Below are 142947 nucleotides of genomic sequence, written 5' to 3'. Positions count from 1 at the left end.
CCATTTTGTCTGTTACACTACAATATATCATCACAGTTGATAATAGTTAGTGAATAACATTAAAATAAAACAATTATAACAAAGTATGGCTTTAGCATATGTCAAACCTTGAGAGAAATCCAAGCAATCTTTCTACTATTAACAATTGATCTCCCACCCATCATTATACTTGCTGGAATAGAACTGTATATAAAAAAAGGTTTTAGCATTCATTTATATAACAAAGAAAGTCCAAACATTGAGGTTCTTACCAATCAATTGCTTGTCTGAGTTGTGTGGGAGGAGGCCTGTGCAATGAACAGAACCACAAAGCATAGTTGTCTTGCATAGACATAACAAGAAGTTGCCAATGGCGCCTGAAATTCATAATAACGTAACTATTAAATATTAAAATCACATATGGAACATTATTATGTTAACAAAGTTCACTTACCCGGATATATAAGGCAAAAAGTATATTTTCTTGCCCCTTCCAAAACTTCTTATCAGATTCATGTTGATCTGATCAAAATCATTTGATTCATGAATTGATTGGGGATCAATGAATCCATAATCATCAGAACGCCCCAACTTGTTACTAACCCCAGACATATACCTGAAATCAAAAATTAACTTTGATATAAGGATACTTGATATATAAATCAATTTTATATATAAATAATTGGTCATAGACTTACATCGTCCAAAGTTGAATAATTGAAATATTCAACTCTTGTGTTCCCGACGCAAGCTCACGGACATCTTGGCTATTAAGGTATATTGGGACCTCAGAGTCTGTCCCAAATACATTAGCATCATACTCAACCTCCAAAGGCTTATCATCAAGGATGTCAGCAAGTACATGCAATGAAGAAAGAGGGTCATCCTCAGATAGAGGAATCTTCTGTTGTGCCTGCGTCTGTTGTTACATGAAAAGATAAGATAAGTTTTGACATCAAAAACCTTTAAAATTGAGAAGTGTTTCATACCGCAGATACACCGTCTTTCTTCCATGTTTCAATTGATGAGCTGCAGTGTTTTCTTCACATATAAGACACGCTTTATGACCCTTGACACTGTATCCTGACAAATTACCATAAGCAGGGAAGTCATTAATGGTGCAAAATAACATTGCACGCATCATAAAAGTCTCTGAAGCGAATGCATCAAATATTTCAACCCCATCAACCCACAAAACCTTCAAGTCTTCAACTAGTGGGCTTAGATAAACATCTATGTCATTTCCAGGCTGCTTTGGACCAGATATCATCATAGACAACATCATGTACTTCCTCTTCATGCACAATGCAGGAGATAAGTTGTAAATTATCAATATAACTGGCCAACAACTGTGATTGGTACTCAGATTACCAAATGGGTTCATTCCATCAGTGGCTAAACCAAGCCTAAGATTTCTACACTCTTTACCAAATTCGGGGAATTGTCGATCAATATTTTTCCATTGCTTGGAATCAGCTGGATGACGAAGCAGCCCGTCAATTTTTCTCTCATCTGCATGCCATCTAAGGTTTTTAGCATCTTTGGGATTCGCAAACAAACGCTTAAGTCTGGGCACTATTGGAAGGTACCAAACTACTTTCAAAGCAGATCCATTTTTTTCTATCTGACCATTATCTTCACTATTGTTTTTTGACTTGTATCGTGATAAGCCACATTTTGGACACTTTGTCAAAAATTCAAACTCTTTCCTATACAAAATGCAGTCATTGGGACAAGCATGTATCCTTTTATACTCCATACCCATTGGACAAAGAATTTTCTTCGCATCATAATTACGAGTGGGCAGTGTATTTCCATCTGGCAACATTTCATTCAACAACGTCAACAGTTCTGTAAAACTCTTATCAGTCCATCCATTGCTCGCCTTCAAATTCATGAGCCTTAACATCGCTGACAAACATGTGAACTTAGTTGAACCGACATACAAAGGTGTTTCCGCATCAGTCGACATCGTCTCATACACATGAGCTTTGGCAAAATTTTCTGCTCCAATATCGCGGATCATGTCCTCCAATTTGTCTTCATCCGGTCGATCTTCTTCCATGGTGGAATCAGTAACATTTACAGTTTGAGAGTCAGTGGGAAAATGCATTTCTTCGCCGTGCCATATCCATGTTGTATAGCATCTTAGAAAACCATCACATATAAGATGTTCTCTAATTTGAGTTGCGTTCAACTTTCTCCCATTCAAACAGTTCACACAAGGACATCTAAACTTCACTTCATCATCACTTCTCCCCTCATTACGTTGCGCAAATTCTATAAATTCCTCTACACCTCTCTCGTACTCAGCACTAATACGTGGTAAATTAATCCAATTTCGATCCATATTGCTAAATATTACATAAAAAGATAAGCTACTAAAAATCAAACTTGCAATTTCATACATATCATTGAAACTTAGTGAATAATATTTTAAAGTTTATAAATAATGCAAGAACTACAACACACATTACCAAAACTATAGCAAAAACTATACCATACATTATCAAAACTATAGCAATTTCATGCATTACCAAAATTTTAGCAAAAACTATACCATACATTACCAAAACTATAGTAAATTTCATAAATACCTGGAACAGGGGCGGCGAAAAAGCTTGGTGCAACAAAGGGAAATGGCAGCGGAGAGGAATAACAGGCGTTTCAAACGATTTTGATCGGCTAAAACTCTTTCTTATCGTCAAAAACGAGAAATGACCGAACAATTTTGAGTTTAAACGGTGCAAAAACGATGGCCTGAGATGGGTGGTCGCGGGAGGAGAAGAAAACGCGAAAGGGAACTGCGCGAAGAAGACGAGCACTGTTCCAAAGTTTTATCTTTTAAACCTGACTGGGGAATCTACCGCGGTTCACTACTTAACCGCGGTATAATATGGTTATATGCCGCGGTTTCACAAGGAACCGCGGCCTATACTGATTTAAAAAATTAACCTTAATGGCATTTTTGAAATTATTTTTAAAGTATATGCAGCGGTTCAGCGGGCAACCGCGGTATATTCCTCTAAATATTTCAAATTCATTTTAAATTTATTTCAGGTAGGAGAATAGGTCGCGGTTACTCTGAGAACCGCGGCATATACCCCTGTAACGTGCTGAACACAACTGTCTCCCCAACTACCTTTTGGGGAATATCAGTAGGTGCCAGGGGTATATGTCGCGGTTGTTCTGACGAACCGCGGCATATACCCCTGTAACTTCTGAAATTCTCTGACTGACGGAGAAGTTCAGAAGTTACTGTGGTATATGCCGCGGTTCCTCAGAGCAACCGCGACATATACCCTTGTAACTTCTGAAATTCTCTGACTCAGGCAGCCCCTGCAATAAATTGGCATGGGTATATGCCGCGGTTGTCCAGAAACCCGCGGCATATACTCTGTTATTTAATTTTTTATTCAGACGTGGCGTCAAAGTGGATGGTTGACTAGAGTATATGCCGCGGTTCTGCTTAGAATCGCGGCATATTTGTTCGATTTATTTACAAAACTGCCACCGCGTACCATTATGCTGCGGTTTCCAGTGAACCGTGGCATAATGTGCGCTGTAAAAACCCAATTTTTTACTAGTGACATTATTAAAACTTTCAACTAAAAGTCTAAAACATCACAAATTTTAAGTTAAATCGAAATCCAATTATCAAACCAAAGGCTGTTGGGTAACTTTTTTTAAGATTGCATTTCTAAGGTGCCAATCATTATATATATTTGTCTTGAAAATATAAGTCATCAACTATTATTTTGAGTAATTTGATTTCGACGGATAACAATTAAATGATATTATTTTTAATTTTTAATATAGCATATTAATCATACTAAGTAATATTTAATAATAAATAGTAGCATTTATAATTTTCCATCTTTAAAATTTAAATTTCATTTTATAAACATTATAACTTATAATGTAAAGACATAGAAAATAAGATTTTAGAAATGGTAGTAAATTAAAAATAAAGAGACTCGATTTTTTTTTAATATTAAAAGGTTTTAATATAAATAAATTTGTTATAAAGGAGTTTCATTATTTTAAAACACACCATCTCTTTAAAAATCATTTTTCTAGAGTTATCTGATTTCTCTCTATGAGTTCTTCTTCTCTGCTCGTCTGATTGAAGAATTGAGACATTAGAAGTGATCTTGGTAGCGAGCTCTTCAATTCAAACCAATCAATTTTTCCATATGAGTAAGTTAAGTTTCAATCTCTTTTCTCTAGTCCTTTATTTCTTTTGTTGCATGTGAGTCCCGCTCATTTTGCATGTAATATTCGAGTATTTTATAAGACTTTTTGTTGATCAGTGGTACTAACGATATACTCTAATCGTGTTTTTTTGTCTATAGGTACAAATAGAGCTCCTTAAGCTGTGTGAGCGAAAAAGAGTTCTCTAGAGCGATTAGTCTTCTAAAAGGTAAGGGAAGCTAGTATTTTATTTTATTTTGAGTTATAAAGTATGAAATGATAGTTATTAGTATGTGAGTTGAATGTATGTTGAATTGTATGCTTGAAAGGAGTACGTTAGTATTAAGTATCTTTGATTAAATGAATTGGGTTGTATGATTCTGGTTAGATGTGATATTTAACTTGAATGTTATTGTTGTTGTGAAATTGTTGGTTATGAACTAGTTTATGTGTTGAAAGGAAATTATATGCGTCAAGACAATTATTTATGTTAATCTAAAAGAGAGGTTTTAATAGGTGATTTTTAGAAATATGAGTTTAAAGGGATATGGTCTACCCAACCAACTTGGCATGGTCCCTATCTAACCTAACTTGACATAAGCCTGACCTAACCTACCCATATTAACTTAGGCATGGTTTAGACTCAACCTAACTCGATTTGACTTGATCTCTACCTAGCTTGACCTAACTCAAATATAACTCACTTAGCCCGACATGAGACATAATCATTCACTTGATTAAAGTTGGTCTTTTAAATGTTGTTTAACTATAAGCATATGGATGTTGTTACTACCGAGTAGGTTAGACCGACTGGACACGCAGGAGTTACTACCCAATAGGTTAGACCAACCGGGCATGCAGGAGTTACTACCGAGTAGGTTAGACCGACCGGACACGCAAGGGCGAGGGAAGCCAAGTATTCCCGATCGGACACTAGAATAATACTCGTGAACTATCCAGTCGTTTGCGGGAGACAACTTTTGAATGTCAATGAATGCATAATTAATGAGGTAACGGTCACTGTGGGGCAGTTAAGATTGGCATTGATCGTCATTAAGAGGTAAATTAATGGTTAATATTCCTTGAAACCATATAAATAACAATTGACTAAGAAGGTAAATTCTCTGATTTCTGATTTTGATTAGACTTGCGGAGATAAATTCTGACTTGAGCGTCGGAGTGTTTCCTGCAGGTCACCCCCATTTTGGCATTGAGAGAGGAAGATTCGGGAGGTAAGATAGAAGTGAGAAGGACCGATCGGCGGTGGAGGAACATTCCCGAGCGGAAGCAGCAGGTGTTTTCCTCGTTCCATCTGAGGAAGTTTGTGAAGGAGGAGCGGAGGGCGAGAAGCCCATCAAGGAGGGCCAGGATGGAACGAAGTGATAGAAGAGATGATAGACGCCCAGATCATAGGCGAATTAGAAGTCGCAGCCATGACCGATCATTGCGCGGCACAATAAACACTATCTCTGGAGGTTTTGTTGGAGGGTCATCGGCGTCGGCGAGGAAGAAAAACCTGAGGGAATTAAAAAGCGTTCACCGGGTAGATGTGAGGAAGCGCTCAATGTCGCCAATCACGTTCACCGATGAAGATTTTCATGCTCCTGATCCTGATCAAGACGATACGATGGTAATAACAGTTGTTATTGCCCGATATAGCTTGGGAAAGGTGTTGGTAGATCAAGGAAGCTCTGTTAATATCCTTTACTGGAAGACGTTCCAGGAGATGGATTTATCTGAGGATCTGATAGCGATTGTTTCCACACCCCACCTCACACTCAAGTTTCCATCAGATAGTGGAACCATTTGCACCGTTCGGTCCGATCAGAGGATCGCCAGAGAATGTTACGTAGCGGGGCTGAAGGTTCAGCCATCCTCATCCGATCAACAAAGCCGGCAGAGGAGAAGACGCTCGGAGGTAGCCATGGCGGATTTGGATCCAAGAACCAATACCGACGACCGGATGGAACCAATGGGAGAAACAAGGCCTTTCAGCCTGGGGTGTAAGGAGGAACAGGTTACTACCATTGGAAGTGAGTTAACGGAGGAACAGGTTACTACCATTGGAAGTGAGTTAACGGAGGAACAAGCCAGGTTAATAGGAGCAGAGTTAAAGAAAATCAAGGATTTGTTTGCCTGGACTGCAATCGATATGCCAGCAATCCACCCGAGGATTATGTAGCATAAGCTGGCGTTATTTAAGGAAGCCCGCCCGGTGGCTCAGAAGAAGAGAAGATTGAGGGAAGAAAAGAGACTCGCGGTGGCAAGCGAGGTAGAAAAATTGTTGGAAGCAAATTTCATCCGTGAAATCAAATATACAACGTGGTTGGCGAACGTTGTGATGGTAAAAAAGTCGAGCGGCCAGTGGAGAATATGTACGGACTTCACGGATCTAAACAAAGCTTGCCCGAAGGACTCTTATCCACTACTAAGTATTGATGCATTAGTGGATGGGGCATCGGGGTTCCAAATGTTAAGCTTCCTGGATGCATACTCGAGATACCATCAAATTCCCATGTATCCCCCGGACAGTGATAAAACGACCTTCATCATCGAGCGGTCTAACTATTGTTATGAGGTTATGTCGTTCGGTCTGAAGAATGCGGGGGCTACTTACCAACGATTGATGGACAAAGTCTTTTGCGGACAGATTGGTAGATGCATGGAAGTCTATGTGGACGACATGGTGGTAAGGAGCCGTTCGGTAGAGGATCATTAGAGGATCATGTGAGGGATCTTGCGGAAGTTTTTAATCAAGTGCGAAAGTATAATATGCGCCTTAATCCGGCCAAGTGCACTTTCGGGGTACCGGCGGGAAAATTCCTAGGTTTATTGCTAACGACCAGAGGAATAGAAGCGAACCCCGACAAGTGCAGGGCGATACTTGAGATGAGAAGCCCTCAGAATTTGAAGGAGGTTCAGAGATTGGTAGGACGGTTGACTTCGCTGTCGCGCTTTATTCCAAAACTGGCCGAGCAGATAAAACCGATTGTGAGAATCATGAAGAAAAGTGCGGGTACTAATTGGGATGACCAGTGTGAGCAAGCCTTCGACGAGGTAAAAAGCATACTACTAATTTGGTATAAGAGCTACCCGAGTTTAAACTCGTGTACTTCGTTAGCAAAACATTACAGGCCGCTGAAACAAGGTACAAGCGGGTAGAGAAGGTTGCTTTGGCCCTAGTGATGGCAGCACGACGCCTAAGGCCTTACTTTCAAAGTCACCAAGTGGTGGTGAGAACGGATAACCCGATCGCAAAAGTTCTACGAAAACTAGACTTGGCACGGAGAATAGTAGGGTGGTCGATAGAGTTATCTGAATTCGGGTTACAATTTGAACCACGAGGGGCAGTACAAGGTCAACACTTGGCCGATTTTGCGGTCGAATTACCTTGGGAAGAAGAATGCTCCCGAGCATGGACCCTTTATGTGGATGATTCATTCGAATGGTTCGGGGGAGGAGCAGGAATCGTTTTGGAGGGACCGGACGACTTTGTCGTTGAACAGACAATTATTTTTCGGTTCAAAATAAGCAACAACCAGGCTGAGTACGAAGCAGTGATAGCCGAACTTGAGTTGGCTAAGGACTTAGGAGCGGTTTCAATCAAATGTCGGACCGACTCCCAACTGGTGGTAGGACAGCTGAATGAGAGTTTCCAGACCAAAGATGATCAACTGCTCTGTTATTATCATAAGACAAAGAATTTGGTAAAACAATTCCGGACGGTGAAATTTAAACATGTGCCTAGAGAACAAAATACTAGGGCGGATATTTTATTCAAACTGGCCAATTGCAAGGGGAAGGATCAACTATCCTCTGTCATAAGGCAAGTTATGATGAGTCCTTCGGTGGAATGCTTGTTGGTCCACGAGGTTTCCAATAAACCTGATTGGAGGAAGGACATTAGAGATATAATTAAGAAGCAGGAGAACGGCTAGCATATCCGAGCGGTTGAAGCCAAGAAAGCCGCTCGATTCTTATTATTAGGGGAGGATCTCTACAAAAGAGGGTTCTCTTTACCTTTGTTAAAATGTGTGTCCACGGAGGAAGCCGAATACGTTATGAGGAAGCTGTACGAAGGGGCATGTGGAATGCATATTGGGCAGCGAGCGCTACGAGCAAAGGTGATAAGAGCAGGCTATTTTTGGCCGACGGTAGAGAAGGACTGCAAGATATTTGTGCAGAAATGTTTGAAATGTCAAGAGCATGGCAAGAACCTCAATCTACCGACGATAGAATTACACAGCCTAATGTCTCCTTGGCTGTTCGCACAATGGGAAATAAATATTGTGGGACCCTTTCCAATAGGCCAAGCTCAGAAGAAATTCTTGCTAGTAGCAATTGATTATTTCACCAAGTGGGTAGAAGCAGAGCCGCTCGCAACAATCACTGCGGCGATAGTTCAAAAGTTTGTGTGGACACTCATTTGCCGATTTGGAATCCCCAAAACGATAGTTACAGACAACGGACTGCAATTCGTTGATAAATGATTGGGGGATTTTTATAAAAGGCTGGGAATCAAACATGTAACAAGCTCGGTTGAAGCGGCTAATAAAGTCATTGTCGCAGAGCTAAAGAAAAGGTTGGGAAGTGCTAAGGGAGCCTGGGTGGATGAGCTACAAGAAGTTCTTTGGGGCTACCATTGCACACCGCACGGTACAACCGGAGAGACCCCGTTCAACCTTACATATGGAACGGATGTTGTGCTACCGACAGAGGTAGGGGAACCTACCATCAGAAGGGGGATTCAAAGTTTGCAGAATAACAATGATGAACTTCGAGTGGAGTTAGACACCTTAGATGAACGAAGAGAGGTGGCAACGATTAGAGCAGAGGCCCAGAAAAGACTTCTTGCGAGACGTTATAACACCAAGGTGAAACCCCGACAATTCGTTGAAGGAGATCTCGTGTGGAGAAAGACGGTGGAAGCCCGACGAAACCGAGCGGTAGGGAAACTAGCCGCAAAGTGGGAAGGTCCCTTCAAAGTGGTCGAAAACTTAAAGAACGGAGCATACCGTTTGGAGTATCCAACGGGAAAGGCTATTCTCAATACATGGAATGCGTCGCACTTGAAGTTTTATTTCAGCTAAGAAAGAAACTTGTACTTTTTATCGCATATCAATAATACTATGGTTTTCATCACTTATCATGAGATTTTCATCATTTGTCATAGCAGCCGAGCGGGTGAGGCAGATTTCTTTCGTGAACTCTCACCTTGGTCTTAGGGCACGCTTCTAGTGAACTCCTAAGACCTAAACCGAGCGGGTGAGGCAGATTTCTTTCGTGAACTCTCACCTTGGTCTTAAGGCACGCTCCTAGTGAACTCCTAAGACCTAAACCGAGCAAGTGAGGCAGATTTCTTTCGTGAACTCTCACCTTGGTCTTAGGGCACGCTCCTAGTGAACTCCTAAGACCTAAACCGAGCGGGTGAGACAGATTTCTTTCGTGAACTCTCACCTTGGTCTTAGGGCACGCTCCTAGTGAACTCCTAAGACCTAAACCGAGCGGGTGAGGCAGATTTCTTTCGTGAACTCTTACCTTGGTCTTAGGGCACGCTCCTAGTGAACTCCTAAGACCTAAACCGAACGGATGAGGCAGATTTCTTTCGTGAACTCTCACCTTGATCTTAGGGTACGCTCCTAGTGAACTCTTAAGACCTAAACCCAGCGGGTGAGGCAGATTTCTTTCGTGAACTCTCACCTTGGTCTTAGGGCACGCTCCTAGTGAGCTCCTAAGACCTAAAATCGAGAGGCAATAAAGGTACGTTGTTGAAGACTTGACAAATCAAGCGTGAAATTAAGTATGAAGCATATGCGTACGAAATAAGTGCTCGACAGGTACGTATTCATTCAAAATAAATCTGTTACAAGTTACAGAGGTAAAAAAGCAACAAAATTTTACAGCTAAAAGACCTAAGGTTGGACATCAACCCCGTCGGTCTCCTCGATCACCTCAACGGGAGTCTGAATGGTAGGAATGGCCACAGGTGAAGGTGGAGCAACATGGATCGGAACTAATCTCCCATCCACCACCATCATGCTCACATCGAGACGAGGGTCTTCGGTCGGAACTTGCAAAAGGAGGTTACACTACGCGAGCGCTTTCTCGAAGCCGAGTAAATGCTCATTCACCACTTCATCGCCTAGAAATTTGTTGTTCGCCTCCGGTTTCAACACTCGATCCCGAAGCAAATCCCGATCGGCCAAAAGGCCATCCCTCTCTGTCATCAACTCTTTATTTGAGGTAGTCGCTTTTTGGAGGTCAAGCTTCAAGTCATCAAAAGACTGTTGCATACGGTGTTGAGCAGAGCCGGTCTCGGCCAGCAGAGTGTTGGCTTTTTTCTTGTCCTCGTCCGCTATCCTTTCTGTCTCGGCCAGGCAGAGGGTCAAGTCTTGGTTGGACTTCACGGCGGCGTCGTACTTCTCTTGAAGAGACTGAAGCTCTGTAGAAGCCGAGGCTCTCTTCTGGGCGGCATAAGCTAAACACATTGTAGACCGAGCGGCCAACTCCATAGCCATATTGGAGGCCTCCTCCTCGGTCATCCCATTGACTAGAGCCTTCTCCTCAGCAAAAAGATCAAAGTGAATGCGCTTCGCCACCCACGAGTTGGGACTCAGCGGCCCAGAGAGGGGAGGACCGTTGGGCAGAGTCCTCTTGGCACGTATGGATTCGACAGAAGATTTTCGAACGGCTTTTCGTTTTCCCTTCTTCTTTGGAATAGGCTCCGACTGTGGAACCTTGTCGGCAAGGTGACGAATAGATTTGGGTGACTGGACTTCAGTAGTGGGCGGAGGAGGTGGTGCCTTTTGGATCGGTAGAGACGTCGCAGGGATGGCAGCAGTAGTCGGGGCGCGGGATAAGCCCCCTCTTGTTTTCCTTACGTCTGCCCCCCTCTGAGCGAACAAGCGGGGAAAGGTGCTGCTTCTGGCTGGATCCATCTTGGATAAGTAGCATTAGGCGAAAGATTTTTGTTGTTCAGGAAACCGATCAGCATGCGAGAAGATGACTTGAGGGGCAGCTGACTCAGTTGATTTATGAAGTCCAAATCCTCGGGTGTCATCCGTGACTTGGGCCAGGAAATAACCTTTTTGGGGTTGTTGATCCAATAAAAGGGAAACTTAGCCCGCCCGTCCGGGAAACATAAACTCTTGTACCCAGCTTCCGAAGGCACGGCCTTAAAGAAATTTCCTTTAAAGTCTTTGTACGAGCTATTGAAAAGAGATAACAAATGTCTATTCTCGATCGTTCTCAGGGAAACCCAAGGTTTGGACGGATGAGGTTGTACGTGAAAAAAGTAAAGGAAGGCTCCAAGAGTGGGGTATAAGGCTAAGCCGGTACAGACGGCAGAGAATGCTTGCATAAACGCCCAACCGTTCGGATGCAGCTGGGTAGGAGCAACGTTAAGCTACCTCAGAACGCTCATTTGAAAATCTGAAAAAGGAAGGAGAACCTTTAAATCTTTAAACATGGTGGCGTAAGCATAGAAGAAGTCTGTGGGGTAATTTTCCCGACCGTGGCATACACGCTCGGTCATTTGGCAAACAACTAGTTTAAAATGGCTAGCGTCCTCGGCAACCTTGACCAGACAAACACTACTGGCAAAGTCCTTAAATGGACGACGATGGTAGAAAGAGGAAGACATTTGCCTAACCTCATGGGGAACCCAATCATAGACGGAAACAACAGGCCAATCTCTGGGCTTACCGTCCCAAGCACCAGAAGAGTCCACGTTAATGACGACTTCTTCGGGAGCATCACTATCCGCCAGAAGATCGGAAGAGTTCCTTGAATTGGTGGCTATAGCACCCTGACCAGCAACGGTACCCGAGGAGGAAGACGAAGTACCAACCTTATCATCGGGATACCCCCTGCCCTCTTCATCGGCGACATCAGAAGACATGATTACCTGAGATAGGATTAGGATGAGGAGAATAGGCACGAGAAAGAAATGAAGGCGAGGAGAAAGGGGTAAAAAATTAGGGCAAATTCGGGGCTATTTATAGGAGGTAAAAGGCGATTCGCCAAGCAAATTTAGAGCGTCAAATGAAGAAAGATCTGACGGTCTAGGCGATCTGACGGTTCGTTTTTTACTTTTCCCGCCTAAATTTTACCGTCATGACTCTACGAATTCACGCCCTTTTAGAAGGTCAACAACGCGGTTGAAGGTCCTAATAAGAGAAGACGCGAACCGATCGGAAGCTACTTCAAAACCCTACGCAAAAATATTTTTGCTTGGGCTTGGGGGACTGGTGTTACTACCGAGTAGGTTAGACCGACCGGACACGCAAGAGTTACTACCGAGTAGGTTAGACCGACCGGACACGCAGGAGTTACTACCGAGTGGGTTAGACCGACCGGGCAGGCAGGAGTTACTACCGAGTAGGTTAGACCGACCGGACACGCAGGGGCGAGGGAAGCCAAGTATTCTCGGTCGGACACTAGAATAATACTCGTGAACTATCCAGCCGTTTGCGGGAGACAACTTTTGAATGTCAATGAATGCATAATTAATGAGGTAACGATCACTGTAGGGCAGTTAAGGTTGGCATTGATCGTCATTAAGAGGTAAATTAATGGTTAATATTCCTTGAAACCATATAAATAACAATTAACTAAGAAGGTAAACTCTCTGATTTCTGATTTTGATTAGACTTGCGGAGATAAATTCTGACTTGAGCGTCGGAGTGTTTCCTGCAGGTCACCCCCATTTTGGCATTGAGAGAGGAAGATTCGGGAGGTAAGATAGAAGTGAGAAGGACCCATCGGTGAAGGAGGAACGTTCCCGAGCGGAAGCAGCAGGTGCTTTCCTCGTCCCATTCCAGCAGAAACAGATATATTTTGTTTAACATTAACCATATGGATCATAAATAAATCCTACATACTATACTAATTAACTGGTGTAGAAATAAAATTAGATTTATTATCTCATCCATAAGTCAATGCAACATAACACGTGTAGAAATAAGATTAGATTTATTGTCTTGTCCATAAGTTAATGCATATTTTATTATATCTAAATAAAATTTGCAATATGAACATAAAAGGTTAGCCATAAACTCACAACAATGGTAGAAATAACATGGTTGTACAAAAGATAATGACACTTCAAAATAAAATACACGAAGCAAAGAAGGAAGTTATTTTTGTAACATGTTTGGAGATGTTATGAAGGGCAAAGCCCAAACACATACTCAAGTGGGAAGCATGGTAATTGTTAACTTTTTAGCAAGCGTGCAAAATATTTCAAGTAATATAGATTGTAAGTCCAAGTATCGTTTTCTAAGGAATTTGTGTTTGTTTAGTTAATTATGATTACTTACTAATTTATGCAATGAATATAAACATTGATTGATTCAAATATGTTGAAAACATATAAACTTATACTGAATATAAAAATTATAAAATGATACGGTTAAAGACTCATCGGAGTTGGACTTCATGAGCCATGCTCCATGCACTCATCCATACAATATATCTCTAACATATTCAAGCATTCACATCATAAGTATACAAGCCCTCCCTTAGAGACAAGTTCTAAATCCTTATGTAAAAATAATAACCCCTTAGATATTCAAACACAAGATTTACATTAAGAAAAATTGTCTAGAAAGACCAAAAGCTTTGATCTATGTCTATAACCAAACCTTTTGGTCGTTTTATCTATGTCTATGTTCTAAAACATTTTTCAATGATTAAACACCACTCAAATAGCATAGATATTCCATCATGTACGTGAATAAAAAGGATAGAACACAAGAATAATGAAAGATATTCTATTGCATAGAAAGAACTACAAAGAGTTTAGGTACATTACATCCAACCTTAATGAAATACAGTTTAGCTACTCCTATACATCTAGAACACAAGAGGGGATTGGAATAATGAAAATGATGGAGGAAGATGGAGTCCTTGAGCCTTAAAAGTGTCTCAACCCGTGTCTTAAGCTTCAGCTGCATTCCCAAGTCCAAAACTACTCTTTTGTTCAAGTTTTGACACTTTAAACCATTAAAAAAATGCTTTCTCGCTAGTCCAAAATATCATCTTACTCGATGAAAGGTAGCTTCTCTTACATGTTAGCTTGTTCTACTCGCCAGACTTCTTGACTAGACTAGAGTTGCCAAAGTCTCGTTAGACAAGTGACTTCTAACTTTATCTCTCTAATATTTTCCAATCTTTCAATTTCTTATAAAATAAACCAAAAACTAAATAATTATATTTATTTATGAAAACTATATACTAGATCTCTTCATCGAATATAATCCAAAATATATAATACAAAAGAGAAATAAGAGGTTCTAATAGAAAAGAAAAAAATATTGTTTCTAGTCAAAATGTTTTGTGAGCACAAGAATGACACGAGGAAACTGTGCTTGTTACAATATAAAAAAAATTTAATATTGGAAAACTATCTAAAAGAAATTTTGTAAATGGCTTAGGCACCACAAGATTAAAAACAATAGTTCGTGCCTTTCTTCACATCTCGTGTAACAATAGGTTAGAAATACTTGGATGCAGTCTGTACGTAACATTCTTCGAGAATCCATTATTGTTGTTAGGTAGGATATGCAAGGGTTGTGTATGGTCTTCCAATATTACCTTGATTTTTCGTCTTTGCAAAAACGTAAAGAAACGACATATTAAAATATTACTCAATGCAAAAGAAATAAAAAATTGCTGTAAAATATAAAAATAATACAACAAAAAAAATTAAAGTTAGAATTTTAACATAGATACAACGTGCGTAGCCAAAAAAAGGGAAAAAAATTGTAAGCACTTATCCCATCGTTCCTAAATATCCACCATCCAGTTACACTTTCAGTGAAAAAAAGGGAGCTGTTATTACTAAAAACATGGGAGAAAAACCAGAGCACCACCTTTGCTCGAGTTTCTGTCTTCCACTGCTACGAATTATAGTTACTCTTAATTTTAAAATTATTATAGCAGCTGCAATTTAGTCCTTCGTAAGATGTTGAAACACTTATATCCATCTTTTTGTCAAAATTTTGACATAAACATGCTAACACGCCAAATTGTGTGGATCCATGATGAGCTTTAACCTTGCCTCATGGAGAACAACCCATCTTATTGGTCTTGTTCAATAAGGAACCACATTCGGCAAGGATCACTGAGATGTGCCCTTCTTGCGTATAAACAAACCCGGCACGTAGGATTATACGACTCCAGTGTGGTCCCTCTGTTACTCAAGGCATGCGCTTTTCTTCCCTTTCTTCACTACGTGAAGACCTTGCATGCAGAGTCCATCAAGGCTGGTTCAGGGAGCGACGTGATCATTGGAACCGCATTGCTTACAAGTTATTGCAAATGTGACGCTACCAGAGATGCACGGAAACTGTTCGATACAATGCCGGAAAGAAATGTTGTGACTTCGAATGCCATGATCAGTGGGTACTTGAGAAATGGAGACACAGGATCTGCTTCTCTTGTATTTGAGGAGATGCAAGGGAAAACTCAAGTGACTTGGAGTCAGATGATTGGTGGGTTTGCTAGGAATGGAGATATTGTCACCGCTCGGAGGTTGTTTGATGAGGTTCCTCGTGAGTTGAAGGATGTGTTAATATGGACTGTGATGGTTGATGGGTATGCTAGAATAGGAGAGATGGAAGCTGCCAGGGGGATCTTTGAGTTGATGCCTGAAAGGAATTGCTTTGTGTGGTCGTCTATGCTTTATGGGTACTGCAAGAAGGGCAATATTGCTGAGGCTGAGGCGGTTTTCAGCCGGGTTCTGGTCCGGAATTTGGAGATTTGGAATTCCATGATTGCTGGCTATGTGCAGAATGGATTTTGTGAGAAAGCACTGCAAGCTTTTGAGGGAATGGTAGCTGAAGGGTTTGAACCGGATGAGTTCACTGTTGTTAGTGTTTTATCTGCCTGTGCGCAGCTGGGGAGCCTGGATGTTGGTAAGCAAATCCATCACATGATAGAACATAGAGGGATAGCTGTGAACCCGTTTGTTTTGAGTGGATTGATTGACATGTATGCGAAATGTGGTGACTTGGTCAATGCAAGGTTGGTGTTTGAAGGATTCAATGAGAGGAACATCATCTGCTGGAATGCTATGATTTCAGGTTTTGCCATCAATGGAAAATGCAGAGAGGTTCTTGAGTTTTTTGGCAGGATGGAGGACTCAAATATAAGGCCTGATGGTATCACCTTTCTTACTGTGCTTTCAGCGTGTGCTCATGGGGGTTTGGTCCGTGAAGCTTTTGAAGTAATATCCAAAATGGAGGGATATGCAATTGAAATAGGAATCAAGCATTATGGATGCATGGTTGACCTCTTGGGAAGAGCAGGGAGATTAAAAGATGCTTATGACTTGATGGTAAGAATGCCAGTGAAACCTAACGACATAGTTTTAGGGGCAATGCTTGGTGCATGCCGTATTCATTCAGATGTAAACATGGCAGAACAAGTAATGAAGTTGATCCATGAAGACTCTGTTACAGGTGCTAATTCTCACAATGTGCTTTTGTCCAATATTTATGCAACTTCCGAAAAATGGGAGAAAGCTGAAAGGATGAGGAGAATCATGGTAGATGGAGGATCTCAAAAGATACCTGGGTGTAGTTCAATCATCTTTAGTGACTATTGCGGATTGAAGTGAGGAAGCCCCACATTGAAATGAACGGCCTAAGTGCAATCTAAAAAGGAGAAATACCAAAATAAGACTGGCCTACTGGCAATAATGATGCAAAGTGCTTTGGTACTGTGAGCCCCGCGCCAAGATCAATCCGTGGTTTCTGCCTCCATTATGAGATAATATTTCAACAGATTTGTATTAGTGAAGCTACTCGATTTGTGCTTATTATCAAGGAGTTGTCTGAGAAAGGATGAAAGAATTGCGCTTTACTAATACATCACTGATTCATTCTGTTGGTGGTCCTTCATTGATAGATCATTCATAAATATTATGATAAGCCCCTACTAAGACATGTGCCAATGCCCTGACATAGGATTAGAAGTCTTAGATATATTGTGCTTTATGTTAAGTAGAGAAATATAATTCCTATATTAATTATGTTATTTTAACATATTGATTTGTATTTAGATTTAGCCTACATTCTCATTATTATAAATACATTATTCTATATGTATTTTCTATATAAGGGAGATTAATCCTAACTTAGTTTTACTATATTCAACAAGAACAAATACCCTACCTCTTAAACTTTAAATTCTCGAAAATTAAGTAACCAAGCTTCTTAATCTTCACTATAAATCCAAGCTTCTCAATCATAGCATTTACCAAATGTAACAAAACTGGTTTGGTACATTGATGGTTCAAAGATTCAACATATATGATCTTTCGATCCACATAAATCCCAATCAGACACAGTATTGAGAAACAACCACTTCTTTGTACTAAACTACAAATACAGAAAGTTTCATTTCAACGATCTCTTGGTTCACTGAAGATTCAAATTATACAACCCGAAAAGACTCAGCTATCTTCTTTAAATCATCGTAGTGTCTCTTCCATTGAAGACCTGCAAATTGCAATTGAGTTGAGACAACATTATATTATTTTCTGTTAGTTTTCATAGTTTCTTTATATGCTTTCTAGCTGTTCAGACTTGTGAGATGACTTAGAAGGGGATAAATAGTCATACCACTGCCTGTTACGCCAAACAAATATAAGCGATTGCCAGCTGCAGTGGCAGTAATGAAAATGTGAGGAGGCTCTAGCTCAAACTGGTAATACTTTCTTCCTTCATGTTCTGCTACATTAGAGCTCAGAACCTTCCCTTCTACATTTTCGCCGATTACTTCTGGACCAAATGCATTGATCACTTTCTCTGGAGGTCCAATTTTTTCTATTGTAGCATTATCACCAAGATCTGTATAGATTTATAGTAAATATATTACCACATAAATGGAAGTTCAACCTAGAGGTTTCACTGTTCTTTCTGTTTCAATTTATTCTCCATATCTCTAGAAAGCAAAGATTGAGAAAGAAAAATGAGCAAAACTCAGTACTCACCATCTGAAAATCGAAGAACGGGAGCAACAATGACAAACAAGCGTCCTTCCTTAGAGCTGGCAAATCTCAAATCTATCTCTGTGCCACCAAGATCTGCTATTGATACTGGTACCTGCTAAGCATATATATGCTGGCTGAAGTATACAGAAACCATGGAGCTGAAGAAAACAAAAGATAAAATGTCCTCTAGATGAAGACATGTTGTAACAGATCTTTCAGATTAAAAGAGAAGTAAACTGCTCGCACAAAAAAGAGGCATGGGAGTTATTTCGTTTATGAGTTCTAAGGAATTTCCACCGGTATATTTATAACTTTTCAATACGTGTGACTGGATGAGATAGAAAAGAAATATTCTAGTGATTTTTTCCAACTCTAACTTGTAAAGAATCACCTCTTCCCATTCTTGAGGCACTCTGAAGGAGTATGGGATAATAGGACTCCATCCAACACCATGTCCACCAGACTTCTCATCTGGCCTGCGATATGTCCTCCAACCTGTCTGATCAAATCCTTGCTTACGTTATCTCACTTTCATTTAAAATCTATAACAGAAGAGACAATTGGAATTCTAACTTAAAAAACATGTATAAAATCAAGTTAAGAATTAAGCATCAACTGTATGTATAGCTCTAAAAGTGGAAGAGATATTTATTTTTTCTTTCCTAGAAGGACCGGGCCATTTCATAACTGGTAGACTGAAACTTTTTGCCTCTCCTAAAGGGTATTAGGATTAAACCAGTGTTGCACCAATTGGCGCTTCTTTTAAACTAAACAACCATAGTTTTATCATTTACAACAAATTTGACACTCTACACCCACGGCATCTTTATCATACGACGGAGTACATTTCCTTTATCACGGCTTACATTAAAAAATTGCTTTCTTATGGTTTGTATGCACATTTATCTGCCTGCATTGCTACATCACAAATTCATTTACTTTGGGACACTACAGTCTACAGATAGAATAGTGTAGTCATCGCAGAATGGACTGTGCAAACAAATTGTTTATTATAATCCAAAGTGAACGAACCTTGTTCATCTGGTTCGGACAGACCAGGAATTCTCCCAGCAAGAAGGCCTTGTTTCACCACGGCCAAACTCTCACCCGGGAAACCCAGCAAGGAAACCCCAGAAGCCAAAACTGTTCTTCTGGTCACCAACAAAGAGGAGAACTTCTCACTTTCTCTGCCTTCTGAGGCTAAAGCAGCCACAGTTCTTAGAATCCCAGTTTGCTGTGAGGAATAACAAGGTGTATGTGAAGAGTTAATGACGTGCAGGTTCTGCGGATTCCTCCAGCATAGCACACTGGTCGTGGACAAGGCTGTTGCCATGTCCACGAAGGTTTATATGCTGAGTTGTTACTAGAGGATGAAACTGAAAAGGGGAAAGAATTTGGGCAGCTCAGAATACAAGATTAAAGAAATTCGTAGAAACTGATTTCTGATGGAAAGGTTAATGCAGAAGCTGAGGTCCAAATAAGGATACTGAGCTTTAATAATTTTGTGGACACGGTGCTATTGTGCTCATGAACTTGTTATTTCCTCTTAGCTAACTAAGTATCTATTTCTAGCCTAACACGTGTTATACAACATGGATATAAAAAAAAAATAAGTGATATACTTTACAATTTTTCTTACTGTTGTGTTGCACACCGAAGGGACAAAGACAGTTCCATTATTTCATATTTATTTATAAAAAAAGGTTTAATCATTTTCGACATTCCTATTTGTGCAGGTTTGTCTCATAGGTCCTCGTTTTCTAAAGTGTGTCAAAATGGTCCTTAATTTTGAAAATTGCAATCAATTAAGACCTTCCCGTTAAGTTGGCTGGACGGCGTTAAAGAAATTGATGCGTGGGCTGCTGAGATGACCAAATGGTACTGACGTGGCACAGTACTGTTGTTGACTTGGCTTAATGGTGAGTTTTTATATTTAAAAAAATGAAATTTTTAAATCAAAACGCAACGTTTTTATTTTTAACAGAATAAATGAACGTTACGTTAGTTTTATTTAATTTCAATGTTGGGGAATTTGGGATAATTGGGAGAATAGGGTTTTGTCGAGGGTTGGCTTTTGTGGTTGGAATTTGGGGGACAATAAGGTATATCAGTGTTATTTGGTATAGTTGGTGACTAAATAGGTATCGTTTCTAGATTTGCGAGTGATCTATCGGTGCTATTTCGGTAGAATCAGGAAGGTGTTGGCGGTGAAGCACGTGGAAGGCAGTGGCGAAAGTGTTCGAAGTGAACCACCTTTTTCAGGTTAGTAAATGTGCTTTTGATTGAATTTTTTGATGATTTTGTCCTTTATGGTTGTCCTACACTGTTGCATGTTGTATACTGTTTCGTTTTCGATTACAATGTGGTCCCCCATTATTAAAGTGTTGTTGGATTGTCTTTTTCAGTGGGTTGTGGTTTGTATATATTGTTATTACTTTTTGTTGTTGTCGGTTGCAATGTGGTCCCCCATTGTTAAAGTGTTTTCTTACTTTATAGGTTAAAATATAATTGTTGTGTTGTACGTCATGGAAGAAAATTTTGAAGTTGTTTTCCACCATGGTGGAAAGTTCATAAATGAAGGAAGACTTAAGTATGAGGGGGAGAGTACAAGTTTTTCCTTTGACCCAGACATGTGGAGCTATTTCCTTGTAGTCAATGTAGTAAAAGGTCTAGGTTATGATGGGTTTAAGGAGTTGTTGTACTGTGTAGGTGGTGGTTCTGTGTTGGAAAATAGGTTGGAACCTTTGTTGGATGACATAGGAGCCATGCACATGATTACCTTAGTCAGGCTTAATGGTGAGGTTCATCTATTTGTTGTTCACAATGTCTCTGAACCTCAGGTGATACATATGTTAGAATATATTCCTCAGAATACAGATGAAGTAGAAGTTGAACTTGTAGGTATGGTTAAGGGTGAAGGTGAAGAGCAAGGTGGGGGTATGGTTGAGGGTTAATGTGAAGAGCAAGGTGGGGGTATGACTGAAAGTGTTGTTGTTTCAGAAGAAAGAGTTGAGGCTGATGATGTTGTTGAAGGAGAAATTCAAACAAAGGTTGGTGGGGGTGAATGTGAAGAGGATAGTGAAAGACAATTTGAGGTGGCTGTCAATGAAGGTGAGAGAGGTCAGTGTGATGGAATGACTGAAAGTGTTGTTGTTTCAGAAGAAAGACTTCAGGATGATGTTTTTGTTGAAGGAGAAATTCAAACAGAGGTTGGTGGGGGTGAATGTGAACAGCATAGTGAAAGACAATTTGAGGTGGTTGTAGATGAAGGTGAGAGAGGTTAGTGTGATGGAATGACTGAAACTGTTGTTGTTTCAGAAGAAAGAGTTGAGGCTGATGATGTTGTTGAAGGAGAAATTGAAACACAGGTTGGTGTGGGTGAGGTTGAAGAGGATGCTTGTGATGTTCGTAGCTGGACCAGTAGTGGTGATGATGATGGCAATGATGAGGTTAATTATGACTGTATGGAAGGTCTGGTTGATGTTAATGTTGAGTGTGATTTAGAAGAGGAGGTAGGAGATAGAGTGGCAGATTGGTTTGGTAATGTCCAAGTTGATGTGCAATCTGATGATAGTGATGTGGATGATGGAATGAATAGTGATGATGATAGAGGTTTGTCCGATGATGAATGGAAATCTGATGAATTAGACAGTGGAGCAGAAAGTGAAGCACAAGATGATGAAGAGGAGGGTTATGTGAAGTTTGTAACCTTTTGCATGCCTAAGACAATGGTAGATTATAAATGGGATGTGGGAACTTATTTTGCTGACAAGCAAGACTTTGTGGATGCCATCAAAACATATGCAATAGAAAATGGCAGAAATATTAAATATATTAAAAATGATAAGAAGAGAATTAGGCTAAAATGTATGGGTGCTAAAGGAGAGTGCCCCTGGATGGCATATTGTGCTTATATGGAAGTCATTCATACGTGGCAATTAAGGACTATTGTTGACAACCACAGATGTAGTAGAGAGCACAAATTAAGATTACTTAATGCAAAATGGCTCAGTAAGAGGTTGGAAAAAACTGTTAGACAAAATCCCCAAGTAAAGGGAGTGGAAATTCGTGAGAAGATAAATAGAAAATGGAATGTAGGTGTATCTAGATGTATGGCTTATAAGGTAAAGGCCATTGCTTCAGACAATGTTGATGGGTCTTTCAAATACCAATATAGAAGGATTTATGATTATGCGAATGAGGTTTTAGCTCGTAATCCAGGATCCACAGTGAAAGTCAAAGTTGAAGAGAATGTGGATGGAGCCATTTTTAGGAGGTTTTATACATGTCTAAAGGCTTGCAAGGATAGTTTTGTGTCCTGCAGGCCAATTATTGGGTTGGATGGTGCTTTTCTGAAAGGAAAATATGGTGGTGAAATGTTAACTGCTGTTGGTAGAGACGCAAATGATCAAATGCTACCTCTTGCGTATGCTGTGGTGGAAGTAGAGAACAAGGATACTTGGAGATGGTTCCTTGAACTTCTGGTTGAAGATCTCGGTGGGGAGGAAGTAAGTTCATCATTTACATTCATGTCGGACCAGCAAAAGGTAATGCACATGACCTATTCCCCGATTATGTTAATTAACTTTCATATTGAAATCATATCTCTAAGAACACTGTCATAATTTGATTCAACAGGGACTACTACAAGCTGTACAAGAAGTGGTGCCTGGAGTTGATCAACATTTCTGTGTTAGGCACTTATACGCTAATTTTAGAAAGAAATTCCCTGGAAAACAACTAAAGCGTTTGATGTGGAAGGCAGCTACAACAACCCATCCACAAGCATGGGAAGCAGAAATGAGAAATATTAAACACCTTAACGATGAGGCTTTCAAATACTTGTTAAAAATCCCTCCCAGGTTTGTATTTAAATTTCTATTGTTAAAAATGTGCCAAATTTTCACAGTAACATTGATGAACATATATATGTTGTAAGTACTGGTCAAGATCAAGATTTAGCAGCAAGCCTCAGTGTGATACTTTGGTTAACAACATGTCAGAGGCTTTCAATAGTGTAATGGTGCATACAAGGTCTAAGCCAATCGTAACCATGTTGGAGGAAATCCGCCTTTACTTGATGAAGAGATGGGCAACTAACAGGACAAAAAGTCAATCACTTTCTGGGAACATTTGTCCAAAAATCATGACTAGACTAAAGAAGGAGTCTCAGTTAACTAAATATTGGATACCGTGGTAAGAATGAGGTTTGTTGACTTATGATTTCTTTTAAAATGTGTAAGTGGTTTATGATTATAATGTGTTTCTTGTTTTGATTTTACAGCTGGTCAGCCAACAAGATTTTTGAAGTTCGCCATGTGTCCCAAGCTGGTGACAAATTTGTAGTAAATTTAGATGAAAATTTGTGTACATGCAGGAAGTGGGAAATCACTGGCATACCATGTTGCCACACCTTAGCTGCTATGAAATTCCTAAATCTTGATGCAGAGGAATTCATTCCATGTTGCTTTAGGAAATCAACATATGAAGAAACATACTCTTCAATTGTCTATCCAATAAATGAGAACAATCTGTGGGAGATTACCACATATGATGATGTCCTCCCTCCACCAAAAAGAACATTGCCTGGGAGACCAAAGAAGAAGCGAAGGTTGGAGCAATGGGAGTTGGTGAAGGATCACAAAAGAATGAGGAAGGGTGGTTTAAAGAAAAGATGTGGCATTTGTAAGGAACTCGGCCACAACAGGACTTCTTGCACCAAAGCAAAACAAACAATTGATGTTAACTCTCAACAAACACAACAAAGTAACCCATCAACTCAACCTTACATGCCATCATCAAATCAGGAAGAAGCTGCAGTTGAAGGGGATAAATGAACAAATTTAATGTTTCTTTTTATATCTTTTTTGTAATGTCTGTCATTTGAACAACAGTTTGGTAATCTTTTTGTATTAGACAGCAGTTTGGTAATCTTTTTGTATCAGACAGCAGCTTGGTGATCTTTTTGTATTAGACAGCAGTTTGGTAATCATCAGACAATGTCATTCTGCTTTTAAGAGTCTGTATTTTGATGTTTTATATTGGTTTCTTCACCTTTGCTTATCAATGAAATCAGTAGGTTTCTTCACCTCTGCATATCAATGAAATGAGTCTATATTTTGATGTTTTATATTTGTTGTGCACTTTTGTCCAGATATATTTGTTCTCCATCACGTATGTTTATCTACATATTTGGGCATCAGAAAAATATATGCCTTATTATTGGGTGATGCAAAATTCTTTAAAAAGTGACCCTGAGCAATGCAGATTTTTTTAGACTCATAAAAACACCTCAGATATGCATGACGCAGGTGTATGATAGCAATATATAGACTCATAAAAACATAACAGCTTTAACATAATAACATTATTTACTCATCACATTCCATAACAAAAATAGAATTTTTCACTAATAAGAAGTTTGACTTTTATTGAAATGGAACAAAGGTACAACACAGTTACAACCCATCAGCCCATTGTCATCAACATTGATACGCAAATTGTGTTTATTACACATAAAAGAAAAACCAAAAATATCAACACCTTCATCCGCTTTTCAACAACCAACAAAGATTTCTCAAACTTAACTAAAATTTTCCTATTACTATCCATTTTTTCACTGTGCACCGAACTTTCTTTCTTTCCTTCACACTTCAAGCATTTGCCCCTTTCCTCTTCCACAACATCATTGAACCATTTGAAGTAGTTGCAACCACCCTCTTTAGCAGCACTCTATATAAACAACAATCTCTTCTCAAAAACACTTCCACACAATACAAACGTCAAATAAATCATACCTTATACTTCGAGCATCCCCAAAATTGCTTGCCACGATTCTTCAAAGTTTTCGCAGTTCTCATCGCACATCTCAGTCCACAGTGGCAAATCGGTGAACACACATTACGGTTCTCCTTCCGCCACACATTGCATGTCGACGAACAACAAGAATGCTCCTTCGACATCGTCTTCGAACAACTACGTTCTTAAACCCACCCACCTGCGTCGAACCAAAATACCCTCAAATAACAACCTCCAACACGAACCTCGCTCTCGTCACCGAATTTGGGGATTTCTTCAATTTAGGGATTCCTTCATTTAAAACGTTCATTTATTCTGTTAAAAATCAAAATGTTGCGTTTTGATTTAAAAATTTCACTTTTTTAAATATAAAAACTCACCATTAAGCCAGGTCAACAACAATACTGTGCCACGTCAGTACCATTTGGTCATCTCAGCAGCCCACGCATCAATTTCTTTAACGCCGTCCAGCCAACTTAACGGGAAGGTCTCAATTGATTGCAATTTTCAAAATTAAAGACCATTTTGACACACTTTAGAAAACGAGGACCTATCTGAGACAAGAGAAAGTAATATATACCATAAAAGTCTGCAAGAGAAAGTTACTTTATCAATGTTGCGTGGTCAAAATCAAAAGGCTCGATCAGTGATAGTTTCAGAAAATTCTTCCGCAAGTGAATGCACAGATTTTATCTTAACTTTTTTTTATTTGTTGAAAACGGTCTTTGACGAGCGCGTCTTGCACGAATTTTTCCCAAGTTATAATCTTTGAGGCTGGTTCCAACTCTAAGAGTTCATGCTTTCCCATTTTGAAGTAAGGAAAATCCCTAATGCACTCCTCTCTCACGTAGGAGTCTTTTATATTCTATTTTCTTCTCTCTCACTCTTTCATTCTCTCATTTATTATATCTACCTTTATAACATTCTCGGTACTTTTTCTCCTTTTTTTTAAGGAGTCTTATTTACTAGTTCTGATATCTTTAGAATTTTTGAAAAGGAAGACTTGCACAACACATTGCAAATAAGTTTTTAAAGACAGTGATTTACACGTTTCGAAAAATTTTTGTTTGTGTTTTTTGTTAGCTTTTCTACAATAATCTTAAGAATTTATGGCTGACATCAACAACTCAAACCTGGAGAATCAGAACATTATTTTCGGAACTTATATGATATTGGCTAAACATTTTTTGGATGTATCGAAAATCGAAGTCTTTTCTCGTCAGAATTTTTGACACTAGCAAGAACGTGTGCTGACGTTACTTAGTGTGCTCTCTAATGAGTTTTTCGATGTATATTGTTCCTATAAAGAAGTAAAAGACATTTGGTATTTGTTGATTCTCAAATATAATGTTGAAGATATAGTCAAACAAAGGTTCGTTATTCAAAATTACTATCGCTGGAAAATTATTAAAGGTAAGGCCATAAAGTCTCAAATAAATGAGTACCACAAACTGCTTCAAGATATCAAAGTGAGAACATTCTTCTACCGGATGAATTTGTTTCAAAACTTCTGATTGAGAAATTATCACCATCTTGGACTGATTAGAAACACTAACTGAAACACAGACACAAGCAAATGTCACATTCAGAGCTCATCATGGACATAATTATTGAAGATACCAACAGGAAAGAGTGTGCTACTACAAGGTCAAAGCTTTGTCTACAAAAACAAATATGGTAGAAGACAAACCTGCTAAAAAAAGTATGAACACAAACCTGATCATAATATAAACAAATTATTTTCGAAAATCTCATCCAAACGGATCTAACCCCACCTTTAAGAAAAAAGGAAATTGCTTTGTATATGGAAAGTCGGGTCATCATGCACCATAGTACAGACGTAGAGCAAGAAAAACCAATCCTTATAGGCCAAATATAGTCGAAGGAGATGACATTATTATTGTCGTCGTTTCTCAAGTAAATTTGATGAACAATGTGAGCAAATGGGTGGTAGACTCTGGTGCTACTAGACATATTTGTGCAAACAGAAGTGCTTTTTCTCTTACTCTAGTGTAGGGGATGACCTTGGTGATTTCAGGACCACTCATGTTCTAGGAAAAAGAAAAGTTATTCTCAAGCTCATATCTGGAAAGACTATGGCCTTGAGTGATGTGCTACATGTGTCATCAATCAAAGTTAATTTAATCTCTGTAGCACTATTGGAAAAAGTGGGGTTAAAGTGTCATTTGAGTCTGACAAGATTGTAATGACAAAAAATAATGTTTTGTGGGGGAAGAGATATTGTGCTCAAGGTCACTTTGTACTCAACATTTTCGAAAATATGAATGAAATCTTGTTCTTCTACTTATATTGTTGATTCATATGATATGTGACATACTAGATTAGGACATGTGAATTCTTCATATGTTATGAAATTACAATGATTATGATTAATTAATACACATATTAAACATAGCAGTAAATGTGATATATGTATAGAATCTAAAATAAGAAAGAAAATATATTATCATGTAGATCGTCAAATGGAATTTTTAGGCTTAATTCATATTGATCTAACTTATTTAAAACAAACCATGTCTAGAAGCAGTAAAAAGTATTCTATAACCGTTATAGATGATTATTCTAGATACACCAAAGTATACTTAATCAAACATAAAGATGAAAACTTTGATGTGTTTTTAACTTATAAAGTAGAAGTAGAAAATCAATGAAATAAGAAAATTAAGAGGATTAGACATATAAAGGTGGTGAATATGTTTTATTTAATGAATTTTGTATTAGAGAAGATATTATTCATGAAGTAATCCCACCATATTCACCTGAGTCTAATGGAGTAGCCAAGAAAAAAAATAGAACTCTTAAGAAAATTGTTAGAAAAGTGATGCCTTGTATCTCAAACCAAGAGGGAGTGAATTGGATTTTGCCTTAAAAAATTGATATTTTCAAAAGCTTTGCAAAAAATTTTTTTTCTTGAAATCAATAAAACAACAATGATGAATCAACAATAAAATAGAAAGGATAGAGAATGATTAACTCAAGCAATTTATACTGGTTCGGGAAAGTCTACATTCAGTCTTTCTTCAACCACCTGAGTTGAAGGGATTCCACTATATTGATAGGGTTACAAGAATACAGAGCTATCCCCTCTCAATGTACTTCACACCCCACTCAAAATCACTATAGCAAAAAGATGTGAACATCCTCACAATCTTACCAAACAGAGAACACTCACAGCTCTTTACAACTTGAGAACAATCACAGCTCTCAATGAGAACACACACGACTCTCTTCCCCTAGCACACCTGCACAGGAACACAATTCACAAATTGGAAATGATGAAACTGATCTTCTAAGTACACTCTAGTAGTGCAGATTCAATCAGAACAATTCAGCCCAGTTTCTTGATAGAATATTGATGTGTTTGAAACTTAAATTGATCCTTGATTCTTCGAGACAGTTCTTGGATGCTCCTGTAATCAAAACTCAATGAAAATGTTAGTTATGAAATTGATTTCCAAAATATTAGTTTGAAACAACGCACAAGACAATTATTTATAAGATTTTTTGAATCTTGACACAATTTAATCGATTATAAAATTTATGTAATATGTTAAGATTTTCCTTATGCTTTAACATATTTTCTTCTGTTTAGATTAAATAGATTATACAACGCATGCAATCCATTATACAATTCATACAAGCCAACAATAAATTCATATGACCGTTAGAAACAGTTCAGGCTTTAAATGAAATTGATTTTGACAAGAGAAACATACTTAACCGATTATGAAACTTATGTAATCGGTTATGTTCAATAATTAAGCAAATTTTCAAATCAATTTCCATTCTTAAACAGATCAACACACAAATCAAACACATATTGGCATAACATCGTGTTTTAATCGATTACTACACAGTTGTTTGCCCCTATTAAGCATACAATGATATCTGGAGAAATCTAACAGATTATATACATTACTTAACCGATTATTTCTACCGAAAATGAAGTGTTCAATTTGTTTAACTCATGATTCATTTACAAATAATGATTTCATATATCAAGCACAAACACAATAAAGATAAAACAATTGTTATGTCATTTGTTGTGCAAGAAACTATAAAATCATTCTTTTGTTCATAATAAAAAACATAGATATATAGGGTAGGTATAGCTCCCCTTATCAACAGAAATGATGAATGTCATGCTTATTAGTTCTAGTGCACCTGATAACCTTTGGGGAAAAACCCTACTTACTCTGTCTTTTTTACAAAATAGAATACCTCATAAGAAAACTGGTAAAACTTCTTATGAGCTGTGGAAATGTTATCAACCTAACCTTAAATATCTAAGAGTGTGGAGGTGTCTAGCTAAGGTAATGTTACTTAATCCTAAGAAAAAGAAAAATAAGCTCTAAAAGCTCTTATTGCATGTTCTTAGGCTATGATGAACATAGTGCTACCTATAGGTTTTTGGTTCTTAAAAATCATATATTTGAGAGTAATTCGATAATAGAGACGAAAAATGTTGAGTTTTTTTAACATGTTTTTTCTTTCAAGGTTAGTGAGACATCTGAACCAGTTGATAATAATAATAATAATGATGCCTTGTGTGAGGATTTAAGAAGAAGTAAAAGACAGGAAGGAAACTTCTTTTGGTAATGATTTATATACTTATCTAGTTGATAATGATCCAAGTAGCCTTGTCGAAGTTAGCTCTTGAAGCAAAATAGTGGGATAAGGCCATTAAGACTGAAATTGAATCAATTCAGAAAAATAATACTTGGACCTTAGTAGATTTATTTAAAGGAGCAAAACTCATTGGTTGTAAGTGGATCTTTAAGAAAAAGTATCACCTTGATGGATCTATAGAGAAGTATAAGGCCAGATTAGTAGCAATAGATTTGACTAAAAAACCCAACATAGATTATTTTGACACTTTTGCCCCTATGACTATGATTTTCTCTATCCGAGTATTGTTAGCCTTAACAGTTATCCATAAGCTAGTGATACACCAAATGGATGTTAAAACTGCCTTTTTGAATGGTGATTTGGAGGACGAAATTTATATGACTCAACCTGAAGGGTGTGTTATACTTGGTCAAGATAATACAATATGCAAACTTTTAAAATCTTTGTATTGGTTTAAACAAGCACCAAAATAATGGCATGAAAAACTTGAAAATGTATTGTTATATGATGGTTTTTCACCTAATGATGTTGATAGATGTGTGTACTTTAAATATGAAAATGGTGAGTGTGTCATTATATGTTTGTATGTTCATGACACATTAATTTTTGGTACATGCAATGAGATTGTAGTTAGAACTAAATTGTTTCTAGGATCGAACTTTGAAATGAAAGACATGGGTGAAACCAATGTAATTTTAGGTATTAAAATCATAAAAGAAGAGAGATAGTATATTATCCTAAGAATAATACATTGAGAAACTTCTTAAGAAGTTTGGGTATTATGACTTCAAACCTATGAGTACTCCTTATGATGCTAACTCTAAATTAATGAAAAATATAGGAGAATCTATCTCTCAACCTCAGTATGCCCATATAATTGGGAGCATACTACACTTGATGAGCTTTTTTAGACTTGATATTGCTTATTTAGTAGGTAGACTGAGTAGGTACACTCAATATCCAAATCAAGAATATTGGGATGCACTTACTAGACTTATGAGATACTTAAGAGGTTCAATGGATTATGCCATTAAGTACAGTGGATTTATCGTTGTACTAAAAAGGTATATTGATGCTAATTGGATCTCTGATTCATATGAGACAAATTCTACTAGTGGTTATGTATTCACACTTGGGGTGGTGCGATTACATATCAGCCAAGCAAACAATTATTGCAAGATCAATAATTGAATATGAATTTGTTGCTCTTGATATAGCTGGTAGTGAGGCTGAGTGGTTGAAAAACCTCGTAGCAAACATTTCACTAGGAATGAAACCAACCCCATCAGTGTCAATACACTATGATTATCAATCAACAATAACTATAGCTAAAAACAAGAATTACAATAGAAATAACAAGCATATACAATTGAAACACAATTTGGTAAAGTAGTTGCTAAAGAGTAGAACTATTTTCTTTGATTATGTGAAGTCAAAATGAAATTTAGCATATTCTCTGACAAAACCCTCGGGAAGAAATATCATATTAGAAACATCGAGGAGAATGAGACTTAATACTTGCAAACAAACAAGTGGTGGCAACCCAATCTTTGTGATTGGAGATCCCATGCATAAGGTTCATATATGTAAAATAAGTCACTTGTTAGTTATGGTAGCACTAAATTAATTTAATCAATTATGTCTATTCCTATGGTGTGTGTGTGAAAGTGTTAGAGACTACATTAAGAGGTTAAATGTTGTAATTAAAATTCTATGTGGTGAAAGAATTTTAGTTTAAACAAAGTTTATAATGATTTCCATATCCCTTACTGATGTTGTAGATCTGCAGTGTAACTTGATGAAATCACCTATATAAGTGTCAAGTGGGGCTGCTTGCATGAGATCTTGGCATAGCCTAATAAGCACAACATATCGATAACAACAAGGATTGTGAGGGTGTATTGTGATTGATAAACCTTTAACACATTTTAAGTGTGCTTGGTTCATATAGCTTGTTATACCAACTATATTGTATGTTAAGTTTTTCGATCTAGGACTAGTTCATATAGCTTGTTATATCAGCTCTGATGCATTACATCTTATTAAACCTAGAAAATTTCTTTTTTTCTTTTTTACAATCTTTCTTTCTTGTCTTTTTCAATATGTGGATTATTGTTGTTAAAAACCTAATATATATTAAAAAATCCTGCTAGAGAAAGTTACTTTATGAACGTTGCACGTTCACATGGTCAAATTCAAAAGGCTCGGTCAGTGACAGTTTTTGAAGATTCTTCCGCAAGTGAAGGCACAAGTGTAAGACCTAGGGAAAGTAGGGGTTATAGGAATAAAGTTTTGTTAAGACTTAAGTATGTTTCTTTTAAGAGTTGATATGTCTAATAAGGTGTTGTGTGTGAATATCTTTGTTAAAACATAATTATGTTATTTCTTTGATGTTATTATGAATAAAATGCAACACATGATAGGTATGTTGATAATTGAGTGATTGGTGTGTGTGTGTGTGTGTGCGTGATATTATCAATGTGATGTGTTGGCTTGTTAATGGAGAATGGTTTAGGATTTAATGAGTATGTGAGTTCAATTCTAGGGAGAAATGGAGTTAAGAGAAACCTTTGTGTTCATTTGTATTTTTGGTCTAGAGGCAAAATGATCTTTTATCTTTAATTAATTAGGTGCATAAATTAAAATAGGGGGTGTAGAAAGGAAAAACATGCAAGTTAAATAATCTGGAAATTTAATAAAAATATATTACGTAGATCTTTGAGAAAATTTAATTGTTGTTATTTTAAAAAGTAGTTGAAAGAAAATAGAAGATATAATTTTGGTAGGTTTAAAGATTAAAATAAATATTATTAGATATTGTAGATATTTTAAAAAATATTATGAGATATTGTTAATAGAAAGATATCTTAAGATATAATTAGATGTACTTAGATATTATTATTAGATAATAATAATAATAATATATTATTGATAGACTTATTATAATAAATTAGAATAATAATATTAAGATAGAATTTACTAGGGACTTATCATAATTAATTAAGTTAAAAATAAAGTTAATATAATAGACATCTCTTATTTATATAGAAACTCTGGCGATTAGGAAAGGAGGATACAAACCTAAAAATAGAGAGATAGGAAGAGAGAATGTTTTCTAGAAGAGAGGCAAAAGAGTTGCAGTAAACATTAGTGTAAGGGAAGATTTGTGGTGTTTTTGGAGTATAGATAAAACTCTAATATTTGACCAAGGTTTAAAGATTAAAAGAAATATGGTTAGATATTGTAGATATTTTAAAAGATATTATGAGATATTGTTAATAAAAAGATATCTTAAGGTATTATTGGATGTACTTAGATATTATAATTAGATAATAATAATAACAATATATTATTGATAGACTTATTATAATAAATTAGAATAATTATATTAAGATAGAATTTGTTAGGAACTTATCATAATTAATTAAGTTAAAGATAAAGTTAATATAGTAGATATCTCTTATTTATATAAAAACTCTGGTCATTAGGAAAGGAGGATAAAAACCTAAAACCTAAAAAGAGAAAAAGAGAGAGATAGGAAGAGAGAACGTTTTCTAGAGGAGAGGCAAAGGAGTTGCAGAAAACATTAGTGCAAGAAAAGATTTGTGGTGTTTTTGGAGATAGATAAACCCTAGTATTTGGCCAAGGTAGGGGGAAACTTACCTTTGTTTTTCTTGTGGTTTGTATGATTAATAGAGTTTCATCTTAATTATCTTGAAAGGTAATGTTATTTTGATGCATGTGTATGTATGAAAATATGTTCTGCATGATGATAAGGTTACATCATGTTTGTGTTGGGTTTTTTCTATGAAAATATGTATATTTTTATTGGGTTATCCTATAATATGATTTGATATTAAGGGAAATAAATTTATGATAATTGGGAGTTTTACCATTCAAATATATTATTAAGTTAAAGATAAAGTTAATATAGTAGACATCTCTTATTTATATAAAACTCTGGCCATTAGGAAAGGAAGATACAACCCTAAAACCTAAAAAGAGAAAAAGAGAGAGATAGGAAGAGAGAATGTTTTCTAGAAGAGAAGCAAAAGAGTTGCAAAAAAACATTAGTGCAAGGGAAGATTTGTGGTGTTTTTGGAGTATATAGATAAAACTCTAGTATTTGATCAAGGTTTAAATATTAAAAGAAATATTATTAGATATTGTAGATATTTTAAAAGATATTATAAGATATTGTTAATAAAAAGATATCTTAAGATATTATTGGATGTACTTAGATATTATTATTATATAATAATAATAATATATTATTGATAGACTTATTATAATAAATTAGAATAATAATATTAAAATAGAATTTATTAAGAACTTATCAGAATTAATTAAGTTAAAGATAAAATTAATATAGTAGACATCTCTTATTTATATAGAAACTCTTGTCATGGGAAAATGAGAATACAAACCTAAAACCTAAAAAGAGAGAAAAAGAAAGAGATAGGAAGAGAGAATGTCTTTTAGAAGAGAGACAAAGGAGTTGGAGAAAACGTTAGTGTAAGAGAAGATTTGTGGTGTTTTTAAAATATAACAAAGCTCTAGTATTTGACCAAGGTATGGAGAAATTTATCTTTGTTTTTTTTGTGGTTTGTATGATAAATAGAGTTTGATTTTAATTTTCTTTAAAGTTAATGTGTTTGACACATGTATCAAAATATGTTTTGCATGATGACCATGATGATACATCATATTTATGTTGAGTTTTTTCTATGAAAACATATATACTTTTATTGGATTATAGATTTGATATCAAGGAAAATAAATTTATAACAGTTGAGAGTTTTACCATTCGGATATATTATTAACCAAATATTTAATACATGAGATAACTATATTTGTAATGAAGAATTCTTTCTATATATATATATATATATATAACTATAAATAATAAAAATATATAATAATATTAACACATTAGATATTTTAATATACTAATATATGAAAAAATATTATATGACACCTGAAAAAAATGAAAATAAATTATTTTTTCTTGTTCTTTCTTTTAATTATAATGTTTTTGTCCCAAAATATATAACGAACAAGCAAAACCTATAGTAACAAAGAAAAATATGCAGAAAAACAGATAATATTGGAAGTCCAGAAGAACAGAGGGCTGAGAGAATAAGAGTGCAAAGTTTAGGGTTTGTCTTTGCGGCATGAGTCACCGGGGAATGGACCGCGACGACGACGACGATGACGATTATATGGAAGACGAGCAGGTCGCAGACTTCGACGAGGAGGATGACCGCCGGGGGCGCGGTGGCGGCAGTAGGAAGCGCAGAAGATCTGGTTTTATTGACGATGACGCTGAGGAGGTAGATGAGGATGAGGAGGAGGAGGATGACGATGATGAGGATTTCGATGCCCGAGGGGGTCGCAGGCGCCAGTACAAAAAGGTTTCCGCTTCTAATTTTTTTGACGAGGAGGCCGTGGTGGATAGCGACGAGGAAGAGGAAGAGGAAGAGGGCGAGGACGGTGTGTATTTTTTTCTTTTTTCTCTGCTAATTTTTGTTTCTGATTTGGATGATTGGATATGAACTCGGCATGTATGAAATTAGGGTTGGAACTTTGGATTTATGGTTTCGTTAGGTGGTGGTTGTTGATTTTAAACTTGATTAGGCATATATTATTCAATCCCTTCCTGGCTGAACGATAGTATGGATTGTCTGCTATTCAAATCAATGTTTTGGATCATACCAGGGAAAAACTGGGTATGGAAGGAGCTATTGCAATAAATTGTGTTTAATTGAATGTACTGTGAATGTAAGGTTACTTTTGTTGAGGTGATTTGTTAATTGTTATGAGTATGAAGTCATGTATTCTTGTGGTGGGTTCTTCGGAGGAATTAGAAGATTAAGACTATTTTTTAACTCGAAGAAACTGAGAATCAATTTTGTTATTCATGGTTTTGCTTGTGATAGAACATCAAATTTGAACTGAAAACATTTATCGAAAGAAGATGAAAATACGTACTGCAGTGATGGTTTTATGTGTGCATATAGTATTTTATATCCTCAAACTTAACAGAACAGTAAAGTTGCACGTTATGCATACTTTTCTTAAATTACAAAAACAAACTCCAAAGCATTTGAATCCTCTCTACTCTATCTTTGTGTAAAATATATTATGTAGACAAGTTAACAATTGTTGAAACATCCAGACTTCATTGTTGAGGGTGGAGCCGATCTACCAGAAGAAGATGATGGGAGGAGGATGCGGAATAGGCGAATGCTGCCACATCACCAAGAAGATCATGAAGATCTTGAAGCTGTGGCCAGAAGCATCCAGGAACGTTATGGAAGGCGCCTAACGGATTATGATGAAGAAACAACAGATGTAGAACAACAAGCTCTTTTGCCATCTGTGAGAGATCCAAAGCTTTGGATGGTCAAATGTGCAGTATGTCCATATCTTTTTTTTTTTGTGTAAATATCCCTTTTTCTTGCAACATTATTGGAGCATGTCATGTATTCTTTGTTTTCGCATTAGATTGGACGCGAAAGAGAAACAGCCGTTTGCCTCATGCAAAAGTACATAGATAGAGGATCTGAATTGCAAATAAGATCAGCTATTGCTCTTGATCATCTAAAAAACTATATATACGTGGAAGCAGATAAAGAAGCTCATGTCAGAGAGGTAATGTCATGCAGAACGTCTGGTTGATAAATAGCCATGTCTATATGGATTAAATTGTGTTTTTAATTATTATGTATATGCTTCCAGGCTTGTAAAGGTCTACGCAATATATTTGGCCAAAAAATAACTCTTGTCCCAATCAGAGAAATGACTGATGTTCTGTCAGTTGAAAGCAAAGCAATTGATCTTGCTAGAGATACTTGGGTTAGAATGAAGATCGGGACATATAAAGGGGACCTTGCCAAAGTATGTACCACATTTTAGGAAATTCATGATACCCTCCATTTTGTTTTCTGTATTAACATCAAATGTCTTCTGTAGGTAGTGGATGTTGATAATGTGAGGCAGAGGGTTACTGTCAAATTAATTCCAAGGATAGACCTACAAGCTCTTGCAAATAAATTGGTAAGCGATGTCATAGTTTTTTGTTAAATTAATGTATTCTATTTGTCTAGTGTTTAAATTCTTTGGAAGGAATAGCCTGCGTCTGTTTTTTTATATTTTTTTATACATATGACTCGTGTCATGCAGGAAGGTAGGGAGGTTGTGAAAAAGAAGGCTTTTGTTCCTCCCCCTCGATTTATGAATGTTGATGAAGCAAGGTATTACTGGTTCTCTCTATTCTGTGGCTGAAAGTCTTCTGTGGATTGGAAATTTGTTTTTGATCTGATTAAATTTGTTCTTTCTATTCAGGGAACTGCATATCCGTGTGGAGCATCGACGAGACCCATATGGTGAACGTTTTGATGCAATTGGGGGCATGATGTTCAAAGATGGTTTCTTATACAAAACTGTTTCAATAAAATCCATCAGTGCTCAGAACATCAAACCTACTTTTGATGAGTTGGAAAAATTCCGTAAACCGGGTGAGAGTGGAGATGGTGATGTGTCTAGTCTTTCAACTTTGTTTGCGAACAGGAAGAAAGGACACTTTATGAAAGGTGACGCCATCATTGTTGTAAAGGGTGATTTAAAGAATCTTAAGGGGAAGGTGGAGAAGGTGGATGAAGATAACGTCCATATAAGGCCAGAAATAGAGGGACTTCCCGTAAGTATTTGTATGGTGCCATTTTTGCATTTTGATGATTAATGATTAACTGGTCATCATTATTTTTTTTCAGAAAACTATTGCTATAAATGAAAAGGAGCTTTGTAAATATTTTGAGCCTGGAAACCACGTTAAGGTTGTTTCTGGTGCTCAAGAAGGGGCTACGGGCATGGTTGTGAAGGTCGAGCAGCATGTCTTGATTTTGATATCCGATACAACAAAAGAGCATGTGAGTTTTATGGTCTAAAGATTTGTTAATTTCTATTTTCTAATTATATTTACTGCATAAATGATATTAAAATATCCTCTCTTTAGATTCGTGTATTTGCAGATGATGTTGTAGAAAGTTCAGAAGTAACGACTGGAGTTACTAGAATTGGGGACTATGAACTCCGTGATCTTGTATTGCTTGAGTAAGCTTTGCTTGAGATTATTGCTATTCACCTAATCCCTAAGATATAGTTCAATGTTTTCTCATTTCTATTTTCTATTTAATATGTGCAGTAATATGAGCTTTGGTGTCATAATACGTGTAGAAAGTGAGGCATTTCAGGTCAGTGGCTTTAGGATTTAAAATTTTCTTTATTAAATTTTTGAGTTTGTTATTATATTAATGTCTATTGCTATTTTAGGTTCTAAAGGGGATTCCTGACAGACACGAAGTTGTGCTGGTTAAATTAAGAGAGATCAAATGTAAGATAGATAAGAAAATAAGTGTGCAAGATAGGTATAAGAATACAGTTTCATCAAAGGATGTTGTCCGGATTGTTGATGGTTCCAGTAAAGTGAGATTCTGTCTTTTGGCTAGATTTACCTTTGAAATATAATATTTTTAAATTTATTTATTTGTTTGTTTTTTTCTGGCTAGGGGAAACAAGGTCCTGTGGAACACATATATAGAGGAATCTTGTTCATCTTTGATCGCCATCATCTTGAACATGCAGGCTTTATATGTGCTAAGGCCCAATCATGTGTGGTAGTGGGGGGTTCACGCTCCAGTGGTGACAGAAATGTAACCACTTTTCCTATTTTATTTTTTGTGAATGTTTTGCTATTGGTTTTAGCACTGTGATAATATTTTGCATAAAAATTCATTCCTTTCTTCCTCTAGGGTGATGCCTACTCAAGATTTCCCACTCTTAGAAGCCCAAGTCGTATTCCACCATCCCCAAGGAGGTTTCCTCGTGGAGGGCCAATGGATTGTATGTCTCTTTTTTTTCTTCATGTTTTATGTGGAACCAGTCTATCATTTGTTGTACATTTCCTTAAATAACTTGATTGATGTTAATTTATTTGGATGTGATATAGCTGGAGGGAGACATAGGGGTGGGAGAGGGCATGACGGTTTGGCAGGTACAACTGTTAAAGTGCGTCAGGGTCCATATAAAGGTTATCGTGGTCGTGTTATAGATGATAAAGGCACTTCAGTTCGTGTTGAGCTTGAATCTCAAATGAAGGTTGTAACAGGTAAGTCTTTGTGAAGAAAAACCTGTAGTGTATGTATTTTGGTATTTTCATGGTTGCTTACTTGGTGATTTGCAGTTGACCGCAACCATATATCTGACAATGTTGCTATAACTCCATATCGGTGAGTTTTATGCAAATGTAATTTAAGTTTCCAAGTATTCAATGAAAGATGTTCAATCCTCTAACTTTTTTTGTGTTCTTCCAGTGATACATCTCGCTATGGAATGGGAAGTGAAACCCCAATGCATCCTTCTCGGACTCCCCTACACCCATATATGACTCCAATGAGAGATCCTGGAGGTTTGTTTGATTTTATTGTAATAAATTTTCATATAATCATCTGATAGGATTAACACTCTAACTTGTTCTGTTGACCGATGGTTATAATGTACTACTATTTATAGCAACACCTATTCATGATGGAATGAGGACACCTATGCGTGACCGAGCATGGAATCCATATACTCCAATGAGTCCTCCAAGGTTTGTCCAATTAACATGGTTCCTTGTTGAGTTTTATATACTGTTCTCTGATTTTTGTTTCACATAATTTTTGCTTTAATAAAAAAATTTCTTTCTTCCAATTTGTATATGGTAAAAATAATGTCTTAGTTAATAAATTTCCATGTGGACATTAATATTCCAAATAGAACAACTTGAACTAGAGGGTTATAAGGAATTTGTTAGTTAGAAACATTGTTATCTCCATAGAGTCTGCGGCACTATTTAGTTAGTATATATGTGATGTATGAATTCTGATGGTGAAAAATAAAATTAGGGACAACTGGGAAGATGGAAATCCAGGCTCTTGGGGAGCAAGTCCACAGTATCAGGTTAGGAGATTTAGCAAACTTCAGATACTATATGCAACTTCATATTAGGCACTGTGTTTATTTTCTTTTCCCTTTTTGATCTTTTCAGCCTGGAAGCCCTCCATCACGACCATATGAAGCCCCGACTCCTGGTGCTGGTTGGGCTAGCACACCTGGTGGAAATTATAGTGAAGCTGGAACACCTCGGGACAGTTCTGCCTATGGTAGCACTACTTCCTGCCCTTTCAAAAAAATAGTATGTACATTTTTACTTTTGTGCTAATACTTTTCTGGGTATGGGTGTTGTATTTTTTGCAGCTAATGCTCCAAGCCCGTATTTACCATCAACACCTGGGCAGCCTATGACACCAAGTTCAGCATCTTATCTTCCAGGCACTCCTGGAGGACAGCCCATGACTCCAGGCACAGGTGGTATGGACATGATGTCTCCAGTTTTAGGTAAGTTTGTTTTGTCAATCTTATGACAGACAAATTTAATTGATTTTTGTTACTTATCTATTCAGCTGTCTATTTGGTCACATAATCAAACTGATCTACCTAACTTTCTTCATATATGATAGTAAAATATCTCATGGGTTTGGTCCTTCAAATGAAGGACAACTAGCTAGGCGTCTCATTGGTTTTACTTTCTTTGTTATTTTTCACTTGTTATGTTGCATATACTATGAAGATGATTATTACTCCGCATTTAGCATATTGTCTGTCATTTTACTTGTGCTTAATTCAGTTGGATCATCCTTAAAATGTTATAATGTACATATTTCCTGGTTTAATTTGTTGTAGGTGGGGACAATGAAGGCCCATGGTTTATACCAGATATATTAGTCAATGTACACAGGGCCGGAGACGAATCTGTTGGAGTTATAAGAGAGGTTCTTCCGGTATGGTGACCTAGTAACTTGCTTTTATATTTGTACGAGTGGATCTCCAAGTTGAGACAATATATGCCAAACTAAATGAAGCTGTATTCTCATTCCATTTACTTGATTTCCGTCTAATGACGATAGCTTCTTTTTTGTTTCTTCAGGATGGCTCGTACAAGGTAGCTCTTGGATCTAGTGGTAATGGTGAAACGATTACCGCCCTTCCGAATGAAATGGAGGCTGTGGTACCAAGAAAATCAGACAAAATAAAGATTATGGGTGGGGCATTACGTGGTGCCACTGGCAAGTTGATTGGTGTAGATGGTACTGATGGAATTGTAAAGGTAGATGACACGTTGGATGTCAAGATTTTAGACTTGGTTATTTTGGCAAAATTAGCTCAACCATGATAAGTTTATGTAGAGATGGTACTTAATGCCATATCCTCTTTTTGTCTCAACTGTTGCGAGCGCTTTCGCCTGTCTGTCTATAAAATATACTCCCTGCATTGCACCTTTGTTCGCTCAACTTCAACTTGATTAGGTCAAGTTGCATATGCCAATCTCCCTCTGCAGATGGATATTTACTTCTACAAAACACTTGTTTGTCCCTTAATATTAACGGGAAAAAGAAAAACAGGGATGGTGTCTTGAGGCATCACTAACGGGAATTCATGTACCAGTATGTCTTCTGATTGAGTCACATAAACAAAAAATCTAGGACATATTTGGGAATATTGTTTCTGAAAAATATTTTCTCAAGCTTTAAAATAGATGTGATTATTTCTAATCTGTCTGATGGAACATTTGTTACTGACGTATTTTTGCTGTTTCTCCATGACGTGATGAACTCGGTGATGTTTTCTGCTCATGCCCTGTTTATTTGTTTCTTTTTGTTGAAAAAGTGAATAAAATGTTATTTTATCTGTAAATAAATCTGTAAAATAAAATATTTATAGGGGTCCTTTCATTTTTTTCTTTAAACCTATTTATTTTTATAATTTAAAAGTACACGTAGGGTGGAATAAAAAATTACTCGAGATAATAATTTGGTTCGTTTAAATGTTAATAATTTTTTTAATGTACGTGTTTTACCCTTCTGAGAGTGATCTTGGTTTTGAATTTGATTTTAGAAAAATTCTTAGTGAGAGGTTTAGTTAGTGCTTTACTTGTTACTTGATTACAAAAAGGCGAAGATACGTGTAGTTGAAGGATTCTTCAATGGGTCTTAGTATATCAGACTTTGTTCTTGTGTATAACAAACTTGAGTAGATTTTATCTTTTTACATGTCATTCACTAACTTCTTAAAATAGAAATTACGTTAATATATATATATATATATATATATATATATATATATATATATATATATTAAAATCAGTAGATAATATGTTTTGATATTCTTAATTTTACATTTAATAGGATTTGGGTCAAGGACGGAAGAATTCTTTAAATGAATTTTATTTTAATTCAAACTCATTGAGTCAAGCAGTTAAAAAGTGCAACAGAAAACATTTAATTTTTTAATTAAAATTCCATTTTTCAAAAACGGAATTGGTGTTGAAGTAGAAAAATAATTAATTACATTAATTTTTAATTTTTTAATTTGATGGTGTTGCGGGATAATATATGAATTTTTTAATTAATATTAATTTTAAATTAGGTTTAAATTTTGTTTTAACTTGATTCACCAATAAGATAAATGAGTGGCATAATGGATTATTTAGAAAAGACGATAATTCATACAATTTTAATTTTATTTGATGATCCTAACAATTTGTTTATGCAACGAACATGCGGGAGATTGGAATCGAAAATACAATATAAAATCGTAAAATCTTATGTGATTTAAATCATAATGAATATAGCTAACAGATTCAATTAATATTTTATAGTTCCAGTCGAAACAATATAAGGAAAAAGTCTTATACGAATATTTTAAAATTTAAATGCATAATTTGTAAAATGTTAATGCTCAGGGAAGAAAATGTAAACTTAAAAGTGAAGTGTTTATAAATAATTTTTTTTTAATGAGGCGAATTAGCATATTAATGGCTAAGGGTGGTCGCCATTGTAGTCAAGACCCAGGAATAACATAAAAATTTCTTTGTGACATGAGATGAAATAAAAAAGGTAAATATGATTTTATCATAGGATTAGCCATGGTTAACAATGATTGTAAGATCATATTACTACCTACCATATTGTTGTACGAAAGTTTTGGTTAACAAGTTCAAATGAGACAAATCCATATAATTTTTAGAAAAATTATATATATATATATATATATATATATTTATTTATTTTTCAGTATCATATGTTTTTCTTTTCATCATTTGTCACACAATCATGATAATAGTAAGTTTAGACATGTAATAACAATAAGAACTGAATTCCATTTATCCATTAAAAGTACTTTGATTATTAATATTTCATTATTATTATTATTATTATTATTATTATTATTATTATTATTATTATTATTATTAGTAGTAGTAGTAGTACTAGTAGTAGTGGTGGTGGTATTATTATTAGTGTTATGATAAATATTATCATTAGTAGTAGTAAAAAACAGTATTCGTATAATATTATTATTATTATTATTATTATTATTATTATTATTATTATTATATTTATTATTATTATTAGTGTTATTAGTATTAATATTATTATTTGTATTGATAGTATTATTATTATTATTAGGGTTAAATATGTTTTTCGTCCCTTAAGTATCACACGTTTTTGGTTTTAGTCCATACTCAAAACTTTGATGGTTTTTAGTTCTTATAGTTTTGAAACTCTGAGTTTTAGTCCTTCAAATTGAACGGTGTTAAGTTTTAGTAGAGGTGGCAAACGGCATTGCCACGTGAAATACCAGCTGTCTTCTTCTCTTTCTGCCACGTTCTTGATTGAAATCAAATTAACAATTAGGGTTCTTAATTGGGGCAAAATTAATTAGGGTTCTTAAGAAACTGTGGGTGTGATGAAATGGTGCATCCACCACGCAAACAAACTAGCCTTCAAACACCAGCGTTTCTCTCTTCTTCGACCCAGACAACACCCTATCTGCAATGTTTGTCATGATTAAACGAACAAAACAGAAATGAAAAAGGAAACTGTTTTTTCAGATGTTTGAAATTGTTGAAGATTGATTCTTTTCTGCGTTGTCGTAGGAGAGAAGAGCCTTCACGTTCTGTGCAGAGAGTGTGACATGTCGATTCAATCTGCGAATGAACACACCCTTAAGCATGATAGGTTCCTTCTCGCTAGTGTTAAACTTTCTGCTTCTTCTTCATCGCAAGAAACCCCTTCTCCTTCAAACTCCGCCCCTGATTCTCTTTTTGACGTTTCTCATAAAAAAACATTACCTTTATCTTCTACCGTCAGTAAGGTTGGTGTTGAAGTGGCGGCTTCCATCGATGCTAGCAGCATATCAGAGTATTTGATAGAGACTCTTCCTGGGTGGCAGGTTGAAGACTTTCTCGATTCATATTTTGTTCCCTTTGGTTTCTGCAAGGTCTGCACTTTCCTCCTTTCTCTCCTCTCGAAATCAATTGATTCAACTATCCAGGTGTTCCTTGCGATGGTCGTTCCAGTGCTCGTGAAATTTTCTCCAATTGAAAAAATTAACTTTGCCTCAATTAAGAACCCTAATTAACTTTGCCCCAATTAAGAATCCTAATTGCCCAATTAAGAACCCTAATTGTTAATTTGATTTCAATCAAGAACGTGGCAGAAAGAGAAGAGGGCAGCTGGTATTTCACGTGGCAACGTCGTTTGCCACCTCTACTAAAACTTAACACCGTTCAATTTGAAGGACTAAAACTCAGAGTTTCAAAACTATAAAGACTAAAAACCATCAAAGTTTTGAGTAGGGACTAAAACCAAAAACGTGTGATACTTAAGGGACAAAAAACATATTTAACCCTTATTATTAATACTAATATTATTATTGTTGTTGTTTTTAATGATATTATTATTATATTAACATTAGCATTATAATTAACATTAATCTTATATTTTTAGGAGATAAAAAATGTATTGTAGACTGTGGATCATTCCGTTAATAATCTAAATAAAGTAGATCATATTAAAATTTTTAATATCGTGAATTTGATTTAGATTCGACTTATTTATTATCGTAATTATCATGTTAAAGACAGGTCAACTCGTCCCAACCTATTGATCCTTTTTTAATTCAAAATTAAAATAAAAATAATTTAAAATATTAAAATGTTTAACACTTACAAATTATGTTTAGATTATTAACTATAATAAAGTAATTTAACATGTAAATATAATAATTATTTTAATTTATTCAATTAAAAATATTAATTAATTAATTAAAACTTTAAAAAGTATTTATATGATTAAATATGTTTTTAATATATATACATATATTTTAAAGGAAAAAAGTGGTGACAACTCATCTGTGGTAAGACGAGTTATATTTTTTGACTTTTTTTTGGAGTCATTTTGAACCGATCAAAAATAAACCAAGTTAAAATGAGATTAATTGACCTATTTTGTACTCGTAAACATTTTTACCTAATGAATATTTCGTACTAGTAATCCTAACTAATAAATAATAATGTTAGTAGATAAGTGATATTAATATTAATATTATTATTATTAGTACTATAATCAATAAAAATATAAGTATTATTATTACTATTAGTATTATTATTTGAATTAATATTAGTATTATTATATTTCAAAATTATGATACTTCTAATACTACAAATTTAAGAATAATTTAAAATGTGTAACCATCCTTTTAAGTTATTATCTAATGTAACTTCTTTAAGAACCAATTCATTTATAATTGTGCAAACAAAATTTTACAATTTTAAAAATACAAAAAAAAGAAGATAATACCTAAAAGTTATTTTCTTAATATATTGATTAATAGATTTGTATACTATGTTAAAAATATTTCCATTGAATAAAACAAAATAAAGAGACCGAAGGACGAGTCTCTTATTCATTTTAAAAGAGATTATATATATATATATATATATATATATATATATATATATATATATATATATATATATATATATATATATATATATAATATTCCAATATCGTATGTTTTTCTTTTTTATTATATAATAGTAAGTTTAGAGTTCAAAAACAATAAAAATTGAACCCCATTGTTGAATTGGAGTATACCATCTTCAATTTTATGAAATTAATGTGATTTAGGGTTTGTGTGTGCTATAAAATTTTAGGCTTTCTATGTTATTTGTGGTGAATATGATGATTTTGGCTGGATTGATTTGTTTACCACAAATTTGATGTGTATTTGACTTTTACTTCATGTAGACTTGTTAAGCGAGTAAACATCTCCCTAAGGCCAAAATCAATTTTGGCAACATAATTTTTAAAATTTTATAAAAGCTATTGTACGAAGAGGTTCACTTGGAGAAACACAATACCAATAACATCTAAGTCTAACCATATAAAAGATTGACACCACTCTCTATCCAAAACCTTAAGGCAATGGGTTAATGGGTCTTTCACCTTTATATACTGTTCTACTTTCCAATGTGAGACTTAGACTCATACTTGGATTCCCAACATGTTTGTGGTTGTCTCTCTTTTTTGCAATGATCACATTATCGATGTCAGCAAATGAAGATGCAGATATAAAAATAAATCTTGAAGGATGTTCTAGTAAACTGTCTGAGTTAAGGAAGAATATTTGATCATGTTAGTTATAATGTTGGAATAGAATCACAATATAAATAAAAATGTATATATCTTTTAAATGATTATACTAATATAAGAAATACTTTCGATGTTATTATTTAAATATTTATAATGAAATATTTTATTTTAGTAGTTTATATTATTAGAATTGAATGTTATAACTTATATTACATCAACCTAATGATTCAATGATGTACCTAACACACTTAAAAAAAGTAACTAATAACCAAATATAATAGTTTTTTCTTCCATTATTGTCATGTTTTAATCTATGTTGCATTTATAGCTAATATATCCGTAACAAAATACAAATAAAATATAAGTTTTAACCTAAAATTTTAAAACAAAGAGTTTATGAATCTTCCATCTTATATATTATTTAACATTGTCTTTTCTATTCAGTTAGAAACTTATTAATTATTCATAGTAAATAAATATTATGTTTGAATTACTTAATATAATTACTTTTTGTAAGATCAACATTATAAAAAAATTAACATACCCAAGTATTATATGTTATTTCTATTTTGTGTGTGGATATTTTAGCTATAATGTAATATGGATTTTTATAACAATGGTGAAAGAAAAAGTTACTATATTTTATTCCTAAGTATTTTTTGTATGCCTTAACTAGAACATTGGAGCATTATGTTGGTGTCATGTAAGTCATATGTATGCTTCACTCCTTCTAACTTATGAAATGTATGTCTATTAGAACTAAAATTATGTGAACTTAATTTAGTTTGGAAAAGATGATTTAGTGTAAATTTTAAGTCAGTTGAGATGAGTTTTTATTTCTAACAGAGAAAATATTAAATTTATTGGCATAATATTTATTACAAATAAAAATATTTTAAATGAAATCCAAACCCTCCATAGTCAAGGGAACTTCAGTTTTGATTAATCCATCTTATAAACTTTATTTTCCAACCACCAAGACAAATAAAAGAAAAAAAACATCCCATGTGAAGCACGAAGAATCGAGCTTTATGTTGGAGTTTAAACTTTGAACTTGTGATTAGGCAACAACTAAAGTAAAGTGTACCATATTTTAATTTTTTTAGCAACTTGGTTTAAACATATATGGTGACCTATTTTAAATTTAATTCCGCGATCTTCAATAGTCCGCCCACTTATTAATCTAACCACAGGACCATTTTTTTTAATAATGATCCATCTGTTTTTCTTTTTGTAAACTCTCAATTGTTTATTTAATTCTTTTTGCATGTATGGAATTGCAGTGTCTATATTAGTTAATTATTCAGTGAAGGATCTACTTTTTAATATAATTTCTTATTAATCAATAAAGATTATAATAATTATGATTAATCTAATTAGAAAATAATATATCAAATTAAAATTAAAAAAGAAAAAAGGATAAATATTCTATAAAAGTTCATAAAAAAAATAGTGATAATTATCTAAAAAACAATTGTAAGATAGAAAACAAGATTTCTTTTTCTACACCAATATTCAACCGATAAAAAAAGTACAAAATTATTTTTTAAAATATAAATTGAGTATCTTTATTATAGTTTTTCTATTGTGATTGAAATTCATATTAGATAATAAAAGATTATCTTTTTATAGTTATGTTTGTGGAGTGATATTATTTAAAGTTAAGATTATATATATATATATATATATATATATATATATATATATATATATATATATATAACTAATTAATTTTTTTATAACGTTAACTTTTTGAGTTTAAAAATTATAAGTAGAAATTTATTTCTATTAAAAATGAGAAAATCATGTTTTGGACACTTTATTTCAGAAGCTGCTGTTTGATAGAAATAGGATAATTGACACCTACCGGGAGAAGATATTTATTGAGTGATTTTCTATATAATAGAATACTAAAATAATAAAATTATTATTGGAAAAAATATTTTTTATTAGTTTATGTAATCAAATGTTAAATATCATCTATTAAGAAAAAGAGGGAGTATAAATTTTAAAACATGAAATTATTTTAGAAGCTTTTCCTTGAAAAGTTAACGGTGGAGGAGAAAAGGAAAGAAGCGAGGAAACTGTGCTCCTTCCCTGCTGTTACAACTGTGTCGATGCCAAAGACACGTCATTTTCTAGAAAGCACTTATTTTGTCTTTTTGTTTAATTTCAAATGTGTATTCTAGTAATAAAATTAAACACGTAAGTTAATATCTATTTTAATCTGTAAATATTATATAACTCTTTCTAGTTTCTATACATATACCTGTAATAACTTTTAATTTATTCTGTCTAATTCTGAGAGTTAATTAAAACATAATGTACAACAATTAAAGGACTAAAGGACATAGTTTTTAAATATAAAAACTAGAAGGTAAGTTTATTCAATTATAGAGATCGAACAATTAATTTTATCTTAAATATTATAAACAACCTATAATTGTTATTAATTAACCAACGTTTAAATAAATGTAGCATTTACTCTATATAATAGTCCTTGTATAAATCATATTCAAGAAGATCTGTGTACATGGATTTAGATTACCAGATTCTTCTAAGTTAAGTTAATCTCTCAAAATAATAATCAATCATCAAATTGACAAATTGAGAAACTAAATTTCATGTTCATAAATTTGACTTATCACAAAACAAAATATTATATTTTGAATCGTTCAAGATACAATCAGACATTTATTTTGTTTATCAAAATTAAAAACATAACCTATAACTAAATTTAATCATATCCACGTAAAAAAAAAGCACTTTAGGGAACAGCTTTTGGGAAAGAAACCGATACAAATTATGACTTTAGAAGGGAAAATGTATATTTAATTGTAATTCCTATCACCGCTAAGAGAGTGGTAGAATAATAGTGACCATGCCACTTGGTGTCACAAGTCAGAAACAACTAAAGAAAATTAAAACTAAAACCAGGAGCTGTTTTGTTGTGTGGTAATTGATACGTGGTACTGTGTCCGAATAATAATCTAAGGCGCCGCTTGGATACTAAACAACAGCATAACCAGAGTGGTATTGTCCATTTATCAACCTTCAATATCACTCTCTCAGACTATATAAATATATTCTGTACTCTCTTCTTCAAGGTCACAGTCAATACAAATTCATCAATTCTGCTTTCGTTCTTTCATCTTTTCTTCTCACCAACTATCATTAGCCATGCCGAGCACAGCTGGTCAGGTCATCAAATGCAAAGGTCACTCATCCACTCTTCTTCTCACTTTCATCTTGTTCTTTTCTGTGTTTCAGTTTTGGTGTCATGCATAGCGTAGATTCTTCTCATCTTGTTTTGTTTCTTTAAGAAAGTTTCTGTTTTTCATATTTGTTAACATCTTAGTTTTGCTGCATTCATGTTATGGCCACTTCGAATTATACGAAAAAACCTTAATTCTTCACAATTTTTTTTGTGGGTACTAAAAGTTGGGTCCTTTCTCAGCTTTGAATTATGGAAATTGAAATCTTGTTTACCAACCATTTCAAAGTGGTAAATGGTATTATAGAAGTTTGTTTAACGGACGGGTCATCGTTATTTAGCAATCAACAAGGGCACATTTGGTTTTCAAATTTTGTTGTGACTATAAAAGGACTGTTTTGTTTGAATTGAACGTACTGATTAAATGGGTCTATTGAAATGCATGAATGTGGCAGCCGCGGTAGCATGGGAGGCAGGGAAGCCACTGGTGATTGAGGAAGTAGAGGTGGCACCACCAGAGGCTGGTGAAGTGCGTTTGAAGATCCTCTACACCTCTCTTTGCCACACTGATGTTTACTTCTGGGAAGCCAAGGTAAGACACCTTTTTACCTAACTTCCATTTTCCCTTATGATCCACCAAACATACTTGATCTGATCTAAGAAAGGCTAGGAAATAGATCAATTGATTGATAGGTACCAAGACATTCAATAAGGTTTCACAAATTTAACATGATTTCCTTTCTTATATCTTCGTTTCAGGGCCAGACTCCATTGTTTCCTCGCATATTTGGTCATGAGGCTGGAGGGTATGTTTCTGTTCAGAACATTCCGCACACAATCTCAAATTATCAATCTTTGCTTATAATTTGGGCTATTGATTCATTTTTGTGAAGTATTTGGTCTCCACAGACTAATTGGGTCAAACATTCTGTTTTTCTATTATGTGCATTAATGAATGTTACCAATAATGTTTACTTGATGCTGTTATTCAGGATTGTGGAGAGCGTAGGTGAGGGTGTGACTCATCTGAAACCAGGGGACCATGCTCTTCCTGTGTTTACAGGGGAGTGTGGGGAATGTGCGCATTGTAAGTCAGAGGAGAGCAACATGTGTGATCTGCTGAGGATCAACACTGATCGTGGTGTCATGATCCATGATAGTCAAACAAGATTTTCTATAAAGGGACAACCTATTTACCATTTTGTCGGTACTTCTACATTCAGTGAATACACTGTGGTTCATGCTGGATGTGTTGCCAAAGTCAACCCTGCTGCCCCACTTGACAAAATTTGTGTTCTCAGTTGTGGAATATGCACAGGTTTGGAAAATCCCGGCCTTGACATAGTCTGTAACAATAATGTTAGTGAACATCAAATAAACGTCATTCTCATCTGTGCTTGTAGGTCTTGGGGCTACTGTCAATGTTGCAAAACCAAAACCTGGTTCTTCTGTTGCCATTTTTGGACTTGGAGCTGTTGGCCTTGCCGTATGTTATTCTTGCCTTTGTGTGTGAGCATTGTAGTTATTATGCAAACGATGAAAGAACGATGAAAGTACAATATTAATGTCTGCTCTTATCTTTGATCATATCAAAGGCTGCTGAAGGGGCAAGGATTTCCGGTGCATCAAGAATCATTGGGGTTGATTTAGTTTCAAGCCGATTTGAAGAAGGTACAGTGGTTTCTTCCTCCAATAAATGAAGGAATTCGGCTAAACATACATTAAATGGCTATTCACTTGTTGATGGCTTCTCTCATTTTTGTTCTTCTTTGGCAGCTAAGAAGTTTGGGGTCAATGAATTTGTGAACCCAAAAGACCATGACAAACCCGTACAACAGGTTAGTTTAGTTTCGTGGACAAATTATATTTCTTGTCTCTTAAAGATGATTTTTTTTTTCAAAATTGTTTTTATTTTGTTAATGTTGATTGAGATGTGAATGTTGGCTTCCAGGTAATTGCTGAAATGACAAATGGGGGAGTGGATCGTGCTGTTGAATGTACTGGCAGCATCCAGGCCATGGTGTCAGCATTCGAATGTGTTCACGATGTACATAAATCATACCTTGCTTGCTCTATTTAATGCTAAGAAATTTATGTGAAGCTTCTAAGGCTGATCCTTGATTATTTCTTCAGGGTTGGGGTGTTGCTGTACTTGTTGGAGTGCCAAACAAAGATGATGCATTCAAAACTCATCCAGTGAATTTTTTGAACGAGAGGACTCTTAAGGGTACCTTTTATGGTAACTACAAACCTCGCACTGATCTTCCTTCAGTTGTGGAGAAGTACATGAATGGGGTAAGTATATACACACACGTGTATATATATTGATTTTTGAGGTATATAAGATCATTCAAATTGATGTCGTATCTGATAATATGGTCTTTATCTCCAGGAATTGGAACTGGAGAAATTCATCACTCACACCGTTCCATTCTCAGAAATTAACAAAGCTTTTGATTACATGCTGAAAGGGGAGTCCATCAGATGCATTATCCGTATGGGAGAGTAGAACTGTAAAATAAAGGATGACATAGTTCCTGTGGAGGGACTTTGTTCTCTTTCTGGTTATCAAAAGAAGAAAATAAAGATTATGTATAATTAATCCCTTTTTGGATTATTGAATCTGTGAGAATTTGTCTATGTTTGATTGTAAAGAACGATAGGAGGCTTTGATGCTGTTATTGTCTATTTCATGATAAATAAAATGCCGTTTTGTGGATGAGTTGTTCTTAGAAATAACTTTCAACTATGATATATTTCAAAAATAAATTACTTCGAGCTGTGCATTTTGATTACTTTGTATCTTCTGGAGCTTGATTGAGTTCTATGGAGAGTATTGCACTGCATTTTGTTTCTGCTTCCTAAAATGGGTATTCAGATGTTTTAATTGTATGTCAGGTGTAATTGTATTCTTTGACAATTCTCTTAAGAAACAAAATATTGAACAAATTTTTATTTGAAAATAAGAATACATCCTTCGGAAATAAAAAGATAAAATAAGTAAAAGTCTTTTATAATATTATTATTTATTTCTTTACGATGTAGAATAATTGATATATCATGATATTAATTAATAATTATAAAAAATTAATCAATAACAATATTAAGTTTTTCATTTCAGTTTGGATAAGCCTTACATTAATTTATAATGAGTTATCCACATTAATTTATAATCATTATTAGAGAAAAATAATTAAATAAAAGTATTATTTTCATAAAAAAAACTAGCGTCATTTATATTTGTAAAATTTTATTTTTCGTGCACTGTGTTTAATTTTGACATGTTCTCAACATAGTTTTGCATTGAGTTTTCTCAGCGAGCTTTACATTGTCAAATAATTAAAATAGTTTTAAATGTGATTTTAAAAATAATTAGTAAAAAGTTAATAGTCATCTAATAATATGTGACAAATTAATGGCTATGTAAAAGTATTTACAGGACAAATACATCCTAATCAAAATTATAATTACAACCGTTTTGATGTTCACAATTTCTTTAAAATTTAATTTAATAACTTATTATAACCGTTATTTTATTATGAAAAGTTTTTATTTATTTACTTACATAAATGTCAAACACATAGATGTTGTTATAGAAAAGACAGATGCTATTATTCCACTAATGACAGTAATATCAGTACTTTTAACAGTGGAATGGTATTCATTTACCTACAAGTTTGGTCCCCGAAAAAAAGGTTGGTGTTGAGTTGAATTACGTACTAAGCTATATATATGGCTTTAGATGATAAAAGGCCTACCATGTTAGGTCTCTCTCATGTTAATTTGCTTCTTCTTTTGGTAGCAAATATGAGAGGAGAATTTCGTTCCACATATCAGGAACACCAGGTAAGCACCAATGGCTACAATCGGGCACAGCTGGCTTGTCACTCCAAGTCCCCACGTGTCCATCACTTCTATATGCAGTCATTGGTGTAACATGCAAAACTGTCACGGGAGTACTCATATTTTTCACAACTTCGCTGATCATATCTGAAATTGGACTTCTCTCCTTGCCATTAGTTCTCTTCCAAGGCTTTTGAGTCACTTTGCAAGAATTATGGTTCTGTCCACTGCCACAAAAACCAAAAAGCATCTTAATGATTAATACTTGACAACCTGTGTTGCCAAAAGCTTAAAGAATGGTAAATGTTATTTTTGGTTCATAGATAGCTCTTCATTGTCTGAGGTTGCTGAAGAAATGAAGTTATATGGTACAGAACCCACCTCCAATGAGATGATTCAAAGGTGCGGAAGAAAACCCTTGTCCTGTTTGTATTAATTGCATTCTCCACCCAAGATGCCCAGGAGAGCAAAGCTGTTTTGAAAGCAGAATTAATTGACATTCCAAGCTTCAGCGAGTTATCAACCTGAAAATACCACCCCCTGTCTGAAGATCATGTTAGCACCAAATGGTTGATAACAGAAGGTCTTCATAAAAAAAATTAGTCCTAGTCATGTATGAACAGATAGACTGTAGAACCGCATAATCAAAGGATGGGTTTGATTTCTATGCATATTCTGATTGGCAACAAGTTCTATAGTTTAAGTCAAAACCAGTTTTACAGATACAGCTGATCAATGACCAATTTGTTCGTCAGAGATCATCATACCAATACAGATTAGCCTAATTATAGTTTTGAAGTCTCATAAGAGAGTTGGTGATCAGACATGATTTCATTGTCAGCTTTGATGGTATAGATGCATCTCATCAGAAGAATTATGAACACCAAAATCACCGCAACCTTGCCAAAATCATTATTTGGTATCTTACAAAACCTGACTTTTTACTTTTCTTTAGAGAAACTGGCTTATACAAGTAATACCATTAATTAAAATTTTCCAAACATGACCAGAAGTATTCTAGAAACAGACAAAATGTGATTAACTTGAAGATCTTTCTAGTAATACTCACGAGTCATGACAAACATTCAGAAAGGTAAAATTCACGGCAGCAAGTGTCCAAAATTACCATAGGGATGAGGTTACCATTTAAAGAAAAGCTCTTGCGCGTTGAATATCTTTTGAACACCCAACAGTGAAATTCCGGCACATCTATGTTCTGGACTAAAAACTGCAGAGGATCCCCACCCTTATTTCTTTATGGAAAATTTTACATGTCAGTTGTTCTATACCTTTCTAACACCTAAAAATAAAAAATTAATATTTCTACATTTTTAATTCATTCATCCTAAATTATTTCATATTTTAAAACAAAAAATGCTATTTTATTGGTGTTAGATAGCTGTATAGTAGAAAATGGAGTGTGTGAATCATCAATCTTTATTTATTTATTTATTGGTTTTATGTTAAGATATTAAAATAAATATTTTGACAGATTTTCAGCCTTAGATTATGACACCAGTAGGTGCAGTAAAAAATACAGCGGCAGCTGATCCATTTCTCTATCGTTTGTAATTCTTACCTATGGTGAAGGTATGATTTCTAAACTTCCAGTAAAACATGCATTCTATGGATACAAAGACCAAAACAAAGTCAAAAAAGTGTCATCATAAAGAAGGCTGAGGATTTAAAATGTATTTCTACTGTCTAAACAAAAATGTATTTCTACTATCTAAACAAAAATGCAAATCATATAACTCTTTGGAGAATGAAGTCACTCACATGTCAAAAAGTTTAGTCCGCGTCCACCAGTGACCTGAATTGAATATAAGAAAGTCAGAATCAATCCACTCGTTGCTAATATCATCAATCTTATCCAATCTGAGCGTAGTCTTCACCCTCTGAGGAGCATGTCTAGGCACAGAACCAGGCTTCACCAGGAATACCGAGCGATAAAAATCAACTCTAACATCAAAAGTACTAAACCTTACACCTAAAAACCTTATCTGTTTTGTGATCTTGTTGCCTTTGATTTCGTATACGCTCTTCTTATTCTCAACTCCTGTCATTAGCAAACATATCATGGACTCCCATTGCGTCCTACTCAACGAATCACCAACAAAAACCACCCTTTTCCCACGAAGTTGTTCTAGTATTCCACGGGCGTCAAACTTTGGAATCTCACAGTTCTTAGGCTTCCACCTCCATTTTGTGTAACCTCTATCTTTTCTCCCATTGGCAAGGCAATTAAAACCCCTTTCTGCAAAGGGGCATTGAGAAGCATCATACAAAGGGTAGCTATCATCCCTTACCCAACTTCCTTCAAACACATTGCATGCGTCCATTGAAACATTGGATTTTAAAATCTCATCATAACTCTGAGCAAAAGGGTGAGAGCTGTTGGGAATATAATGACTCTGGAAAGATGAGTGAGAACTGTTGGGAATATCATGACTCTGGAAAGATGAGTGAGAACTGTTGGGAATATCATGACTCTGAACAGGTGAGACAGAACCGTTGGAAGTCTCATAACTCTTAATCACTGTGGGAGGAGTGGGAAATGCAAATAAATAAACCCAGGAAATGACCAAGAGGAAGAATAAGAAAGAACCAACTGTGACCAACCCATTGGACGAAACAAAGATCCAGGCACTGCAATCACCTTTCACAACTTTGTGACCATAACCAAAAGCTCTTGAGAGTAAAGTCCTAAACTTTGCAAATGAAACCCAAAAACTAACAAAGCCTAGCAACTGCATAATTTGCATAACCCACCAACTATTCCATATATCCATTGTAAAAGTACTCAGAAAAAAAAGAAAAAAAAAACGTAATCAGGCTGTACAGTTAATCATCACTCACGTTCCAACTTATAGGTAGTGCTCTAAGAAAGAAACGTGAAAAAAAGGACGCTACTTTCAATGTCTAAATTTAGGGAACCATTTTACTTAACACAAACAGAACACTCACAATTATTATAACCCAAATGCAAGACGAGAAAATAACAAGTTTGGAGACATTGCAGAGTAACGAGAGAGAAAACAGAAATGTAAGATAGAGTCTGTGGAAGTGAGAGGGGTGGGGGTTTTAATGCACAAGGTAGAGGTTGTGGTTGAAGAAGTTGGTGGAGGTTATATTTGCAGCATGGAAAATAAAGGTAGAAATATAGTTGGTGGAGTTAGGGGCAGTTTGGTCATTAGGAACATATTCTGAATGGAATAGCTTGGTTGGTTTGGCTACTGTAAAAAGGAAGAACTTGAAATAAACATAGAATCAACGTTAAATGCATAATAAAATCTGTCGGTGCATATCAGGAAACGAACCAATTTACTGAAACAACCTCTTACCCTTTTGTGTTATTTTTCGTCCACTAACTTATTGAGGTAAATAAATAAATAAATATTTATGGTAAAAGTTTAGTGGATGAGAAAGCTTGGCCCAATTCTGGAAATAAATAATAAAGTTAACTAACGAAAACTCTTTGAGGAATTTTATCGTCTTATTTTACTTTTATATCCCTTTGTTGAATAATTTCCCTTGGATCATGATATGTAAGTTTGAACAACAATAATAAGCTGGCTTGTGACAAACTCAATTCTTTTGTGTGAACATTGGGACACTTGTTGACAAATTTCGCGTCTTTAGTGAGATGATTCGGTTTGACTGAGATGGCAAATACAGACGCAAGAACTGAAAACAGCTAATTAACAAAATAGGTTTGGTCGCGTGTTGTTTGATCTCGTTACGACAATTCTTAATTTATATGGAAATCTTAACGTAAGGAAGTCTCTTATGAACTAATTATTTCGTACCATAAATGGGTTATTGAAATGGTTGTATTCTTTTGTTTTGGTAAATAGAATAATTAAGTGAAAGTAATATTAGGTTTGAAAGCAGTAGTTGCAACTATACGATGTTATGTTTGAACACCCAAAGCAAACAATGTGTTGTCAAAGTGTAATAGCTTCCACGTGATGTGTCAACCAATAATGAGATGGACGAGCACAACCTCAGAAGACATCTTCCAACGTTTCGGCCAACAGAAGTGGGCAGGAAGGGTTAATGAGAAAGCTACGTCGCACCAGGTTGGTGCGCCCTAACACAAACATAGCTTCTAAGTCAGATCTTATAGTACAACCAATTTTTAATGAATAAATTTAGGGTCAGATAAGTCTAAATATTTTTAATTTAAACAAGCTTAAATAAATTTAGGGCCAGATCTTAAAGTAATTTATAAATTTAAATATTTTTAATTCAGTTTTTATCAAAATATTTGTTTTATTAAATATTTATGTGTTAACTTTTATTCAAGTATCTTTTCATTTGTTAGTGGATTATTTCTGTTTTCTAGTCTTTAATTCATTAGTAAATCCATTTTTTTTTAATTTGGTAGTCAACTCGTTCTTTTACTTTTTAAAAATAAGTTGACCAATAAGTTAGAGAAGATTGAAAAGATAAAGAATAATTAATCAACGAAATGTAGATAAAAAAATGATAATAACATTAACCATTAATTAAAATCAAATAATAAATACTTAGGTAAACATGAAAAAATATATTTTAATCACTCAATAAAACAATTTTTTAATAATGATTCAATAGAAAAATATGATACTTAATAATTAAATGATTAAATATGTTTTTTATTTTTAAACTATTATAAAAAATTATATTTCATCTCTAAACTAAATTATAAAATAGTTAATTCATGTAAAATATTTTATTAAATGACGTAAAAAACAATATATATTATAATTTAGTTTAGAGAATTTTTTATAACAATTTAAAAAATATATTTAATCCATAATAAAACTATAAATATATATGAGTATTACTATAAGTTTTAAATTATAATTTAATTGGACTTTTTTTCTTATTATTAGCCATTTTTTAATCCACCTCTTCGATACCATGTTAAGAAGTGAAGTAAACTCCACAAAATCAACTTGTAATAAGGTGAAGTCTACATCCACTTATATACTTTAGATTGGTATATTTCCACCAATTCTTTTAATATATTTTTTATTTATTTCAAAATATATATTATAAATATATCCTAACTTAACTTTTATATATTTTTCATTAAGAAGAATAATCAGTATAATAAATATAGATATATTTAATTTATAATAAAATAAAAAAGTAAAATATTATATATATATATATATATATATATATATATATATATATATATATATATATATATATTCTTAGTATACAAACATAAATTTCGTTAATTTTTTTTAACTCCCTTAATATTTAATTAACCTCCTTTACAATTTACTACATAAATTTTAATATATGAATTCTTCAACATTAATTATATATTAATGATACTTTTTTTTCTTTAATAAACATGTGATACAAATAAGATCAAACAATCATCAACCAACCTTAAACAAAAATTGTTATGATAAGATATACATTTCTTTTCTTATTGTATTAGAACAAAAAAAGACAATATTACAGTGATGAAAATGTTTACTATTCCTTTTATTGTAGATTTAATTATATATAACATTGAAATTAATACATTATTGACGTTTATTAGAATATAATTTTTCATTTAATCAAGAGGTCCAAGTTTTAAATCCGATTAAGTGATACTTTCTGGTAACATATACATATTTTAGCATTGCCAGTTCTACTGTGACAATTTAAATATTTCAGAAATAAAATCAGTCAAACTGGACATGAACTGGAAAAGTTTGTGTGGAAAGAAAGCAATCGTAGTATATGGTTTCAATGTAACAACGGCTTTTGTGCTCTTCATCAATTACAATTTAGAATCACTGCATCACATCGTGGAACACAGGTAATAACAATTATAAATTAGCCTACCAGAACCAAGTTCTGATTTAGGAATAAAGGGCGTATGAGGTTGGAAGTAAGGAATGAAGAAGAGGCAATGCTAGCTAGCAAGGGAATGAATAGACCAGAAGAATGGAATCTTTATTACTTTGGTTTTCTTCCCTCTTTTTTTCCATACAATTGATAAATAATGGCCTAAAAGACATTCACTACTTACTCTTGTAGGCTAAAAGTCTTAAAATCTAAGAATTAACTCGACACCAGATCCATTGAATGTTCATAATTAATCGTAAATTGAAGGGCGTGTAGTGTTTGGCAATCTCCTTCCATGCACAAAAGAACTAAAGAGATGGAGTGCTCTTGAAGGCTGTGCAAATGGTACCATGTGAGCAGCTCCTCTTACAGTTGCAAAAGTCAACAAATTTCCATACTCTGTTACCCAACCTCCAACCTATATTTATTTAACAAATCCCACCAAGTAAACATCAATTAGCATAGGGAACTATAACATACAAAAATTACATCATTTTTTTTTCCATGTACCTGCCCTCGGTGGAACCATGCTCCATATGGTACTGTAATCTTGAACTTTAGCTCGTGAGCTAGTTCACGAATGAGTGTTCGAGAACCTAGTAACGGCACCACAGAATCTTGGTCTCCACTGTCATATTTTAACGTTAATAATTAGTGTACCACGCGCTTTACTAGCATTCATAATTAATGCTCCTTAATTAAAGGAAATTAATTTACCTGAAAACCCATACTGGAATATGGTTTTGAACTATCCTTTTGAGAACAGGGAGGATGTCTATATTAGGATCAGTCTCGCTATAATTCAAGACACTGCAATGAAGAAAATGCAGGATTATACATCAGTAACGAAAGTAGAAAGCAATGTGCTTATCATGGTTAAGTCTGTTTGGAGAATGTTACTGACAGATCATTGGATTAAAATTTAATAAAAGATATACATACACATAAAGACCGTAATAATTTTTCCTGCAGTAATTAACAGCATGATATGAATGACTTACCCACTGCACATGGACCAGCGGTAGGGAAGATTAGTACGGTTTGCATGGAGAGCCTTCTGAACCTCTGGGAGATTGAAATAAAAAGCTCTTTCGTAAGTCATGCATACATCTACACCTATGCTTATTTTAGTAGCCTGCATTACAGTAATCAAAATGTTTAGTCGATAATCTTAACTAACTAATCATCTTAAAGTATATAGTAATGAAAGACGCGTTGTACCATCTTTTTCAATTTCAGTTCTTGTTCAACTATGGATGGATAACAAACATCCAGAATCACATCATAGTAGTTTATGTAATCGCTAACAATCTCGTTTGCCTCATTTATTGCATTGTTGCATGATTTGGACACGTTGTGTGTATCAGCGAAGACATAGTCATCGAAATCGCAATCATTCGCTATGGCAAGGCCAACTTCATCGGAGATCAGTCCATGCGACCAGTAGTATTCGTATGTTGCTCGTGCATCACGATCAAGTTTCAGAAGTGGGTTTCCAATCTAACAAACGAGGAAGGAGTGAAATAGCTTTCAAATTAGAACATCGGTAGCAGAAAAATAAATGAGTAAACTAATGCCAAAAGATTTTGCATCAAAGGGGTCTTACAGCTACTCCTTTAATATTGAATTTGAAACCATTTGAATGAGCATTGTGGTCCAAAAGAACATTGGCTAACTGTGGTATATAATGTCCTGCATAACATTTAAATGTCAGTAACAAACAAAACTATATACTTTTTTTTTTTTGCAGGAGGGCAAAAGAACTTTTTCCAAAAGGAAACTAAAAAGGTAATCTGGTGCAATAATTTTATATCGTTAACCCTGTTAGGAATGATGACATTACGTTATCTGCATGTGCATAAATATTAGAATAAAAAGTTTAATCTTAAGAAAATCACGTCATCTGATGTACTATTATATAGAATATTTTGGAACTCGAGACCAACTTTGGGAGTTTCAATTCAATAAAATAATTATTAAATGGGATGAGATTATTATTGGTTGGACCTGCATAGCTTTCTCCGGTAAGAAACAGCTCCCTTGATCTGTAAGAAGGAAACTTCTCGTACCATTTCAGCAGGAAGAGAAGCGTATCATTGGCTGCCAAAATAGAAAAAATGTTAAAGCTCAACTCTAGTAAAACGAGTTTGAAATTATGCATACATAATCACATAGATTCATTCTCAGCCTTAAAAAGAGCTTAAACGAAGATTAAAAAATATATTAATTGGTGATTCTATTTACCTGTGGATGCATCGCCAGCGTTGTAATCTGAAGTTGTGTTTGAGTATGACCAACCAACTCCAGCTGGAGACTCCAAGAAAAGGAGGTTGGATGCTATGAAAAATACATAATGTCAGAATCAGGAATCAATGTAAACCCCAATTATTCTCCAATATCGCAAGAAAAATTCATGTAAAAATTTGTGACATATATAATATGTATACCTCTATTCCAAGACATTGAATTTCTTCGAAGACCACGTCCATCACCTCTGGGATAAAAGGGACCCAATTCAGTAAAGGCACCTCCTCCAATGGAGGAACATCCTGGGCCTGAAAAAAAATGGTACTTGCTCTGAGTTAAAGCAGTTTGACAGTTTTATAGTGTTTTGTAAAATATGTTAACCTTAATAGCCAGGGTATATTTGATTTATCTGTTGTAGTTTTTTTTTTCAAAATAAGAAAAACAAAACTGTTGCATCTTTTCAATAAATAATTCAAAATTTTGATCCAGAGGATCTGGCTATGGGGTCCTAGCAAACAGGATTTTCATTGAGTGAGACAAAGAACCTAAACTGGTAGGGACAAAGAAAGATAAATGGCAACCACCTATGGTTTACAAACATGAACATGGAAAAACCTAGACAGAAACAAACTAGAGATGATAATGTAAAAGTGTGGAAAAAGATGAAATTGAAGAGTATGAAGGAAGGAAATTGTATAAGAAAGTAAAGAATGAGTTAATTCCTTAAAGCATCCAAAAGTAGGAAAGGGGTGATGTGATGGAGCAATGAGAGGAAGGATAGGAAGTACCAACCTCCATTGAGCCAAAGAGTGAGGGGTTTCTTTTCATGGTCTTTCTCAGCCTCCACAAAATAGTAGAAGAGGCTTCTTCCATGTTTGACGTCTACATCCACATATCCTGCATATTGCTTGAATCCAACATTAGGTTGCCCAGGCAACTTCTCTATCAGATCCTCAGAAGGGTACCCTTCTACCCCAACACTGCCCAACAACACAATCAACACCCCAACTAACCAACACCCTTTCATTGTAACAACTTCAATCCCCTCAAAACTCCTATCCATTTCCTCAGTAACCCTTCACTCTTATATAGCACTTAAATTTGTTTTAAATTACTATTTGCACTATATAACAAACATTGTTTTCAACTTGGTCCCATCCTATCATATACAGTCAAAATTTGGAATCAAACTACAAATAAATAAAAACAAAAATGAAAAGTCATATAAAGAGACTAAAAGTGTTGTTTCTCTAGTTCGCATGTATGTTTGAATAAAAAATGAATAGGAATATGTTTGGTTTGGTGTTTTGTATTTTTTTTATTATAATTTTACATTTGCAGGGTTTATGTTGGAATATATAACGAGAACAAATTTGAAAACATCAGATATATTTAAGTAAAGATGAAAGTTAAAGAATTACCAGGAATATATATTTTTTAAACAAGATACTTTCTTCCCTCTAAAATAGGCAATTGGTTTCTTTAATAGAACAGAATGAATAGAAATTGATTACGGTACCATATCTCTAGTGAACAGATCTGTTATAGAAGCATGCACGTGAATCCCGGATTTCCTTTAACAAAAAGGTGAATTTCCACTTAAAGATCTGAATTGCATAGAGAATATGTTATATGCCCTCAAATCAAATGCATGGATAAATGGTATGCAGACTTCAATTTTCTCTGGTTGTCTGTGACAAGACAAATTTTAATAATAGAGGTGACAATTTTCCATCAACATGTGAAACATTAAATTATTAGATAAATACACCTAATCCGTTTAAGGTTAGAGCCACATTGCGACACATCATTATTCCAATGCAACGAATACTGCATATTATTCTACCAAAAACCGAGAGACACGGCCAAGAAAGTAGCATAGTACTGGGGAAGGTTACCTCCAAGGATTATCGATAAACACTAGGAAATTTCATAAAGGTAAACACAATGCTACAAAGTTGATGAGATAACCATCGATCATCAAACAAAAGCAAAAAATAATAATAATAATAAAAAAAATAAAAATAATTTGTTAACTTTGTGTATTAATTTTCATTTGTTAATTATACGTTTCTACTTTGTTTGGGAAGGCGCAACTACTACTAACTAGTAACCTTATTTAGCTGCAATTTCGCCGCACTTGTTTCTCTCACTTTCTGCGTCTCAATCTCATCACTAACTGTGCCATAGTTTTGTTTAAGGTTTCTGCTTTGTTGGCCAAACGATAAGGGAAAAAGGTCGACGCAAAACACTTTACAACTTTTCAAACATGCGCGGGGCTCAAATTCTCAAAAAGCAACTGCTCATATACAATACACCATTCATACTACTCATACACTGTTACTTTTTTTAAGAATCTAAATTATTCCTTCACCATCCAACGTATTCCTAATTCTACTCCTCTACATCAAAATTTACTAAGTAAATATTATTAAGTTTTTTTATGTTAACTTTACTTATTAAGCCTTCTTATAATTCTTTGTTTTTTTGTACGAAGTTCTCGTCAAAGTATCGTTGTGAGACTTTCAATAATTTAATTTTAATTTAGTTTATGCATTCTTATTTAGATTCTTATAGCATTTTTAATTTGGTGTCTTAGGTGTGGCAAACGAGTTAAAAATGCATAGATGCAAAAGCAAAATTAAGAATGTGTGAACCACATTAATACTTTGTAACAAAGTATATCTTGAACTTTTTTACGTAAATTTTAAACTTTTTTTTTATTGAATACGAACTACATATAGGAATCCGATGCATTTGCGAAGAAAAAGTGAAATACTTTATGCTTTGAAATACACTTACTTTTGAAGAGACAAATATACTCACGCGTGTGTGCGAGACACTTTTTTTCATGTCATTTTTTTATACAAACTAAAGTATATTTCTAATGCACATGGAAAAGAAAAAAAAATCTACAAAAATGAAAGAGTGGGCATTCTAGTTGTCTACTAATGAAACAGGGTTTGCATACCCAAATTAGAGCTAAGGAAAAGTACGTTTCTGAGATGTAATAGGTTTCCACTTTCCTCAACATATTAAGAGTATATTAGATTTTGAAACATATTCAGAATGCTAGATGTTGCAAGGGTGACCAAACCCCGTCTTAAAATTGGATCAACAGACTTCAAACTAATCGTGTTGTTGTCTGGTTCCTGTATGTACCAAAAGTCAAAAAGAACATTCAAAGCTTTAGAAAAATTACTTGTTTTTTCTCAAATTAGCAATAATGTCTTTCCTAAAAAATCACACGAGCTTTGAACAAGACGAGACACCCACAAGAATCCTATAAAACTCTACTTTTAGAGTTGTTTCATATTATATACTAATTTTAAACTTTAAACAATGAGTTAACCCAAATTCAACTCTTGCAATGGATAGAGTTGCTGTTTAGAATCATTACTTTATGATGAAAAAAATAATTTTTAAAAAATTTATATCAATGAAAAGGTTAAAAAAAATTGTTCTTTATTAACGTTTTTTGGCAGAACTAATGAAAAAAAGTTATTATATAAAACACAAGGATGCAAAAAGAGTCAAAATTATAAAATTTTAAAGAGATTTAAATTTAAAATTCAAAAGAATTTAATGAGACAAATAAACTTATAATGATCAGTAAATATATTTGGCTAAGTGTAAATATTAAATGAGTGAAAAGAGAAAAAAATGTAAAACGAAACTTTTTATGAAATAGTGAATCGGAAATGAGTAACTATGTATATGCACATAGAGATACAAAGAGAGAGAAAAATGTTTTTTCTTCTCCAAAATTGCACAACGGAAAAACTGCAATGTATGTCAGTCACAAATACATTCCTCAGAGACGTGGCATTGTCATGCCATATTGTTGGCATACCATGAAATAAATATAAGAAAAATAACGGTGTTAAACAATGTTAATAATATAAGTTTTTACAGTCATCGAATTAAATTCAATAAATAGTTTGAAAGCAGTACAGGAGTACATTTAAAAGTTAATTGTTCCAATTATCTACAAATGCAGTTGCTTATGGTGTACATACAGGTTGAGACACGTATACTATATGCATAGGAAAGATGGAAAAATCTAATAATTAATCAACAACTTCCGGGGAAAATGAATTATTTAAATATCAGAGTGCAACCGTACAAAACGTAAGGAATCAAAGGGAATGCTTAACCGCCATTCTCTTTGTTTTTTATTCAGGGGTCTTCCTTTACCTGATTTCTGTCTGTTGACTTTCACATCTGCTAAACCCCAGGTGCAACATTTCGTTCCCAGGTCAAAGGATTCAAGCATGAAGACACCCTCACTCTCTGCAGCTGGGTTATTTGGATCATTAATAATGACATATTTCACATACATAGGTCGCTCCTTGAAGCGATCTAGGTCATCTGGAATCCGAACTATTCTTTCAACACCAGGAGAAGACACCTGAAAAAGCAAACATGTCAAACGCTAATAATATGAAACATTAATGATCAAAATGTCAATCCCTTGGGATCATCCTTCAAAATCAAGAGGGAAAAGCATAACCCATAAGATACAATGTTTAAAAAACATTATCGAGACCTGTCTGTGGATTTGATTAGGACATAATAGTGATTCAAAGTTTGTGCTTACAAATACTGATCATGTGATAACGTTGAATTGTATCCACCCCCCAAGATAACAGAACATGTCAACAAGACACTTGAGATGAGATGGTACCTCCAAACATAAATTGTCAGGAACTGATTTAGCAAGTTCAGCTTCATCCAATTTTTCTCTATACGTTGCAGAGAACGCTTCAATATTTTCCATGCTGGGCGAGCCAGACCTACAGACAGAACACAACAACTAAGCCAGACATTCATGATGATAATAGCCAGCAACTTTAGAAAAATAAAAACGATGACTTAAGCCACAAATGGCATTATGTGAAAATGCAGATATAGTGAAATCGGGTATTTCAAAAGGGTAGCCACTATCTTAGACTTATGGTTGACAGTAAGGACACCGACAACAACTCTAGACCCGAAGAAGCAAAACACTATTCCCAGTACTTAACCTTTCTCAAACATTTCCAAAATCAAAGTCTTTGCTGGACAAAACTTCCAAGGCTGACAAAAATGCACGTTTACTCTATTAGACATGTATGGAGTGAATTTCGCTTTTACAACCATCAAACCTAACTCCATTAGACCTGCAAAACAGATTGAAGACTAGATCCATTCGACTCGTGTACTGCTCTTATAAAGAAGCCAAGGATAATTGGGACTTGTTGATTCTCAAATACAAAGTCGAAGATGTTATAAGGCAAAGATTCGTCATTGGAAATTACTAGTGTAGGGAGATGATAGAAGACAAGGACATCAAGATCCAGATCAACGAGTACCACAAGTTGTTCAAAGTTGTTAAAGTAAAAAACATAGTCCTGCTTAATGAATTCGTTTCAAAACTTTTAATCAAAAAGCTTCCGAAATTCTAGACGGACTACAAACAACAGCTGAAACACAAGCACATACAAATGTCACTCCCAAACCTTATCACACACATCACTATTAAAGATACCAACCAAAAGGAGTGTGCTGCTAAAAGGGATAAGGCATTATCGGCCAAAGCAAATATGGTAGAAACCATTTCCAAAAATCTACAACAAAAAACCCGATCACAAGAAGAAAAGTTTTAAAAGTTCTCATCCTAGTGGATTTAACTTCACTTTCAAGAAAAAGAGGAAATTGCTTTGTATGTGAAAAACCAAGCCATCATGCACCTCAATGCAGATATAGAGTTAGAAACTAAAATACTCCTAAGGCAAATATAGCCAAAGGAGAAAATCTGATTGTTATGGTTGGTAGACTTTTCTTGTAATGTCTTAGCCCTTGTAGCAGCACACTCCTTTAAGTTGGTATCTTCAATGATGATATGTGATAAGGTCTAAGGGTGACATCTGTTGTATGTGCTTCAGCTGTTGTTTGTAGTCTGACTAGGATTCCGAAAGCTTTTCAGTTAGAAGTTTTGAAACGAACTTTTCAGGAAGGACTATGTTTTCTTCTTTAATATCTTCGAGCAACTTGTGATACTTGTTGATCTAGATCTTGATGTCTTTGTCTTCTATCATTTCCTGATAGATACCAGAAATAAGGAAGCACACAATAGCTGAATAGTCACTTTATTATTAAAGAAAAACAGAGTGCATATCCCAGAAAGAGAATACAGATATGTAAAAACAAGAAAAAAGGTATTTCTAGACAGTTAGAGAGTGTCTAGTCTCTCCCAATTCCCAGCCAATTCCAGCCCCCTTTCCCCCCACTCTCTTTCCACCCCTTATACCCCAAACAACATAATTACTCATTTCCTACTGTGTCACCTCAGCAGTTTGTTATATGGAAAGATTCTTCTCATTCTCTCTCTGACCATTTTGATCCCCTACTTTGCCATTCCTTCTTTGTCTAACATACACCTTAGATATTTTGGGTTTGGGCCTAACTATTTCTGGGTTCCTATCAACACTCCCCTCCACAAGATGCACCTTGTCCTCAAGGTGGAAATCAGGAAAGTGCTCCTTGATTATAGATAAAGCTTCCCACGAATTTTCAAAATCTGGTAAATTTTTCCACCTAATAAGAATTTCGAGATCCCCTTATTGATTCCTTCTAACAGCAAGTGCTTCTGCTGGTTGAACCTTCAATTCCCAATCATCTGCTAAAAATAAGGGTAATGGTTGGCTAGTAATTGTTGCAGCGATGGATTTCTTAAGTGCAGAAACATGGAAAACTGGATGCACTTTGCTTCCTGAAGGTAGTTGCAGTTTATAGGCAGCAGGACTAAACTTCTCCACAATTTCGTAAGGCCCATAATATCTCGGACTTAACTTTTGATTGACCTTTTTAGCCAAGCTCTTTAATTTATAAGGTTGTATCTTCAAATACACTACATCTCCAACTTCAAATTCCACCTCCAGTCGATGCTTGTTGGCTTGCTTGCGCATTCTGTTTTGGGCCTGGACTAGATGCTCTTTTAACTCATCCAACATATGATTCCTATCTGCCATCAGCCTATTGACCTCCTCCACCGAAGACTGTGTCATATCTCCTCTAATTAATACTGGAGGTTCTCTCCCATATAAAGCCTTAAAGGGAGTCATTTTGGTAGATGAGTTATAGTTAGTGTTGTACCAAAACTCTGCCCAGCTAAGCCATTTAGGCCACTGTTTAGGCTTAGTCCCACTGAGACACCGAAGGTAAGTCTCCAAACAGCGATTCACCACTTCAGTTTGTCCGTCCGTTTGAGGGTGATAGGCAAAACTGAATTTCAGCTTAGTGCCAGCGATTTTAAATAGTTCCGTCCAAAAATGACTGATAAAAACTCTATCTCGGTCAGACACAATTGAGGAGGGAAACCCGTGCAACCTGACAATATCTTTGATGAAAATTTTAGCAATGTCCTTAGCAGTGTAAGGATGGGCAATAGCTATAAAATGTGCATATTTTGTTAACCTGTCCAAGACCAAAAAAATGGTGTCAACCCCTTGGGTTTTAGGCAATCCTCCTATAAAATCCATCGAAATGTCAGACCAAGTGTGAGTAGGTATTGGCAAAGGTTGTAACAGCCCGCCTGGGTTCAAGGCTTGATACTTATTTTGTTGGCAAACTGCACAACTCAACACATATTGCTGTATTTCTTTCTTCATCCCTTCCCAAAATATTAATCAAGAAATTCTCTTATATGTTCTGAAAAATCCAGAATGCCCACCCAACGCTGAATCATGAAATTCCTTGAGTATTAGAGGAAATTTAGAGGAATTCTTTGGTATTACCATTCGTCCTTTGTAATACAATATTCCTTTTATTAATTGAAACCCCGGATGTGAATCCTCTTGTTTCAATAAATCCTGGATGATCCCCCTTAATCGAGCATTAGCTTGAATTTCATCTTCCAACCCATCCCATTCATTGAATTGTACCGTGGAAAGTGCAGAATATTGTAGCTTCCTAGAGAGGGCATCTGCTGCCCTATTTTAACAACCAGGTTTGTACCTTATCTCAAAGTCAAAACCCATTAATTTTGAAATCCACTTTTGCTGCTCCTCCCCCATAATCCTCTGGTCAGCCAAAAATCTCAAACTTTTCTGATCCGTGTGCACCACAAAATGGCTACCAAAGTAATGCCTCCATTTCTCAATAGCCAACACTATAGCCATTAATTCTCTCTAATAAACAGACTTACGTTGAGCTCTATCAGACAATGATTGACTCATGTAAGCTATGGGTCTGCCTTCCTGCATAAGCACTACTCCTACTCCCTTTCCAGAAGCATCTGTCTCTGTTACAAAAGGTTTCTCAAAATCCGGAACACCTAACAGGTAAAGTGGTCATTGCAGCCTTGAGCTATTCAAAAGCCTGTTGAGCATCATTTCCCCACTTGAAATTGTCCTTCTTGAGCAACTGTGTGAGTGGCTAAGCAATCTTGCCATAATTTTTAACAAAACGCCTATAATATCCCGTGAGCCCTAAGAATCCTCTCAACCTTTTTAAATCCTTCGGAACCGGCCAATTTATCATTTCATTAACCTTGTCTGGGTCTACCGAAACTCCTTTTCCCGAAATCAAATGTCCCAAATATCTCAATTGTTGCTGCCCAAAATTACATTTCTTGGAATTTGCAAATAAATTATTTTCCCGCAACAATTGAAGCACCAATTTGAGGTGTTTTTGATGGCTTCCCTCATTCGGACTATAGATTAGAATGTCATCCAAGAATACCAACACAAACTTCCTTAGATATGGTTTTAAGACCCTGTTCATAAGAGCTTGAAAGGTAGAAGGAGCATTGGTTAACCCAAATGGCATGACCAAGAATTCATAGTGCCCTTCATGTGTCCTAAAAGTTGTCTTAGGAATGTCTTCTTCCCTCATTCGAATATGGTGGTAACCAAATTTTAAGTCCAGTTTGGAAAATAGTACAGCCGATCCTACTTCATCCAATAATTCATCAATTACAGGGACAGGAAATTTATAGGGTACTGTCAACTTATTAAGTGCTCTACAATCCACACAGAATCTCCAACCACCATCTTTTTTTCTTACAAGAATAACAGGACTAGAGTAAGGGCTAGTACTAGTCCTAATAATCCCTGCATGCATCATCTCACCTACTATCTTTTCAATCTCATTCGTCTGATAATAGGGGTACCTATAAGGTCTGATATTTGGTATTTGAGCACCTTCTTTGAGATTGATTGCATGATCATGCTTTCTCCTTGGCGGTAGCCCTTGTGGGTCCTGAAAAATGTCCTTATACTCCTCTAGGACAGCCTTGATCTCATCAGATAACAGTTGTTGATTTTCCTTTGTATCCTCCAACTGCTGATATGCAATATAGTAGCCTACTCCTTCATCTTGTAAGGCTTTAATCATGCTCTTCCAGGATGCTTGCGCCTTGCTTAGGGAAGGGTCTCCCTCTAACACCTTCTTGCCTCCTTCATCTCCCCATTTAATGATCATGTTTCGAAAATTAGCTTCAATGTCACCAAGATCTGCCAACCAGTCCATACCTAATACCACCTCAGTTCCACCCAAATTAAACAGAAAAAAATCTTGTTTAATTTTGACTCCCTGCACCTCAAGATCAACTCCTCTACACAGTCCTCTACCCTTCACCTTCTCACCCGTTCCCACCTCCACAGTATAAGTAGGGGTATTCTCCACTGGAAGATCCAACTCAACTACTAATTTTCTAGAAAGGAAGTTGCTGGTTGCTCCACAATCCACCAATATCAGCACTCGTCTTTGGCCAATAGTTCCCCAAATCTTAAAAGATTTGTGAGGTCAGCCCCACTTTACTTTTCGAAGACAATTGAAGGGTCTTGTGCTCCAACTCTGCTTTTTCTTCCCCTTCCTCATCCTCATCCTCCGATTCTTCCTCCCCACATTCTTCCATCAAAACCAATTGATAATGCTTCAGCTTGCATTCATGTTCAGGTCCCCATTTCTCCCCACATTTAAAACACAACCCCTTTTTACTCCGTTCTTGCAACTCAGCTTACGAAAGCCTTCTGCCCATAGTGATTTGTTTTTCTCCACTGGGCCCATTTTGTGGTTTGGGCTCCGTTGGACCTGCACTTCCAAAATTGGGCTTCTTAGCATTCGATTTATTCTTCATAAAATCTACTGTTGCATTATACGATCTACCCATCTTAGTCACCATTGGAGAAATCTCCTTCTCACCCATGCTTAATTTCTCACCCGAGCCTAACACCCTTTTCTTCAAAGCCCAATTCTTCTCTTCCAACAATAAGGCCCGATCCATGAGTTCTGATAACGATTCTATGTTGTACAGCTTCAGTTTGGCTTGCAATTCGACATGGAGTCCGTTTAGAAAAATTCCTTTTAACATCACCCGGTCCGCGTTCTTCAATGGAGCTGAAATCATCTCAAATTTTTCCCTATACTCCATTATTGTCCCCGCTTGCTTAATGCTCAACAATGGCCCAAAAGGATTCTGCACCTAGTCCGGTTGAAACCTCTGAATCACTGCCTCCTTGAACTGGACCCAGCTTGGTGAAGGTGTTTGTTCCTCCCACCAATGGTACTAATTCAATGCCCGGTCCTCTAATGCTACTAACACCGCACTCATCTTTTCATAGTCATCCATATCGTTCACCTTGAAGTAGCGTTCAACTCTGGCAATCCATCCATAAGCATCATCATCAGCAAATATGGGAACCTCCAATTTTCGCCCTCTGTTATCCCCCTTCGGTGGTCAACTCCCCTTCCACGAATCCTGAGTTCTAGAACAGGGTTCAAAAACTCGTGATGAAATAGCTCGACTACCTTGACTCTCCCCCTCCGTGCGACGTTTCGGAGAACGTCGTTGTCGTGATCGGCCCCTTGTGTCCCCACGATTTTTCTCCTTCAACAACTGCTTGATTTTGTCCATTTGAATTTGACTCTCATGCTTCCATTCAAGCATACTTTTCTCTAGATTTTCAATCCTCGACTCCATTGTTGTTCTTGTAGTAACCATCCAGACCCCAAGAAGCGTGGGCTCTAAATACCAATTGATAGATACCAGAAATAAGGAAGCACACAATAGCTGAATAGTCACTTTATTATTAAAGAAAAACAGAGTGCATATCCCAGAAAGAGAATACAGATCTGTAAAATCAAGAAAAAAGGTATTTCTAGATAGTTAGAGAGTGTCTAGTCTCTCCCAATTCCCAGCCAATTCCAGCCCCCTTTCCCCCCACTCTCTTTCCACCCCTTATACCCCAAACAACATAATTACTCATTTCCTACTGTGCCAGCTAAGCAGTTTGTTATATGGAAAGATTCTTCTCATTCTCTCTCTGACCATTTTGATCCCCTACTTTGCCATTCCTTCTTTGTCTAACATACACCATAGATATTTTGGGTTTGGGCCTAACTATTTCTGGGTTCCTATCATTTCCCAACAGTAGTAATTTTCAATGACAAACCTTTGCCTCACAACATCTTTAGTTGTGTATTTGAGAATCAACTAGTCCCAAATATCCTTGGCTTCCTTATAAGACTAATACACATCAAGCAAATCATTAGATAATGCACTGCACAAAGTGTGTCAGCAGACCTAAGTCAAATGGATTTAGTCTTCAATATGTTTTGCAGGACTACTGGAGTCAGGTTTAATGGTTGTAATAGCGAAAGAAACTCCATACATGTCTAATAGAGAAGACATGTGTTTCTACTAGTGTCAGAAGTTTTGTTCATCAACAAAGACTTCAATTTTCAAATGCCCAAGAGGTTTTGCAAACATAGGTTGAGTTATAGAAATATTGCTTTGCTTCTCCGATGTAGAATTGTTCTTGGTGTCCATCCCGTCAGCCATAAGTGCTTAAGGCTATTGTAAAAGTTGATGAAAACACAAACAAAACTTGATTCTTGAGGCATGTATGATCACTACCTTGAAAAAGTTATTCATGGTGTATTGCGCAAGTTCTCTAAGATACAATAGCTTCTTGTATTTTTCAAGGAACCCAGAAACTAAGAAATAATTTTAAAAGAGTAGAAAATCCAACATATAGAAGGAGAAGAAGAAAATGTGAGAATGAGCGAATGTGTATATTTTGGAGGAGGGAAGTGATGTATTTATAGGTGGGAAAAGTGTTAGAGACCTCGTGGCTCATGGAAGAAAAAACTACAGGAGCCCATTGCCTACGAATGCACACCGAAATGGAGGCCTGTGCGTGGAATAAGAGCTTGGAGATAGGCCCAAATCCCAAAAAGGAGGACACATGCAGACCGTTGCAAAGTGAATTTCTGAGGTGGTGGGTACCCTTTTGAAATATCCTAGGCAGTGATCATACACACTTCAAGAATCAAGTTTTGTTCGTACTTTCATCAACTTTTACAGCACCAGATCATTGATACTTGGTTAGTCCTTACATAGTTAACCAAAAATCCATTCGCTAACAGATAGGATTTGCATTCAGAAATTGTGATAAATCAGGCACTTTGCATCAGTCCAATGCACCAGTCCAATGCACTTAGAAACACGGGACAAAAAATCGTCAAACCTTTGTTTACATCTTTAGGAAAGGATGTAAAATGAATGCTTATTATTAGCAACAAGCTCCACAATCCTTAAACTATGTAAGTAAAAGGGGAAGGGAATACTGAATACGTGCATTCAACTTCAGCATTTCCATTTTCTGCAGTGTAGATCTTTACAAATAAAAATTGCACCAATTTCCCACATCCTTACGATAGTTACACATTCTGCAATCTGGCATAACAACCTATTCCAGTATACCAGAAATAAACCTAAAAAAACCATGAGCAAATGACAAAAAAGAAAGATAAACCTTAATGTAACATTACTTTTAGGAAGGAAACACTGCTATATAGCACATAAAATTTCAACAATCCATATCAGTATACCAAAAAGAAAGATAAGCCTAAACATAACAATACTTCTAGCACATACGTATGTATTGCTAAAATTCCATACATATTTAGATTTTGTGTGTGAACCTCAGGTATCCTCCGCCAGAGTCAAAGACTAATCAAGAAGAAATACATTTAAGGAGTTGGTTCTTCCAGAATTGAACCCCAAATTATATGCTCAAGGTGCAAGGTTACTTATATATAAGCATAATTTCATAAATAATTGGATAAATAAAAAATTATGCTATTTATATAATTAATCAAAAAAGATCCTAAATAGTTATCCGATCCCCCAATTATGTTAAAAAAACTAAAGATTCATCACAAACAGTTCAGAATAATATATGCCTTTGTTCATAATAACCATTCAATAATAAAAGTTATCAAACTAATAATGTCTGCCTGTTCAAGGAGGTACGACTAATTCTTGATCTAGAAGGAACTATTCAGCCAATAAGTGAGATAAAACCACACGTACGGTGGCCAAATTTTCCTTGCTATTTAATCTTATCAAATTGTCTAATTTCAATATTTCATAAAAAAGTTAAAACAGAATAGAGTCCTAGTTAGCCTTATCGTTTTTGCTCTCTCTACCCCTGCCTTCATCCTCGTAATAATTATAAAAAGAATAATAAGGATAAGAAGAAGGATAATAATAATAATAATAATAAGAAGAAGAAGAATATTTTCGTCTTACTTTTTGGAAAGGTTCTCAATGCGCACTTGAATGGTGGAGTTCAGCAGTGTTTTAAAAGCATAACTTTGCAATTCGCCATCAAAAGAGAGAGTAACCTCTTTAGCAATGGCTAATGCTTTTTTGTCCCACCATGTGCCAGCGAGGGAGATTCCACCGCCTGCGCCGCCATCACCTGCCTTCAAAACATTCTAAATCAATAAATCATATCATTTCCCCCAGCCAAAACACACACTTATCATTCTAATTTCTAAAAAAAAACTTACATAAGGCACACCAGCCTCCTCTTGTTCCTCATAGTATTCGTCATCGTCACCGTCGTCTTCATCATCATTATCATCCAACTCTGTCTCTGTGCAATGAAACGAAAAGTTCAGAAAAATTCGGAAATAGAGAGAAGCGATTAGATTCGAGAGACTGAGCGCAATTTTACCGTATTCATACTCGTCGAGGAATTCTTCTTCTTCTTCTTCTTCTTCTAGTAATGATAGTTCTTGGACAATAGAGGGTTCTGGTAGCGGCTCTGAATCAGAGTCTCTCTTTCTGCCACGTGGAATTGGAGTGAAAAGCTTTCTGCGAGTGCTTGTATAGATGCAAAAATGACTACATTGTTTTGTTGTAGGGAGAGGAGGGGCACAGAAGCTAACACTAGTAAGAGTGATAAGTGGTGTTGAAGGAATTGCACCTACGCAAGGGCTCAACCTCAAACCCTTTATCAAATCCATTCAGTTCCAAGAATCCAGTGCCAGGGGGAAACAGCAACATAACACTCAAAGGTGGTGCTCAATTATAAAAGCCGAGCTTTTCTAATCAAATCCACAGGCCCAAGCCCATGAGTTCAATCCCCTTTCATCTATCATGTCAAAGTTTCGTCTTATTCTGTAATGAAGTTCATGTAAAAAATAAACCATTTTCATGAATAGTCATGTTTTCTATTTTCAATTTGAACTTCTTTTTATAATGTATCTTTTATAAATACTTAAGTGGTAATTGATTAATCTTTATATGAATTTTCTTACTGGTAATTAAAAAAAGGTAATTTCAAAGTGAATCATTTTATCAAATCTAACAATTCAACCTTCTTCAAATTAATCTCTTGGTATTCAGAGAATAGTTATTTAGTTATGACGTTTAATAATTTTGCGAGTAATCTTTTCTTTTTCTTTTGAATATACAATTCTAAGTTGGCCCTTCGCATACCAGTATTCAAGTGTCTTTCCATCTTACAAAAAACAAAATCATGAAATTACAAAGAGAAAGGTTGTGACTCTTTTAGTCACTCCATTTATATATTCTTTGCTATTACAAAATTTAGAGTAATTGTACCTTAATCTATCATTGGGAAAGCTTTCGGATTAAAAAAATATATTAGCAAAAATACTTACATTCATCTTATCTTAAATGAACAAATGAAATTTACAACTTATTATATAATACTTATAAACTAAACATAGATGTCTTTATTTTTATTTTAAAGAGAGTGTTGGTTACTGCTGTATATCTAGTCATTTTTCTTTAATTTTCTTTATTTTATAAAATCCATAAATATGTTTTCTAACAAATCTTTCACTTTATTTACTGGATATCATTCTCGAACTTAAAAATAATACTTTTGAAATATTAATATTAAATAAAATCAAATGAGTTAAAATTGGTATACACCTAAATTCATAAAATATAATTTTACCGAAGAAAGAATATAACACTTTTTAATCTTTGTTATTTTAATCAAATACCTTACACTTTTGTATTAAAGCTTTTCTCTTTAAATTAAAACAAAATTGTTCTTATCTGATTTGGTGGAACACCAGATGGTTAATATATGGACGAATTCCAAATCATATAAAAATATATATATTCATCTACAAATACTATATAACGTTGAAGTCAATTAAAATTTTATGAGTAATAATTGTGAATAAAAGTGATAATAAGCTAGGTTATACTTCCCCGTAATCAATCTACACTAATGGATATCAAGTGTATATTAATACATATATATTCACAAATTTTGCTTTTAGTTGTAAATCATATGTTACTTTAAATGGTATACTTGTTGTATCTTAGGGTGGTTAAATATATATTTAGATCTCAAATTTAGATTTTTAGTTATTTGGCTTTGATCCACTAAACAAACAAATTTAATTATAAAAAGGGGTTGAGTAGATATGCAAGTTTTTTAAACTACGAAATTTATTGATTACATATATACAGTATTTAAACTTGATTAAAATAATTAAATCTAAATATGAGAAATTAAATTGGTTCAAAGTTTAAAAATTAACTAATTTCAATTTTAATTAAAAATTAAAGGAAAAAAACATATTTATTCTTAACCTTAAAAATAAAAGTAACAAAATTAAAATAACAAATAATATAAAATACGTTTAAAGAAAAAGAAATTACTTTTGTTTTACATGAAATATTTAATATTGTGAAAATGAAATTTGTTTCTATATTTAGGTAAGGAGTCAACAATTTTATATTATTTAAAAATAAATAAGTTATCCTGTATATGAATTATTTGATCAATGACGCTCTCTTTCTATTATTATTTTTTACACAAATGAATTGATGAAAATTACATCTTGTTTTTTAATTAATTATGATCTCTCCTTAAAAAAACCTATAAGAGACTGAAGTTATTTTTTCCCTTTGTTTTGCTAAAAAAATTGCATAATTATAAAAATTGGCTAATTGATGGTGAAAGAATTAGATTCTAAGTGTTGTTAGAAGTTAGATAATGAAATTCATTGATGTAAAAGTATAGTGAAATGTGATGGAATGTAAGGGATTTTTTTCCCTTTTCCCCCTCTTGTTCTCTCATAAAAATTTACTATTTATCACTCTTGTTTATCATACTCTAAATACAAGAGGTGCTGTCCTTAAATAAAAATTAAATATTAAATAAAAGAATTATTTTAAGCGAGAAGTTGAAAATAATTTATGAGCACTACCTTGTATTATGATGCATATATAAAAATATAGTAGAAAAAGAGAGATAAAAATTGACTAAGTAATAAAAATTGTCATAAAGACCAGAACCAACTTCTACTTCCAAAACGGTGCGTTGGAGCGAAGTCGTTCGTTGTCCTCGTTCATCGTGGATCTGAATTCTGAATTGTGAACTCCGAATCTCTGTTCTCCCGTGCTCCTTGATTCGCCCACGCTGTAGCTGAACTGGTTTATCAATTTGTCTCCACGGAGAGATTCAAGTTCTACACGTACACACAAGATGGTGGTAACTTCCTCCGCGCGTGATTATATCAACCGCATCTTGCAAGACATCTCCGGCATGAAGGTTCTAATCCTTGATTCTCAAACGGTACGCTGCATCTTCCCTCAATGATCTTCCATAATGTTGGGAAATCCGATCAGAATATCAACCTATTGATTTTTTTTTTGGAATAAAAAACACTTGTGTTGCACACAGTTCGCTCGTTTTTTCGTTTTTTTTTTTTTTAATTTTCGCTCTGAGTTTTAGACAATTAATTGCCACTTCTTATAATTGGAACCATCTGTTTATTGTATTGGGATCATTGTGCAGTGGCGGTGAGACTCCGCATTACATGAATGTTTGTGTGTTTACATATATTTATGTATCTATGTATTTTTCATCAAGGCAAATATAATGATGAGGCTCCCTACCTTTGACAATCATAATGGATTGATTTATTTTTTGATATTGGTCTCTACTAACATTAGGTTTTTAAATCATAGCATTGATACAGTTGTGTAAAGTCACTCTGAGTTTTTATGGCCTAGAAACTAATGAATTATGATCTGGCTTATACTATTTTATTTTACTTTATCAAAATCATATGTCAACCTGCCAAGCAGACTTGGTTACTAGAATCTATTTTGCTTGTCCTTGTTAAGGAGGAAAATGGTGTTCTGAAGTTGAATCTACTCTTTTGGCAAATTGATGCAGGTTGGTGTTGTGAGTGTTGTGTATTCGCAGTCAGAGCTTCTCCAGAAAGAAGTGTTTTTGGTTGAATTGATAGATTCTATTTCCAAGTCGAGCGAATCGATGTCGCATCTCAAGGCCGTTTACTTCCTTCGACCTACATCAGAGAATATCCAGTTTTTGCGCCGCCAGCTACCTAATCCTAGATTTGGAGAGTATCACCTATGTAGGTTCTTTAAATTTTATGCTTGAATGTTAGATAAGCTGCGGTGCAGTACATCCTTTAGAATTTAATTTTTAATTTCCCCTTGTTAATTAGTAATGCTTTCCCATTGATTTGAAGACACTTTGTGAATCCATTCTGAAATTACAGTTTTCTCCAACATATTGAAGGACACTCAGATTCACATTCTTGCTGATTCTGATGAACAGGAAGTTGTCCAGCAGGTTCAGGTAGCTGTTTATGCATGCACTGTACTGCAATTTCTTTCTCCCCACTTGGACTTGAAACTTTACTATTTCTTTTATCGTTTTTGAACTCTGTAGGAAGTCCCAGATCAACTAGAGATAAAACTAATTCATAATATATAAATGGGTGCAGACTTGATCTTACAAGTCGGTTTTATAAGGTTGAATTAGACTTGAAGTTCACTTCTTAATAAACTCATTGTAATTTTTTTATGACATGCTTATCCAAGAATACATTTTAAAATAGATAAGAAAATTACACATCATTTGATTGTATCACAAAAGTATTACGAGTTTGCATGAACAAAATCCTAGATGGAACATGAAATGATATCTACCACTTTATTGTCCTTCCTATCCTATGATTGCATACTATTACATTCTTTATCTGACAAATGGCTCCACATTTGTTGATTATGAAGCCTTCACCCCTTCTTCTCCCACCAACACTTTGTGTTGCAAACTTTAATTCTGATACAGCTGTTGTCCTGATCATCCAGGAGTTCTATGCAGATTTTGTTGCAATTGATCCTTATCATTTCACTTTCCATGTGCCTTCACATTACATATATATGCTCCCAGCTGTGGTAGATCCTTCAACAGTGCAGCGCTTTTGTGACCGAGTTGTTGAAGGGCTTGCAGCTGTTTTTTTGGCACTAAAACGCAGACCAGTAATTAGGTATCAAAGGACATCTGACATTGCAAAAAGGATAGCACAGGAAGCAACTGTGAGTTCAAGTCCCCTTTTCTAACTCACGGCATTTTCTTTTATGTGAAATAATTATATTTGTATTTGAGAAATGTAGTTATCAGTTTCCACAATGAATTCAAACTTTTATACCTTCATCATTCATATGATTCTGAATCAGATAGAGCTCTTTTCTGAGTGCGTGTGTACTGCTGTGCACACATAGTAATCTATATGTTATTTAGGCTACCTTTCTAGCTATGCGTGTATCACAACATGCCATATTTATCATTAGTGAGTGTGCTGGCATATTAGTGAAAGCTAATTTGCATTGTTGGGCTTGAACAGAAACTGATGTACCAAGAGGAAAGTGGTCTTTTTGATTTTAGGCGAATGGAAGTTTCTCCTCTGTTGTTAGTTATTGACAGGAGGGAGGATCCTGTAACCCCATTGCTAAATCAATGGACTTATCAGGTACCTGGGTTATTAACAAATGTCTAGTGCGTATAATGTAATAAGTTGTTCATTCATATAAGCAATGCTCACTGCGGTGTTATACTGTACAGGCTATGGTTCATGAATTAATAGGAATCCAAGACAATAAAGTGGACTTAAAATCCATTGGTAAATTTCCAAAAGATCAGGAGGTTAGATACATTTCTTACACATGGTACTTGTGTTAAGTGTATTGCAGTACAGAATTTGTGCTCATTAAAAAACAGTTATTTGCTATTTCTTGTTCCAGGAGGTTGTGTTGTCATCGGAACAAGATCCCTTTTTCAAGGCTAACATGTATGAGAATTTTGGAGATATAGGTATGAATATCAAGCGAATGGTTGACGAATTTCAACAAGTGTCAAAAAGTAACCAGAACATCCAAACAATAGGTTTGTATTTTTTTCACCCTCTCACATCAGAGTAAACTTTTCATCAACAATTACACAGACAAAAACTTATTTATACTTGGTGGCATTGTATAAAATTCACCGATTTTATGATTTGACTCTTGGCAGAGGACATGGCCAAATTTGTTGATAATTATCCTGAGTACAGAAAAATGCATGGAAATGTGACAAAGCATGTGACTTTAGTAACCGAAATGAGCAAGATAGTTGATGAGCGAAAGCTTATGTCAGTTTCACAAACAGAACAGGAGTTGGCTTGCAATGGAGGACAAGGAGCTGCTTTTGAGGTATATATTATATAGTCTTAATTTATTGAAACATTCTCCTTTGCTTTTGATCAATTTTCAGAAATTCTTGTAGGGCCATGGAATAAAGTTTAAATTGATTTGTTAGTCCCTAGACTACTTTGGAAACATTTAAATAGGTCTGTACTACACTTTTAAATTTGGGTCCTTGAACTTATAAATAGTTTTTCGTTGGGTCGTTGGGCTAGATTATCATAGGAATCAAATTGAAAAATAAGAACTGTAAGTATTATTTATATGGAAGTAGTCACGGAGTCAAAGGAAGAATCCTCTGTTACAAACTTAAACTATATGAAGGTTGAAATTTTGACTAGAAGTTTGATGCAGACTACGGTATTATGGGGTGCCTAAGCCTCATATTGAGTAATATCATATACTCAGTTGAGTACATAAGTGGCTTGAACTCTTTAACTGCTAGATTTTAAGGGAGGGTTTCTCAAGCACTTGGAAGCTTATCAATTTGTATTAGCGCTGATTTTCAATATCTGTGGAGTGGGCCATAGTGAAGTGTCACATTATGCAGTGCTTAAGTCCAAATAAACTTTTATAGGATGCTAGGTGTACATTCATAAGTCACTTGATTCCCACCCTCTTAAATAGTTAGCATTTAAGGGAGGGTTTCCTCAATACCAAGGTCCTTATTAGAGCTAAACTCTTCCTTACAACACAAGTGGAAGAAATAAGAAAAGTAAGAACCCCTGTATTAGAGATATTATGATTTGATTATATTGAAGGTATATTTTGATTACATTAAATTGAAGGTATATTGAAGTGTCACATTTTGTTGGAGATCAGCTCATATCAATCAGAATCTGTTTGAGATCAGCACATATCAATCAGAATCATTCAATTCTTATTTGTACAGCCCATAATAGGATTTAACGTAAATAAAATCAATTATTATTTCCTTATTTAGGTAGAGCATTTATAGGGAGAATTATTTACCTGATTTTCTGGGAAAGATTGGTGTATAGATTTACTCCCTTGGTATTGTATTTATACCTTTTTTGTACTTTTCCCAAATCAGAAAATATACATCATATTTTGCAGATTTGATAGAGAAATATGTTGCCAAATACTTCCCATTATTAAGTATTGATTTTGTTTATTATTATTGTAACTCTTTTTCATTATAAATAAAAATATTCATATGTACATAACACACATAATTCATTATATTCCTTCTCGGTTAATCTCTTTCCACTCATCAGTACTGTGAGAAAAATTAGTATTTGGTCTAGTGGACTGGGAGAATCCCGTCAAAAACAAGTTGAAGAAATGAAGAATCCTTCTGAAATTTTCTTATGTACATTATTACTTGCTTTTCTTGTGCTCTGCACATGGGACTTGGTGCAGTACTTCTTTCGGCAGTTCTGAGAAATCAGAAAACTAATCTATGATAGTTTTTCATTTCAGTTCAAAGATTTGTTAGAACCACCATGTTACCCCTGTGATTAGTATAGCCTCTATCTTCATTAACTGCATATGATATACCCTAAGGATTCAGAATCTACATATGTTTTCCCTCATAAGTTAAAAGTATCAACAATCAACAGTTAAGTATAAGATTAAACAAATCCTTGAAAAATATGTCTTTATTAGTTTGGTTTCACTTGCCCAAATACTTCATATGTAACAACAAACACATATGGTTTATGAAACAATCTTGTTATTTCAACCTAACGATCACCACATAAAATGTTTTCTTTTTCTATTTTTCCTTGCTACTTTTTGGATCAACAAATATTAATTGTCTATGCATTAGTTTTGTTTGTGGTGAATTCGAACCTATGACATCATGTCCTTCTTCCGCTTACCACCAAGTCAACCTTGTGTCCCTATATTTTTAGTTAATTGTTATTCTGTGTACTGATGAATGCTTTAAAACACTAGAGGCGATAAGTTATGTTTCTATGTAATCTTCTGCAGGCAGTGACAAATCTACTAAACAATGAAAGTGTATCAGATCTGGATCGACTACGTTTAGTCATGTTGTATGCTTTACGATATGAGAAAGATAGCCCTGTTCAATTAATGCAGCTCTTCAATAAACTGGCTTCCAGATCTGCCAAGTACAAACCTGGGGTAAACTAATTTAAGCTATTCCTTTTCTTAAATCCATTATTCTCGTGCAAGAATGTTTGAATATTTATCCTTTAACCTTACCAGAACATGAACTTTTTAATCCTTGGATAATTGAATAGTGATGATGAAATTTTTGTGGTTGCGCTATCTTTCCATGCCACTGGCTTTGGATTCTGAAAGTATAATTTGCATTCAAATGGACTCAAATTTAAATTTTGAACAGCATATAGATGGGTGCCACTGTTGTTTCTGATATAGTTACACAAGAAAGTTACTGATATTGATATCTTTATTATGGTGCAACAGCTTGTCCAGTTTCTTCTGAAGCAAGCGGGTGTTGACAAGAGAATGGGTGATCTTTTTGGAAATCGAGATCTAATGAATATTGCCCGTAACATGGCTCGAGGTTTGAAGGTAAGCATAGAAATATATGATTATTGTATCATATCCTTAATAATCCAATCTATGTCTTCATGCTTAAAAGAAATCTTTCATTCTGAGTTTTTGAGCAGGGTGTTGAGAATGTTTACACCCAGCACCAGCCACTTCTGTTTCAAATCATGGAAAACATTGTCAAGGGGAGGTTAAGAGATGTGGACTACCCATTTGTTGGAAATCACTATCAACAGGGAAGGTTTGTTGCTATTAAATATAAATTCCTCACTATATCTTATTTGTGAATTCCTAGATGTAATTGTGTCTATCCAAAAGTGATGCTACTACGTTGTTGCCTGATTTCTAAATAATGTGGTATTAATTGACACGACTCTACAAACTTCTCAGTTTTTAGTACTGACTATTTATCAAATTGATGTATTATATTATTCCAATTGTCTACAATGTAATGTGGCACTGTTTATGTGATAACTTGTATTGGAAATCTATCAAATAACAGGGTGTCACAGGCCCCGCTTTGGGGGTTCGCTATCTTGAGCTTTAAGAGCAAACTATTACTTGAGTTTTTCTTTGTAGTGAGTCCACACACTTGATGAGTACAAGATTCTGCAATTCTTTCAGCGTTATACTCGAAGTTTATTTTATCCATTGTACAGATGCGACCTCCGAGGGAAGAAAAATATTAATTCCCGTTCTTCCTATTCATAAAAAGTTTGAACTAAGTTAATCTGTGTGGTTACCTTGCAAGAGTTCTGTGATGTGGTAGTATTGACATCACATGATTTCGTATCGGCTGCTTTGGCCTATGATCTAAATTCTTTTAATAATACCCTCTCACAGACCTGTAACTTATGCATTCTGTTAAATGTGTTGCGTTCAACTAACAGCTGCCAGAGTAAACTATATTTTTGGAATTAATCTGATTAGTTATCTGATAATTCTATTTTAGGTCTATCAGAATTTTATGTGCTGCATTTTAAAAAAGATTATTTAGTAGTTCAGAAATTTTCACTGCAAAGTTCTGTCAATGTATGTTCAATATCCTGAGTCCCTCACGAATCATCTGGGAAAGGCTTTTTGACCAGTTCTGTTAGACATCAGGAAGCATTGAATACAATTAGACCTTCGTAAGTGTATTATAGGAAAAAAGGTCAAGATAGGAATTAAACCTATTTTTGTTAGGAATACAAATATGAATTGGAAGTCTTACAAGTAAAAATGATCAAGTCGAGTGATATACAAGAAAAAAGAAAGACCCACAAACATTGAGTCTTGTATGGAAAACTCAGACCTCCTTGGTGGTGAATCCCCCCAGTCTATCCTACTAAAAATTTCCTAACTCTAGTAGTTAGGATCAAGGGAAGTGTATTGAGATAAATGGGTGCGGACAAGAATGTTTTGTGGTGGTAGAAACCCGTGAAACCCGTGATAGAATCCAAGTATAAGTTGAAAGCTTCATATTGAGTAAAAATGAAAAAATTAAGTGTCATGTAAGAAAACAAAAATGACCCACAAACATTGAGATAGTTCATCCCACTAAAAATTTCCCAATAATTTTTATCTTTTGGTCTATTAGTTAGGATTTCTGTTATGAGTAGTTTCTGTTTTAGGAATTACAGTGATTTTAGTTTATAACAGAAGTTGGTACCCCAACTTTCTTTAAATAGGACCTCTGTTATTGAAGAGGAGAGATTTTCTTTTTGTTAGCCACAAACTGGACAGATTCCAGTGTGAAAGGAGGAATCTCTTGTGTACTTGATTTTTTTCAAAACACAATAAAAATCAGGGATGAACAAAGCCTTGTTCATCTGTCATCTCAGAAATTCTGACAAGTAGACAGAGTGCATTTGTAATATAATCATAGAATTAATAAATAATCCAATTTGTGTTGTTGACGACTATATGAAATGCAGGCCACAGGATGTAATCATCTTCATTGTTGGTGGGACAACTTATGAGGAGTCTCGGTCTGTTGCTTTACAAAATGCCAACAATACCGGTATTCGGTTTATACTTGGTGGCTCTTCTGTTCTTAATTCTAAAAGGTATGATTTAGTCATAAAGATAGTTTGGATTTGATTAGTGCAGATGTTTACTTTTGACTTGGCTCTCAATTTAGCATGATATAATTGGTTTTAGTTTTTGAATAACAGTTCCAATGTTATCTTAGTCATAGTTTGGGCCAATAAGTCGATTGAAGTATTGCTTGAATTGAGTTATTGACCTAGGTTTAAGTGATAAAGTTTATTGCGCTGGTCTTAAATTTGTCTTCCAAATATATGCTTTGTTATATTTGATTATTCATTGGTTGGTTCAGGGTGCTTTAGTTAAGTGCAAAAACATTCAACTTGCTCTACACTATGTGAATTTCTGAATTTCTTAGCAGCATAGATGTTTTTCTTTTTGAATTTACAGGTTTTTAAAAGACTTGGAAGAAGCTCAAAGGGTAGCTCGCTCTAGCACCACTGTTGTTTGAAGCTTCTCGTGGCACATTTTTTCATCTGAGGGCCCGATAGATATAGTTTTTACAGCTTCAGGATGGGGATTTCTGCTTTGGACCCATGTATATGTATTAGAAAGTGTTGCAGACGGAGCTTGATGTGTGGAATCAGACTTAATCATTTTTCCTGCAGAAGATCATCATCAATCATTTCACAGGTACTGACAATTTACTGCGGATGAATGCGATTCAGGATGAGTATTGACAAGATCAAGGACAAACCATCCTCCCCTCTCTTTTGTTGTGGGGTTGAAGTAGGACACGGAACGCATAGGTACAATGAAAGAAACCTTTTTTGTGTAATTTTTGGTCATCATTTTTGCTGATCAAATCTAATGGTTTTATTGACACTCGCTAATGAAAGAACAATTTTGTATAATCGTGTAATGAATGTCCCATTCTTTTGTATACCAACAGATGCTTTCCATTTGTAGATTTACAGAGCCATAATAAGTTCAGGTTGTGAGTCTATTTTGATTAATATCATTTATTATACATGCACTTAATGATGCCATTTTGTCTGTTAGAGCGATCAGAGTACGTCTGATTTGAATAGGCTGCAAAGATAATTTTTAGCGAAGAGGCATGAGTCTGGTGCCAAACTTTCATTCTCGTGTATACCTTTAATGACAAATCAATTGTGCGAATGTTTTATTGAGACATCTTAATCTTGTGCAAATCTATCTTTCTTGTGCGGCACATGAATTGTGGTTTATTTGAACTGAAAAAAAAAATACAAATAACTCTACTTAATGGTTTTCAGGGTGTAGCAAGTAAATATAATTTTCAGGGAAATGTGGGGGTGTGGGGGAGGGTAGTCATGTGGTTAATAACTGAATGATTTAGCGAGATACTTGGTGGAGGTGCGAGTGACATTGTTTACTAGTATTCTAAGGGTTCAATGTAAATTATCGTGTTTAACATTGGTGGCTTGAACATCTTGGGTGGTATGAAACTAGGTGTGAAGTGTGGTTATTTTGTCTAAGATAATTTGGAAGGTTTCGTCAATATTTTTACTAGGTTTAGGAACAATGACTCAATGAAAGCACTATAATGATATGCTAACAAACTAAAAAAAGATTAAAAAAAAAAAGAAATAGTTTTTTTTTCTTTCTTCATTCAAGCATAACACTTGGTTTTATAAAGATTTTGTAAAAAGATACATGTAGAATGCATGTATCACTCTTTTAGTAGAAAGTATTCTTGTTTATACCAACTTATAAGAGTAGTAGAAAGTATTCGTTTTTATACCAACTTATAACAACTTTTAGTAGAAAGTATAATCCTTCATTCAAATGGACATGGATATTAGTAGGATGAGTCTATCATTAGATTGCAATAGAAATGCATTTTTATCATTATTCTTGTTTCAATTAATGAAATAGATTTTATTTTTGAAGTCATTTTTTTAACAAATTAATGATTAAAATAGGTAATGATTAAATGATATTTCAAAATGGGAGCATGAAGCAAACAAGCAAACAAATTATTTATACTGAAATATTCCAAACTACAATATTTACAAGTAAGTATATATATATATATATATATATATATATATATATATATATATATATATATATATATATATATATATATATATATATATATTATTGAGTCTAGATGTGACTTGCATTCTTAATTCAAAGAAACTTTCAAATATATTAAAGGTTTTACAAAATTGTTATTTAAATGCAATGGATAAAAGTTGTCTAGTGAGAAAAATATAGGGCTTATTCTAAAACAATGTTTTTTTTCTATTGCTAATAAAGAATTAAAATATAAAAAAGTAACTAATGATACTTCAACGTGTGTATAAAGTGTATATATATTCATACTCAATACGAGTATAAAAAACACACTCCTAATTGAATCCTCAAATAACAATAAGTTAAGAGGTGTATCATGATCTAACAATATCCAATATCTATAAGTAGATTAAAAAGAAAGATAAAACAAAACATTATAGTCGCTTATGGATATTTAGATTATAAGCAAAAAGGTTGTCACAAACTAAGGTATCTTTTGTGGGTTCCTTTCTTGTAGTTCTTAACTCACGCTTTCAGATTTTACGATTATGACACAGTTAAAATGATTGCAAATACAAATCTTGCATCCATACTAGAAAACCAAGGTTATGTGTTCACAACTCTTGCTCAAAATACAAACTAGTTTTCATTATGTCATAGAAATCAATCAAAAAGGAAAGTGTGTGACAATACTTATACCATGATCTCACAAGCTGATGTTACATATAACCATAGTTGCACCCTCTATAAGGCTTTTTACCCCATATCTACCTTAATTGCTTAATGACCCACGCTTTAACTTGAGCAACTATGACTCTTCCACATCTATTTTGGCGTTTCTAAAAATAACTATTTTTAAGAAGTCAAATACTCCACACAATTGTGACCCACATTGCCTTTCACACTATATTTTGCATGTTAATCAGAGTCACAATACTGAATCCAAAAAAGTGAAGTTTAGGTGTGTAATGTTGTGTACCCAACTCAACTATTTCATAAATCCCAATATCGACTTGTACTCATGCATGTAGAAAATAGATGATTCACTTATTCTTTCGTAGTTCCACACATCACACATATCATCTTATTCTGGACAGTCACCCTTCTTAGAATCAAATGATCAACTCTTGAGAGTTTATTTTGCAACATATTCTTGTAAGGACATCAGACTAATTCCCCCACACTCTTGCTGAGACTAAGGATATTGAAGGGTTGACTTAAGACACAATTGAAAGCCCAAATGACCCTACCCCTACACATGTGGAAAGACCTAGAAGGATAGCACACCAACCACAATATTTAACTGATTATGTGGTGATGTGTCCAAGTAACCGTAAGAATGGAAAAGTTGTTATGTAGAAATAATTGCAGGAGAATCTTATTATTTATTATCTCACGTAGGGTATTATATATATCATATTGTAAGGCTTTTGGCTAGTGTAGGGTATTATATATATCATGTTGTTAATGAAAAAGAGGGTAGAAAAAGAATTATATAGTAAATATCTTCTCTCTGCAATATTTTATATCTTTTACCTATGTCATTTCTTTCATTCTCCTGCCAAGTACCTTTCATTTGGTGCTTTCGTTGTACTAACTCTCTCCATGGTGGCTCCTTTGTCTCACACTAACGAATTTGCTCGCCTCTACAAACAACTAGAACATATCATTTTAGCCCAAGCCAATTTTGCAAACACATTTCACGACATTTATGAGTGCACCTCCCTCCTCGAATCAAAACCTCCACCACTTTTCTCTCAACACTCATTTTCCCGTCTGCTTAAGTTTGACCTTCCAACATTCTACGACAGATGCCTGTGGCTGGATTTTCAAGGTTACTCAATTCTTTGAGTATCATCAAACACCACCCGATCAACGAATCCAGATATCTCATTTTATCTTGAAGGTCTCGCCTTGTCCTGGTTCCAATGGATGTTTAACAATGGACTTTTTATTTCATGGGAGTTATTCCTATGTGCCCCAGAGCTTTGTTTTGCTCCCTCCAAGTTCGAGGATCCCATTGCCTCTATCTGTAAGCTCTCCCAAACCAAGAGCCTTCATGACTACCGTTTTAAGTTTGAGACACTCGCTAAAATATTGAGAAACGTTACAATATTTAAAACTTAAAAAAGTAATTATCCATTAACATTTTTATCCTAATTTTAATTCACTACTCCAACCCATAATTAAAAAAATTAACTAAATCCTAAAAATAAGAAACAGACTTTGACTCAATTAAAATTAAAAATAAAATATTCCTAAATTCTTTTCTTAACACTCCTCCTTGCTTTAGGAAGGGTAAAAGTTTATTAAAGGTCAATCTGGCTTAAGTAAAAAAATTTTGAATCTTGAACTATGAATTCTAACATAACCCTTCTTGACAGCTTCACCGTTGATTTTATTAACACCTTCAGGCTCCTTCTCTTCTTCGTCTTCATAGTCAAGAAGGTCTTCCTCGTACGCCTCGTTCCAATAACATACTAAATTGTTTCCTAGTTCATTCATGGTCATCCATAATAAGATCATAGCCCTTTCCACATGAACCTGCTGAGGAGCATTATAACTAGATAGGGCAGCAAATACATCACTTTGTAGGTCATGTCCTCAACCATATTGACCTTCCTAATGAAAGAATTGTTTTGCCTCCATGGCAAACCACAACCATATTGAGAAGGATCAAAACCAATGTTGCAGCCATTGCTGCAAAATAAGAGAAACTTTTTGCACCCAACATATGATGAGGATGTCTTAGCTTCTTGTGCCAGATTTTTGTCACATTTTCCTTGAGTGAGAATACAGTTTGCTCCTCCTCCAATGGTTTTAGAGCAAAGCTTTTCCCTTATCGTTTTCACCTTGAACATATCTTGACCAGCTGCATCTTTAATCAAGCAATTTGTGTCTTCAAAAATAACTCTAAATCCTCTTTCAATTAGTTGACCAACACTTAACAAATTTTGGTCAATTTCTGGAACGAAAAGAACATCTGGAATAAATTTTGTGTCTGCACAGCTTGTAATTGCAACTGTCCCCTTTCCTTTGATTGAGATATAATCACCATTGCCTATTCTGACTTTGGTGACTTTAGTTGGCCTCATATCTCTAAAGAGTACCTTGTCAAAGGTCATGTGGTTAGTACAACCACTATCAATTAGCCAAGATTCACTTGAAGCATTGGTTGAAAAACAGGTTGCAACAAAAAGTTGATTTTCCTCTTCTTCATTTGCAATTTGAGCATCTTCTTCCTGCTGCTGATTTTGGTTTTTGCATATGACAGCTTCATGCCCAAGTTGATTTCACTTGATGCATTTAGCATCAAGCTTTCTCCAACACTTGAATGAAGGATGACCCATCCTGTTGCAATGCTTGCAAGGAGGATACTTTCCCTTAGAGCTTTGTGCTTTGTTTTCATTTCTAACAACACCTTCTCTATTTGGTTGTTGGTTCCTTTTTTTTGTTTTTCCAACTGTCTTCATGTTTAGCAGGAAAGGCTTCCTCAAGAAAGCCTTTTTCTCTCATAGCCCTTCATTGTTCTTGTGCCTGCAAGGAACTCAGCAACTCTGCTAAGGTGATCTTGGAAAAATCCTTAGTGTTTTCTAATGTGGTTATGGTAGCTTCAAATCTTTCAGGTACGGTAACCAAATTTTTTTCAAAAATACGAGAGTCCTTAAATTCAAAACCAAGCAATCTTACTCTATTTGCTATGTTCAGAAGCCTCTCAGAATACTCCTTGATAGTTTTAGATTCCTCCATCTTCTGCAATTCAAAGTCTCTAATGAGATTCAACACCTTCATGCCTTTAATTCGATCATCTCCATCATATTCTTCTTTGAGATAATCCCATATGGCTTTGGCTAACTTTAGAGACATGATTTGAGTAAAAATGGTTGGTGAAACTGTGACATCCGGGCACTGACGAGGGCGGGGAGTGACGCCGGTGCAAGAGACATGGTGTAGGGAGCACAGACAAAGAGCGGCTCCTGGCAGCTTCGGGTGGAAGGGGTACATGGACGAATCGAACATACACCGGAATGAGAGGGATCTGGAGACTGTATAGGTATGGGATTATACGGTTGGAGGATAGCTTAAAGGGATTGATTTGGCTACTCATATCACCAAATGCATTTGCTTTTCAGTAGCTTGACTCATAAGAACTCCATAGTTAAGCGTGCTTAGCTTGAAGTAATTCTAGGATGGGTGACCTATACAACAAAGAGGCACACCTTTGCCTTAGCTTTTTTGGTTTTTTCATCCTTGTGATTCTTGATTTGAGCCATCGTTGGATTGCCAGATAGCATAGGAATTTCATAATCCTCTTCAATTGTCTCCCATAGATCTAGAGCTTCTAGGTAGGCTTTCCCAAATTTGATAATTTTCACCATCAATGACTGATGGTGCTATTGTTGAAAAATTTTGAATCTCCTTCCATGCTTTTATATTTTTCTCTCACAGGTCCCTCAAGAAAAAAGAGACTCATAATACCAATTGTTGATTTTTAGAATAAAAACCGTAGCAGTTTGAAACTAAAATGCTTATGAATTATTTATTGTAAAATAATGAGAAACGTTACAATATTTAAAACTTAAAATTAAAAATAAAATATTCCTAAAACATTTTCTTAACACTAATTTTTTCCTTAATTTCTATCTCAATTGTTTTCTCCCTAGCCTTAAACCTACCATCTACTGTGAGGTCGTGACACTCCAACCGGTTGACCTCCCTCAAGCTATAACCTTGGCTAAGCTCCACGAGGACAAATCACGACCCCTACTGCCAACTCCTTCACGCTTCTTTCACCCTTCACCATCCACTCGTCCTTCTCCCAAACCACTTCCATCACTTTTACCTACCCTCACTACCAGACTTCCTATCAAAAGGTTAATCAAAGCGAAAATGAAAACTCATTGGGACAACAATCCTTGTTTTAACTATGACGAGCATTATACTCGCGGTCACCTTTGCAAACCTCAATTTCTCCTCCTTTGACGCCGATGACCCTCCTAATCACCTTACATAGGATTTCATTCCAAACGTACCATCAGAACCAAAGACAAGTTTGATCAATCTCCACACCTTCTCTAGACAGTGGTTACTACTCACCTTTCAAATCAGTGGAGCAATTAACGGGTTTAATGTTATATATATACATATATATATATATATATATATATATATATATATATATATTATTTACATGACTTATTTTATTATAAATCTTAATTAAAAATAAATATATAATAAGATTTTATAAAAATACATATGGATTAAATTAGATATATTTTTTATTATATTATGTTGAGAGAATTCATATGCATTATACTATAAAAAAAACTAAAATAATTGGAAAAAAATATTTTAGAGATAATAATTTAAGTCAAATACGTATCTTCATAAATTAAATAATAATTTTGCCCATCATAAATATTTTTATATATTTTATTTTATATAAAATGAAATAAAATATCACAAGAATATAGGATTAAAATAATTTAAAATTTTTAAATAAAAAATAATTAAAATCAAATTAAATTAAAGAATACATAATTATTGAAATTTAGCACAAAATTAAAATCCAAATATTAAGTTAATGTAACTCAGTTAAATAAATAATCCTACATTATTATTAAAAAGAAAAGTAACATAACTAGAATAAACAAATGTATCATATAGACATAGTCAAACATTATTTTATTTCTTCTCAATGATCGTCCTTCTTATTATGTCTTAACTCTTATTTGTTTTTCCAAAGTTCAAACCGAGCTAGGATTCTTGTCAAAGAAACTTTAACGCTCAAGTCAATTTAAAATACTAATCGATTTTCATAAATAAGTCTTAAATGTCCAATAAATACAAGCACCTACCTCCTTACCTTATCTCTGTATTTATAAATTTCCTTACCATATTTTTGTATTTATAAATTTAGAAGTGGGCTTTTGGTTAGGACTGTCTCAATCAGGACCCTATGTCATAAATATGTTTTGTCTTGTTAGTCATGTTGAGTTTGTGTGGGTGTCCTTAATATACAAGAAACTAAACGGTTACCCATAGAAATAACAACCAATCGATTCATATTATTCTAAAGGTTTCTAGAAAGTAAAGTGGTTTCATCGATCAATCACTTTTGAGAATGTGTTTGACTGAGCGGTCTATATGGTACAATAATATTGTAAAATATGTTTAAAGAAAACAAATTTACTTTGTTTTAGTATTTTAGGTTCAAAATTTAATTGCATTAGTTAATAGTAAATTGTATATGCTGAAAAAAAATAATATTTTTTTATATATGAATACAATTTTTTTTTTTGTGAAAAAAGTTTATATATACTTTTATTAATAGAGTACAATTAAAATAAATTGTAGAATTTTTTTATAAAGTAGTAAAATATTTTTTCTTAAATTAAAATGTATTAAGCTTTAAATAGGATAAATAAGAAAAACTCAAGCTTTATATTTTCTCGGCCAAACAAACTCAAATTTCAAACTCTTAAACCATCGATATTTTAAAAACTAAATTTAAGTTTTAAGAGTTTAACGCTAATTTTCAGCAAAATTTTATATTTTGTACTTTTTTTTATCTTAAAAATAGAAGATTCATATTTATATTTTTCCTCTTATTCTCCTCATTACGAAAATCAGTTTATATATATATATATATATATATATATATATATATATATATATTTGCTTCTGACCTTAGGTTACCAATTGACTATACTTATAATTCATAATTTTAAAAAAATATAGTTCAATATATAAAAATAATAACAACTGACAGATGAAAGATAAAAATAATGCGATACACAGAAAATAAAGAAAGAGAAAAAAAAAGAGTGCATATATTTAACATTTTTCTCAGCTCTTCTGTTATCTTATTATCTCAATTAAATTAAATTATTATAACTTTTTTCATCAATAAGAATTCAACTTATGTTACAACATCTTAAATAGCCATGATCATAATGTTAGTTTTATGTTATAAATATTTTTTTTTCTTCTCTAAATTAAAAATAATAATAAATGTATCACTTATTAGAACAATTTTATTAACACTTCAGTGAAAAAACATTACTTTAATATGATTTTTTAGTAACAAAACTATTATTTTTGAGATAGACAATAATTAATTTAAAATAAATTACAGATACAAACTAATATTTTGTTAAAAAATTTTAATTTCAGTTTTTTTAACTGTTTTAAAGGGAAGTAATATTCATGCATGGTTTGATGTGCAACAGTCCTTAAACATTTACTCCCTTCTTCATTTGCCACGTACTCATGCTGACATGGAAATCAAATTTTCAATAACTGGTCATATTTTTTAACATCACAGCCCTCACAAAAACGCCAAATAAGAAATATGTTCCAATAAGCTACTCACATAATAATAACTGTGGCAAAAGTAATGTACCTATCCCTTTATCATCTCTCCTTCATTTTTTTTATCCTTTTCTTCTTTTAAAAAAAAAAAAAAATCATAATTATGTTTTCCAACTACGCAAGCAAAATCCGTTGTTTTTCTTTTCTTCGTCACTGCTATATTCATGGGCTTCTCCTTCACTTTCGTTCTATTTGCCTGCTAAATATTCACCTCATTTTTCCCGGAAAATAGAAGAAAACGCTGAATGTAGGTTTGAACTCTCCTAAATTTTTCCACGGCACTTTCTGCGACTCATTGCTATGGTTCTTTTGTTATAGTTGCTGCTGTGATTTTCGTTTCGGAATATTGCGTCTTTTCTTTACTCGAATGCATACACTCGAGGTCTAGGGTTTTGGCCTGTTTTTTCACTCATGTTCTCTTATCTTTAACTGCTACGACAAAATATAGCGTTTCATTGAAAATAATCGGCGACTTGCACCTTTGCAATTTCTGAATGGACCTTTATTTATTTCTTTATTTGGATTGAGCATCGGTGCTTTCTGCTGAATACCTCTGTTCGCTAAAATGCATTTTGTCGATGAAACGTGAAAAGAAAGGTTGCTTATAGAACAGTTTTGTGTTAATCTTTTTTTTTTTTTTTAACCTTGCTTGGGTCGTAAACTACACTGCAGTTATGTGTTCCTGTGAAACTCAGAGAGGAGTGTAAATGTATTAAAATTAAAATATGGTTGTAGTCCTAAAAACTCAGAGAGGAGTGAAATAATTAATTTTTGGTATTTGTCTTCTACTACTCTTAGCAGCTGTGGATATTAAGTTACTGACAACTTAGAGAAGTGAGTGTGCGTGTTTGTTAACCTATGTACTGGACATTGTAGTCTATATACATTGAAATCTCTCTGCTGTCTGCTTTGTTTCTAATGATGGTGTCATCTTATTGCAAAATTGGATATATAAAGATAATTGATGTAACCATATTAATTTTGGCGATAATTAAGAATATTAAGGCTGAATTTGTAACAATTTTTTTTTTAAATGGAAAGATTTTGCTGAAACATTCTTGCGGGATGTTTATGTGTCCGATCTTTTATTTAGGTCCCCTTTCATCAACCAAACCCTTTAGTACGAGGTTGTTGTCTAGCTAAAGGTAGTTGACGTGATGGTGGCCAGCTAAAGTTAGCAGATAGTACTATACTTAGTAAATAGTTATACGCATTAAAGTTTTTGTTACAGCGTTTGTTATACTTCATAAAAAAATGGCATGCGAGCCGAGTTCTGCCCGTAGTTATTCATTTAGTTAGAGGTTGGGGCTTATTGATACCTTAATGTCTAGAACTTGAATGATACTTCAGATTATGGTTTCTGCACTTACGAGAACTCTGAGTTTCTGATATTTTATATTTCTGAAATTTATCATTATTAAACCTTCTTTCATAGTCAGAATGGGTGTGTTTCTTAATAGTTGAATTACCTGTACATGCTTTGAAAGAGAATTAGGAGTTTCTTTTTTTAATATATGTGTATAAATATTATTTCGTAAGTGATTTGATTTCTAATGCAGGATAATTGTCCTATCTCGATTTGGCAATCTTTGTTAGTTCGACATGTTGCATGCTGAATTTGAAGGATAGCTTTTGTACCATAAAGGTGGTTTACTTGCGTATACTATATCTTACATTGTACTGGTTGCCAGCCATACAGAATAACAGAAGGAGGGAAAGTTATACAAAATTGGAGGGTTGTGGAACGGAAACCTTCACATTGTCTTGGCTGGAATATGTAAAACATATAATTGACCAAGTCAAGGGAAGACTATTTGTTACAACGAATTCTAAGTTAGTTCATGGGTTTGATTGATATTCTATGTTCTTCCAGATTTCTTTTTACACTAGTTGAGGCCACTAGCAGGTCAGGGGCCATGTGGCCCCTAAAATTAGAAATGGAGTCTACTGTTACCATTGGCTGGACCGTCTTCAGTTCAAGTATATTTATGTTTGTAGCTCTTGTTCTCTCCACATATCTGATATTTCAGCATTTAGCTGCCTATAATCAGCCTGAGGTATTTTCTTTATGTTCCTTTAGTTTTGAATCTTATATTTCCTCCTACACCAATAAACTTCGTGTTTATGTAATGCCTAGTTCCCCTTTTCTTACTGCTTCTTATAATTGCACCTTTCAACTGACTTGACCATTTTCTCCTCTTCATTACAATTTCCTTATCTTTAATATTATTTTCTCTCTCTTTCTCTCTCTCTCTCTCTATATATATATATATATATGTATATGTATATTCTTTCTTTGATTCAGGAGCAGAAGTTTTTGATTGGTCTCATCTTAATGGTTCCTGTTTATGCCTTAGAATCGGTAAGGGAGGCTAAGTTAATGCCAAATACTGTGTGTTGTTCTGTTTATATAGCATCTTTTACTTGGGTTTATTAATTCATACAAGTGAAGACCGCTGTTGGTTGTGTTTTTTTATTCCACTTGCAACTGTTCTAATTTTTTCTAAACTTTTGTTGATACCTCATTTGATATATTGGAACTTACCTACTGGTGCATGTTGTTTGGCTAGATTTTCTGCTTCACTGCCGTTTACATAAATAACTAATTGTACATTTTTCAATGATTCAAGAATTTATGTGAGTGTCAAAAACAGTCAGACTAAAATAATGTTTATGTGAGTGTCAAGAATTTATTTGCATCTTTGTAATTTTTTTTCCTTTTCTTTTAATTATCTAATAGTGATTTCTATGATATCTAAATTCAATAATTGACACTGAAGCTAGAATTTCCTTCTTTTAAGTAGATAATACTCAGGTTTTTGTTCGTGTTATGTGATAATATAATTTCAGATAAGCTTTGGGTTTAATTTTCCAGGAATTTACTAATCTGCCTGCTATGTGTTATCCAACCATGGAAGTTTTTCTTTTGGTTTCCTTTTAGCATGATTGTTGTAATAGTAAGTTAGTAAGTTCTGATGGTTTTATGATGCAGTTTTTGTCACTATTGGATTCCAGTGCAGCATTTAACTGTGAAGTTATTCGGGACTGCTATGAGGCTTTTGCATTGTATTGCTTTCAGAGATATTTGATAGCTTGCTTAGGTATGCTGAACAGATTGTATAGCTACATGATTTTCATTAGTTGTAGCTGTTATTGTGTGTGTGTCTATATATATATCTATATATATATATATATATATATATATATATATATATATATATATATATATATATATATATATATATATATATATATATATAAATTCCAGAAATGCAGAAGTTTAGGATTGAGATATTATACAAGATTTTCCTCCTTTTTTTTTAATCTCAAGTCTAATTAAAAAATAAAAAAATATTAAATCTTTGTGACGCTGGAATATTATACTCTATTGATTAAAAGATGTCATACGCCTTTACAACGTCTGAATTATGTTGGATTTGTCATGCCCTTTAATAATACGAAAATTGTCTATGGTTGCTTGTAGGTGGTGAGGACAAAACAATTCAATTTATGGAAAGTATGAGCCTAACAGACTCCAGCACTCCTCTTCTAAAAGAATCATATGCATATGGAGTTGTAGAGCATCCATTTCCCTTAAATTGCTTTTTAAGAGACTGGTATCTTGGCACTGACTTCTATCAATCTGTGAAAATTGGCATCGTACAATATGTATGTTAGATTTTGATAAATCGTGCGTTTGTTCCACCACTCTTCTCTTTCTGTGAAATAAAAATCAGTTTCTTTCTTCTTGACGAAATCTTATATTCCAGATGATACTGAAAATGATATGTGCATTGCTGGCAATGATTCTGCAGTCTTTTGGGGTTTATGGAGAGGGAAAATTTGAATGGAAATATGGGTAAGATTATATTGTCTTGTGTTGTTTGTACCTATGATATGCATACCATAAAATCTATAATCTCAATTCTCAACTACAATACAAGTTTTATTTTTATCATACATAAAATTTCTTGCTTTTATTATTTGTATTTTCTTTTTCCTACCTTTTGTTTTTGGTAAAGGGGCACAATTTTATGAGCATGTTGAAGCCCAATTCTACTATGTGCTTGCAGGTATCCCTATTTGGCATGCATTCTTAATTTTAGTCAGACATGGGCCTTGTATTGCCTTGTACAGTTCTATTCTGTCACGAAAGATAAATTGGATCCAATAAAACCATTGACAAAATTTTTAACTTTTAAGTCAATCGTCTTCTTGACATGGTGGCAAGGTGTGGCTGTTGCATTTCTTTTTTTCATGGGAGCATTTCAAGGGTCTTTGGCTCAAGAGCTGACAACGCGTATACAAGACTATATAATCTGTATAGAGGTATGGTATTCTTGGATTTTATAATTTTGATTGTCATTACTAATTCATCTCAATTTTACCACCAAAAAAATCGTCTGAATATTAAGGAGTGCTAATATATACAATCATCGTACATATACTTTAGAACACGTTAACTTTTATCGCCCGGTAAGATCTATTTATGAAAACAAAAGTTTTAACTGGTTCCTGTGACAAGTTTGGATACATCAAATTGGGAGTATTTTTCTGCCAATTAGGAAAAATGGTTGACCATTGAATATCTGTATCATATATGAATGCATGTAAAGGTACAAAAGTTATACCTGTGATAAATGTCCCTGTGTCTACGTACGATTGAGTTGTCAATAGTGTTATGTTCACTTCATCTGATATCCTTACACACCAGGCTTCGACTGTTGTAAGCTCTGTGGAGGCACTTATATAGATGAAGACCTATTCCAATAGGGCTTCAGTAGTATGGAGTACTCACTCTGTTATTTATATATGAAATTACATTTTTCCCTCCTATCTTTTATTTTTTTTTAATTTCACCTGATACGATACCCCTTTTTAGAGAGTTGCAGAAATTCTATTGTTTTAACATTACACCCTTGTATTACGCTAATCTCCCTAAATTGTATAAAAAAAAATATTACGTGTACTCCTATGAAGATGATTCTAAACCTTATAGAAAACAAGGTTATTGTGTGCAATCAGGAAAACGTTAGGGTGTAGCATTGCAACTTCTCTATTAAATATTAGGTTGTGCTGAAATTTTAAACGACCAATAACTGCTCTGCTATCGAACTGCGATACACTCGTTTTTATTTTAAGCTGAATCAGGTGTTATATGCTTAAGCAAGTTAAGTCAGTTTTCGTCTTTGTCAAATGGTGTTCATATACCATTTTCCGCCACTGTTTAGCCTAAATTTTCCAGTAGTATCATCAACCTGAAAAAGTTTTCAATCAATTTTGTAGTTCTTGGTTGGGAATTGTATTTTATTTGATTCCTTATCTTATTTGTTAACAGATGGGTGTTGCTGCTGTTGTGCACCTTTACGTCTTTCCTGCAGTACCTTACAAAAGAGGAGAGAGGTGTGTCCGTGATGTATCAGTGATGGCAGACTATGCATCGCTGGGAACCCCTCCTGATCCTGCTGAGGTTCAAGATTCTGAAAGCTCAACTAGAATGCATCTGGGTAGACATGATGACATGGAGAGGCGTATGAAATTTACCCACAATGTTCGTGATGTGGTCTTCGGAAGTGGTGAAATTGTGAGATACGAAACACTAAAACGTTTCAAACCTTTGAATTTCCCAATCATGTATCTCTGTCAAACTCACGCTGTTTTATTTCAGATTGTCGATGACATGAAATTTACAGTTTCACATGTAGTAGAACCTGTAGAAAGGGGTATTGCAAAGTTAACCAAAGCCTTCCATCAGATATCCGAAAATGTGAAACGCCATGAAGAGGAGCGGAGAAGAAGCACAAAGGTCAAGGATGACAGTTACCTTGTTCCCTTGAGTTCTTGGAGACCAGAATTTTCTGATGTTCACGACGCTTTTGTGGAAGGAAGTTTCAGTGATAGTGGTTTGCCCAGCAGAAAGAGGCAACATCTCCCATAGAAAGCGTCCGCGTATCGTGGAAGAGAAGATAGTTTAACCCTTGACATACAGTTGAACAAAGTATAGTTTTTGCACCCACAAGATAGAAATTTCTGATAGATTTTGACGTCAAATTATAACTCAAAATGATAATCTGGTGACCTTTTTCAAAAATTGTATAAATATCTTGTGCCAGTCGCTCCAGCTTATTAATGGAAGTCGGACTAGCACCAGGAAGTGCTAGGATCACAAAAATAATTCACTTATGCTTGGGTTGGGTAATTCGAAATGGATACAAAATAGTATATATATATTAATTATGTTTTAATATTTGTAATGATGGAATGCATTTTTTGTGATAGAGAATGGAGATGGAGAAAGAAAATGTGTGCTCTGTTGAGTGATTGGGATATGGAATAAGAAGAATAGAATTGGAGTGGTAGTGATAGAAGATGGAATTCTGAATCGTGTCTTGAATTACTGCTCCGTCACATGTACATGTAATTAAAAATAGGACATGAGTCCAATAATAGAGGGACGTGACAATACGTAAAAGGAAAAAGAGTTTAATTTTAAGTACAAGAATTTAATAAGATATTTGAAAAAGAGTTTAAAACTAAAATTGTTTTATAGTTTCACGTTATATATTATTTACATTTACAGTTTTTTTATATTAATTTTATTTAAATTTGAATTTTATATTCTTATCACAATTTACGTTTTCATAATAGTTATTTTTATTTTATTTGTATTTTGTAATCATATTGTACTTTTCACTTTTCATGTTATAATCAGTTCTATAGATATTAAATTATTTCTACCTCAGTAGCTTGTTATATATAATATGAGAAAATAGACATATTTACATTTTTAAGTATTTATAAAGTTGATAAAGAGACAAATCTAGTACATAGATAAAGACATATTATACCTGATATAGTCTTTAATGGTAGAATATTTAAAATTTACATTCCACATTTATCTAGCTTTTTATCTAGCTATATTTATGAGATTATGGTACTAATATTTCATATTAACTACACTCATTCCAAAAACAAGTAAAAATATATCTTATTCTCATAGACTTTGTTACATATATTGATTCTTTTTATATCTATTTGTAATATTCTCTACTTTCATTACGACGAAAGAAAAGAAAATACACAACACAAGACTATTAAGTCCAATCATATCAAAATTTATATTTTTAAAATTAAATATTCAATTTTCATCACATCATATAATCTTATAGTCACACATTCACAAATACAAGACTAAGACATTTCTAAACTTAATGTTCATATTAATACAATTGCTCGAACACTAGAAGTTGAGAACTGAGATAACTTTTCATCAAATTTTTCACATTTTCTAATATGATAACTTAAGATTGACCTAGAATTTACCAATTCACAAAACTCTCCATGGGATTAAGTCACTATAACTTAACTGAAAAGGATTCCATAACTCCTAAATTAACTATAGAAACCTCTTGCACTTTTCACCATATAAACTCCATTCATAGGAGTCTAAGAGACTAAGAATAACTTTAAAGACATTCCTAAAAATTGAATCACACTAATTTTATTATATTATATTCTTCCTCGTTAGGAAGCACATAGTTGTACACACCAAACAATTTATACATTTATCACATTGAAATCCTTTCTCGAAAGTTTTCCCTTCATTTCCAATTTCTATAACATAATCATTCAATATTTCCATCACATTTCTCATATAGCTCAATTCATCATAACATACAATCACATTATTCCTTAATCCTTAACCATTCACGATTCTCAGCATAATAACATACTTTTTCAATAGTTCAAATCACACCTTTAATCGGTTACGACATTTAAGCTATGATGACTTAAAAACACTAGTCACTAAACAACGAAAGGGCTACCTCCTATCACAACTCCCAAGGATCTGTGTACATGGTGCTTGGCAGGGAAACAACACTGAAACATAATATCAAAGAATAGCCTTTGAAGAGCATCAAAGAAGCTGCAATTGGTTCATGTAGACATATATAGGCCTATTCAACCAACTTCAAGCATTAATAAGAGGTATATCTTAAGTTTTATTGATGGTTTATCCCGTAAAACTTGGGTATACATTTTTAAGTGAGAAATCATTTTTTTTTCTTTATTTAAAATTTTCGAAACACAGGTGAAAAGGAGGTTGGAGAAATCATTCTTTACTTATGTATACATAGATAGAGAGGATAATTTACTTCCAAAGAGTTTGAAAACTTTTATAGAAACCAAGGTATTCAAAGACAATTAATAGCTGCCTACACTCCTCAAAAGAATAAAGTTGTTGAAAGAAAGAATATAACTATCATGAATATGGTTTGATTAATGCTAGTTGGAAGACAGGTTCCCAAAGTTTTTTAGCCAGAAGCAATAAACTGGTGTATTCACATTCTTAATAGAAGTCCCACAAAATAGTAGAAGATAAAACTCCTGAAGAAACATAGAATGTGTTGGGAATCCAAGTGTGAATCTAAGTCCCACATTGAACTCATATCTCATTGGTATTTGTGGCTCCCCGGTGAACCTCCTTCTTAATAGACCTAACAGTGGTAGCATAGTCGATGGTTCGTCTTGGTGACTGACTCAGACGAGTATAATGGTCCCTATACCGAAAGTCTTCCTGACAAAGGGTATTCAGATAAGCAAGTCCCGTTAAGATGAATGGCAGTACAAAAGGCTACTCGTGGTTGTGGTTGGTTGGGAATGCTTCCTGGAGGGGGAGTGTACCTATGTGAAAGGGACTCACCCTTGTGGGGGAGATTGTTAAGAATCCAAGTGTGAGTCTAAGTTCCACATTGGATAGAAATGAGAAAGTAGAGCAGTATATAAAGGTGAAAGACCGATTAACCCATTGCCTTAAGGTTTTAGGTAGAGAGTGGTGTCAATCCTTTATATGGTTGAACTCATATCTCATTTGGTATTGTGTCTCCCCAATGAACCTCCTCCTCGATAAACCCAACAGTGGTATCATAGCCGATGGTTTATCTTGGTGACCGTCTCAGACGAGTATAATGGTCCCTATATCGAAAGTTTTCCTGGCAAAGGATATTCTTGTAAGCAAGTCCTTTTAAGATAAACGGCGGTATGAAGGGCTACTCGTGATTGTAGTTGGTTGAGAATGCTTCCGCTGAAGGAGGAGTGTACCTATGTGGAAGGGACTCATCCTTGAGGGAGAGATTGTTGGGAATCCAAGTGTGAGTCCAAGTCGCACATTGAATAAAAATGAGAAAGTAGAGCACTATATAAAGATGAAAAATCCATTAACCCATTGTCATAAGGTTTTGGGTAGAGAGTGGTGTCAATCCCTTATATGGTTGGACTCATCTCATTGGTGTTTGTGTCTCCTCGGTGAACCTCCTCTTTGATAGACCCAACAGAATGGAGTAAAGCCTTCAATTGATTATTTTCATGTATTTGGTTGTCTAGCCCATGCCTATACACTAGACAAACAATAGATCAAATTGGATTGATAAGTGTACGAAATGTGTTCTTCTTGGAGTTAATGATGAATCCAAGGCTTACAGTTTATTAAACCCTAGGAAAATTATAATCAATGAGATGTGATTTTTGAAGAACAAAAGGTCTAGAATTGGAAGCATAAGAGAGAAGAAAATCATCAAAACAAAATGGGAAGAAAATGAAGATTGTGAGGGACAACTTGAAGAGTATGTAGAAAATAAGGAGAAACAACAAGAAACAAAAGTTGTTAGCACTAGAATAAATTCCATAACTAAATCTACTCAACCTCTAGTAATTGAAATTTCAGTTGAAGGGAAGCCTAAAAGGTGTAGGAAAGAACCAATGCGGATGACAGATTATGAAGAACGAAAAGACCTATCAGATGATGAAGTAAATCTAATGTTTGTGGCTATTGATGACCCTGTAACTTTCAACGAAGCTATTAAGAGAAAGAAGTGGAGAGATGTAATGGTAAAAGAGATGGAGTCAATAGAAAGGAATGGTACATGGGAGTTGATAGATTTACGGGGTAAAACCAATTGGAGTAAAATGGATATTCAAGACAAAGCTTAAAGAAAATGGAGAAATTGACAAATTCAAAGCAAGGTTAATAGAAAGGGTTATGCATAACAATATGAAGTGGATAATGTTTTTGCACCAATGGCTAAACTTGACACCATATGCATAATCATCTCAATGGATGAATAACATGGTTGGATTATCTTCCAGTGAAATGTTTTTTTTTTCATGGAGAGCTCAAAGAAGAAATAAATGTGCAATAACCTATTGGATTTATGAAGAGGGAAAATAAGATAAAGTATACAAGTTGAGAAAAACTTTGTATGACTCAAACAAGCACCTTGGTACAATAAAATAGAATCATACTTCTTAAGAAATGACTTTTAGAGATGCTCGTGTGAACTAACATTGTTTACAAAATCAACAAAAGGAGGTAAATTGTTAATTGTGAGCTTATATGTAGATGATCTAATATATACTGCAAATGATGAAAATATGTGTGATGATTTTAAAAATTCTATGATGTCAAAATTTGACATGTTCGATTTAAAGAATGAGATATTTTCTTGGAATTGAAATTTTACAAAATGCATGTACAATTCTCATGTGTGAAAGGAAATATGCTCAACACGTTTTATCTCAATTTGGCATGAATGAATGTAATGTAGTCAAGAATCGAATTTTTCCTGGTACAAAATTATGTTGAAATGATGTAGGGAATAAAATAAATGCTACGTTTTTCAAACAAGTAGTTGGAAGCCTCATGTAGTTGATTGAAACCAAACCTGATCTAATGTATGGAGTTAGCTTAATCAGTAAATTCATGGCCAATCCAATAGAAATTCGTTGGTCTGTAGCCAAAAGAGTACTGAGATATTTAAGGGGCACCACTGAACTTGGTATTTTCTACCAGAAAAGGGAAAACACAGATTGTTGCTTATATAGATAGTGATTTGCTAGATATTTGAATGATAGGAAGATCACATCTAGTTTTGTGTTTTCTTTAGGTCTAGAGCAGTTTCATGGTCTTCCAAAAACAACCAGTGATAACAATGTCTACCACAAAAGTAGAGTACATAACTACTGCATCATGTGCATGTCAATGTATCTGGATATTGTAGACTCTTGGATTCAAAGAACAAGAAAATACTCTAGTTCTATGTGACAACGGTTCAACCATGAAGTTATTTAAAAGTCCAATATTTCAAGAAAGAAGAAAATATATTGATGTTAGATTTATTTTTTAAGAGATCTTGTAAAAAAAAGAAAGCATCAAGTTAAGCTACTGTAGCACTCAAAATTAATTCACTGACATAATGACCAAACCACTAAAATTGAAGTAATTTATAAAGCTTAGAAGAATGTTAGACATGGTTAAGGCGTCAGAGATAAACTAAATGCTATTGACATCTAGGTTAAGGGAGGGAATATTAACAGATAAGTTATCTATATTTTATTGTTCTATTTTTAAGCAGTTTTTGATTTAAATAAATTAGGTTACTTATTGACTTATTCTTTAGGAAGAGAAAAAACTATATTTTAGCTTATGATCTAGTTAGTACAACCGACTAATTCATGCATGAAAGTATTAGGATTGGATATTTGTATTTGGTTATAAAATATAATACTGTTTCAGTTTTTGATCAATAAAAACTAGTACAGAATTTGGAAAATTATTCTATCTTGTTTGTGTTTCCTGACAGCAGTCAACTTTCTTTGATTTTGTTATTTCTCTGAAAAAACTAAGACTTTCGACAGCACTTCCCATTAAAAAGTTGCAATTTCGTTTCATTCTTAAATAAAACAAACATTTATGGTTGAATTAAATCCGTAGCATCTGAAAAGAAATGTATGACTAATTTTTTTTTTAATTATCTTAGAAAATCACGTTAAAATATTTATGATTGAATTGGCCAATTGTAAATTTGTTAATACTGACATGTACTGTTACACTGACAGCAACTTGATACTAATGATTTATGAAACTTTTACTTTAGCTTTTGATTTTATAAAATATCACACAGTTTAATTCATAACTTTTGAGTTTGTTTAAATTTTTTGTGGAAAAGATAATTTTGGTTGTCTTTTTCGATTAAAAGAAGGCCCATCACAATTATATCAGTACAAGCAAAACTTCTACCGATATGAACTCTCCATCTCGCTTATACTGTGCTTGATTTTTTAAGTCTTTGCCTTCTTTTATATAGCAATAATAGCAAATTTATCATTCCAAAACTCATCAACACAGTAACACCCGAGATACATGTACACTCTATTTATATACACAAACGGATATTTTGTACAACGACAATGCAAAGGCTTCAAAACCACCTTGTTTTTGTGCTACTTACGTGTTTCATGTATACAGCTTGAGTTAATTACAATTGAACTATTTGCAGCATGGGAGACACTTGTATCACAATCAGTTTGAAACTATATGATACTGAGGAAGATTCTGGAATTCCTCTGCCTCTAGAATCTTTCAAAATTCTGTTTACACTTCCATCTTTTCTTGCAGAAGAGGTATCTTCTTGTCCAAGGAATCTGAGCTATCGTCACAGCTTGTCTCTTCTTCATTTCCTTTGACTTGTCCATACATTACTGTATAATACCCCATTCCAACTATGGTTGTTCCTACCACGCTGCACATTTAAAAAAAAAAAATTATATAGGAGACATCCAGACAAATTAGAACCAAAATTTTCATACTTGTATAAAAATATGCATCTGGGTCAACAAATGAATGAGAATTTAGTCCAAGTACCTTCCATAATGAAGGCTGTTAGAAAAGAAGCAAACTGCAAAAGTAGTGGCAAATGCAATACCAAAGGGCTTGAAAAGTGGCACATAAAGTGGACCCTTCGTGCGAGTTAACCATACTTGAACATTTGGACGAATCACACCTCCTACTAGTGCCTGTTACACGTTTCTCATCAGCACAGCTTTGCGGTAACTTATTTATGTATATCAAAAAATGATATTCAACTATATATGTTGATACTCACAGTTAGAAGAATGAGAATAAGATCCTTGTTGCGTTTTATCTTCCAAGCATTTATGTCCCTCTCAACAATACACGACACTGTTGCACTGAGGATCGTTCCAATTAAGCTAGAATAAGAAACCACCTTCATTGGTTCTGGATATTGTTCTAGAGTTTCTTTCTAGCAGGTGGAAAGAAAAGAATAAACTTGAATGACCACAATCATTCATCAGAGGGAAAACATGATTTTAAGAATAGAAGGAAAAAAAAAACGTTAAAAGGGTATATATAAGAAAGCAAAAGGAGTATACCTGGATAAAGTTAGAAATTGAAAGGGAGAAGGAAGCTGCAGCAAGCAAAGCGCCACCAAGAAGCCAAAACTCTGGTGTTGATGAGAAGAGAAGAAGTTGCTTAGTGTGTCTAAGGTGGTGAGAAGAAGGTCTTACAAGTGGTCCCTTGTAGAATTCAGCTACCACTGCTCCCATTATTGATACCAACACACCAATCAATTGGACTTGGATACCAGGGCTTCTCAGATTCAACTCTCTCTTCCTGAAACAAACAGAATAAACTTACTATATTTATAGCAAACTCTTGAAAAACAATTCACAATTTTATATTTTCAACTATTACATATCTTAAGGATTAGATAATATTTTTCATACACTCAGATTTCAGTTTTTTAATATAAAACTGGACTAATACTGGGTTTTGATGAGGTGGAACCTGAGAATGAGAGAGAGCAGAAAATTAAACGTTGGGATCAAGTGGCTCATGGCACACACAAGTATTGGCGAACTATAGCTTAGACCCAGAAATAAAAAGGCCTGAGTCATGGTTACCCTGCAGAATTCATTAATATAATCAAATGTTACAAATATGAATACCACTTTTGAGCCAAATAACTATAATGCAGCAAGCAAATAAAATCTTCCACTGTGTGAAGATTCTATTTGAAGGCCAAAAAAATTGTTACAACTATTCAAGGACCATAAGTAGGATAAGAGAGAGAGAGAGAGAGAGAGAGAGAGAGAGAGAGAGAGAGAGAGAGAGAGAGAGAGAGAGTATGTATGTGTATGTACCCTATCAAACCGATGAACAACAATCGCATGAACAAAGAGAAAGTAAAAGTTAGCCGCTGCTTTCTGTGCAGAAGAGAGAATACTGAAGATCAGAACCAAAACAAAACCTCCATGCAAGAAACTTCATGAGCTAGCTAGCTAGCAACACAAGAATAGAAGGAAAAGAAGAAGAGAAGGACCTGTCCTCTTGGTGCGATAAAAAGGAACAAGGGAACAGAATTATAGTGGCCAAAGCATTGGTATAAACTATGAACACAAATGGGCTCATTCCATTGGTTATTGCAGTTTTTGCAAAAATGGTGAGTCCTATGGTCCAACCTTCCATAATCACCATCATTATGAACGGCAGCAACTCAGACATCTTAGTCTTAGCCTCCATTCAATGTTCTTCTTATGCTCTCAGTCAAAGAGTGATAATATGATAATGGTGGTATAAATAGAAACTAGAACTTTCCTTTTTATATATTTACAGCTAGAGAGGGAGGAGCTTTGAGTATCTGGTATGGAACTTGTCTTTGTCTGTGTGCTCCCCCAAGTAGGAGCTTGCAGAAACCAAGAAAGCCAACCCTCTCTGTGTGGAGAAAGTTGTTTGTGGTTGTATTATAAGAAGGAAAGGTGGTGGAAGAAAAGAGATGGGACCTTGCAAGTTGCAACCCTTGAGAAAAAGGAAGGTACTTTGGAGGTGAAGTTGCAACTCGAGTGTCCCAAATTCTTAAACAAGGGACCAAAGCTGACGTCTGAGGGAGTTTTTAATCATTGAGTTATTTTCTTCGTGGTAGATCTTATGCCCTTGTTCTCTTTTAATTTGTCCTCTTTTCTTTTTGGTCTTAGTTTGGCATCATTTATGTTAAACAAAGGGTAAAACATCAGTTGAATATGTGTCACTCTTTGGCTTATAGTAGTAGATCTTATGGAGTTAATTAACCATGGTATAATACATAAATAATTGGGGCCAATCAGAGGAAAGTTTATAGTATGGTTGGGAAGGAATTAGTGGCAGACATCTCTTGTGGCCCTACCACAAGAGGATATTTAATGATGACGCTCATGTTAACTACCATCTTGCGTGTGAAGAAGAAAGATTCAATTAGAATCTAAATAAAATGTTATTCTGTCGAATATTTTTTTTGAATCTTTGTAGTGTTGTCAAGTTTGTGGGACCCTGTACCTCGTATGAGGCAGGTGAAATTTTACCCGAAAAAATAAAACCCCTTTTTATGTCTACCACGAAGTTGTAAGCAAGGCATTTAAAGGTGCATAATTGAAGGCAAAAAATTCAAAGTGCTTAGCTTTTGTTGAGTCACTACGAGAATTTTTTTTTTTTTTTATAGAAATGATTAATCTAATTAAAGAGAAGCGACTTGTAAGCACTTTACGATGAATCTAGAGATGAAATGTATTCTAATTGTGGAAAAATTAAAAAATTTCAGCTACCATATTCTCACATACTTAATGCTTGTAAACATATTCACCGTAATCATGTACATATAAATTTTGTATATTTTTAAAGGTATATAAGATAAATTGTTCAGAGATTACGACACAAAGAATATTAGACACCATACCATAAATCTATTCTGATGCATGAAATGAAAGAAATGAAAAGAAGTTCCATGGGTATTCTTAAATTATTATATCACACAGAAAACAAGTATACCTTAATAATCTTTTATTGCACAAGTAAAACTCAAATAGCTTAATAATTGATATATTTCATGTTTTCTATGTATTTGTTACCCGTAATTTAATCAATACATTTTTTTTTCATATACACTGTTTACAAAATTATGTCAAACATGACTTTTTTTTCTCGGACGATGTTTGATTCTCCTCTTTTTTTTTTCTCTCTCGGTACTCAGAGCTTTGCATACCACTTTGTTAAATAAAACACACTCAACAGCTACACATTGAAAATATTTTCGTTAGAAAAAATAAACGCGCGTTCCACTTCTTTTCTGTAAAGACTGAACCCCTAGCGGCACAAATATTTCTCTCTCTCTCAGATAAACAAAAACTACTCCACTCTAATATATGTTTCCTGATAAACTGTGGGAGTGCCTTCTCATTCATATAAAATGACTTCAAATAGCCGTAAACATAACAGAGACTGTGGGCCTTTACAAGATAATAAAAACAACTTCAAATAAAAACTAAATAATATCTATCTCTAATTCCTCCCTATTTTCTAAATAAAAACCGCTTTACGTAAAACACGCAACAACAAACAAAATATTAAAAAATAAATTTTAATATTTTAAAGTTTATTTAACAGGCCCTCGGTGGAGGTCCACCACCATCTATGGTGGTTGCTTGCGAATTTCTATGACATAAGCAGAAGTGGTGTGAATATTTACTTTTAGAACATGGAAAATAAAAATCTGAAGATAAAAAAAAACTGAGTAAAAAGGATAAAACTTTAATGGATATTGTTGTTCCGTCCAAGGGTGTAGATGTATGTCTCATCACTGTTCTTAAAGGGTTGTATCTCTTCATGTCTTGAACTTTGATAGTGATCATCTTTCCACAAAGGTAAGAGTTGAGTTCAATATATATTAATGTATTGGTCATGGTTTGTCTTTTATCTTGATAAGGGCTTTGCAAAACTATTGTCTTTGGAATAAAGCGTCTTTTATACCTGTCTTTTTAATCAAATTTTGCTTACAAAAAGATAGTTAAAGTAAATCTACACTTTATCTTTGGAATATTACATCTATTATATTGATTGTTCAAAATTTCTTTTAGCTTTTGATTTTATAACAATATCACGCACTTAAATTTATAATCTTTAGTTTGTCTAATTTGTGGAAAAGATGATTTTGGCTGTCTTTTTCAAGAAAAAGAAGGCTCTTTCTCATTTGATGAGTCTATCACCCTGATACTGTGCATATTTTGTCAAGTCTTTTTGGTCTTTGTTGAATTTCTTTTATACAACCACGATTGGAAATTTGAATGACTCGACTCTAAATATATGGGTCACGTATATATCAATACAGTAACGCTGGATATACATGTTATATATACAGATAGAAATGTTGTATTGTATGTATCAATTCCACCATCTTTTTTTCTTGCATGCAACTTATATGTTTCATGTTATTTATATAGCTGGAAACTTCTAACACAATGGGTTTGAAAGGATATGGTATGGAGGAAGTTCTGGTAAATAGATGAATTCCTCAACCATATCTTTCGAAGTTTTATTCACACGAAAGAGAGAAAAAGTATGATAATAATAACTCTATTTACACTTCCATCTTTTCTTGCAGAAGAGGTATCTTCTTGTCCAAAGAATCAGAGCTATCGTCACAGCTTGTGTCTTCTTCATTTCCTTTGATTTGTCCATATATCACTGTATAATACCCCATTCCAAGTAAAGTTGCTCCTATCACACTGCAAGTTTTTTTTTTTTTTGAGAAATAAAAACAAATTACGTATGAAGGAGAGATACAGACAAATCAAGTGAACCAAAAGTCTTGTGCATAATTAATCACTTCAGAAAAAAAGACATAAAAATATCCATCTGGGGTGAAGAGAATTCAAGTACCTTCCATAATGAAGGCTGTTAGAAAAGAAGCAAAGTCCAAAAGTAGTGGCGAAGGCAATACCAAAGGGCTTGAAAAGTGATACATAAAGTGGACCCTTCATTCTGGTTAACCATACTTGAAGATTTGGACGAATCACACCTCCTACTAGTGCCTGTAATTTGAATATTTGAATATTCACATCAGCAGCACATAATTATGTTTTGCTGTTATTAATTATGCATATCAAAATGATATTCAATTTGTGTTGATACTCACACTTAGAAGAATGAGAATAAGATCCTTGTTACGTTTTATCTTCCAAGCAATTATGTCCCTCTCAACAATACACGACACTACTGCACTGAGGATCGTTCCAATTAAGCTACAATAAGAAACCACCTTCATTGGTTCTGGATATTGCTGGACGGTTTCTTTCTATGGCAGGGAGAGAAGTAAATTAAGAACAACCTTGAATTACCACGAAGATTCATTCGAAAGAGAAAGATATATTTTTAGAATTGAAAAAAATATGAAAAGGGTTTGACAATTAAAAGAGAAGGTGTATACTTGGATGAAGTTGGAAAGTGAAAGCGAGAAAAAAGATGTAGCAAGCAAAGCGCCACCAAGAAGCCAAAACTCTGGTGTTGAGGAGAAGACAAGAAGTTGGTTGGTTTGTTTAAGGTGGTGAGAAGAGGGTCTTATAAGTGGTCCCTTGAAGAATTCAGCTAACACTGCTCCCATTATTGATACCAAGATACCAATTACTTGGACTTGGATACCAGTGCTTCTTAAATTCAGCTCTGTCTTCCTGAAATAAACTGAAAGTATGAATTAAAATGATCTATAAAGTTGACATCATGATACAGGGAGAAAGTTGAACCCATGGTATCTCACTCACTCATAATTTTATCAGTAATTCATTTTATAACTTCTATTTATATATATATATATATATATTTGTTATAGTTTAAATTTTGTGCATTATATGTTACAAGTAAATTGAATTCATGGTAAACATGATATTATTATAAAATTTAATAATTTTTTCATACATATATAGTTTTGTTTATTCATTAGTATATATACATGGTTTTTTGGTCGAATATCCTTTCAGTAGAAACATACGAAAACAATAAAAAATAACTAAACTAATTTCATAAATTTAATTTATTTAAACAAATTAATTTTAATTTGTAAGGAAAAAAATAACTTATTCTTTTCTGTATAAATATTTATAGAAAAAAAGTATTAAACATATTCATACATTGTAATGATAATTGGATATATAAACTGTTTTTTGTGTTTATATATAGTTCTGATTTCTTATTATTAAAATTAATGAAACAATAAATTATTATGCATGATTGTTAACCAGGAATATAGGAATAAAAGTTAGCGTCCAACTTTTACTTACTTTACATTAGTGATAATGATCTAAAAGCCGTTTCAATACAGATATTATCATTATGTAGATTTAGTTTTTTTTGTACAATTTTACAATTTACTAATAAAGTATAATATCACATAAATCTTTTGATACACATATATGGCAACTGTGCATTATGATCGAAGTGAAGATGTGTATAAAGAAAGAAGTCTCCGGAAGTTATTGAGGAACCTGAGAATGAGAGAGAGAAGAAAGTTAAACGTTGGAATCAATTGTCCCATGGCACACACAAGTATTGGCGAACTATAACTTAGACCCAGGAATAAAAAGCTCTGAGCCATGGTTATCCTGCAAAATCCATCCATCTAAAATCATGAATACAATAATACTACAACCAACTAATATTTGAAGGACATAAAAAATTCATAAAAGTTTAATTCAATTATTCAAGAACCCTCAAGAGAGAGAAACGCATGTATACCCTATAAAGCCAAGGAACAGGAATCGCATGAACAAAGAGAAAGTAAAAGTTGGCCGCTCCTTTCTGTGAAAAAAAAAAAATAGAACATTGAAATCAGAACCAAAGCAAATCCTCCATGCAAACAACTTCATGCATGCGGCTAGAACTTGAGTCTTAAGGAAAAAGGGAAAGAGGAAAGAGAAGGACCTGTCCTCTTGGTGTGATAAAAAGGAACAAGGGAACAGTATTACAGTGGCCAAAGCATTGGTATAAACTATGAACACAAATGGGCTCATTCCATTGGTTATTGCAGTTTTTGCAAAAATGGTGAGTCCTATGGTCCAACCTTCCATAATCACCATCATTATGAATGGCAGCAACTCATACATCTTAGTCTTAGCCTCCATTCTATGTTCTTCTTATGCTCTCACTTAGAGAGTGATATATGTCAATGGTGGTATAAATAGAAACCCTCTTACCCTCTCTATATACTGAGTTGCTCTTGAAAAGCTTGGTTTCTGCTAATATATATAAGAAGCAAAGAGAGAGGAATAGAAGACATGGGACCATGCAAGTATAACCCTTCACAAAATGGGGAAGCTACTTTGGAGGTGAAGTTGCATCTCGTGTGTCCCAAATTCTTAAACAAAGGACCAAAGATGACGACTCAGGCAGTTCTAAATCATTGAATATATATATATATATATATATATATATATATATATATATATATATATATATATATATATATATATTTTATTTTGTCTACATTCTCCATTCATTTTGTTCTTAATTTAACACTTTCTCGTTGAACCAGAGGTTAGAAAACACTTGTATTTTATATGCACTGATGTGTATCATTATCTGGTTTATTGTGCTTATCTTATGTGTGTTTTTAACCTTGGTATGAATATATGAATAATTGTGGACCAATAAGGGAAAGCTTTGTAGTATGGTTGAGAAAGTATTAGTGGAAGACATCTTTTGTGGCCCTACCATTGAGGATATTTAATATGGCATTCGTGTAAACCTACACATGTTTGTGTAATTATAAAAGATTCAATTAGTGTCTGAGGAAAATGTTATTGTGTGGAATATTTTATGAATCTTTCTACATTTTTGTCAAAATTGAGATGAATGAAACTCAACCAGGTTGTGTCGTCAAGACTCATGCGCTTGTTGGTGGGCCTGTTGGCGAAGCCTGACAGAGTCAATACAGTGTTGGGGGAACCTAGAAAGTAGCAAACTGAGCCCGTGACATTGTTACTGTTGCTCCTTCAGAATTTGAAAGGTTGCTCTGAGGAGAGGGCTCAATTTCTTCTCTGTTATTCTTTGATTTTAAATTCCTTTCATGTACTTGAGCCCCTCACCAGAAAAGCTTTTATACAATAATATACACAATGTGCTACCATTAACTTTTTCTAATTTTATTTTATAAAAGTGGTCAATGATAAAATAGGGTTGACGGAGGCAACATACTGAGAATTCTATTAAAATTGCTGCTAACAAGAAGTGGATAAATGCTTATATCATTTCATTCTGTAAGGTGGACCAAAAAATAAAAAGAAAAAAGATTGACATGTTTTAAAATGACATTGTCATAAACTAGAAAGGGTGGTTATTGATCAATTTAGATTTGGAAGAAAAAAAAATTAAATTCAATTGATTCTCGTCAGAATATTAATTGGATTTAATACTATATAAATGTGAATTTTCTTAAAAATAAATACTTGATTTTGTAAGAAATATTCACATTTGTTTCTATTTCTAAAAAAAATGTCATTAACATTTCTACAAACAAAATAATAGGAGATTTATAAAAGAAACCATAATTATAAGCAATATTTTATACATAATAAATAATAATAGGAAAAAATCATATTCATTGTTTAATTTGGGTTCAAAATATTTGTAAATTATAAATTCAATGCTGAAATTAATTAACATTGAATTGGTTCAAATTATATTTTATAAATTTAGAAATATAAACTAATTTAATTTAAATTATCAATTTGATTGAATGGATCCAAATCTGTTAACATCACTACATCATTCACTTAATCACATGTTGTTATGTGCGGTTAAATTAGTAGAGTAAACTTCCAAGCATAAGACAAATAGACCATTTATATAAGTTTACTTAATATTGGAGTTAATATATTGGACCTATAATACCAAATTGAAATTTAAAGGGAAAAATAACTTTTCTTTGCTTACTCATTCCAAGTAAGAACTCATATACGACATTTAAAATTTTTAAATAAAAAAAAAGTGGGGAAGTTTCTTTCCCTCTAAGTGGAAAAGCGAAAAATAAAATTTATGACCTTGGCATTGTTAAAATATTGGGCAGAATGATGTATAAGGTCGGTGTATTTATAAAACGTAACAAAAAAAAATATGTTTTAGTTTGTTATTCATCAATTAATTAATTATACTGAAGTGATATTGTAATAATATACTTTCACTCAATATTTCTTCATTTAGATATACTATTAAAGAACTGATTTAAGGACATTCAGGAAAAAAAAAGGAAATAGAAAATAGGTATAATGTAACAAAAAAGATAAATAATTTTTTTAATAGTTATATGTATATTATTCTTAGAATTAAGTGTTGATTAATTATTGAGTAATTCACTTCAACCAAATTTGATAATTGTAGCAAATCATTATCTATACACCTAAGCAAGCACTCTTTCTTCAATATGTATTGACCAATGTAAAATGTTAACGTAAAGTGATATAACATAAGGTGTTTACTCCTTTAACACAACCAAGTCGATTCACACGAAGTCAAAATTATAAGAACTCTCATGAGAACATGATGGAAATGGATCATCATTTTGTATTTCTAAATGAAAGTCAATTTGTATCATTATCAGCAAATTCAATAGATTCTTGAAACCAGGGCAGCTTCGACTTCCATTTATTTCTTCATGCACTGTATAAAAAAAACTTTTCATTTTCCTTCTTTTACCTCTGCAATCTGAGAATTAAAATAAATTTAAAAATTCAAAACTCAATCCAAAAATTAAAGATAATTAAAAATATATATAATTTTTAGGTTGCACAATAAAAAAAATATTTTAAACAACACAATCTACAATTATTCTTTATCTTCAAATTGTATAATCATTATTTTTTAAAAAATAACTTTTAGATTGCACAATATAAAAATTATTTTTTCATTTTTAAATTGCACAATTTTAAAAAATAAGTTGTCAGAAACCATGCATGTTTTAAAGCCCATTTCCCTTGCCTCACATGTTTATTTGGATTAAATTATTATGAGTTAAATGTTGCTGTTTGCCATTTTTAAGCATTTTGGTCTCAAAATTATCTTAGTGTGTAGAATGTTAATAGTGAAATGATATGAAATGCAGCCTTTAGACAAAATGGTATAGTGACGTTTTCTTCTTTTTATCAATCAATTTTCCAAGTAATAATAAATGTTCAAAAATAAAATTAGTTGGAAATTCTTGGCTTTTATTATATATATATATATATATATATATATATATATATATATATATATATATATATATATATATATATATATATATATATATATATATATATATATATATATATATATATATATATATATATATATATATATATATATATGGGTTTGCTAACGCATGTACTCAGTTGGTACTAGCAATGTATACCGGGTTTTAGTAGACAAAAATACTCATATATATCATGGATTCTAAGTTTTAAGGTTAATGATATTTTAATAATTTTCATTCTCAAAACTAAAAAGAAACCTGAAACCCTTACTCACCTCTCTCATCCCTCTCAATCATTTCTTTTTCATCTCTCTCACTCCAATTTTTTCTCTGTCATTCTTACTATAGTCCCAATTGAAAAAATCAGAAACACTTGTCGTTAAACAATTTGCCTTTGTAAAGTGTTGAGTCATTGACATATTCATCTTCAGGCAAAGGTTCATTCAAGATCTCTTCGATTTCATAATCTTCACTAACCTCTCTAATTTCATCATCTCCATATGTTGAATCATCATCTCTAAAAAAGCCCTCCAGGCCAATTACCAATTCCTTCAGATGTCATTATGCTTGTGAAAATTAGATAAAATTATATACGACAAAAATTATAAAATGAAAACTCATTATAAAATAATTTTTTGTAAGAAATTGTTTAACAACGAGTGTTTCTGATTTTTTCGAGGCCAATTACCAATTCCTTTGATGTCATTATGCTTATGAAAATTAGATAAAATTAGATAAGACAAAAATTATAAAATGAAAACTCATTATAAAATCATTTTTTGTAAGAAATTGTTTAACCGCGAGTATTTCTGATTTTTTCCAGGTCAATTACTGTTTCTGCTGAACGGGACCGGGGAAAATCTCTGCTACCTCCGTCCGGAAACACTCCTCCTCTGATCAGTCTTCCTCCTCTCGCCTCCTCTGCGCTCAGTCTCAGTATGAAGGGGTTGACCTGCAGCAAACACTCCGACGATCAAGTCAGAATATGCTATAACAAGTCTATCTGTATGTAAAATGAGTCGAACCTTTACCTTCCCCTTTGACTTCTATTTATACAATTTCAGGGAATATTATTCATTAATTTACCTTTTAATGGCTTTCAATGCTCACTTTAATCCCTCGAAGATGACCGTTACCTCATTAACCATGCATTCATGAGCATTTAACAGCTGTCTGCAGTCTATTCTCTTTGCGTTTGCCCGATCGGCTGTGTTATGGCACATCCGACCGGCTCTCTACCCTCGGTAGAGGCACACGACACTCATCTGCCTACCCTCGGTAGAATATTCTCTGCGGTCGGTTGCCTGCCCTCGGTAGTAACAATTACCAATTCCTTTATGCTTGTTAAAATTGGATAAAATTAGATATGACAAAAATTATAAAATGAAAACTCATTATAAAATCATTTTTTGTAAGATTGTTTAACGGCAAGTGTTTTTGATTTTTCAATTGGGGCTACAGTAGGGATGACATAGAAAAGGTTGGAGTGAGAGAGATGAAAGAGAAAGGGTTGAGAGGAATGAGAGAGGTGAGTAAGGGTTTGGGGGTTTCTTTTTAGTTTTGAGAATGAAAATTATTAAAATATCATTAACCTTAAAACTTAGAATCCATGATATATAACGGTATTTTTGTCTACTAAAACCCGGTACACATTGCTAAAATGTACTAAATGAAAATCAGGCATACGCGCGTTAGCAAACCCCTATATATATAATGTAATTACAATCCTTTTAAGTTGAAAAAATATTAAAATAAAAAGAAACTAAATATACTTTGAAAAAGGGACTTGCACTACACAAAATATACATTTATATATATTTATCTATAATCTTTAAGCTTTCAAACTTCAAATATTATTTTTTTTAAGGTTAAATTTGTTCTAAAACTACCATCCTTCTTTCTTATTAACAAAACTACCATTCCCCACGACAACGCATTAAGCCCGATGAATTTCTTCTCTATAAATATTTTTATATGCTTTTTCCTATTTTACTAACTCTAAAGTCGTTGTATAAGGAGTTGTTGATAATGCTCTCTCTCTTAACACTACAAATATATGCAATTTTAGGAGAGGTTATTTTTTATGTTATCGGGGTTTTAACCCTCGGAAAATAAGTTTCTCGCGGTTACAAAAATCACTGGGAAAACCAGCGTCACAAAATTACCAACGATTTTATGCAAAATCGCTCCTATTTCTAGGGATTTCTGGAACTGCCGGAATTAACCGGGGTTATGTGGAATCACCCCTATTTCTAGGGCTTCTGGAGAATCGCTGAAACTAACCGGGGTTCTACGAAACCGTCGGAACTAATTGGAATTCTACAAAACTACCAGAACTAACCGGGATTCTACAAAACCGCCGGAAATGCATCTTAAATTGTTTTTTTTTTCTTTTTTGGTATTATTTACTTGATTATGATAAAAAATACTATAATAAACAAAACACAATAAAATAATTTGAAACTAAAATTGAATATTATATAAAATAAATTATAAACATGTTTTGATACAAGTAATTGTTAAATATAAATAATAACATTATTCAAATACAGAAACATTTTCATTAAAAATGACTAATTTTGATCTTATTCAATTTAATTCATCATCATTTGTTTCTTCTGCTATTTGACTTCGAATCTGGAGTGTCACTCTTATCTGTATCTGAAATCTCCTTCTAAGCCTACACCTCCATCACTCTTCTCATTCAGTAAGCCAGAATTGGCATATTCCGGAACCACATATCTGAAAAATGCAATTGGAGCACGAAAAAAAGAATGCAGTAAGCCAACTAAAACAGTCAAAAAAGTCAATTCAGTCATTTTTATAGAACATTGCAATCTGTTCATAGATATCAAGGTAAATGAAATGCATGATTCCATTTAATCTGGTGCTCACTGTGATATTCATGGTTGATTAAATTGCTGAGAAAATTTAACCAAAAAATTAATCGTACAATTATTTACTTTACACTATAAAATATACTAGCAAAAAGTAATGGCTTGTAAAATGAAAAATACCAAGAAAAAGTGTTTCTGAATCATAAAGAATTCCCTAATACGAAGGCATTAGAAAGAGAACTTACTCAAAAGTACCCATTATTCGAGTTGTGATATGACTTTTTCCAGCACCAAGTAAGATAGCCTGCAATAGAATCATAAATCAATGAAACTCACCAAGTAGGACAGTGCTAAACATTTTACCAAAACTAAAAGAACATTTGTTTAAATGAATTGAGTCTGTTCTTGTGTTATATTCAACCTAGATGCATAAACATATCTATAAACAAGTAAAATAAATAAATATATGAAAAATATTTTATTTGCTTTAATAAATATGTGAAGAAATTCAAGTATAAAAAAATGGTACGTTAGTTTGATTTTGAAGTAGAAAGTTTTAGAACAGAGAAATGACAGATACAACCCTTAAATAAATGCTACGTTAGTTTATTTTGAAGTCGTTGTATAATATTGACAACTAATATTAATTAACAAAAGATAAAACCCTTAAATCTTAATTGATTTGCATTACAAACACTCGTGGTTTTTGCATATTTTAAAGGGTTAAATATGTTTTTTATCCCTTAAGTATCACTGATTTTTGGTTTTAGTCCCTACTCAAAACTTTGATGGCTTTTAGTTCTCATAGTATTAAAACATGTAATATTAATCCTTAAAAATGGACGGCGTCAACTTTTTATTGATCTGGCAAACGGCGAGACCACGTCTTCTTCTTAAGTATCTGCCACGTTGCTTCTTCATCATCTTAGTTGGGGGCAAAACTGGGTTCTTCTTCTGGCTAGCAGGGTGCAACCTTGTAGGCCCCATTCCTCCTTCTCTAGGAAACTTGACGAATCTCATAAACCTCGACTTGTCCATGAACGAACCTCGACATTACTTTGCTTGATGAGTCTCCAACATTGTCTGCGGAGTTTCTCATACTGCTTTCTGTGTATAAAGATATGGAATAAAATTAAAATGATGTTAACACCCCTCCCAAGAAGGAAAAAATCCAAACAATATACATTTTAAGTCTAACAGTACATGATGGATTGAGCTCAAGCAATAAAATGAATCAAACATTTGGAGATAAAACTTGCATTCCCACCTATTTTGAGTTCTTATAACATCTCTTTCACCCTTGGTGCTGCCTAAGTCATACTTGCATGTTTAAAGTATAATCAGTAGTTGTATAAATTTTATCTAAATAAATTTCTAATATATACATGATGAAAAAGTATAATCAAGGAACTTATTTCCACCATCATAGAATTTACCATCTTCTGTAAACAAGGATTTCCATTGATGAGATGACAGAGCGTGTTTTCTTCTCCTTTGTGATCATGGTGATTTAAGTCGGCCCCTAAAACACGGGGTAATTAATTACTACTTGCAGGTTAGAGAATAAAGGATAAGGAGCCAATTAATCATGAAAGGAACGAAATTTGCAGAAAAATGCACATACAAATGCATCCCAAAAAATAAAAAGCACAGAGAGACATTCTTCCACAAGTAAACAACAGTACACTAGCATGAAAGACAACTTCTACAAGTAGTTGTGTCGGTGCAGGGGAGCTTGCAAGATGAAGGCGCGGCGGAGAGGCTTGGGCGATTTAGGGTTCGTCACAGCACTCACGATTTGGGACTTCGCTTGACTGTGGTTCTCGATTGGCTGGAGCGAACTCAATGTTCTGGCACGGTGCAATTTGGGATTGGGGTTGCTCGCGTTTTTTGGATTTGTCTGAGTTTCAGGTGATTCTGGGAATGCCATGGATTACTCGCGAGGAAGAAAAATGGGCTCGGCTGTTTGATTCTTTGCAGGTGAAGAATGAAGATGCTTGCTTGATCTGCGGCTTAGGTTGTTGCACGATTGGGGTAATGGTGCACGAGAAGTGAAACCGTGATTGCTCTGCCGGAGAAGATGAACGAAGTTCAAGCACAAACAACGTGGCAGAGAGTGAAGAGGCAAGCTGGCATAAGACGTGGCCTTGTCGTTTGCCAGATCAATAAAAAGTTGACGCTGTCCATTTTTAAGGACTAATATTACATGTTTCAATACTATGAGGACTAAAAGCCATCAAAGTTTTGAGTAGGGAATAAAACCAAAAATCAGTGATACTTAAGGGACGAAAAACATATTTAACCCTATTTTAAATCAATAATATAACTTAGCATCAACAATTGAATTCAAGTACTACAACTGATAACTTTTTGGCAAGTATACCAAATCGTTCCAAGTAATATAGAGTAAGTTCAGAGTATCGTTCTCCCAAAGGACTTGTGCAACACATGGCAATTCTTCCTTTTATAACTCAATTAGACATCAAAATGCACAAAACAATACAAGAAACTCTTTTTGGTATTTTATCAAACATTTGGTGTGCAAGGAATTATATTTAAAAGAAACTTTGTTGGAATTGGGTTTCATGAATCATATAAAACTAAAACTCTGTACAATATATCATTATTTCATTCAAACATTCACATCAAGACATACTAGTTTCAATCCCTTAGCAACTAGTTCTAAATTTATATTTCAAAATGTTAATCTCTTAGTCAATTTAACATACAATTTGCATTAAGTCCGATGCTAAAAATGACAAGTTATTGAGTCTATCCCTAGATCCCAAATCACTTAGGTGCTCTATCTATGTTCATGTTCAAATTTACTTTCCAGTTATCAAAGACATTCAAATAACATTATATTTTCATACAATGTTAGTAAATTCAAGAAATAACATATGAACGAACAACAATATATTGAACAGGAAAATTACATCAGAGTGAGTTCATTACATCCAATTCCAACGAAAGAAAAATTTAACTACTCCTAGTCATGTACAAAGTACACATTTGAAGCAATCCCTTGCAACAATGGTGTCTTGATGCCTTGAAGTAATCTCTTGAAACTCCTGAGATGTTTTCGTTTCTTTCCTCTGTCCGGAACTTCTTTCAAGAGTTCTTTCTGTCTATTTCCCACTTTAAAAGCCAATTGAAAAAATAACTAATTCGCTAAGCGCACAACTCTTTATGCACTAAGAGAATATTCAACTGCAACATATCTTTAATTATCCTTTATTCGCTCAACGTGTTGTGCTGGTGCGCTGAACGAATAAAACTCTATTTAGCTGAGCGATTTAATGATGGCTTAGCCAGAAACATCTTATAGCACTCCACTTTGATGTATAAATTCCTGTACAATTTACTACACACTTTCCTACTTTTAATTACAACTTTTCAATGAGGAAAACAAATTATTTCATGAATAAATACAAATTTTGAGTTAATTACACTAGTGCAGAATTTGCCTTTAACGTCACCCAATAGACGTCTATCCACGAAAACACCAACGTAAATAATTAATCGGTGGCATTTTCGTAAATAAGTGGGACTTTAGACGTCCTTTGTGGGGGGGCCCCGACGTCTATAATATTATAAACGTCGGTCCCCCTACAACGGACGCCTAAAGGCTGACAGGGTAGTTGAAGAGTTTATTTTTTCAGCCACTTAAACGTCTGTTGTGGGGGGCTCCCGACGTCTATAATATTATAAACGTCGGGCCCCCACAACGGACGCCTAAAGAACTGACAGGGTAGTTGAAGAGTTTATTTTTTTCAGCCACTTAAACGTCCTTTGTGGGGGGGTCCCGACGTCTATAATATTATAAACGTCGGGCTCCCCACAACGGACGCCTAAAGGACTGACAGGGTAGTTGAAGAGTTTATTTTTTCAGCCACTTAAGCGTCCGTTAGAGGGGCTCCGACGTTTATAATATTATAGACGTCGGGGTCCCTCTAACGGACGTCTAAATGCCCCTACGAATATGAATATTTAAATCAGAAAGACGTCATATTAGTTAGGGCCCCGATGTCTATAATATTATAAACGTCGGGGCCCCCCAGTACCCGACGTCTAGTGTCATTTATACTAAAATCGCGAACCCGCGAGGAGTTACGCTCACTGTTCATCGTCTTCCCCGCGTTTTTTCTTTGCGGCATTGCATTTCCAGGTGCGTTTTCTCTCTTTTGGACCGTTTAAATTTACTTTTACTTCTATTAAATTACTATTTGATGAAATATCTTTGATTTGAACCGATTAAAAATCATTTTCGGTGCGTTTTGGTGCAATTTCTTGCGTGTTCTTGGGCGACATTTTTTACTCTTTTTGGCCTACGTTTTAGGTCATGCACTCCTCCATTTCCCTCCATTTCTTTTTGAATCTGCTAAAAAGGTTAGCTTCTTTGTTGATAAGTTTTTTGTATGCATGTTATTGGGTTTTCTGTATACATTTTATTAGCTTTTGCTTATGCATGTTTTTGACTTTAAGGTCTGCATGTGTTATTGGCTTTTGAATATGCATGTATTAGTTGTGTTATTATAATTGGCATGTTAGATTATAAGTATCAAATCATTGAGTGAAACTTAGTTCCCGTTTGAAATTTAACACAAACGATTAATCTTTTAATAGTTTGTATTAAATTTTGAATTGTCCGATTGGACAGTTTGAGAAAATTATTTTTCATAATTTGCAATAACATGTATGTTGGAGTTTATGGATAAGATTGATAAAGTTTCGGTTCAGTATTTGTGTTGTTCTCCGGATGCATATTTGATTGTGGTCATCGTTGACTACTCTCATTTCATGTATTTCGGAGACCAATGCGAAATGCTGCCGAAATGTTATCAAATTTATAATGTAGACTTCTTTGCACGTGTCTTAGCAAATTATGAAAAATAATTTTTTTGAATGAGTAGGGTCTAACCTTGTGAGAGTTAAAAAACTTAAACTGTTGATTTTACGAACATAGTATGGATCGAAGCTGGATGAATGAACGTCGCATCAGTGAAGAATATGATAAGGGTGTTTCGGAGTTCTTGCAATACGTTGAACAAAATGCTAAGTCTATGAACGAGACATATTTTTGTCCTTGTGTTCGTTGTCTTAATCAAATACGGCAAGACTTAGGCAATGTGTGTGACCATCTATTCATGTTCAGCAAAATGAGGACTTATACCGTTTGGACTTGGCATGGAGAAGTACTGAAGCAGCCTACCACGTCACGAGGAACGAATTATGTGGAAGAATGGATGAGTGATCATTTAGAGGACATGATACGTGATGTCGGTGAAGATAATTTTGGAAGAGTTCATTTGTATGATTCTTTTATAAATGATTCAGAGCAACCGTTGTTCCCAGGATGCTCGAACTTTACACGTCTGTCTGCAACTTTAAAGTTGTTTAGTTTAAAAGCAAGGAATGGATGGACCGATAAAAGTTTCACCGAGTTGTTGGAGTTGTTGAAGGAGATGCTGTTAGCAAATTGATGAAGATGAAGTTTTGATGATGTCCAACTCAAGTCAAGAACAAACAAGACTCATGAAGAATGATCTTTGAAGACTTGTAATCTTTTGTAATAATTGTATGAACATAGGAAAATTAGTAGTTTTATGTATGCATTCAAAAGTGATGTAAAAATAAGCCATAAGCAAAATTCTGTGCAGTGCTAATCGATTAACAAGAGGTGCTAATCGATTAGCGTTAATCGATTAACAAGGGCTGTTAATCGATTGTTCCAGTGCGCCATGAAGAAGCCCAGCAGTGCAGTGCTAATCGATTAACAGAAGGTGTTAATCGATTAGCGTTAATCGATTAACAAGGGCTGTTAATCGATTAACAAGGTGAACGTTTGAAAAACTAGCCGTTTTTAGAGCCGTTGAAGTATCCGTTGGGTTGTTAATCGATTAACCACTGTAGCTAATCGATTAACACAGTCAGAAAGTCTAAAAGCGAAAATGGAGGAGCCTTTGGATGAGTCTATAAATAGACTCTCATTTTCTCTCAACTCTAACTCTTCCCTTGTGCTCAAATACTCTGAAACTCTTGAGAATTGTGTACTCTTGCTCAGCTAAGGAAACTCTGTCTGTAGAGTTGGTGAAATACTGCTACGGTGATAGAGGAATAGCTGGTTCATCCTTGGTGCATCTAAGGAAGTGTTTGGAAGAGGAATTCATCCTTCGTGAAGTATTCGGAGGAAGTGTTTCATCCTTTGTGAAGATTCAAAGGAGGTGTTGTTTCATCTCTTGTGGCTTCAAGAGAGGTGTTTTCTAAACTTTTACAAATTGTATCTGTGTGATTGTAGTTTGTAATAGTTTTGTGATTAGTGAAGTGTTTATCTTGTTTTTGAGATAAGCGACTGGACGTAGGATTGGTAAGATCCGAACCAGGATAAAATCAACTGTGCAAATTTCTCTCAACCTTACTCTATTTTATAGTCTTTATTATTTGCTAAGTAAGTTTAATTGAGTAGAAATTTTTAAGGCACACGATTTTAGTAAGAACCAATTCACCCCCCCTCTTGGTTTGTTATCCCACGCTAACCATTCCGCTGCAGCCGCTCTGACAATTGGTATCAGAGCTTGCTTTGATAGTCATTCAAATGGCGGGATCACATCAAACCTTTGCAGAGGGTGCTTCTATCAATAGACCACCACTATTCACAGGTGAAAATTACGCATTCTGGAAGGTAAGAATGCAAATTTTTATGGAATCTATTGATATAGATATTTGGGATGCTGTTGTATCTGGTCCTTTTGTTCCAATTAACAATATGCAGGAACCAAAGCCCCGTGACCAATGGACTGTTGAAGATAAGAGAAAATTTGGTAATGATGTAAAAGCTCGTAATATTATTTCATCTGCTTTAACTGTTGATGAGTTTTACAGGATTTCTATTTGTAAAACTGCACAAGAAATGTGGGAAGTACTTAGAGTAACCCACGAAGGTACAGATGATGTTAAGAGAGCAAGAAAGAATACATTAATCCAGGAATACGAAATGTTCAGGATGAAGCAAGGGGAAACAATAGTAGATGTTCAGAAACGCTTCACCAACATCGTAAATCATCTTATTGGATTAGGTAAGTCTTTCGATACAGATGAGCTTAACATTAAAATTTTGAAATCTTTAGACAGGTCTTGGCAACCAAAAGTGACTGCAATTTCTGAGTCACAAAATCTCAACACGATGACAATGGCTGCATTATTTGGAAAGTTGAGAGAGCATGAACTTGATCTTGGAAGACTTGATGAAGAAGAAGCAAAAGCCAAAAACAACAAGAAGAGTTTGGCATTAAAGTCGGAAGTTGAAAGAAACAAAGGTAAATCAGAAGATGAAGACTCAGACGAAGAAGAAAATTTAAGTCTCATGATCAAAAGGTTAAACAGGTTCATGAAGTCTAAAGGTAAAGGAAGATTTAGATACGAAAAGAAAGATAGTCAAGCATCTTCCTCAAATTACCGATGTTACGGCTGTGGAGAAAAGGGGCATCTAAAAGCAGACTGCCCAAATCAAAAGAAGGGTGAAGAAAAGAAGGAGAAAAGATTCTTCAAGAAAAAGAAGGCCTACATTGCCTGGGAAGACGACAATGAGACCATTTCAGATTCAAGCGACTCAGATGAAGAAGCAAATATCTGTTTGATGGCAGATGATGATAACGTCAGCCAAGTAAGTAGTTCACACTATTCTGATAATGATAGTCATATGGATGAAGATGAACTGCATGATACTTATGCTGCTTTATTAGTAGAATCTGAAAAATTAGATATAGCTCATAAGAAATTGAAAAAGGACTTCAAAAAGTTAAAATTGAATTTTGAAAATATTCTTGAAGAAAATGAAAAATTGAAAATTACTTCTGAAAACTTCTCTAAAATAAATGATAATTTGAAAACTGAATTTACAAATTTATCTGAAGAAAACAGAAGTTTGAAAAATAAATTTTTATATCAAGCGGAAGAAATTAGAAATTTAAAAAATAAGGTTTTATATTATGAAAAAGAAAAATATGTTACTAAAAATGAATGTGAATCTTGCATAAAATTCAAATATTTTTCTGAAAATACAACCACTGGAGAATGTAGTAAAACTAATGAAAATAAGGTTGTTAAAAATAAGTATGTTCCTAAAACTAAACATAATCATAGAACCCGTAGAACTTGGGTACAAAAAGGAACTACTTATAGGAACACAAATGTTGCATCATGCTTTTATTGTATGAAAAAGGGTCATACATCTAATAAATGTAAAATTAAGCATTATGGTGTTCCAAGTGGAAGATATGCTTGGGTTGCAAAATGATTTTAATCTTTTTAAATCTAACCCAAAGGACCCATACAAAGTAGTTGGGTACCTAAATAGCTTGTTCTTTTTATGTTGTAGGAATTATCAAAACCAAGGAAGTATATGTGGTGTCTTGACAGTGGATGTTCAAAACACATGACCGGAGATAAAAAGAAATTTACAAGCTTCCGGAAAAAGGAACGAGGCTTTGTCACCTATGGTGATAACAACAAAGGAAAAATCCTTGGAATTGGAGATATTGGAAGTGAAGATACCTTGATGATCAAAGACGTGCTATATGTGGAAGGATTAAAGCATAACTTAATTAGCATTAGTCAATTATGCGATAAAGGATTCAAGGTAACCTTCGAACAAAATTCTTGCACTATTTATAAAAATGATTCTTCTGAAATTGCTTTGAAAGGAATTAGGCATAACAATATTTATTTGATTGATTTAGAAAATGCATCAAATAGGAATATTTCATGTTTAGTAGTAAAAGAAGAAAATCCATGGTTATGGCATAAAAGAGCTGCACATATTCATATGCAACAATTGAATAAACTCATTTCTAAAGACTTAGTAATTGGTCTACCAAAACTAAAATATGTGAAAAATAAATTGTGTGATGCATGTCAAAAGGGAAAACAAGTGAAATCATCTTTCCATTCGAAAAATGTTGTTTCTAGTTTAAAACCCTTAGAACTTTTGCACATGGATTTATTTGGTCCCTCTAGGATAAAAAGTTTTGGAGGAAATTATTATGCTTTAGTTATTGTGGATGATTATTCAAGATATACTTGGACTTTCTTTCTTACTCTTAAAAGTGAAGCTTTCAAAGAATTTAAAAAGTTTGCAAATTTAGTTCAAAATGAAAAGGACTTGAAAATAAAGGCTATTAGAAGTGACCATGGAGGTGAATTTCAAAATGAATCTTTTGAAACTTTTTGTGAAGAATATGGCATTTCTCATAATTTTTCTGCACCTAGAACTCCTCAACAAAATGGAGTTGTAGAAAGAAAGAATAGATCCTTAGAGGAACTTGCTAGAACTATGTTAAATGAATATAGTGTTCCTAAACAATTTTGGGCTGATGCTGTGAGTACTGCATGTTATGTATTAAATAGAATGCTTATTAGGCCTATTTTGAAATGTACTCCTTATGAACTTTTTAAAAGTAGAAAACCAAATGTTTCACATTTAAGAATTTTTGGATGCAAATGTTTTGTCTTAAATAATGGAAAACAAAATTTAGGAAAATTTGATTCCAAATCCGATGAAGCTATTTTTCTAGGATATTCTCTAACTAGTAAAGCTTATAGAGTTTTTAATCGGAAAACACTTGAAATAGAAGAATCTGTGCATGTTGTCTTTGATGAAATTGTGGACCTTGAGGTAAAACCTCTTGAGTCAGATGAATCAGATGCAGGTGAAAATGAAGACTTGCAAAAGACAACCAATGAAGAGAAAATGAATAATCCTCAAGATGATGAAGATCTAAACAAAATATGGCAACAACCTAGAGGATTATCATTGGACAACATCATTGGCGACATATCAAAAGGGGTAAACACTAGAAGAAATTTAGTTAATTTTTGTATGAATGTAGCTTTTATGTCGCAGATTGAACCTAAGAACATTAAGGAAGCTCTTCAAGATGAACAATGGTGTATAGCAATGCAAGAAGAACTCAACCAGTTTGAAAGAAATCAAGTTTGGGAATTGATTCCTAGAGAAGATACTCATCAAGTAATTGGAACAAAATGGGTATTTAGAAACAAACTGGATGAAGATGGAAACATCACCAAGAATAAAGCTAGGCTTGTGGCTCAAGGATATAGTCAAGAAGAAGGTATAGATTATGATGAGACATATGCTCCAGTTGCCAGGTTAGAGGCAATACGCCTACTTCTTGCTTATGCATCTATAATGAAATTTAAATTATTTCAAATGGATGTTAAAAGTGCATTTCTAAATGGTTTTATAAAAGAAGATGTGTATGTTGAACAACCACCCGGTTTTGAAGATTTTAAATTTCCAAATCACATCTATAAATTAAAGAAAGCACTTTATGGTTTAAAACAAGCACCTAGATCTTGGTATGAAAGACTTAGTAATTTTCTTTTAGAAAATGATTTCAATAGAGGAAAAGTTGATTCCACTTTGTTTATTAAGAGAGTCGGAAAACATATTTTGATTATTCAAGTATATGTTGATGATATTATTTTTGGATCAACTAATAAATCTCTTTGTGAGGAATTTTCTAAGACTATGCAAGGTGAATTTGAAATGTCTATGATGGGAGAATTAACATTCTTCCTTGGCCTTCAAATTAAGCAAATGAAAGAAGGTACGTTCATTTCTCAAACTAAATATTGTAGAGAAATTCTTAAGAAGTTTGAAATGGACAAAGCAAAGGAAGCATCTACTCCTATGGGAACTTCTTGCTATCTTGACAAAGATGAGTCAGGTAAAGAGGTAAATCAAACTAAATATAGATGTATGATAGGTTCTTTGCTATATCTCACTACTAGTCGACCAGATATTATGCAAAGTGTTTGTGTGTGCGCTAGGTATCAATCTAGTCCTAGAGAATCTCACCTTACTGCAGTTAAAAGAATATTGAAATATCTTAAGGGAACTGCATCATTTGGTTTATGGTATCCATCTGGAACGGAACCTAGTCTTGTAGGATTTTCAGATGCTGATTATGGAGGTTGTAAGATAGATAGAAAAAGCACTAGTGGAACATGTCATCTTCTAGGTAGCTCCTTAGTTTCTTGGCATTCTAAGAAACAAGCCTGTGTAGCCTTATCTACCACTGAGGCTGAATATATTGCTGCGGGAAATTGCTGTGCACAAATCTTATGGATGAAACAGCAATTAGAAGATTATGACATTCACTTAGATCATATACCACTTAAGTGTGATAATACAAGTGCAATAAACCTTACAAAGAATCCCATAATGCACTCTAGAACCAAGCACATTGAGATTAGGCATCACTTTCTTAGAGATCATGTGCAAAAAGGAGATTGTGAAATAGAGTATATTGATACCCAACACCAATTAGCTGATATTTTCACCAAAGCATTGCCTAAAGATAGATTCTATGAGCTTAGAAGAGACCTAGGGATATTAAAAACATGTTAAAAATTGAAAAGCAGAACAATTTGCTGATTTTCGGAAATCAGCGTCTGTTAATCGATTAACACGTCCTGTTAATCGATTAACGTTAATCGATTAACACACCCTGTTAATCGATTAACAACGGTAACCTGCAGTAAATTCTGCAGAATCTAGCCGTTATAAACGGCTATAAACGGTAACTTTTTGAATTTGAACGTTGGGGGGTCATTTTTTAGCCTATTTAAACCCATACCATCCCTCATTTTTACCCACTCACTTTACCCATCCCTCTACAACTCAAAATCACTTCATTTCTTCTCTCAAAATTCAAATCTCTTGCTCTCATGGCTGAACCATCAAGAAGAAGAAGAAGAAGCTATGGATCGGAAAGCACACCTATTGCACATGGTCCGAACATTCAAGGGTGGATTTCCGATGATGGAAAGCATGAAGAATATCTACAAATGTGGAAAGAACGCAAGATTCTTCGTCAAAAATTTGTAGATCTCAATTGGTTTACCACACATCAATTTCAATTTTCTCAGCAATTGATTGAGCAAGGTGTCCAGCATCTCCTGCAACTACAAGGGGATTACTATCCAGATTTGGTAAGAGTATTCTACTACAATCTAAAATCCCAAAATGGTATTATTTACACTCGTGTAAAAGGGATAGATATCATTCTGGATAATGACATTTGGACCAATGTTGCTCATCTTCCCATCTTAGAAAATACCATGCATGTGCCAAATGACTTTGGTGATTTTAACAAAATTTTGGCATATCGTTCTTTCATGCGCAACCCTCAACAACCTCTACCAAATAGGCGATATCTTCTTGTAGGAAATCTTAGAATGGAGGAAAGGGTTCTTCATTATCTTATTGTATGGTTGTTGTGTCCAAGAGGCTCAAACCTAGCCCAATGCTTTGAAATTGATCTCATGATCATGTCTGCCATTACTCAAAATATCAAAATCAATTGGGTGGATCTTATCTCCGACACTATTGTCCGGGCAAAGAGGTATGATAGAAGTCATCTTCCATATCCCCTCCTTATTTCCTTAATATGTGTGTATAAAGGAGTTGATGTCACCGGAGAGAAACATCTATCCGTCTTAAGAAGTCATGAAATTGAGGAATCAGCTTTGCATCAAATGGGATTTATACGCCAAGGAAATATGTTTGTCCGTGCTGAAGATGATATTGCACCAGAAGATGATGCATCAGCTGAAGAAGATGAAGATATACCTATGCCTCATCCAACCAATGTTGCTGGACCATCCCATCCTCCCCAAGAATATAGTCTAGAGAGTATATCTAGACAAATTGCAGATATGGCTTCTATGCAGCAATCACGGATGGATGATATGATGGCTTATCATGCTCTTAGATATGATGCAATTGATAATCATCTTAAGGCGATTGATGAAAAACTGGCAAAACTCTATGTACCCGATAGCGATGATGAGCCCTAGGAAATTTATGTTTCTATGCTTTTATTAGTGTGTGCCCTTTATATTTCCTTGTATGCTTGCTTCTTAATATTCAATAAAATGTATGTTGTCTTTTCTTATTCTTTCTATGCATACATGCTTTTATTAAGGGGGAGTATAATTTCTAATCAAATTAGGGGGAGCACTTATTCATCACTTTTTAATAATGATCAAAAAGGGGGAGAAATATTTAAAGCCTTAAACTTATTTCTAAGTACCCTAACAATTATTTCTTCCTTAAGTTGTGTTTCAAATACAGATTATTACCAAAAGCTTTAAATCAAGAAAGTTTTGATCATCATCAAAAAGGGGGAGATTGTTAGCAAATTGATGAAGATGAAGTTTTGATGATGTCCAACTCAAGTCAAGAACAAACAAGACTCATGAAGAATGATCTTTGAAGACTTGTAATCTTTTGTAATAATTGTATGAACATAGGAAAATTAGTAGTTTTATGTATGCATTCAAAAGTGATGTAAAAATAAGCCATAAGCAAAATTCTGTGCAGTGCTAATCGATTAACAAGAGGTGCTAATCGATTAGCGTTAATCGATTAACAAGGGCTGTTAATCGATTGTTCCAGTGCGCCATGAAGAAGCCCAGCAGTGCAGTGCTAATCGATTAACAGAAGGTGTTAATCGATTAGCGTTAATCGATTAACAAGGGCTGTTAATCGATTAACAAGGTGAACGTTTGAAAAACTAGCCGTTTTTAGAGCCGTTGAAGTATCCGTTGGGTTGTTAATCGATTAACCACTGTAGCTAATCGATTAACACAGTCAGAAAGTCTAAAAGCGAAAATGGAGGAGCCTTTGGATGAGTCTATAAATAGACTCTCATTTTCTCTCAACTCTAACTCTTCCCTTGTGCTCAAATACTCTGAAACTCTTGAGAATTGTGTACTCTTGCTCAGCTAAGGAAACTCTGTCTGTAGAGTTGGTGAAATACTGCTACGGTGATAGAGGAATAGCTGGTTCATCCTTGGTGCATCTAAGGAAGTGTTTGGAAGAGGAATTCATCCTTCGTGAAGTATTCGGAGGAAGTGTTTCATCCTTTGTGAAGATTCAAAGGAGGTGTTGTTTCATCTCTTGTGGCTTCAAGAGAGGTGTTTTCTAAACTTTTACAAATTGTATCTGTGTGATTGTAGTTTGTAATAGTTTTGTGATTAGTGAAGTGTTTATCTTGTTTTTGAGATAAGCGACTGGACGTAGGATTGGTAAGATCCGAACCAGGATAAAATCAACTGTGCAAATTTCTCTCAACCTTACTCTATTTTATAGTCTTTATTATTTGCTAAGTAAGTTTAATTGAGTAGAAATTTTTAAGGCACACGATTTTAGTAAGAACCAATTCACCCCCCCTCTTGGTTTGTTATCCCACGCTAACCATTCCGCTGCAGCCGCTCTGACAGATGCTTCCAGAAAATAATACTCTACCTATTCGTAATTATGAGGCAAATTTTTTTTTATGTCCAATGGGTCTTGAATATCAAAAGATACATGCTTGTCCTAATGATTGTGTTTTGTACACAAAGGAGTTTGCTTCGCTAAAGTATTGTCCAACATGTGGTTTATTCCGTTTTAAAAAGAAATCTGACAGAAACATTGCTAACGAAGGTAATGATGGTGCACCTGCTAAGGTGATGTGGTATTTGCCTATAATACCTAGGTTCAAACGTATGTTCTCTGTTAAAGAAGATGCAAAGAACCTTAAATGACACTTTGACGAAAGAAAGTGCGATAATCTTCTTCGACACCCTACTGATTCACCACAATGGAAAAAGATTGATGAAAAATTTCCAGAATTTGGTGCAGATCCAAGAAACTTAAGACTTGCACTTGCAACTGATGGTATGAATCCTTATGGAAACTTAAGTAGCAAACACAGTTCATGGCCAGTTATGTTGATGATTTACAATCTTTCTCCTTTGTTGTGCATGAAGAGAAAATATGTGGTGTTGTCCATGATGATATTGGGTCCTAGACAACTTGGAAATGACATTGATGTTTACTTAAAACCTTTAATTGATGATTTGAAATTGTTGTGGGAAGAAGGGGTCGACGTGTTTGATTCACATGTTGAGGAACAGTTTCGTTTGCGTGCAATGTTGTTTTGCACTATAAATGATTTCCCAGCATATGGAAACTTGAGCGGTTATAGTGTTAAAGGTCATTTTGCATGTCCCATATGTGAAGAAAACACTAGTTACCTTCAATTGAAGCATGGTTAGAAGACGGTATATACAAGACATCGAAAATTCCTTCCTCGTAATCATCCTTCCTCGTAATCATCCTTATCGTAGATTGAAAAAAGCATTTAATGGAAGTGATGAGGATGAGGTTGTGTGCAGACCCCGGAATGGTGAACAGGTGTACAAAGAAGTCAAAAACATTGACATTATGTTTGGAAAACATCATAAAAGTACCTTTGCAAAAAACATTTGGAAGAAACGATCAATATTTTTTAAGCTTCCATATTGGTGTCAACTTGATGTTAGACATTGTATTGATGTGATGCACATTGAAAAAAATGTTTGTGACAGTGTCATCGAAACTTTATTAAACATCAAAGGGAAGAGCAAAGACGGAATAAAAGCACGACAAGATTTGGCTGACATGGGAATCCGATCTGAGTTACATCCACAGATAATAGGAAGACGCACCTATCTGCCCCCAGCCTGTCACACACTTTATAAAAAAGAAAAACAAAGTTTTTGTAACTGTTTAAGAAGTGTGAAGGTTCCACAAGGTTATTCTTCAAATATTAGTAACCTTGTTTCTATGCAAGAGTTAAAGTTAGTTGGTTTAAAGGCTCACGATTGTCATGTATTGATGCAACAATTGTTACCTATTGTTATTCGAGGCATATTACCTCCTTCTGTTAGGGGTATTCTGACACGTCTGAGTTTGTTCTTTAATGCCATTTGTAAGAAAGTTGTTGACCCTCGAGATTTAGATGAATTGGAAAATGAAGGAATAAGACTACTATGTCAATTGGAGATGTATTTTCCACCTTCTTTTTTTGATATCATGGTACATTTGATTGTTCATCTAGTCAAAGAAATTCGAATATGTGGGTCAGTCTTCTTAAGTTGGATGTACCCAGTTGAAAGATACATGAAGACCTTAAAGAGATATGTTAGGAATCAATATAGACCAGAAGCTTCAATCATAGAGCGATACGTTACAGAAGAAGCCATTGAATTTTGTTCAAGTTATATGCCATCTTGTGAACCCGTGGGTCTTCCTAAGAGCAGACATGAAGGAAAATGTGAAGGTAAGGGTGTTCGAGGTGTGAGAATTCAAAGTGTTAGCCGAAAAGAAGTTTACCAAGCTCATTTGTACATCTTAAACAACATTATTGATGTAATTCCTTACATTTCTGACCACGTTAATGAAATAAAGGCAGCAAACCCAAGAATGAGTGAAAAATGACATCTTAATGAACATGTGAAAACCTTCTTACAATGGTTTAAGAAAAAGATTTATGCGACTCCACATGTTTCTGAAAGTTTATTGAGGTTATCTCGTGGGCCGAACATAGATGTCATTACATATGGTGGGTACTATATAAACAATATTTCTTTTCAGACAAAGGTAGAAGATGACAAAAGTAGAGTTCAAAATAGTGGCGTCACACTACAAGCTGAGGCTGTGCACATTGTTAGTTCTAAAGACAAAAATCCAATCACAGCATCCATGAGTTATTTTGGAATAATACAAGAAATATGAGAAGTTGATTATGTCACTTTTAGAGTCTCAGTTTTCAAGTGTAAATGAGTTTATATAAATTCTGGTGTCATGACAGATGACTTTGGTTTCACATTGGTAGACTTGAACAAGATGAATTACACTGATGAACCATTTATCATGGCTAGTCAAGCAAGACAAATATTCTACATAAATGATCCAGCGAATAAAAAATGGTCAGTGGGTTTAGAAGGAAAATATGCATGGACATGATGATGATGATTCTCTTGATATACTTGAGACAACATATGTTGCATTTAGAACCATTGAAGACCCAGTTGATGACGTTGCCGATGTCATCCAGACAATTCGTAGTGATCACAATGAAGGGATTTGGGAAAAAACAATATCTTAATAGGTTGTGATATTTTTTGTATTGACTTTATATGTATGTTCATCATAATTGAATTATTACTAACCTTGTATAATTTTTCAGGTATGTCGGCCTCAGACTCAGGATCGGGACAGACCAGACGTGGTCGAGGCGTTACACGATTGATAGATGTGACATCCGGACGCGTGGATGGGCAGAGGAAACATGTTGACATTGACCCCAAATCAGGTCAGGCATCAGGGCCAAATGCTAATAGGTTTAGGAGTTATCTGGGTAAGTTAGCAAAAAGCCATGTCTCTATCCTTCATGCAACTTGGGATGACGTCCTAGAGGTCGACAAGAACCTCTTATGGCAAGATATTCAGGTATGTTCACTTAAAAGAATTTTGATATACTTATTTCTTTCATATTTTCTTATCAATAACATGTTTTTTGTTTTAAACACCAACATTATGATATTTCAAACACAATACAAATTAGAAAGAAAGTGTTATCGCATATAGCGATAAGATGGAGGGATTTGAAGACAAGGCTGACACGACTATATGTCTTTAGAGACAGACAACATGAAAATCCATGTCAGCATTATACCTTCACAGAGGAGGAGTGGATACAGTTTCGTGCATCTAGAGAGTCTGAGGAATGGAAGGTATGTTTCTTAACATCTGAAAAGTCTTTCATTGAGTTCTTATGATTTTACACTTATTTATATACATGGTTTCACAGGGTAAAAGGTTAGCCGCCCAAGAAAGACAAAGGCTAAACGATGCACCACACTTGTTATCACGAGGTGGTTATGCAAAACTAGAAAAGAAAATTAGAAAGTCTAGAGCGGATGCCTTGGGACTTGAGTCGTCGGACCTTGCACCTGCACCTGCTAGGTACGAGCTGTGGAAGGCTGCTCGGACTAAATCTGATGGGAACATGACATCTTCCTCAGTTGCCTTGATCTCACAAAGAATTGTAAGTTCAAATTCTAAACATTGTTTGATTGTGTATCTTTCACAACATGTCTTCTAAGTAACTTGGTTTTTTTATGTGCAGGATGAGTTGGTTGAGCAGCAGACTCAGGGAACATTTGCTGGCCAAGGTAGGGATGACATTCTAACAACGGTCATTGGAAAGCCCGAGCACCCAGGATGTGTACGTGGAGTTCCTGGGGCGATTGGTCTTCATGACTACTTTGGCCCTACACAGGAAACCACTCAATCAGTGAGTCAGGAGGCATTGAGGCAGATGGATCTTCAGTGGGAGGAAAGATTCAACCAAAGCATGAGATCAATGGAGCAACGATTCATGGAGCAGCTACAAGAACAAAAAGAAATACAAAGAGCGCTTGAAGAGAAGCTGCATTCCATGACGCAAGGCAACATGGGGCCCGCTGAAACTCCCACACCACCTCGTGTCAGCACTAGAGGATCATGCTCTGTTGTAAAACCTACTTAGTATAGTGGTCAATATGAGCTGTTGGTTGAAAGGGATCCCCACGCATTGTGGCTGTCGGACGAGTGCTTGAGGGAGGGCAGACTATTCATGGTGTTCCCATATTACCCCACCACGTGCGTGTGACGATTGACGAGATTCGGGATCCTCAGGCTCAGGTGCCTGTACCCACTCCAGAAATTAATTTTGTGGGGGAGGCCATAAGATCATTTATAGCCTGGCCTAGAGCATTGATCATGTCACACATCGCTACTCCACAGGTATAATGTCTTTTTTATTAGTATTTCTATGTGAAGTTTAAAAATATTTGTTGATAACTCTTTGATGAAATTCTTATCTTCAGTTCACACGTCCTCAGAAGCAGCCGATTCATGATACAGTCATACATGAAGATGATGACATGGTTGAAGCGGAGGATGATCCTCTATCAAAGCTAATGACAAGATTACCCAGGTTGAAGAAAGCACCATTAGAGCTATATTGGGATTTGAGAGTATTTGGTCTTCCCCCCATGTGCCAGTATATATCACATTGCCTGATGCATTGGAGGTGATTGGGGGAGACAAGATGTTGAATATTTCCATCATTCAACTGTGGTGCATGTAAGATAGTTAATTTTGTCTTCCATATTACTTTTATTTAGATTCCTATAGTTTCTAACAACTTAACTTTGTTGTTTTAGGTACATGGACACAATCTTTGTAGACCAAGGTCGGTCTTCCATGTACGAATTTGTTGAACCTCAGACCATTCAACCTTCTGGTAACACACTTGAAAACAGACAACATTATTTGCAAACATGGATGGATGAGTCAAAAAGAGACATATACCTTGTGCCACACATTGATGGGTAGGTGTTGTTATATGTAAAAGTTCATTATTAAAGTTTCTTTAATTAGTTAAATAACTATTTGTCCTTCGTGATAGGTCGCACTGGCAGCTGATGGTCATCATTCCCAAACAATGTAAAATTATATGGTTTTGTTCGTTGCATAGGAAGATGAAAAATGACTTGAGAACAATGCTTCAAGGGTAAGGGTTTCTCCAAAAATGACTTTGAATTTAATGTTCACCTTAAACTTTTATTATAAATATAGTTATATTAATTTTACTTTGTGTTTTCAATCTGTACAGAGTTATTGGTAAATCTCGAGGTCAACTAGTTCAAATTTTGTATCCAAAGGTTGTAAGTCATTTATAATTCTAATTCATTTCCTATGTTATTGAATGATCTAAATTCTTAACTATTTAGTTTGTCATTTTAGTGTAACCAGAAGCTAGATTCATGGGAATGTAGCTTCTATGTCATGTGTTGGATTAAGACCATCATTCGAGTTGTCATTACAGATGACTGGAATGAGGTAATGATGCATACCTTGAATACATTACAAATCAAATTCATCTTCAAACATATATGAAACCATAATGAATCTTTCTTCAATTTTGCAGCGCTTCAAGAGTACATCTCTTATACTAGAGGACACAATTAGGCAGATAAGGCAGGAGTGGACAACTTATCTTCTGCAAAGATGGAGTTAGGAATAGTTTTATTTGTTGTTGAACATTGCTTAGTTTTAGTTTAAGTTTATATCTTTATAGTTTTGGTATTGGATTATTTTTTACATTAAGTAGAACTTTCTTTATATGAAACACATATATATATATTATACTATATTGTTCTGGGAATATTTTCTGCTTTTCAGGTGTGGTTTTATTGTAAAAATAAATTAATTTTAAAAAAAAAAACCTAGTAGACGTCGGTTAGTGCACTAACGGACGTCTATAGACGTCTGACAGTGCACAAACCGACGTCCAACCCCTAATCCCTAAACAACCCGTTTCAGGCATATGGACGTCAGTGGGTACACCTTGGACGTCTACGTAGACGTCGAGGGTATACCTCGGACGTCTACGTAGACGTCGGACGTCTATATAGACGTCGGGCCTGACACATCGGACGTCTATATAGACGTCCAAGGTATACGCCCGACGTCTGGCTAACGTCACCCACAAAGATATCGGGTACAGGTCGGACGTCAAAAAGCCAAAAGAACAGACGTCTAAATCCCTTTCTGCACTAGTGTTAATAAGTCTTAAAACATGTATTTTTCATACTTATCAACAACGTGGTCATAACTGCATTAAATTATTCCAAACTGATATAAATAGAAGTAGTACACATGAAAGGGTTTTTTTTTTTTATTAATCATTCATCATACCATTAGTCGTTCTCATCATCGCATCTCATTTCACTTTGTTATCATGTATTGTATCACCTTCCACATCGAAAACTAAGTCTCTTAGGTTGATTTCTTCTATAATTTCATAATGGATTATAAGATGATACACCTTTATTCATTTAATTAATGTATAAATTTATTTTTGTTTATTCTTCTTGAGTTCTGATTTATGCTTTAAGATTGGTTTAAACAGTAGCATTTCTATTTTACATCTTTAGTTATAATTTGTATTTAAACTTCCAAATAACTTCTTGTTTAAGTGAAAGGTAAAAGATTTACATTGTTTGCATGCATATGTGTATTCGTCATTATGCTTTATTCATAGTTGGACTATAGTAATGGATTAAGTGATTAGAGTCTTTCTTGGACTACAAAAAGAAGTTAAATGAATTAATTGATTGGTTGATTCTAATTTTTATGTTTGTTGTCTTAACAATAAGAGGTATAAGAATATGTAAGATTTTACATTTTTTGTACTATGCATGCATGTAAAATCTAAGAGTCTTACTTGCTTGGGTTAATTAATGGATTGGTTAACTAGAGTGAGTAAGAAACTTAGCAAATAGATCATTTTATTGACTTAAACTCTATTTTGAAATTGATTGAATAATGATACTTCGAAAACCGACATAGAATTTTAATATGAGATATCTGAAAATTTAACCTTTGTTTATCATATTTGTTTAAGTCTTTTACATTTTCCATAATTTACTATTTCATTCAAAATACTCTTTTTTTACAATTCTTTCATCTAAAACCTTATGACATCATAAGAAACTAATTTAAGTGAGTTCTTTCACTGAATTTGTTGGAAGACGAATGTGGTTGACTTAACCCAATCTAGTAGCTCATCCTATAATACTAACATTGTAGAAGTGAAAATTATTTGATAGCTAAAATGACAACCATCAAGCATATCTTCTTTTTGTACAAAGTGTTGGTAAAAAGAGTCTTGAAGAATGAAGGTTTGATGAAGCTTGAAAATTTATGTGTAAATCTGACTTAGGATAGAAATCTTAGTGTGTGTCCTGTAGTTATTTAATATGTTAAAGTATTGTTTAATAGGTTAAAATAATTGTGCATATAGTTATGTAAATATGATAACTTTTTGGCAAGTATACCAAATCGTTACAAGTAATATAGAGTAAGTTCAAAGTATCGTTCTCCCAAGGGACTTGTGCAACACATGACAATTCTTCCTTTTATAATTCAATTAGACATCAAAGTGTACAAAAAACACAAGAAACTCTTTTTGGTATTTTTATCAAACAGTTGGTGTGCAAGGAATTATATTTAAAAGAAACTTTGTTGGAATTGAGTTTCATGAATCATATGAAGATAAAACTCTGTACAATATATCATTATTTCATTCAAACATTCACATCAAGGCATACTAGTTCTAATCCCTTAGCAACTAGTTCTAAATTAATATATCAAAATGCTAATCCCTTAGTCAATTTAACATACAATTTGCATTAAGTCCGATGTTAAGAATGACCAAGTTATTGAGTCTATCCCTAGAT

The 142947-nt window shown here is 34.2% G+C and overlaps 13 protein-coding genes across 18 annotated transcripts; 8 read left to right on the top strand and 5 right to left on the bottom strand.

Annotated features, from left to right (window-relative positions):
* Positions 1-14934: 14934 nt before the first annotated feature.
* On the top strand, positions 14935-17257 carry LOC108330934 (pentatricopeptide repeat-containing protein At3g21470). Its single transcript, XM_017565537.2, has one exon. The coding sequence runs from the start codon at positions 15239-15241 to the stop codon at positions 16793-16795; it is 1557 nt and encodes a 518-aa protein (XP_017421026.1). The 5' UTR covers positions 14935-15238; the 3' UTR covers positions 16796-17257.
* A 142-nt stretch (positions 17258-17399) lies between these two features.
* On the bottom strand, positions 17400-19689 carry LOC108330875 (psbP domain-containing protein 4, chloroplastic). The gene is made up of 5 exons (XM_017565459.2): positions 19205-19689; positions 18564-18667; positions 18173-18284; positions 17802-18029; positions 17400-17678 (listed from the first exon to the last, which is right to left on the bottom strand). The coding sequence occupies exons 1-5, from the start codon at positions 19503-19505 to the stop codon at positions 17614-17616; spliced, it is 810 nt and encodes a 269-aa protein (XP_017420948.1). The 5' UTR covers positions 19506-19689; the 3' UTR covers positions 17400-17613.
* Positions 19690-21147: 1458 nt separating this feature from the next.
* On the top strand, positions 21148-23110 carry LOC128196257 (uncharacterized). The gene is made up of 3 exons (XM_052876507.1): positions 21148-21442; positions 21491-22719; positions 22811-23110. The coding sequence occupies exons 1-3, from the start codon at positions 21148-21150 to the stop codon at positions 23108-23110; spliced, it is 1824 nt and encodes a 607-aa protein (XP_052732467.1).
* Positions 23106-24116, top strand: LOC128196297 (uncharacterized). Its single transcript, XM_052876615.1, has 2 exons — positions 23106-23368; positions 23457-24116. Exons 1-2 carry the CDS (start codon positions 23169-23171, stop codon positions 24007-24009), a joined length of 753 nt encoding a protein of 250 aa, XP_052732575.1. The 5' UTR covers positions 23106-23168; the 3' UTR covers positions 24010-24116.
* Positions 24117-34650: 10534 nt separating this feature from the next.
* Positions 34651-40998, top strand: LOC108331724 (putative transcription elongation factor SPT5 homolog 1). Of its 2 annotated transcripts, XM_017566618.2 has the most exons (22): positions 34651-35113; positions 35799-36037; positions 36128-36274; positions 36362-36520; positions 36596-36679; positions 36806-36876; positions 36968-37322; positions 37396-37551; positions 37638-37735; positions 37827-37875; positions 37955-38107; positions 38191-38334; positions 38434-38524; positions 38631-38789; positions 38865-38910; positions 38995-39089; positions 39194-39272; positions 39568-39622; positions 39711-39825; positions 39920-40060; positions 40406-40503; positions 40650-40998. In XM_017566618.2, the coding sequence occupies exons 1-22, from the start codon at positions 34795-34797 to the stop codon at positions 40893-40895; spliced, it is 3099 nt and encodes a 1032-aa protein (XP_017422107.1). In that variant the 5' UTR covers positions 34651-34794; the 3' UTR covers positions 40896-40998. The 2 variants fall into 2 exon arrangements, with proteins under 2 accessions (XP_017422107.1, XP_052732574.1); XM_052876614.1 differs by lacking the exon at positions 37955-38107.
* Positions 40999-43696: 2698 nt separating this feature from the next.
* On the top strand, positions 43697-44143 carry LOC128196256 (B-box zinc finger protein 21-like). Its single transcript, XM_052876506.1, has one exon. It carries the CDS (start codon positions 43697-43699, stop codon positions 44141-44143), a length of 447 nt encoding a protein of 148 aa, XP_052732466.1.
* Positions 44144-49214: 5071 nt separating this feature from the next.
* Positions 49215-52091, top strand: LOC108331990 (alcohol dehydrogenase 1). Its single transcript, XM_017567055.2, has 10 exons — positions 49215-49375; positions 49828-49964; positions 50132-50178; positions 50365-50690; positions 50776-50858; positions 50968-51043; positions 51149-51210; positions 51324-51419; positions 51506-51667; positions 51765-52091. The coding sequence occupies exons 1-10, from the start codon at positions 49339-49341 to the stop codon at positions 51879-51881; spliced, it is 1143 nt and encodes a 380-aa protein (XP_017422544.1). The 5' UTR covers positions 49215-49338; the 3' UTR covers positions 51882-52091.
* An 868-nt stretch (positions 52092-52959) lies between these two features.
* On the bottom strand, positions 52960-56336 carry LOC108329943 (protein trichome berefringence-like 7). Its single transcript, XM_017564340.2, has 3 exons — positions 54995-56336; positions 53597-53755; positions 52960-53442 (listed from the first exon to the last, which is right to left on the bottom strand). Exons 1-3 carry the CDS (start codon positions 56005-56007, stop codon positions 53151-53153), a joined length of 1464 nt encoding a protein of 487 aa, XP_017419829.1. The 5' UTR covers positions 56008-56336; the 3' UTR covers positions 52960-53150.
* A 2807-nt stretch (positions 56337-59143) lies between these two features.
* Positions 59144-62524, bottom strand: LOC108331566 (serine carboxypeptidase-like 42). The gene is made up of 10 exons (XM_017566332.2): positions 62096-62524; positions 61504-61611; positions 61301-61393; positions 61064-61156; positions 60663-60748; positions 60278-60556; positions 60058-60191; positions 59774-59866; positions 59567-59684; positions 59144-59474 (listed from the first exon to the last, which is right to left on the bottom strand). The coding sequence occupies exons 1-10, from the start codon at positions 62364-62366 to the stop codon at positions 59307-59309; spliced, it is 1443 nt and encodes a 480-aa protein (XP_017421821.1). The 5' UTR covers positions 62367-62524; the 3' UTR covers positions 59144-59306.
* Positions 62525-65226: 2702 nt separating this feature from the next.
* On the bottom strand, positions 65227-75775 carry LOC108331567 (uncharacterized). Of its 2 annotated transcripts, none has more exons than XM_017566335.2 (5): positions 75316-75775; positions 75149-75234; positions 74886-75073; positions 65991-66099; positions 65227-65714 (listed from the first exon to the last, which is right to left on the bottom strand). In XM_017566335.2, the coding sequence occupies exons 1-5, from the start codon at positions 75605-75607 to the stop codon at positions 65406-65408; spliced, it is 984 nt and encodes a 327-aa protein (XP_017421824.1). In that variant the 5' UTR covers positions 75608-75775; the 3' UTR covers positions 65227-65405. The 2 variants fall into 2 exon arrangements, with proteins under 2 accessions (XP_017421824.1, XP_017421825.1); XM_017566336.2 differs by having other exon boundaries at positions 74886-75061; positions 75316-75772.
* A 2129-nt stretch (positions 75776-77904) lies between these two features.
* Positions 77905-86605, top strand: LOC108331849 (vacuolar protein sorting-associated protein 45 homolog). The gene is made up of 13 exons (XM_017566827.2): positions 77905-78207; positions 78814-79015; positions 79163-79242; positions 79758-79985; positions 80294-80419; positions 80512-80592; positions 80691-80832; positions 80959-81137; positions 83085-83240; positions 83547-83654; positions 83753-83874; positions 85550-85681; positions 86052-86605. Exons 1-13 carry the CDS (start codon positions 78118-78120, stop codon positions 86110-86112), a joined length of 1707 nt encoding a protein of 568 aa, XP_017422316.1. The 5' UTR covers positions 77905-78117; the 3' UTR covers positions 86113-86605.
* An 8535-nt stretch (positions 86606-95140) lies between these two features.
* On the top strand, positions 95141-101130 carry LOC108330111 (protein LAZ1 homolog 1). Of its 4 annotated transcripts, none has more exons than XM_017564612.2 (9): positions 95142-95286; positions 96599-97096; positions 97345-97401; positions 98032-98140; positions 98524-98708; positions 98810-98898; positions 99271-99368; positions 100421-100623; positions 100708-101130. In XM_017564612.2, exons 2-9 carry the CDS (start codon positions 96881-96883, stop codon positions 100975-100977), a joined length of 1227 nt encoding a protein of 408 aa, XP_017420101.1. In that variant the 5' UTR covers positions 95142-95286; positions 96599-96880; the 3' UTR covers positions 100978-101130. The 4 variants fall into 4 exon arrangements, with proteins under 4 accessions (XP_017420103.1, XP_017420101.1, XP_017420099.1 ...); XM_017564610.2 differs by having other exon boundaries at positions 99113-99368; positions 100378-100623; XM_017564611.2 differs by having other exon boundaries at positions 95171-95290; positions 99113-99368; positions 100378-100623.
* A 6105-nt stretch (positions 101131-107235) lies between these two features.
* LOC108330423 (uncharacterized) lies at positions 107236-114856 on the bottom strand. The gene is made up of 14 exons (XM_052876505.1): positions 114619-114856; positions 114433-114495; positions 114183-114299; positions 113132-113372; positions 112841-112999; positions 112585-112736; positions 112287-112430; positions 109220-109420; positions 109041-109103; positions 108685-108801; positions 108270-108510; positions 107981-108139; positions 107740-107891; positions 107236-107617 (listed from the first exon to the last, which is right to left on the bottom strand). The coding sequence occupies exons 1-14, from the start codon at positions 114816-114818 to the stop codon at positions 107470-107472; spliced, it is 2157 nt and encodes a 718-aa protein (XP_052732465.1). The 5' UTR covers positions 114819-114856; the 3' UTR covers positions 107236-107469.
* Positions 114857-142947: the final 28091 nt, after the last annotated feature.

This window comes from Vigna angularis, chromosome 4, assembly GCF_016808095.1.
Source record: "Vigna angularis cultivar LongXiaoDou No.4 chromosome 4, ASM1680809v1, whole genome shotgun sequence".
Lineage (NCBI taxonomy): Eukaryota > Viridiplantae > Streptophyta > Magnoliopsida > Fabales > Fabaceae > Vigna > Vigna angularis.
The sequence above is the reverse complement of the archived record's forward strand: the minus strand, read 5'-3'. Positions and strand labels throughout refer to the sequence as shown.

What these genes read in the sequence shown, in the direction of transcription:
- LOC108331849 (XM_017566827.2), top strand. Translation starts at nt 78,118, where the DNA reads ATGGTGGTAACTTCCTCCGCGCGTGATTATATCAACCGCATCTTGCAA. An exon ending in AATTTCCAAAAGATCAGGAG is followed by an intron (nt 80,593 to 80,690) that starts GTTAGATACATT and finishes TTCTTGTTCCAG; the next exon opens with GAGGTTGTGTTGTCATCGGA. An exon ending in ACATGGCTCGAGGTTTGAAG is followed by an intron (nt 83,655 to 83,752) that starts GTAAGCATAGAA and finishes GTTTTTGAGCAG; the next exon opens with GGTGTTGAGAATGTTTACAC.
- LOC108331724 (XM_017566618.2), top strand. Translation starts at nt 34,795, where the DNA reads ATGAGTCACCGGGGAATGGACCGCGACGACGACGACGATGACGATTAT. An exon ending in ATAAAGGGGACCTTGCCAAA is followed by an intron (nt 36,521 to 36,595) that starts GTATGTACCACA and finishes TGTCTTCTGTAG; the next exon opens with GTAGTGGATGTTGATAATGT. An exon ending in AAGCTCTTGCAAATAAATTG is followed by an intron (nt 36,680 to 36,805) that starts GTAAGCGATGTC and finishes CGTGTCATGCAG; the next exon opens with GAAGGTAGGGAGGTTGTGAA.
- LOC108330875 (XM_017565459.2), bottom strand. Translation starts at nt 19,505, where the DNA reads ATGGCAACAGCCTTGTCCACGACCAGTGTGCTATGCTGGAGGAATCCG. An exon ending in GTCCGAACCAGATGAACAAG is followed by an intron (nt 18,668 to 19,204) that starts GTTCGTTCACTT and finishes TTGATCAGACAG; the next exon opens with GTTGGAGGACATATCGCAGG. An exon ending in TGCCTCAAGAATGGGAAGAG is followed by an intron (nt 18,285 to 18,563) that starts GTGATTCTTTAC and finishes TATGCTTAGCAG; the next exon opens with GTACCAGTATCAATAGCAGA.
- LOC108330111 (XM_017564610.2), top strand. Translation starts at nt 96,881, where the DNA reads ATGGGTTTGATTGATATTCTATGTTCTTCCAGATTTCTTTTTACACTA. An exon ending in ATATTTGATAGCTTGCTTAG is followed by an intron (nt 98,141 to 98,523) that starts GTATGCTGAACA and finishes GGTTGCTTGTAG; the next exon opens with GTGGTGAGGACAAAACAATT. An exon ending in TCTTCGGAAGTGGTGAAATT is followed by an intron (nt 100,624 to 100,707) that starts GTGAGATACGAA and finishes GTTTTATTTCAG; the next exon opens with ATTGTCGATGACATGAAATT.
- LOC108329943 (XM_017564340.2), bottom strand. Translation starts at nt 56,007, where the DNA reads ATGGATATATGGAATAGTTGGTGGGTTATGCAAATTATGCAGTTGCTA. An exon ending in CGGACTAAACTTTTTGACAT is followed by an intron (nt 53,756 to 54,994) that starts GTGAGTGACTTC and finishes ATCTTCAGACAG; the next exon opens with GGGGTGGTATTTTCAGGTTG. An exon ending in TTTGAATCATCTCATTGGAG is followed by an intron (nt 53,443 to 53,596) that starts GTGGGTTCTGTA and finishes TTTTTGTGGCAG; the next exon opens with TGGACAGAACCATAATTCTT.
- LOC128196297 (XM_052876615.1), top strand. Translation starts at nt 23,169, where the DNA reads ATGTCAGAGGCTTTCAATAGTGTAATGGTGCATACAAGGTCTAAGCCA. An exon ending in ACTAAATATTGGATACCGTG is followed by an intron (nt 23,369 to 23,456) that starts GTAAGAATGAGG and finishes TTGATTTTACAG; the next exon opens with CTGGTCAGCCAACAAGATTT.
- LOC128196256 (XM_052876506.1), top strand. Translation starts at nt 43,697, where the DNA reads ATGTCGATTCAATCTGCGAATGAACACACCCTTAAGCATGATAGGTTC.
- LOC108331566 (XM_017566332.2), bottom strand. Translation starts at nt 62,366, where the DNA reads ATGGATAGGAGTTTTGAGGGGATTGAAGTTGTTACAATGAAAGGGTGT. An exon ending in CACTCTTTGGCTCAATGGAG is followed by an intron (nt 61,612 to 62,095) that starts GTTGGTACTTCC and finishes ATTTTTTTTCAG; the next exon opens with GCCCAGGATGTTCCTCCATT. An exon ending in TACCGGAGAAAGCTATGCAG is followed by an intron (nt 60,749 to 61,063) that starts GTCCAACCAATA and finishes AATGTTATGCAG; the next exon opens with GACATTATATACCACAGTTA.
- LOC108330423 (XM_052876505.1), bottom strand. Translation starts at nt 114,818, where the DNA reads ATGGAGGCTAAGACTAAGATGTATGAGTTGCTGCCATTCATAATGATG. An exon ending in TTATTCTCATTCTTCTAAGT is followed by an intron (nt 112,737 to 112,840) that starts GTGAGTATCAAC and finishes TTCAAATTACAG; the next exon opens with GCACTAGTAGGAGGTGTGAT. An exon ending in TTATCGCACCAAGAGGACAG is followed by an intron (nt 109,104 to 109,219) that starts GTCCTTCTCTTC and finishes TCTTCTGCACAG; the next exon opens with AAAGCAGCGGCTAACTTTTA.
- LOC108331990 (XM_017567055.2), top strand. Translation starts at nt 49,339, where the DNA reads ATGCCGAGCACAGCTGGTCAGGTCATCAAATGCAAAG. An exon ending in TTTGGTCATGAGGCTGGAGG is followed by an intron (nt 50,179 to 50,364) that starts GTATGTTTCTGT and finishes GCTGTTATTCAG; the next exon opens with GATTGTGGAGAGCGTAGGTG. An exon ending in CAGTTGTGGAATATGCACAG is followed by an intron (nt 50,691 to 50,775) that starts GTTTGGAAAATC and finishes CTGTGCTTGTAG; the next exon opens with GTCTTGGGGCTACTGTCAAT.
- LOC108331567 (XM_017566335.2), bottom strand. Translation starts at nt 75,607, where the DNA reads ATGGATTTGATAAAGGGTTTGAGGTTGAGCCCTTGCGTAGGTGCAATT. An exon ending in CCTCGACGAGTATGAATACG is followed by an intron (nt 75,235 to 75,315) that starts GTAAAATTGCGC and finishes TTCATTGCACAG; the next exon opens with AGACAGAGTTGGATGATAAT. An exon ending in CTGACAATTTATGTTTGGAG is followed by an intron (nt 65,715 to 65,990) that starts GTACCATCTCAT and finishes TTGCTTTTTCAG; the next exon opens with GTGTCTTCTCCTGGTGTTGA.
- LOC108330934 (XM_017565537.2), top strand. Translation starts at nt 15,239, where the DNA reads ATGGAGAACAACCCATCTTATTGGTCTTGTTCAATAAGGAACCACATT.
- LOC128196257 (XM_052876507.1), top strand. Translation starts at nt 21,148, where the DNA reads ATGACTGAAAGTGTTGTTGTTTCAGAAGAAAGAGTTGAGGCTGATGAT. An exon ending in TGAGGTGGTTGTAGATGAAG is followed by an intron (nt 21,443 to 21,490) that starts GTGAGAGAGGTT and finishes TTGTTGTTTCAG; the next exon opens with AAGAAAGAGTTGAGGCTGAT. An exon ending in TCATGTCGGACCAGCAAAAG is followed by an intron (nt 22,720 to 22,810) that starts GTAATGCACATG and finishes TTGATTCAACAG; the next exon opens with GGACTACTACAAGCTGTACA.